Source organism: Elgaria multicarinata, chromosome 8, assembly GCF_023053635.1.
Source record: "Elgaria multicarinata webbii isolate HBS135686 ecotype San Diego chromosome 8, rElgMul1.1.pri, whole genome shotgun sequence".
NCBI classification, from domain to species: Eukaryota; Metazoa; Chordata; class Lepidosauria; order Squamata; family Anguidae; genus Elgaria; species Elgaria multicarinata.
The window spans coordinates 16,166,433-16,310,611 of NC_086178.1; the positions used below are offsets into that span (position 1 = coordinate 16,166,433).

General features: G+C 43.8%; 3 protein-coding genes across 3 annotated transcripts; 1 reads left to right on the top strand and 2 right to left on the bottom strand.

Moving 5' to 3' along the window:
- Positions 1-1,119: 1,119 nt before the first annotated feature.
- Positions 1,120-116,348, bottom strand: USP13 (ubiquitin specific peptidase 13). Its single transcript, XM_063131937.1, has 21 exons — positions 116,193-116,348; positions 98,738-98,863; positions 85,216-85,276; positions 68,816-68,937; positions 65,923-66,065; positions 62,634-62,818; positions 42,898-42,992; positions 40,481-40,668; positions 37,315-37,386; positions 31,823-31,916; positions 21,504-21,629; positions 17,941-18,094; positions 16,695-16,869; positions 16,094-16,182; positions 13,743-13,865; positions 12,834-12,860; positions 10,667-10,810; positions 9,323-9,489; positions 6,605-6,767; positions 3,520-3,604; positions 1,120-2,366 (listed from the first exon to the last, which is right to left on the bottom strand). The coding sequence occupies exons 1-21, from the start codon at positions 116,346-116,348 to the stop codon at positions 2,273-2,275; spliced, it is 2,589 nt and encodes an 862-aa protein (XP_062988007.1). The 3' UTR covers positions 1,120-2,272.
- A 6,418-nt stretch (positions 116,349-122,766) lies between these two features.
- Positions 122,767-132,199, bottom strand: NDUFB5 (NADH:ubiquinone oxidoreductase subunit B5). Its single transcript, XM_063131442.1, has 6 exons — positions 132,038-132,199; positions 129,964-130,049; positions 129,009-129,075; positions 128,229-128,290; positions 124,966-125,072; positions 122,767-123,026 (listed from the first exon to the last, which is right to left on the bottom strand). The coding sequence occupies exons 1-6, from the start codon at positions 132,162-132,164 to the stop codon at positions 122,906-122,908; spliced, it is 570 nt and encodes a 189-aa protein (XP_062987512.1). The 5' UTR covers positions 132,165-132,199; the 3' UTR covers positions 122,767-122,905.
- Positions 132,200-135,787: 3,588 nt separating this feature from the next.
- MRPL47 (mitochondrial ribosomal protein L47) lies at positions 135,788-143,857 on the top strand. The gene is made up of 7 exons (XM_063131443.1): positions 135,788-135,900; positions 137,904-138,049; positions 138,493-138,553; positions 140,830-140,926; positions 141,084-141,214; positions 143,413-143,508; positions 143,631-143,857. The coding sequence occupies exons 1-7, from the start codon at positions 135,803-135,805 to the stop codon at positions 143,743-143,745; spliced, it is 744 nt and encodes a 247-aa protein (XP_062987513.1). The 5' UTR covers positions 135,788-135,802; the 3' UTR covers positions 143,746-143,857.
- Positions 143,858-144,179: the final 322 nt, after the last annotated feature.

Below are 144,179 nucleotides of genomic sequence, written 5' to 3' on the forward strand. Positions count from 1 at the left end.
AGGAATGCCTCATTCTGTTTTGTCTCACTGTTGATTTCAAGAACCTGACTTGATACACAAGGCCTTAAGCTGCAGCATGTTCCCCTCCCTTCAAGAATAAGTAGCAACTCAGATCTTTCCACATAGGAGATGTGTGCATCACACACTCACACACTCACACATACAAACTTGAATCCACTATAATAGCTCCTGAATTTCTGGCAAATGGAGCTTGTCATTTTACTGAAGGATACATCTACACTTTATTCAGGTTTGCTTGCTAATTTCCATGGTAGCAGCTGAATTTGCTCGATCCAGTTCATCAGGCATCATATCCCTAATGCCCTATTGAGTGGTTCCACAATGACAAGAAAAATAGAAGAAAACAAATATCTGAGGCCCATAAATTCACACAATCAATTGAGACCAAAATTAAAAGCCCCTGTAAAGACATTGATTGACAGGTTCAGAAAGACAATCTGAGAAAGAAAAATGGGGAAGGGAGGCTTTTAGAAAAAAATGATCCAGGAATAAGAACATCACGTGACTGACTCGGTTGCAAACTGCTGATAGATCAATATGATTTTTAAAATAAATAATAAAAAAGATCAATTCATCAGCAGTTTCACCAAGCTGTATCTTCCACCGAAGAAAGGGATTTTAAATAATTGAACCGTCGTTAGTAAGGAGGATGTTGTGTGCATGACTGCCGGAACGTCATTGACTCTAAGGAAGGTCAGATTTTTTAAAGCTTCTCCTTAAAGGGCCATTGGCCCCATTTTTTAAAATCCTCTGTGGGGAGTGTGTAACAGGCATCCTTGAGTAGCATCAAACTGGAGGGAAACTGAAAAAGCAAACAGGTTAAACTTCAGTCCAGGGAAGGTATGCCCATAATGGCTGCCCAAAGTGGCTTGTGGATGGCAAAGAATCCCACCTGACCCACAACATTTATTTATTTATTGCATTTTTATACCACCCAACAGGCAAAGCTCCCTTGCACACTCTCATTTAAATATGATACTTCCCCATCATATTTAGTCAGAATTGTTTTAAATGTATGTGTATATTGCATGTTTTTCTAGTTTTTAATTTTTGTATCTTGTTTTTAAGTGTTTTTGTCTTATGGGAACAGCCCAGAGAGCTTCGGCTATGGGGGGCGGTATACAAATGCAATAAATAAACAAACATCAGGCTACACAATTCTGCAAGCCTCGGGCGCTCCATGTTCCTGCGGCTGGTGGGGCAGGGGAAGAAGGCACAACAAGAACTCGGCACAAGGTGAGCACTTGCAAACATGATGAAACGGGAGGGAACTGCCTGTCGAGGGTCTCCACGGGGTGTTCACCAACCCATATTTGCAATTCATGGCTGAGGAGGAAAAATACCCAAACTGGAGATTGCTGAGCCATGTGCTCACATGAGCTCTGTTGCTCACCCACAGCTCTTGCACATGAGAGCATGGATCTGCAATGGGAGGAGCAGGTAAACACATATACAAGTGGGCATACAGATGCGCTGAAATGAGCACTTCCTTATAAAGGGATCTCTGAACCATTAGCAATTGCTGGGTCAAAGGCATAGAAATACAAGATATGTTTTCAAACCAACCAAAGCACCATTTAAAAAAAAAAAAAAAGAACATCCAGATTTTCCTATATGGCAACATTGCAAGCTCCCTTAGCTTCAGTAGTAATTAACCTTAATTTCAAGCACTGAAATTCACAAAATATCCTGGGTTATTACATTCTGGGATATGGAGATCTATTCATATTTTTTTCTAACCATGGAGATACATTGCTCACAGCAAAGCAACTTTTCATGCCAGCAAACAAATCCTTCGCCGATTATTTAATCACTTCCGTCCAGGACAGTGGTGAACTTCCCATTCAAAGGCATGGCTGGTTAACATCACCGATTCCAGAACAGTCTCTCAGGGTCAAAAACTTTGCTGTGAAGTGGGCTCTTCAGAGTTCGGGAGCATCCTCCTGTTCTCCAGGTGCTTGTTGCAAACTCCATCAGTGATCAGAACAATCTTAAGGTCTCCACAAAATGTGTATAAATTTTTAAATCTTACAACGCACCGTGACTTAACATAAAATTTCTCCACTAAAGTTTAAGAAGGCATCAAATGACCCATCCTGATTTAAGCTATAAATAGTACCCAAATGTTTTCTTTTTTGCTTTCTTTTCTTTTTCTTTTTTTGGCAGTCCAAAGGCTTTGCTTGTTCAAAACAATTTTTTGGCAGAATAAAAAGGCTTATGGCTTCTTAAGGCCAAGGGACAGAAGTGAGGCCTAACTTGGTATCCTGCGATAAAAGTAAATATACCCCAGCTCTCTGGGTGGTCGCTCGGAGGCACAGACTTTAAGATCATTGTAGATCACCCACCTGAAGAGACAGAGAGAGGGGAAACGAAGAAAGAGATAGTGAACCTCACGAAAGCTAAACCCAATCCAACGGGGCACCTACTCACCCTCCTGATCAGAATCCTATTCTTAGCATCCTGTTGTCAGTCAGGGCTATGGTCCTTGGCAGATCTCACTTGCATCAACCCACATATGAGTACACTTGGAATACCTGGGTGTAGCCTCATGGTTTACACCTAATCTCTGCTCAAGCAGAGCCAACTTTGGAGAAGACAGGCCAGTGGTGCCACCTCCCACGGAGGTGACAATTCTCACCAACAACAAAGGAACTGACGGACCCATTCTGACACTGTATTTTTGCCATTTGATCTCCTTAACGCCACTGGCAGAAATCTTAAGAATTCCACCCCCGCCCCCACTCCTGTTTTAAGGGGAGTGGAGATCATGAGTTCAGAGACCTGCTGGCACCTGCTGCATTTCACAGGTAGAATTAAAACTGCCAAGATGTTCAGATTGTTATTCTCCAAATGCCGGCATGAACGCTAACAAGTGTAAGCACAATCATCTTGCTGGAAGGAGTTTAGAAGACAAGAGCATAGTGAGAATGGGAGACAGTGGGCAGTACCCAGCTGTGTCGTTCTGTTAACGTAAAGGATGTTGCGCTAGCAGAAATTAGGTTCTGAACTATGCGCAAAAGGAGAATCCTACCAAAGTTACGTTTGTGCAAGTGCGGTCGTGCAAGCGGTTGTGCAGTCTACTTGCACAACTCATTGTGTGGTCTGTGACGTGCAACTCTTGTGCAACCGCTTGTGCAAGTGTAATGGGCAACTGCTTGCACAGCAGAAAGGTTTGGCGGAGTTCTGCTAGTGCTATTACACTTTGCAGAATGACATGATTGGATACTGCCCACGGGGTGGAGTGGGGTGCTGAAGCAGTGCCCGGGGGGTGGGGGGGTGGGGTGGAGGATGGCTCTTGATTATTTAAAAAAATGGTATTTGTCTCGTCAACGCCAGTCCTAAATCAGTGCTAACTTGAAAGCCAGTCCCATCATTTTAATTGAACCTGTTTCCAAGTAAAAGTGGCTTGGACCACAGTGTCAAGCTCAAGAACTTTGGCCAACCCTTGAGCATCATATATAATTTTTTTTAAAAAACACATTAATAGCAGTGACTCACCTTCCCTCCTTTTTGAGATGACAAACATAATGGCCACTCATTGTAGATGTTCCCATGTGACTGACAAACCCAAAGAGTTCATATCCTGTGCAAGGAGATATCAAAGATGGTAAGGAAGGATGTAAGAGAAGTCCTTACTAAGCAAAGTTGTCCAGAAGTCCAACTTACCAATACCTTATGTCAATTATTCATTTGTCATAATTCCAACCTGCCTTTCCTCCAAGGAGCTGAGAGTGACATAGATATTTAGATGCATATCAGTCTTGCCAAAGAAACCAGATTCAGGAATGAAACAGACATTTGGAAAATAGTACAAAACATTCGCGGAGATCATAGTGTATGATAACTGCACACATTTTTCATTGCACACACACGGCAGAAGCTGTAACTCAGCATGGCTTCCCGGCACCTATACATCCTGCAAAGATATAGTGAAATACATACATGTGCAATTGTCATCTAAGATCACCTACCACAATTGTTTTAATGCTGTTTCCTACATAACAAGGGCATGTTTTAACAGTCCGCAAGGACACAGTTTTCTCTGGACTGCAGGAAGGAGATCCCAAAATATGCTTTTATATTCTGATCATCCACACGGTCCTGCAAAAGCCTTGTGAAAAACAAAGTCATGCACTACTTGCTATTGACGGACTACCCAAGATCACTCTGTTATATTTTTCACTGTTCAGAGATCTTAACTGTTGCCTAACAGCTCCATCCCGTGGTTAGTTTTAGATTTTTCCTGCAAAGAAAAATAATATGGCCAAATACAAAAATGAAGACAAAACTTGAATGGATCCAGGCAAAATTGAGCAATGCTTGCCCTCGTGGGTGCCTGTGTCTGGAGCTGCTTCTTATCAAATCTGAACCATGTCCTGCATAGCCTTCTAATGTCTACTCTTGCTTGCACTCTGGGATCTCTGGCTAAAACCAGCCTTGCTAACGAGAAAGCCAAAGATGGAATCTGTGATCTGCTGTACACCAGATGTAATGTGTTTGGCCCATTACAGAGCAACAACCACAGGTTTACCTTCAAGCATACATTCAACAGGGAGCTGCAGCCAATCCTGGCTCTTTGATGAATGCATTTTATTTTTATTTTTATTCTCTTTTTAATTAATTAATTACATTTCCATACCACCTGATAGCTGAAGCTCTCTGGGTGGTTCACAAACATTAAAACCACCAAGTACAGAGTACATCTCTATATTTATTTATTTATTACATTTTTATACCGCCCAATAGCCGAAGCTCTCTGGGCGGTTCACAAAAATTGCGGTTCACAAATATAATGGTTGTGTTTGACACACAGACATCTTTCTCAGCACAACTATCAAAATCTTAATCGCATACGTTAAGTATCATAATATGTGAAAAGGGCCAAAGCATTGGCTTTGCCAGCGAGGTTCTTTAAGGCAGTGACCATGACAGGCTCAACTGAAAATTCCAGCAGGATCTGCCGAAATCCCGAAATCAGTCATGACTGCCATTCTCTCTCTTCTGCATTTCCCCTAACATTCGGCCACTTCTAACATTTACACATGACAATCCTGAGGTTTGTGCTGGTCAAAATCCATCTGTTATACATATTTTGTACTTCTTTTTATATAGCCCTGTAAATGGCACACCGCACTTTACAGAATAGCCACAGCAAATTAGGGAGCCTACAGTTCACATTTTGACAGCGGTCATGAAAACAGAGGGCAGGAAGGGGCAAAGGTGTCCGGAGAGTGTGTGAGCAGCCAAGGAGGGACTGGTCTTCAGGAAATGTAAGTCCGAAGCCCTCTTGGGCCATGTGGAATTAGCTGTGTAGTTCGTTGGACTCTGGCTGGGGAGCATGACAGGCCCAATGCCACTTACAGCTTTAGAGCTGAAGCTTCAACTCTCCAATCCCGTTCAGCGTATATACCCTTAAGTACACACATGGGAAAGGCTTCAGCCCCTGCCCTTTCTGCCCTGATACAGCCAATGAGGGACTGCTGTAGAATCAAGTCGACCTGCACAGTCAGCCTGCAGGGGGAAGACATACCTTAGATTTCTGTGGATACTTTGCAACCTCCCAATTGCATGGTACACAAGTAGCCCAGCCAGTAGCACCAGCCGCTCTATTCGGTTTGTGAAAACAGCGCATGGAGAAGACAAAACCATGCATGCATGCCCAGGGACATACACACTCACATGCAGAGTCACTCAAATCGAAACGGGAATCAGTGTCACTAAAACTTTTATTTGGACCACCCAAAAATCCCGTGGCATCGAGTGGGTTTTTGGGTTTCATAGAATTCAGGCTAGGGATTGGTGAGTGAAACCTCTGGGGCCTCTGGAAAGTGCGCTTTGCCATCCCCTGCCCCGTGGCCAACCAAAGGGTTACGGGAAGCCCGCAAGCAGGATGTGAGTGCAAAAGCACGCTCCCGCTTGCGTTCCCCACCAAGTGGCATAATGAGGGATGCTGCCTCTGATACCAGAGATAGTGCATGCCCTCATGACTGCTAGCCACCGACAGCCTATCTTCCATGAATTTCTCTGATCCCCTTTTAAAGTCATCCCAATTGATGGCCATCAATACATCCTGAGGTTGCAAATTCCACAGTTTAATTATAATTAAAGGTATAATGATACTATGATTGTTCAGATATTTTTTTTCCTAATTGAATAACATGGCTGTCGGCATTTGTTGTCTACTCTTACTCAAGGTGAGACTAATAACCCTCTATGACAGTTAAAGTAAGTCAGATGAGGCTCTACACACAGCTCGGTCTGCAAGACATAAACAGTGAGCCCATGGAATACAGCTTTTTCTATGGTGATGTCACAATTACAGAACACCCCTGCGCAAGAGAGGCCCACCATGCTGCTGTCAAATTGTAGTCATGTTTGTTTTGCCTTGTTCGAGTTTTATTTAATTTATTTTGAGAACTGTTGTTTTCGAATTCTTTGTTAACTGCAAATTTTATACACAGCTGTATATCGCCCCCTTGTTAGTCAAGAAGCAATTCATAAATGAAGCAAATATGTTTGTGGGGGGGGGGGAATTAATAAAATATGGGCAATAACCTAAGCAAAGTATCCAAAGGAAACTTACGTCCAGACCCATCTTTGATCCTGGGACCCTCTGGATCGGATTCCGCAAGGATGTTGGCATTCACATGGTTCTCTATGTCCATGGTGTCCGTAACGGTTTCGTTCTCCTCCTCCACCTCTGGGTGACTGAAGATCCAGTCTAATGCATGCTCCAAGTTATTATTCTGCAAGCCAAAGTAGCATACAAAAATGAAATAGCCAAGCATCTCTGCCACCGTTGGTGGCACGTCTTTTAATGAGCAAAAAGAGCTGTTGCTGCATCTTTCCCCAAGAATGAGCGACACAGAAAAAGGCGAGGGGAAATACAATCCGATGGTCCAGTTTTTGCTGCAAATGCAGGTATTTCCATCATTGCAGAGAGGCAACTGCCTTACAGAATGTCTGGTGCTCACATAAGCAGCGTGGGCAATGACACTGAATCTGGAAGAGCATCTGCATTCCGTCATAGCAACCTGGTGGCCAGCATCTTATGTTTGCTTGTATGCCATTGCTGGTAACATAATCGACATCCACCCACACAGTTAAGCCAGATTGTAGGGGTTATGCGCTATGGTAATGATACACTCGCCTAACTGGGCAAGTGCCACCAATCCGTCTTAACCCTCTGGAAGGCAGAAGTTGCATATATTGCTAGGATGAGGTGGACAACATAAAAATAGGGCCTCGGTTGCAGCACAAAAAGACCGAGGCTTTGGGGCATCATGAATGCAAACTAGCTGATTTTAGCACAAGCATTTGGAAGCAACAGCCAACTTCATCCATTTTATATTTTAACCCACCCTTCCTCCTGGGATATCAGGGAGGTATACAAGAGACATAAAAACCACAGTGAAACCATAAAACAACATTACCGAAAAAACAAAAACAAATCACAGGCGTACAATTTTTTTTAAAAAAAATCTTTTAAATGCCTGTGCAAATAAGTAAGTTCTAACCCAGCACTGAAAGAATAACAGCACCAACATCAGTTCCACTTCAATGGGGAGGTTGTTCCAGAGATGGGATGCCGTCACAGAGAAGGCCCTCTGCGGAATTCCTACAAAACAAGCTTCCCCTAAAAGAAGAACCCAGAGAAAAGCATCCTCTGAAGTTCTTAAAACATGAGCAGGTTGGTCTAGGGAGAGATGATCCTTCAGGTATGTGAGTCCAAAGCCGTTTAAGGCTTTAAAGGTAAGCACCACATTGGGCTAAGAAGTAAAGGCAGCCAGTGAATGTCTGGGCACCACACTTCAAGAAGGATGCAGACAAGCTGGAGCGTGTTCAGAGGAAGGCAACGAGGATGATCAGGGGTCTGGCAACAAAGCCCTATGAAGAGAGACTGAAAGAACTAGGCATGTTTAGCCTGGAGAAGAGAAGACTGAGGGGAGACATGATAGCACTCTTCAAATACTTGAAAGGTTGTCACAGAGGAGGGCCAGGATCTCTTCTCGATCATCCCAGAGTGCAGGACACGGAACAATGGGCTCAAGATACAGGAAGCCAGATTCCGGCTGGATATCAGGAAAAACTTCCTGACAGTTAGAGCAGTACGACAATGGAACCAGTTACCTAGGGAGGTTGTGGGCTCTCCCACACTAGAGGCCTACAAGAGGCAGCTGGACAACTACCTGTCAGGGATGCTTTAAGGTGGATTCCTGCATTGAGCAGGGGGTTGGACTCGATGGCCTTATAGGCCCCTTCCAACTCCACTATTCTATAATTCTATGACTCTTCTAAGAACTGGTGTAAATATGCTCCCATCCAAGAGATCAAGGAGAGCTAGCAGGGTCTGCAGTCCATAAGCCCGCAAATCTGTCTCGAGACTGCAAACAGAGGGATAACGTTCAAGGAATAAACTGAGGCACCTCCATTCCTATTTTTGCTCTGCTATTTTGCACGCGGGCCTCTCGTTTTGTCACCTCGTTGTTCCCTCCTTTCCACGCACACTTTCATTTCTTTCTATGCCTGAAATTCTCCTTCGCCCACCAACTGCCAACCTTCTCCCTTTAAAAAGGATACCTTAAGGTTTAGAGAAGAGAAAAACTTTCTCAGGACCACTTGGTGGGAAAGCAGGATACGAATTAAACAAATAATAAACAAATACGTAAATAAAGCACAACAAAAGGGGCAAGAAATTAAAACGAAACTTCCATCAACCTGGAACAATAAAAATCCAAACGTATGAAGGCACTGAGGTTTATAAATTATACATTGCAGCTGCATGTTCTGGTTTTCCTTTCTGTCCTCTTTGAGTCCTGTCCCACTTGCATCTCATCAGTACTTCAGTGATTTCAAGCGCTATGCAAAGAGCTAACACACGTCTTGAGTAGAGAAGGACAACGAAGGGCTTACTAGATGTCGCAAAGAGCTTCTCTGTGTTGGTCAAAGGCTTGCATTCTCTTTAGAAGCCTTGGCCGGTTCTGCTATAGCCCCTTCTTGACTCTCAAGAAGTCCCTGGCAAAGAATATTCTATGACCAACCAAGACTTTGTCCTGACCTATACATACAGTAGAATGCAGCATCTACTTAATTCCCCAGAGCAAAAGTAATTCAAAGACTTCCTTTGTCGAATTTGCTGCTGCACTGCTGCTGCCAACAACAAGAGTTCATGTGCGGCACTGGATAATGACATTCATTTATTGTACCAGCTTTTGAAAGTCACGTTTGATGAGGGGATGGAGGCGGAAAATGACTGCGTCTGTGCTATAAATAAACCCTAAATAATTGCTGGACGACTCACCGTTGCCCGTAGCGCCTGAAGGGCGATATTCCGCTGGAAGCCCATAGAGGCAATGATGGCAATCATCTCTTCTGGAGGTTGATTATCCAGCCCAGCAACCCCTGATCCACCGGCCCCCAGAAAAGCAGCTCCTCCGTAACCGGGAATGGCTAATGGCTCTGCAAAATCTGGAACATAAATGGCAAAAGTCTGAAATCTATGCAGACAGATTGGCTTGTTATTTCTAATCAAAGTGTTCCCCTTATGAAACATTACTCCTCACATGGGCACACACAGAGACACTATAAAAAGAGGAAAGTGTCGCTTTATACAAATAAGCACAGCATGAGCCATATGAGCAGTGCTGATGGGAAGGGGAGAGACAGAGGTCCAATGCACCTGAACTGATCCACAGGCTGCCTGTTGATAAATATTTGCCTAGTTATCTGTGGTGAGTAGAAATCTTTCCTAGGTGACCAGGAGTTTGGAAACTAGAAGAGCGCTCTGGCCATCCATGAACCACAAATTACTATGTGGGCTAATGCATATTTTTCTGAATTATTGACTTCGGAAAGCTGAATAGCGGTTGCTGGGGAGAAATAGCAGGAGAAATATTGTTTTTATATCCTGCCTGTAGGCTTCTCAAAAGTATCTGGAGGACCACTGAGGGAAAGAGGATGCTGGATTAAATGGACCTTTGGTCTGAGCTAACAGGGCTCTTTTAATGTTCTTACAGATGTATTTGCAAGGCTGCAAAGCAGAAGACTAGGAGCATGGCTAGACGGGGCGATATCCCGGGGACTGTCCTGGGATTGTCCCTGTGCGTTCACATGATGCACAGGGCATCCCGGGAGCAGGGAGGGATGATTCCTCCCTTTCCCCGGGATATCGCCCTACCCATTAATTTTGATTTTTCCTCGGTCTCGGGATGATCCCGAGACTGCGGAACATGTGGCCTGCCGTCACGGTTTCCCCCTGGCTCCTTGTGAGTAACGCAAGGAGCCGGGAACTGGGCACGGAGCTCCTCTGTGCCCATCGGGGGTGGGGAGGGGGGAGTGCGAGTTTGTGTTTGTTTGGTTTCAAACTTACAATTTCGGTGGAGAGCTCATGCACTCCTTTTCCTTTAAGAAAAATAAATCCAAAATGGCGGCTGCACCCTCCACCCCCTCGTCTAGACATGCCCTACATGAGCCACTGAGTCCAATTCTACATCTATGATAAGCCAACCTAGGAAGGGGCTGTAAAAGAAGTGCATAAACCTGAGGTTTGCTTGCAATTCAACAGAAGCATGACAAGCACAGAGTTGTCCTAGCAAGCACAAAGGTCTTCGCTGTACATGGGCACACATCCATTCAGATTACAGACCTGGTTCTTCCATGTGTGCAATGATCCAGTTGAAAGCCACCTCAGCACCCATGTTGCCAGTATAGTAGACAGCCTTTCGGCATGCTTCCAGTGGAAAACCCATCTCTGCTAACTGCATCACGGAGGACTCATCAATGTCTGGTGCTAAGAGAGGACATTCCAAATGTGAAAGCTGTATAAACTCATCCTTCATCAACGGACAGGGCTATTTGTATCCTCTGTGTGCAATTTATATAGTACTGAGAATCTGTAACACACTGGTATGGATTCCTAGAAGAAATGTCTAGCCCTTGTAAAAGGGTTGGAGGCAGCATCAACCGGAGACTCAAACTAGAACAGGATCCAATCTGAAATGGGACAGACTTTGTACTTGGCAATTCTCTAATATCACCTGTGACCCTTACACAGAACTGTACCCTATGTGCTGAATTGACATTCACTTTTGCACTGACTGAGAATAATGTAAAAGCTGAACGTCAACAGAAAAAGGAAGATCTGTGCAAATTCCTAAAACGGTCTTTCATTTACAGTTTTGCTCTGAAGAATACCAAAGCATCTAACACAAATCACTCACAGAAATCTGGTCCCACACTACTGAAAGGCAAGCACAACAATGGTTATTACAGTTGAGGCCTCTGCCACTCTCCATGCAAGACAAAAAAGACAGCAATGCTCGCTAGACAAGCACTCTAGATTCACACCATTTATAGGAGCCTCAGCAATGGACCTGTCATTCAGGGTTAGCAAATGGCAACAGCCTCAATCTTTAGCTCTTTCAAGCTCAGACAGGCTTGCAAATATTATTATTCATAATCTGCAGGAGTCTGAAATTATGTAGCAGCAAGAATATGACATAGGCAGAGCACTGAGACTCTCAGATTTTCCTTTTTTTTAAAAAAAAAAGTTTCTAGTTCTTATGAGCGTGAAACTAGACTTGAATGTGTGAACCAAACCAGGTGTTCCTCCTCCCTCCCTCTCCCTTTTTCATTTGTGTCATGTCTTTAAGACTGTACACCTAGGGGAAAGGATTGTCTTCTTTTTTAATTAGAGAGAGAGAGAAGATAAAAATGATGGCAGTTTTCAATGATCTCATGGAGCCTGGCATTCCCTGAGTCACACTCATCTTTAGCACTGAAATACTAGTGCATTTGAACAAATTGGCAAAGGGAATACTGAATGAAGACTGCAATGTGTCAGAGGCAGTATGCCTACGTACATCAGTCGCTGGGGAACATGGGCAGGAGGGTGCTGTTGCACTCATGCTCTGCTTGTGGATTTCCCACAGGCAATTGGTTGGCCACTGTGCGAACAGAATGCTGAACTAGATGTTCTAATCCAGCATGGCTACTGCTATGATGTGAATATTGGATGTGCCATTCACAGGTCCAGTTCTAATGCTCTATCTACTCGACTACAAGGCCGGAAGCGTCTCCCTTACATACTAGAATATCACGTGCGGGGATATTTTAACATGAGGTGCATTCAGTAATGCAATTCCTTTACAGCTACAAAGTTGTGCATTCTAAACTGATTTGATCCCAGGAGGCCTTGTTAAAAACAACCCTAAATCAACTCTTTTTATTCCCATCTGACATAATGGACCAGAGGTCAGAAGATATCAATTTTCATGGAAGAGGTCTATCAATGGCTATTAGCCAAAATGGCTAACTGGAACCTTCACATGCAGTGGTATCATACCTCTGAATACTAGATGCTGAGAAGAAAATAATGAGGGAGGGCTGTCACCAACATTTCCTGCTTGCAGGCTTCCCAGAAATATTTGGTTGGCTACCATTGGAAACAGAGTACTAGTCCTTTTTTTTTTAATCTAGCAGGGCTGTTCTGATGCCAGTACATTAATCTAAGAATTACACCAAAGAAAATAAGCATTTCCACTTTTCAAACCAACTGCAGGGGAGGAAAGAGGAAGACTATTCCAACACTGAAAAATAGTCTCTGACACCCCCATACTATTACGAATCCTTCAAATAATCAAACACACATACACTTGTTGGGAGACGTATAAAGCAACAGCACAGTTAAAAGCCCAAAGTGGAGAAGCTTTCATGCATCTCTCTGCAGTTGCGGAACCTCAAAGAAGTTCACTACAGCAGCCATTTGGAAAAAAATCATACACGAAACCAACGAAATTAAACGAGATACATACGCTCCATGAAATGGTTCATCATGCCATCTGGAATTTAAGAAAGCAAAGTGAGGGAAGGCAGAGTGAGCACTAGGATGACATGAGAGACAGAGGAAGTTGGCCAGTTCTGCATTGGGGGTGAACACTGGGTCCTATCACAGCGACTGATTCAAGCCTTTTTAACATATTGAGAGGTTCTGGCTTCCACAGGACTAGAAGCTTCAGATCTGGAGATGGAAACCTTCGCCATTGGCTAAAATGGCCAGCTAACATTATGTCCAGCCCAGCTTTCTCAGCCATTTTGCAGCCCACCCCACCCCATCTCAACTGGTCTTCTGAGGTGCCAGATGCCACATATTTATTTATTTATTTATTTAAGCATTCTTATTCCGCCCTTTAGACAAAAAGGCTCTCAAGGCGGCTTACAAAAATGTTTCACATACACCCATCCCTTCTGAATCAGGTCAAATTCCAGTCGTGAACATTGCTCTTTGTGGCACACCAGGACTACTACACTGTCCATGTTGGAGTAGTTTTCCTCAACCCTGGCTCCCCTGCCCCCTTGCCTCCCCCTTGCTTACTTTCAGCCTGCCTCAGGGGAGCTCAATCTCTGCTCCTGCCCCCATGGCTCACAGAACATGCCAAATCCCCCCACAAAGCAAGCTTGGCAAATGGATCTATGTGCTGACACCAGAGAACCTGGCCTTGGTTCTATTCCCGGCCTCCTCTCTTATGAACCAACAAACCCCTTGTACAAAATGGCTGCTGTGCAAAGGGCGTGCCATGGATATGTCGGAGCTGATCATCCAGGAAGGCGTTCCATGCGAACCGGCAGGGAGCAATAGTGACAAAGGAACAAAAAGAAGATCAACTAACAGTTGTGGTGGAGAATGGTGGGGAGGTAGAGATCCTCGTGGTAGCAGGCAGTACCTTTGGGGTCATCGGGAATGAGAATGGGTGGGGAGATGTCAGGAAGTTCCTCCTCTCCTGGTTGAAGGCCTGTAGCACGGAGGTGACTGATGTCCAGAAGATCTGGCATGTCTATGGAAACATCTGCAAGCACAGCAGGGCAAATAAGCCTATAGGTAAGCAGCAAATACATTGCGACAGGGGTGGGCAACTTGTGGCCTGCCAGACACTCTGGCACAAAACTCCCATCAGCCTGCACCATAGGCTATGCTAGTTACGGCTGTTGGGAGTTGTAGGCTAAAACATATGGAGGGCCACGGGTGGCCCACCCCTGCCTTACAGGAACATTACACTGTGCTTCTACACCCAGCATCCCGTATTCTGTGCTTTATTGCTAAACCAAAGACATTTGAGAAACGCCCTTCCAAAACAAGGGTTTGCAATTCTTGACTCTGAGAACGCTGGGATTCCCTAACAGCTCATCAAGGGCTTCTGCATGAGGAGTGGTGGATCAACTCTAATCATTTCCCCCCACAACATGTGGGTGCACAGGAGTCCCTGATGTATTCTAAGATGCACTGTCACTTCATGTGGAATGACAGCCAAGGCCTAACAGGCCTGGCTCGTGCCCCAGAGTAACTGAGTGCACGTCCTAAAACCTGCCCCCAGAATCTTCAGCTATTTATTTATTCATTATTTATTTGTTTATTACATTTCTATACCGCCAACAGCTGAAGCTCTCTGGGCGGTTCACAAAAATTAAAACCACAAATACAGCAAAAAAACAAATATGAAATATGAAAGCTTAAAACTACAGTACAACCAGAATTAAAACCTACAGTAGAAGCACAGAGCTATCCACAGAAAGCCGTGGGTGCCTATGGTCAAGAGGGAAGCAGATTCGTTGAACACTTGCTCCCAAACCCCCTCTAAATGCAGACACTCTACATTACAGCACGCCATTACAGGGAAATCTTCAAATGCTGCAATCAGAATACATTATTCAAATAAACAATACACATCTTGCTGTTTCTTAATTTTACATGGCTGGGGTTTCTGGCAAGGAAGAGTCCTGGATTGGGGGTGGGGGCAGCAGGATGTATTCTGGACAATAAAGAAATAAGGAGGGAGGGGGGTCATTTATGGTAGGACAGTCTCCTACCATCCCATAAGTAAAGGAGGGGAAGGAGATGATGAAAACCACTCAGAGGAGTGGGAATCCTATAGTTTGTCAGCAACAACAGAAAATTCATTGGTTGGGGGTAGGGGCATCTCCAGCTTCTATAATTGATGAGCAAATCCTTCATCTCTATTGCTGCTGATGCAAAGCATTATCCTAGATTACTAAACCAAATTGCTTGGCTGTCATTATAACATGGATGCCAACGGGGGTTCAGTTTCCTCCTTGATGCCAAAGACATACAAAATTCCTTTGCTGGGATGCAACTGAGAACAGCCTGGTTTGTACTTTCCACTATTTACGAAACTTTCCTTAAAATTGGGTCGGGGAGAGGTTTAAGGAAATAGACTCTGAAAAATTCCTCTTAAAGCAAAGCAGAGCCCTGTCTTCATGGCGTTGAGCTAGTACCGCCTTCCCCCAAAACACCGCAGTTTTTCTTACCCGGGGTGGTGGCGGGTAATCCCGATGCCAAGGATGGAACGCAAGGTTTTCGGCAGTCATCTGGGTAACAGAGCTACTCCCACCCCCGCCCTCTTCCTGGTGAAATGCAACCAATCACCAGTCGCCTTCCACCAGGACTGCCCCCCGGATTGGGCCCAGAGCAAGGTCAGACAGCGGAAGAGCCGTACTGATCTCGCTCTCGCTGAAAAAGTCGGGCTAAGTCCCTGAGACTTTTTCAATGAGCAGCTTCGCAGGAAAGTCCCGCAGTGGCTGCGAATCTGCAGCTGTTTCATATAACCGACGCAGCGCAGATTCACAGCCACTGTAGAGCTTTCCCTGAGCAAAGACAGCCCCCAAAGTACAACAGCAAGCTTAGGACACGCCTATACGACAAACAGAATCCAGCTATTATGGCTGCCAAGCAAGGAACTATAAGAACTGTAAAAGGAACAAGGAGAGTTCAAAGAGTGCTGATCCACCCCGCTCGCAAAACAGCAATTCCCAGAGTTCTTTGAGGAAAAGGGAACAACAATTAAACCAGTTTTAACATGGCTTCGATTTGGAACACTCCGAAGTCCCTAATTTGCTAGGTTACATTTGCTTTTGGCATTCTCTTCATTAAAAAGGAAGAGTAAGTCCACTGACTTCTTCCCCCCCACCTGCATCACCCCATGAATATCCTTGGGAGTACACAAACCTTACAAGAACCCGTAGGCGATTCAATGTGGAAGTGTGTATTCGAGGCACATACCAAGCTTTTTGGGTATCCAGTCAAGGCCAAAAGTGAACTTCTTTATCTGTACTACCAGGTACTCAGGAAATGAAGCAAAGCGTGAGGTTCTGGAAAACAAGCAATTTTATGTGAATGAAACTGAGCCACAAGAATGCACAACCATAAGCAAACAGAACCATGGTCCCGTGAAAAGAACCAAAGAACTTGGAACAGACTCAGGATCCATCTAGTCCAACACTGTTTCCAACACTGGCCAACCAGATGCCCCTGGGAAGCAAAGAAGCAGAGCCAGATGGAGATAAGAATATAAGAAGTGCCCTGATGCTGGAGCAGACTGAAGGTCCATCTAGTCCGGTGCTCTGTTCACACATTAGCCAACCAGCTGTCGACCAGGGACCACCAAAGCAGGACATGGTGCGACAGCACCCTCCCATCCATGTTCCCCAGCGACTGGTGCACACCAGCTTACAAGATTGTTTGTTAAATTCTGTTTGTATTCTTAAACCATTCAGGAGGTTGCAGCTGAAACACCTTGAGAAGGCCAAGCCACAAACTGGCCCCTGCTATGTTCCATCACATCTGATACGGTACACCACTCCCCTCCCTCCAGAATACTCACTTAACACCAGCAGATTTGGCTTGAAGGGCACTGCTCCAGAAGTCGTTCACATTCTCTGGTTCAGAAAAGGCCTGCATACAGGCACTAAAAGGGATCCTGGCACGTACAAGCTCCGGAGGGGGCCTCCTGGCTGTTTCTGCTTCTCGCCTCTTCAGTTCGTAAGCAATCAGTTCATCTAGCCAGAAGCACAAGCAACACTGAAGGAACACCTCATTTAGATAAGGGGCACCTCTACATAAGGGACCACCTTATTCAAGCCGCTCAGATAATTAAGAAAAACCACTGTTGTCTTCTCTTGCATGCAATCTCCCCCTAGTCTCTCCTCCGCTAATATTAGCCTTGGTTCATTGTTTTGAAATCCAGGATATGAAGTTAAGGATGGAGCTGGTTATAAAGCCATGGTTAGAGTTAATGATGGTAATAACAGCAAATCAGAAATAATTTTTTTGGGGGGGGGGCATTAACACATGATGGGAGCAAGGGAGAACTGTTACAACTGCACCAGCTCTTTGCCTCTGTGGTGCCACAGCAGTCTACCTTGAAGCTACCTTGAAGTCTACCTTTTACATCTCAAATAGCTGTGATTCATTTGAATTTTAACCAATTAGAAAAGAGGAATTCTTACATTTTGCAGAAACACACACATAGCAGCAACAACAGCAGCAGCAACAAATACTGAACTCTGCAAAGTTCAGCCTTAATGTACAGCAGTGGTTTTCAGACTGCGTTCCAGGGAATCTTTGCCCACTACCAATCTACCTCTGCAATGCATAGGCTCAGGGGAGTGTTCAAGTTCACACACTGAGTTCAAGCCAGTCAACAGTCAGGTACAACAGGCCTGACCAGCATCATGGGTGAAGCATGTGCACCCTAGAATCCTCAGTACCATCCCAGAGTTTCATGGCATAAAACATGGAAGAGATTCCCTGAAAAATCCACTGATCTGCATCATGTGTTCCAATCAATTAATCCGGGCTCAGAGTCCAGGACATTTTAAGGATAGAATGGATGCACGTACATCACTTGATGAGACGTGGCTCCATTGAAAACTATTGTGCTGGGGTGGCATTAGGTGAAATGGAAAGTTCTGTCAATAGAGTTAGATCTGTAATGGTTCATTCACACATGCAACTCATAACGATGCTGAAGTGACATGCACGTGCAAATGAACTCTTTACTGTAAGGAGTTTAACCCAGAATTTTGTTTGACAATCAAGACACACAAGCTTCCTCATTCCTGCCCTACCTTTGTTTGCTGCAGCCTCCATCGCCACAGGCAACTGCATGAGATAGTCCACCCTCTCTGTGTATCGGACTTTCCTGGACTGGCAGCACTGGGTACGCTCTTCCACCAAGAACCGGAAGACATCGCTTGGGTGTTCTGAACCGATGCGGTTCCTCTGGAGGGAGAGATCAGAGCCAACCGTTTGGGCAAGCGTGAAAACACGAGAAACCCTGAACAATGGAGGAAGACCCCAGGCAGCAACTCCTTGCCATGCTGGTATTGCCCAGGTTCTGAAATGGGTGGTGCTGGATTGGGTAGGAACCGCAACACATGGGAACGAACCACACAACAGTAGTTCCCATGCCACCAGCCTAACAGAAGAAAGGGCCCTTAGTTAGCATGTTAGAAGTACTAGGCAATTAAAGAAAGGCCCACACCGATACACTACAACAGCCTTCTCCAACCCGGTGCCCTCCTGATATATTGGATTACAACTCCCAGCATCCCCTAGCCAGCATTCCTGCTCCAGCATGCACCATAATGGTTGCATTAAGTTTACATGATCGGATTGATGCCTACATTTTGAAAGTATTTATGTCTGAAAAACTTCACATGGAACACAAGACAGGCAAAAAAATTTTAAAAAAATTCTCGATCTCCAGTGAAAAGCTGCAGATCCTTATCTGCCTTCACTTTCTTTTCAATTCCTTCACTGATAGCAGTTAGCATTTAACAGCAGCGGCTGAGGGGCTCCCTCCCCATTAAACATACACTAAAGTGTTCAACAAAACATAAAAAGAAAAAAATGTTGTGTGTACACTTGGATGGAAATTAAGCACTTTAAGTCTCATTGATTTCAATGGCAGAGTTATGCAGTGCTCATTTCCCGTACTGGAATCAATAGGGTTTAAAAATGCTTTGCTTTGGCTGGATCTTGCCCTGCGATCACAGTACACTTATGTACTAATATTACATCTTGTAAGTAGCCACTTCACTTTCAACATCGGCAGCTTTTCTCCTTGTAAGAATAATTGCAAGAGATCTGGGATGAAATTGGACATGAGTCACACTAAGTGGGTTTGAATTTTCGGGGTTGCAAGCATTTTGTCTCCAGTATCCAAGGCAGTAAGCCTATGTGCAGCAGTTGCTGGGGAACATGGGTGGGAGGGTGCAGTTGCACCATGCCCTGCTTTGCTGGTCCCTGGTCGACAGGCGTGTCCCTGAGCTATGGCCTACGAAGAAGCATGCATACTGTCCTCTTAGAATTACAGCATTTGAGAATGTAGGTGAAAAAAAGAGAAAAATCCCCCCCCCCATAAGGACATAAGAGCAGACTTATCTAGTCCAGCATTCTGGTACCTATAGTGCCCAAACAGATGCCTTTCGGAAACCCGCAAGCAGGACATGAGTGCAATAGAGCCCTCTGGCACCCACATGTTCGCCCAAGTGGTTGGACCATGCTCCCCAGCAACTGGTAATCCAGAGGCATGTAGTCTTACAACTTGAAGTTGCCTAATGGTGACTCTCAAAAACTGTTCATAGAAGGCTAAAGGAGATAGCATTTTGGGGCTAAAATTGGGCGGAGTCGGGGTAGGGCTTCTGGCTTTCAGTGAGCCCCCATTTCTCTTCTCCTTTATCCCACAATTCAAGCACTGATTGGCAGTAGATTCGGGGCAGACAAAAAACAAGTGCTTCTTCGCACAAAAGTGCTTCTTCAGCATTGACTCACAAGTTATGGTGATGTTCATTAGCTTAGGTGGCTTTAAGGGGAAATTAGCCAAATTTATGGATAATACATTCATCCTCCAATTACTAGCCATGATCGTTAAACAGAGCATATAGGCTCAGGGGCACTAAATTAGACACTGGGGAAGGCTGTTACTTTTAGTCTCTACTTGTGACTTTTCTAGAGGCAACTGGCTGACCACTGTCGAAAACAAGATGCTGATCAAGTTGTGCTCTTGTTATGAAAACCTTGTGCTGATCAGGTCTCGGGAATGTGGCTGATACAAAGAAGGCACTGGAATAGGCTAGGAAAAAGCTCACTTGCTGACTTCCACCCCTCCATAGAGCAGGCACATTTCATACTTTGAGAGCAACCCATCTGAACATTGGGAGCTGCTCTCAGGGCTGACCACAGACTGTGAGAATCTAAACCTTTAGTATCCATGATTGTGATACGTCTTCATACTATCAGATATTCATATCTCATAGTGGGTAGTGCCAGCTCCAGGTTTTGGGGGGGCCTTGAGTAAGGAAGTCTTAATGGGACCCCTCCTTTACTGAGTCTACCTTTTCACTGCCTCCTCCTTTTCCTCCTCCCTGCTACCACTTCCTTGCTTGACAGGCAGAGGGCATGTCTACACCTCCCGGCGATCCGGGAGGGAGGGGGGAGGATCTTGCGATATGCTGATCACGAGATCCTCCCCCTGTGTTCACACGCAACGCGCGACGTCCAGGAAGGAAGAACGTCGTGCCTGCCATTTTTTTTAAAGAATACAGGAGTAAGTCATCCCCCCCAAAAGCCACGTCCCCGCTCCCTATCCCAATGGCCCTGGACTCTTCCCATCCCAGCTCCTTCCCTCAGATGACCCCCGCTACTTGTGGGGAAGAGAGAAGAAGCCGGGACAGCTGGCCACACCACCCGCGGTCCTCGGAATTGTCCTGGGACCATGGGGAAAAGCGAGAGAAAAAATGGTATGCCACTATCCCAGGGAAATGGAGGGGGTCATCCCTCCTTGCTCCCGGGACCCCCTGTGTATCATGTGGACGCACAGGGACGATCCCCAGGATATCGCCCAATGTAGACATGCTCAGAGAGCCAGTGAACAGACAGGCAGTGGTATCTGCTGCTTCTCCTTCTCACCACCACCGACAGGTGAATAAGCAGGTTGCAATGGTGACAAAGAGGTGCATATCCCGGGCGGGAGGTTGACAGCAGGTCCCCTGCTGGGGTGTAGGCCCTCAGCAAGTGCCCACCCATACCAACGTCAGCCAGACGGTTATCAAAGCGTATGCTACTTTCTAATCAAGTACTATTGGCATTATTGGATAGTGGGGAATTACTTTTGCACTATTATGCACTACATGAAAAAAATTTCAGCCTTGCCACATCAGTGTTTATGAAACAAGCCTTGTTAAATAAGTACTCATCTCCCATGTCAATATTCAAAAATCAGTTTAAAAGACTCCTCTATTGATTTTCATTAAATCCATGTCATGGCATTCTTTAAGGTAAAATATGACAAGGCACTCCGTGTCTCTTCATCCAATTGATTTATTTTTTCAAAAAAAATTGAATTGATTTAGCTAAGTCAGTCATTTGAAACAAGCCCAGCTAAATCAGCAGTGTTTTCTTGGTAAGGCTCAAATAATGGTCTCCTTTTCTTCTTTAGACTCCTCTGCTTCCATATTTTATTTGTAAGCTTGTTGAGGCAAGAACACATCTTTCTTACTTATGTTCATCTGCAAAGGTACCATGTACGCTGCTGGTACTACATCAATCTGTAAATAAAAGATGAACATGCCTTCTGCTTGTTACCTAATGTAAAGAAGACAGAAACAGCATTTAATCCTTTGCTCACCTCTATTAGATTTATAAGGTGCAGGAAGAACTCTTGGGCATCTTGTTGGCGATTGGAGGAGAATTCAGGGTGCCCTTTGCTTACAAAAGCTTTGAACATGCGGGGAGAAATGCCATTGTGATGAGGCTAAAAGACAGAAGAAATAGGTCAAATATGTATGGTAATAAATGTTGCATTACAGAGGACAGAAAGTGCTGTCATCGTGGTCCTTTATGTAAGACCTTCACATTTTCTCAGTAATCCTTACAAAAAAAGTCTGTTATTCCCATTTTATCATGGGATAAGACATAATCACAAAGATAAACATAAGAAGTCCATGGGTGAACCAATGAAATTCATACTGCCACTTCATAGAGTATGTCCATTCTGCATGTGCTCAGGAATGGGAGCAAGTCCTGAGCATGCCCCACATCCCTCCAGAATACAGAACGTCATTCACATCAAAACATGTATACTCCAGGTTCACATAAATATACCTTTTGTGTGTTTTTCTTCTGCCCATGAATTCCTTTGTTGTGGCAGAGGGATTGTTCAGATGCCTTGCTGACAAACAGCCTGTTTGCTTTACAAACAGACACTCAAGACTGAGATTCACTCTTGCACCTAATGTGGGGAGGGTGTGTGTGGCAAATTACACATGACCTTAACTGAGCTCCCCCCACACCTAGAATTTGCAGGGTGGGGAAAAACGTCCTACTGAAAGAAATGGCACCTTATTTTGCAATGGAAATTGCAGAAGTAGGCTCCCAACTGTGATCAGGACTTGAGTGTGTGTTGTTGCTTTACTTGCCACACTAGGTTCTGGATCAGGAGGCCATGCCAGCAACCTGTGAAAAAAGCCCTGTACTCAAGGGCAGAACTACGCAGTTAAGGTCATGTGTAGTTTTGGTCATCATGTAGAACCTTATAGCTGGGTGAATGCAAATCAGGCCTACTGCAAACACACCCCTAAGTCCAATACAAAGGAAAAGTAAACACATAAGGGCCATTCACACTTTACACTACACTTGGGCCCTTTCTACACCTAAGGATTATCCCAGGCAAATGGAGGGATCATCCGTGTCTGCTCCCAGGATCCCCTGTGTGGCATTTGGATTCACAGGAACGATCCCGGGATATAGGGCTGGTATAGACATGCCCCTAGATTGCATCGGTGTCTCCCAGGACACACACACACAGTGTGAAGAGGAATGTTGCTGACCATACACTCAATACATGCCAGGAAGCCATATCCCATCACATCTCTCTGGTGCATTTCCACCATATGTGCCTGAGTGCTTAGGGGCACATGCCGTCACATACACTACCCTTCCCCAACCTGGTGCCCTCCAGATGTTTGGAGATGTAACTTCTCGCATTCCTTACCATTGGCCATGTTGGCTACGGCTGATGGAAGTTGGTCCAAAATGGTGGAGAAGGCTGACTTACACTTTGCATGTTCGCTGTAAGGAACATCAGTGTAACCTGGCAGGCATGGAAAGTGTGCAGCAGCTCAGAAGAAGCAAGAGGGAAGTGGATGGGGGAAAGAGTAGATCCCATCATGTGATTGTAGTGATACTAACAACAGAAACTGTTTGGGCTTCGCTCACATAAAACCCTCCCCACCCACAAAATTGACAGGGACCAGCATGTACCATGCATTTTATATGAAGTCTTTCACATTCTGCACATCTATGGAATAGGTCACATGGAGATGAAGAATGCTACTGGGATTCAGAAAACTGTTTTGGATAGCACACAGTGTCCTCCACTGACCTGCATTAAAGATAGGACAGGCAGAACAAATCTCCAACTGCTTTATATGTTGTTTATTCCTGTGCCAGGATGTTTTAGGAGGGGGGGGATAAAACAAGCCTCCCTGGCAACAGTCACCCTAGCTCAAGGCTGTCTCAAATACCCAAACTGGAACAGCATCAAGATTCAGAGGTGGTTACCCTTGGTTAGCAACCCCTGTCTACAAGACCAAGGAATTCCAGGCTCTTTCTGTCACATCCTTGAGCAGATTATCTTGAGTCATTCACAGAAGTCACAGTTTTTAAGGTCACTAAGGGACACTGGGAAGTTTTAAAGCATGTATTAGAGAGCGAGGATTGGCCTGGCTCCATGCCACACGTACATATGGGTAGCAAATGCATCTTGCTGCCACAAAATATGTGCGGTGGGCGTAATGTCCTAGGATCCAAGAAGGGCACGTCGAGAACCCCTAATCTTACCATGCATTCTTCTCTTTCTTCTTTAAATTTTTTAAAAACTTTTAGTAATTTGCAAAAACACCTGGGCCACATTTGACCCACCTGAGGTCCCAATCTGGCCCTCTGGGATTCCCCAGAAAGCCCCGCCCCTTCCCTGGCCCTACCCCCCTTCCCCTCGTTTGCTGATCGTTGGGTGATTTCCCAACTTTTCCACAGTTTCCCCAAATCTTAAAGACTGAAATGCCTCTCCTGAGACTTCGTTACTGACATTACGAGCTCCACCCACCACTGGAATGTGGCCCGATACTTCTCTGAAATTCTCTCTCTCTCTCTCTCTCTCTCTCTCTCTCTCTCTCTCTCTCTCTCTCTCTCTCACACACACACACACACACACACACACACACACAGAGGTTCTAATTCCCAGAATTCTTTGGCTAGAGAGGAAGGCTATTAAACTAGTTTCAGCCTCTGCAGTGGTCTTTAACTGGTAGACTGCAAGCCAAAAATGGGTTGCAGTATCAGTCCAGATGGGTCATGTCAAAACTGTTGCTGCCATGTTGGGCAATTGTGAAAGTGGGTCTCATGTTGCAGGTCTGAGGTGGGGCAGAGTCTGAGGTGGGACTCAGGTCTGGGCCAACTGAAAACTAACGTGAATGTGCCCATTACTGTCTAGCCCAACTATCCTCCAACAGTCCAGCTGGCTCATCTCCTGCTGTCTTTCACATACGTGCTTTCAGGAAACAAGGCAGCTACAACCTACGTCAACCATCTTGGTTTTTCTTCCATCTTCCCTCTCCATTTCCTATCCCAACCCCCCATGTGGGAGGCAGGCATCCCACTTGGTTAAAGCTTGCTCTAAGGAACTTCCTCCTGATGCCAAACTAATCTACTGCAGTGCAGATTATGGTGTGTATTTATACACACAGAGGGAGAAAATTCTGGGCATGCTTTCCGCATCAACAGTTGCAAAACACTTTTGCTAAAAATAAGCTGGGCTGGATCGTTCAATCTCTCAAATGAATGCTTTCGGCAGGAGGCATCCAATGACGTCCAATGGTGGATGGATTCCAAAGACACAAGAAATTAAAAGACACAGCAGCTCTCTATGAAGTGCGTTAACAGACACAATTTAGCGTGCTTGTTATTCATGTAAAAAACCCCACCAAGGATACATTTGTATAAGTCAGGGCAAACGTTCTTCACACTTAATTTTGCATGGTTTCCAAAAGTTAAGACTAGAAGGAAATATCAATCAATCAATTGTTATTTATTATGGTCGCAGACCAGCAAGGAAAAATGGAAGTTAATTATTATTATCCTTGTTTCACAAAGGGAGCTGAAAAGTGGCCATCCAGTGCGTATTCTGGCTGAGCAGGATTTGAACCAACTTTTCGGAGGGGGGGAGGCCTCCAGAGGGTGGTAAAGTAGGGCAGTTGTCAAAGCCTTGAGACAAAGAAGCTGACCATCACACTGAGATGGTCAGAGGAAGCTGGAAAACAGAAGGACCTTTGCTTTCCCTACGTCTTAATTAGATTTGCCAAGTGTGTTATTCGGAATTAATGCAGAACAGAAAGATGTGATTCTGTGCAGGTAGCCCAAGAGATTGGGGTAGAGGGGTACAATACTACTTTTGGGGAGTGAGAGTATGAAAAATGAGGATGCTCTCCTTCAATTACACCATGGAGAGTTGGATAGTGAAAAAGGAGGAGGAGGAGAAGGCGGAGGCGGCTTGTTTTGCTTCCATATTATAGCATTTGTATCCCACCCTTTAGCCAAAAAGGTTCCTAAGACGGCTTACAAAGGTATCTCTTAAGACAGTCCCTACCCACAGGTTTACAGCTTTAAAAACAACAAAAAAGAAAAGGGGACTGGGAGCGGGTAGGGAAAGCAAATTTATGCACTAGAGTCTTAAATAATTCTTAAATAATAATCTTAAAAAATAATAATAATCTTAAAAAAGCCTTAAATAATCTGGGCAGAGGTCTCTGGGCTACCCCACAGTTTGGGCACCTCACCCTACCCTCTTTGGTTCAGAGACTCCACTGGTAGCTTCTTGCCCTGCCCAGCCCCAAACTGGAAAACCTGAAACCAGCTCTGCAAATTTTCCAAGTCTAAATGCCTTTGCCCCACGACTGTATCACACAGTGGCTTGACAGCTGGGCTCCTATGCACATTTTCCTAAACATTCTTCACCATCGACATAGTAGGTCCATCAGAGAGCATAGAAGTTGGGCTACCGTAAACATGATCCAGATTCGACAGAGAAATCAGCAGTGGCAGAAATGGATTTATTTATTTATTTCATTTCATTTCTATATCGCCAAACAGCTGAAGCTCTCTTGGCGCTTCTCAAAATGAAATGTAAAACCATGCAATATAAAAACATAGCAAAACATTCTGTAGACACCTAAAAGTCCAAAACAAAATTTAAAAGAAAATGAAAATCCAGCAGCAGTGTAGGATCTAGAAAAGCACCAACACCTAAAAAGCCTGGAAGAATAAAAGGTCTTAACTTGGCGCCAAAAAGACTACAATGTAGGCACCACACAAGTGTTTGGGGAGGGCATTCCACAACTGGAGGGCCACCAGTGAAAAGGCCTTTTCTTAGTAGCCGTGCACTTCCTCTCATTTGGTGGGGGCATCGAGAAGAAGCTCTGTGAAGACCATGTTATGGTCTGGGAAGGCTATATTTCTCGGTAAACTGCCCAGAGACCTTCACCCATGGGGCAGTAGAGAAATGTAATAAATAAATAAAGGATGAGGCTATCCCTCAGCTCTGGAGCATAATACTAGCACTTGATATGGGCCCCCCGAAATGGACTGGAAGCCAGTGCAGATTACAAAGCACTGGTGCAATATGATCCAGTCCCTGTTAACAATCTTGCTGCCATAGTTTGCACCAGCTGACGTTTCTGAATTGATTTCAAAGGCAACCCCATGTATGCTGACTTAAATTGCAGTAATCCAAGCAAGAAGTTTCCAGAGCATGAATAACCGTAGCTAGGCTGTCCCTATCCAGATAGGATCATAGTCGGTACATCAGCCTAAGCTGGTAAAAGGTGCTTCGTGCCACCGAGTCCACCTGTTCCTCTAGTGACATTGCTGGATCCAAAAGCACCTCCAAGCTATGAATCTGATCCTTTCAAAGGACAAGAACAAGTTGACCATCGCTTATTTACACAGACAAACTGCCCACTAACATGACCTCCATCTTATCTGGACTGAGTCACAGTTTATTGGGGGTGGAAAACGATTCTATTTGCCACCATTGCCACCTCAGCAGATTAAAGGCCCGTTTAAATCAGGAGCTCAGCTGCTGTGCTTAGAAACAATGTTATGGACAATGTACTGGGTCCTCACACGGCCGCAGATGGGTGCAATCAACAGAGTGGTGTTTTGTCTTTCCTCCCACCAATACACATGTATGCACAAAGACCAGCAATACCAGAGGTTCAAAATGCTTCTATACAATTTCGATCTTACTTACTCCACAGGTTTGTGAGGATGAATTCCTGGGATGCAACTGGGGAACAGCTTTTGGCTCCCACCTGGTGAAGTGGAACCCTGACAATCAACCAGATGGAAAGGGGATGGGAACTTGGGCTGGAGCAGTCCTGGCTTCAAACCCTTGCTCAGTCATGAAGCTCACTGGGCGATAGCTGCCACATCTCAGCCTAGCTTCTACTATACAACTATTGTGAAGGCAAAATGGAATTCTAAACAAGAGAAAGACCCAGGGCTTTCAACTTTGAAAGCCAGAGAGCATGCTGGCCACGCTGGCTGGGAATTATGGGAGTTGCAGTCCAATACATCTAGAGGATGCCCAGATGGGAATGGCTGCTTTAACCAGTTCTGTAGCAGTGAAAGACAATGCAGCTTCAGCTGCTCTCACTCCCGCTTTCATCCCCAATGCCATCAGCTGGGGGGTGGGGTGAAAACAAGAATTCTGTTTGTGATGGCCATCAGGAATGAACGGAGGGTGGGTGAGGGCTAGTCAAAAGACAATGGCTGAGAAAGTTCCCCCTTACTGGCTCCTAGCCTAGTTTGAGCCAGTCGTTACCATTCTCTATAAATTAGGACTGTCAACCTTAATCCAGTAAAAAGGTGATTGAAGCTTTTCACTGTCTAGCTCCTTCCTATCTCTCCTCTCTCATCTCACACTATTGCCCCGCTCGTGCTCTCCGCTCCTCTGATGCCATGTTTCTCGCCTGCCCAAGGGTCTCTACTTCCCTTGCTCAGCTTCGTCCATTTTCTTCCGCTGCCCCTTACGCCTGGAACGCTCTTCCAGAACACTTGAGAACTACAAGTTCAATCGCAGCTTTTAAAGCTCAGCTAAAAACCTTTCTCTTTCCTAAAGCTTTTAAAACTTGATTTTGCTCTGACTTTATACTGTTAGTTTTACTCTACCCTGTGCCTGTTTGGTGCATTCTCTTCCCCTCCTTTTGTTTTATTAGAATGTAAGCCTATGCGGCAGGGTCTTGCTATTTACTGTTTTACTCTGTACAGCACCATGTACATTGATGGTGCTATATAAATAAATAAATAATAATAATAATAATGATGATCAATTACATTGAAATACTTTTACATATTAGCGAAGCCTCCATAGGAGTGGGTGTTGTTGTTTTTGAGATACTGAGAAAAGTGTGCAATAGCTTACAATTTAATAAAGAAAACCTGCTATTCCTCATTATTAGAAAGAAATACCACCTTTAACCTTGTATCTTTAACCTCCTATTAAAGAAGGAACCCAAATAACTCCCCTCCCCCTAAAAAGGACAGTGCATCTTTTTAACATTTGGTCTTAACAATTGAAATTTGCCTTAACGGACCAAAAATGGTCTTAATCAATTAATCAACTCAAAGTTTAGCTGATTAATCTATTGATTAAACTTGCAACCCTACTATAAATAACATCCCTGTGTTTACCCCAAGCAGCTCTTCCAGGAAGAAAAATTCCTCTCCAGCACAAGCATCTCCTGTATCCATTACATGGTGACCTTTCCTTTCCAAATATACCACCTTAGAGGGAGAGGCCTGGCGTGGGGGCAGGCGGGCGCATCCGTCATGAGTCCCCACATTTTAGGGTAACAAAGAATTGGCTGCAACACAAACGCTAACTGGACACAGGCTGAACTATGTCCTAGTTTAGCCAAGCTTATACAGTAGGGCAGCCACAAATATCTCTTTCTTTCTTTCTTTCTTTCTTTCTTATTTCTCAGCCAGGCAAGCCTGTGTATTCTTCGCATCAGCTCGGAGCACTGCTTCCAAAATGCAACAAGATCTCCCAGCAAAGGAAACATAAAGAAGGCTGTGTCTCAACCACCTAGAGATGCCAAGGAGAAGCTTGTGCCAGACACTTTATCATAGTTCTTAAATGTTCCAATGTTATGTATTTATTATATTTATATCCCACTTTTCTTTTATCATGGAAATCAAAGCGGCTCCATAGGAACATAGGAAACTGCCTCATACTGAGTCAGACCTTTGGTCCATATAGGCCAATATTGTTGGCACTGACTGGCAGCAGTTCTCAAGGGTTTCAGGCAGGATTCTTTCCCTTGCCTACCTGGGGAAGATGGGGATCGAACCTGGGACCTTCTGCATGGAAAACATGTGCTCTATCACACTGAGCTATGGTCCCTCCTGCGGTTCCAATGTGGTCTCCCCTCCAAGCACTGACCAGACCTAGACCCGCTTTGCTTCAACAACTTAGCTGCCTCAGGCACTTTCAGAAGAATATATCTCGGTTCCATGTCAATTTGCTCTGCACAGTACTCTGGGCTGCTTGCTAGATATGTCAATGCCAGACTTTCCTATCTTCAAGGAATACCTTCCACACTGAGCCATCTGATGAAGAATCTCGACAGTTTTGCTATGGTCTACTACCGTATTTCTTCGATTGTAAGACGCCATCGATTGTAAGACGCACACTAATTTCAGTACCACCAACAGAAAAAAACCCCTAAGACACACCTGCGATTCTAAGACGCACCCCATTTTTAGAGATGTTTATATAGGGGAAAAAGTGTGTCTTAGAATCGAAGAAATAGGGTATTCATCTCTCAGCAAAAAAGTATTCCTTTCCTGCAGGGCTAATAGCAGCTGCAACAGGGCAATTTAGGGTATTTCCAAGATGGAGGATTTTTTTTAGCCCGATAAATAAAAAAGCACTGAGCAATTATTTTGCCTTTCCCTCCTGAAATGATACTTTCTGGTAAGAAAAAAGACAGAAGCAGCACTGGAAAAACATGGGAGGGTTACGAATGGAAGACGACATCTGGACCTCCAGCAAAATTCCATGACTGAGGCAGGGCAATTGCACAGTAAAAGCCTCACCTGGAAACACCTTAGAGATGGTATGGGGAGTGAAATGGCCAACCCCCATCCCTCTTTGCCACTACTCTATTCAAAGTTGGTGCTCAGATTTAAAAGAAAAGGACACAAAAGTGTCAACCAGGGATCTTCCATATCGTGTGCTGTTTGGACCTGAGAGTGAATTCTAGAAGACCTCCCCATAAGAGTGTACATTGTAAGAAAGGACTGTCTTGTCTGATAATACTGACTTTCTCACTGAAAAACTCTTGTTAAGCATTTCAAGGAATGCTAAGTTACATTGGAAAAGTCAGTAAAAATGTTCAGCTATGCTCTGGCCTTGTTTGGACACACATACATAAGCTTCAGTTTTGTGCACTCCCAACCTCCTCCAGTCTCCTCTTCAGGCCTGGTTGTGAGAAGATCAGAAGATCCCACTTCCATTTTTAACTAATTGTAGTTTATAGCATTATGCCCAATTCCAGATAACCTGTGGTTAGTGCTAATTATAGTTTATTGAAACAAGCCAACTTTAAATTGGGGTTTAGGTTTCGATAAACCATAGTTAAGATTAATCACAATCACATAAGAATATAAGAAGAGCCATACTGGATCAGACCAAGCGTCCATCTAGTCCACCATTCTGTTCACACAGTAGCCAACCAGCTGTCGATGGGAAATCCACAAGAAGAACATGAATGCAACACCTTCCCACCCATGTTCCCCAACAAATGCTGTTCATAAGCATACTGCGTCTGAATTTAGGGTTCAGATGCAATGTAAACTGTGATTAATTGAAAATGGAAGCAGAAAATGGAAGCAGAAGTGTCCTATTCTCCTCTTTGTCGACGTGCCAGAAAAGGGGGTGGGTGGGAGGGTGGAGATGCATGAATCCAAGGCTCATTCACATAACACTAAACAATAGTTTAGTGATATGTCTGTATGAGGCCACGTGAGTCGCACGTAATGACAACCCTAAGTATGGCTTGTTGCCTTACCCAGAGTTTACCTATGAATTGTTTGCACAAAGCACAGGTTGGTTGTTGTTTTCAATTGCTGACTTGTTTCTTTTCCTCCTCCTTCACCCTCTACCTCTCTATATCCCAAATGCCTTTGTGGGGTGCTGTAGTACTACCATGTAGAGCTGGCAGCTTTGTATTACCACTCTTCCCTTTGTAGCATGGCAAAACAACCCATAGTTCTGGGTATGCATGCCAAAACAACCCAGAGTTCACAACCCAACAACAAACCATGGGTTCTCTTCCTGGGTTGTTTGCAGTTAACAGTCCATAGCTGACCAATAGTTCTAGGTCTGCACATAACAACAACCACCACCCAGGATTCGACAATCCATACTCAACCCATGCTCTGGGTTGCCATTACGTATGAATTCTGTTCTCTGTGTTTAGCATGATATACACCTGACAACAAGAGGGAAGGAGTTACCCATATTGGTTTAAAACCTGATCAAAATGCAATGTCTGAACCCCTGAATTAGGGCCACATGAAGGCATCCTACCAAGGCCTTCCCAAGCATCTTTTCTTACTGCTGTGCATGGATTACAGTGACAGTCAATCGGAACTCTTCATGAGGAAGACTGAAGGCAGAGACACCCTCACCAACCCTCAAGTGCTTCCACAAAGGAGTCCCACTTCAGCCTTTTGCAGAATGCAATGTTTCACAATGGCTTCAATTTTCCTGGAGACAATAATGTTGCTAAAACATCCCAGCTAAAGTCCTTTACACCTGATCCCCTTTCTCAAGGCACCTCTTCTACCTAGTTGTCAGGCTGAACATGCTGGGTCAAATACCTTGTGTTCTTCTTTCATCACCTGTTCGATGAGATCAGATTTCGTTGGCGGTTTAGAGTATTGGCCTGAAAGGAGGCCATGTCCCAATTTAGCCCTGTAGTAGAGGGTGAAGGGGGTGGGGAAAAAGAGAGAAAACAGACAAAACATTTCCCACCAGGTTTAGAGATGGGAAAAACAGCAGGAGGTTAAAAGTAATGTTAGAGCGTCCTGCCTGTTCCCACACATTCCACATTTCGCATCACCACTGCTCCAAATACGTTTCTCCTTCCACCCTTGACATCCTTATTTTGGGCAATATCTGTTTAAGATATCATAACATTAGCTCTATGGGCGACAAACAAACATAAAACTATGATTATTATCAATAATAATTGGAACACTGAGATGCAGGTCTATGGCAGGTTCCTGAGCTCAGGTTCTCCTAATTAATCTCTACATCCTTATTTATAAATTATTATCCTTAAAACTATTTATTTATTTATTTATTTATTACATTTCTATACCGTCCAATAGCCGGAGCTCTCTGGGCGGTTCACAAAACTAAGAATACTAAGTATCTTTAATAACAAGTGGGACAGGCAACTTTCTTAGATCAGGGGTGGACAATCTGTGGCCCGCAGCCTAATTTCAAAAGCCCCCTGCAAGAGATCAGTTCAGACTCTGGCAAGAATGATCCCTTCTTTTCCTGACAGCCTGCTGGGCAGGGAAGAAGTGAGGGCAGCACAGCGAGAGACAGAAAATGGGGCAGGCATGCAGAGAGAGAAAAGTTCTGTCCACTTTACGATCTGGCCCTGTGCACCACCAGCATGCCACCTCTGATAGAAAAAAAAAGTGGTTTCCCTACCGCTGCTTTAGATGCTTCTAAAAAAAACCACCTCGGAAACAGCCCTCTAAACAGAGAATTGTGTGTAGTTTATCACTGACAAAACCTATATTGAAATAAGCTCTGCATTTGCATTTACACAGCAATTGCCACACACTATACCGGAGCGAGGTGCCACGCTATGAGAAGCACAAATCCCAGGAAAGTGCCTCATCATGCCATTTTATTTCTCAGGAAGCCAACCCAAGGATGCTAAGAAATAAATGATCTCTGACCAGAAATGACTAAAAACGTCCTGAAACCACGCAGATGGAGAAGACTTGCATTGCCAAAGCTCGAGCTGACATATTAAAAGAAATGCAAACCGATCAAGCTCAGCAGAAACTCAGAGAATGGCAAACCAAAATTACAATGGATCACGATGGCTATGTACTACTTTCAGGATCAGAGGCAGCAAAAGGCTCTGAATACCAGTTGCTGAAGAACAACAGCAGAAGAAGCCTATCGGCCTTCTGTGCTGCTGTGGGCTTCCCATAGGCATCTAGCTGGCCACCGTGGGGAATGGTTGCCCATTAATCTGATCTAAAAGGGCTATTCATAGGTTTCAGTTGACTTACTGACCTAATAACAAGATTGGCTAATCATCGACCACTACAATTTGACATGAAAAACCAGCTAATGTGTTCCTGACGTGCCACTCCTTGGCCTTCCCACATTCTGCCTTGTTATTTTATCTCGGTTTTCTCCAAATGTATTTTTGTGTCACCCCTATGACTCTGTCGGTAGATTGGCTCTGCTCCCTTAACATCTTATCAACTTATTTATTTATTTGATTGATTTGTACTCTGCCTGTCTATCAAGAAAAATGACACTCAAGGTGGCTTATAATCATAAATAAAACTTGACTTAAACAATAAAAATGCACTAAAAGACAAGGATAACAGAATAAAAACAGCATCGTGTATATGCCAAAAGCCTGTTTGAATAAAGGGGTCTTTAACTGCCAGCAGAAGGAGAGAGAGTGAAACTAGTCTCCCTTAGCAGAGAGCTCCCAAATGCTGGGAGTGGCCACTGAGAAGCCCACCACCATCACTCTTGTCACCACCAAATGCACCTCTGAATGCGATGGTACTGAAAGAAGGGCCTCTCCTGAAGATCTTAAGGACCAGGAAGGCTTGATCCCAAGCCATATAGGACTTTATAGGTCTTATCCAGCACTGTGAATTCTGCCCAGAAACAGCTGCTATAACGAGGGAGTTGTGTGCTCCCTGTAATCAACCCTGATCAAGTCTGGCCATAGCATTCTGGACCAGATGATGTTTCTGAACAGTTTTTGAAGGCAGACACTGATAGAGCATGTTCAAACAGGATGTAACTAAGGTATGCATGGCCGTGGACAGATGAAACATCTTTAGGAATGTTTTATTTGTATATTTTATTTGTATATTTTGTACAGCACCAAGTACATTGTTGGTGCTATATAAATAAATAAATAAATAAATAAATAAATAAATAAATAAATGGAGTGGGTGCAGTTGGCTCACTAGCCTCAGCTGCACAACACCTGGGCATTCAAGTTCAGGGCTGAGTCCAGGAGTACACCAAAATTGCAAGCTTGTCTTCAGGGAGAGGGTAACCCCATCTAGCACAGGGTGAATCCCTATTTCCTGATCTGCCTTTTAACTAACCAGGAGCACCTCTGTCTTGTCTGGATTTAGCTTCAATTTGTTTACCCTCATCCAGTCCATTAATGACGTCAGACATCAATTTAGAACCAGAACAGCTTCCTTGGATTTAGGTGGAAAGGAGAGATAGGGTTGGGTGTCATCCGCATATTGGTGGAACTGAATTGCAAAACTCCAGAGGATCTCTCCTACCAGTTTTGTGGGAATGTTGAATAGCTTGGGGGTAAGATGGAACCCTGGGAGGCAACACAGGCAAATGGCCATTCATACAGCAATCTCCCAGCAGCACTTTATAAAATTGGCATTCCAAAATTACCAAAGCCACCATGTAACAGTGCCTTCTCAGAAAGACACCCCAGAAGGATAGCATGGTTGATGGTGTTGAAAGCTGCCGTGAGGTCCAGCAGAACTAATACAGACACACTCAACCTGTCTAGTTCCCAGCGTAGACCATCCACCAAAGTTACCAAAGCAATCTTTGTCCTATAACCAGGCTTGAAGCCAGATTGAAATGGATCTAGAATAGATAATCCATGTTATCAGGAAATCGCTGGAGCTGAGAAGCCGCCACATGCCCAAGAACAGAATATTGGAGACCAGCTGGAAATTATCCAATATAGTGGCGACCAGGGAGGGATTTTGAACAAAGTTCTTACCACTGCCTTTTTTTAGGCAAGACATAATCACATCAAGCTGTGAAGAGTTATTCACCACTACCTTTACCCACTCAGCCAGTCACCTCTCCCTGGGCTGCTTTTATAAGCCAAGAAGGGCAAGAGTCTAACACACAAGTGGTAGGTCTCACCTCTCTGAGGATGCTGTTCACGTTCTCAGGGTGCACAAATGGAAAAGTATCCATTACAACTGGACAAGCAGGGGGCAAGGTTACATCCACCACACCTGTATCAGCAATGGCATCCAAGTTGGCACAGATATAATCTATTTTATCTTCAAAGCTTTATACAGATTGATGACAACAGACTAATGAGGGACTAATGAAGGACCGAGGGGACAGGAGCAGGCAGAAGTAACATCGGGGCCTGCTCCTGCTGGACTCTTCCCCCCCCCACAGGGCAAACTGCCATCTTGGCCCTGTGGGGAAGAAGAAGGACCGAGGGGACAGGAGCAGGCAGAAGTAACATCGGGGCCTGATCCTGCTGGACTCTTCCCCCCCCCCACAGGGCAAACTGCCATCTTGGCCCTGTGGGGAAGAAGAAGGACCGAGGGGACAGGAGCAGGCAGAAGTAACATCGGGGCCTGCTCCTGCTGGACTCTTCCCCCCCCCACAGGGCAAACTGCCATCTTGGCCCTGTGGGGAAGAAGAAGGACCAAGGGGACAGGAGCAGGCAGAAGTAACATCGGGGCCTGCTCCTGCTGGACTCTTCCCCCCCCCACAGGGCAAACTGCCATCTTAGCCCTGTGGGGAAGAAGAAGGACCGAGGGGACAGGAGCAGGCAGAAGTAACATCGGGGCCTGCTCCTGCTGGACTTTCTCTCTCTCTCTCTTTCTTTCTCTCTCCTCCCTCCCTCCCTCCTTGACTCCTTTTCCTTGTGTGTCATGTCTTTATTAGATTGTAAGCCTGAGGGCAGGGACTGTCTTTTTTGCTAAGTGTAAGCCGCTCTGAGAGCCTTTTTTGGCTGAGGAGCGGGGTATAAGTATGATAAATAAATAATAAATAAATAAAATAATGGTGGCCCACCTTTCTCTTCTCACAGGCCAGAGTGCAACAGGCCTCTGGCTACCCAAGATAGCTCAGCTGGGCAACCCTGTGAACATGTAATAATGGTGGTGAAGTACAATTTCTTCACTGCCCTCCCTGCCTTGGAGCAGGCTTGAAAACCTCACAAGTCAAAAGAACCTTTGTTCTTTTATTGGTTTTTTTCATGAGACCAGTTCCCTTCACCCTTGACCCATTCAAAAATCTAGTCAAATTTAGATTTATTGCCCAGGCATTACATTACAATGATCAGATCAAACACAATAAAATACAACCAAATGTTTTCAAACTTGATCGGTGATTCCAAATATGAATAAAATCAAAATCACACTACAATTATCAGCATAGCAACAATAAGCCAGAATTCTAAGCCACGCTGCAACCATGGCTTATGATTCTGGCCTGTCAGGGGAAAGATAAGACAGAGTAGCCAGTTTGCACATCATGGTAAGCAAATCATGGATTGAAGGTCCTTGGCTTATACATGAGGCTGTCTTTGAAGATGGTCCAGAAACTTCAGCTAGTGCAAAATATGGCTGCAAAAATTCTAAACGCTAACAGGCACTATGGTAATATTACACCAGTCCTCTCACACCTACACTGTTTCCCAATTCCTTTCCAGGTCCAATTCAAAGTGCTGGTTTTGACTTATAAAACTCTACACTGCATGGGAACTTGATGCCTGGTGGAACAGTTCCTCCCATACACACCTGCCCATAATTTAAGGTCATCCACAGAAGCCTTCCTTCAAGTGCCGTCTCATTCTGATGCTCAGAGGGGGACAACCAGAGAGAGGGCTTTTTCAGTGGTGGCCTCCCAACTCTGGAATGCTCTCCCAAAACAAGCTCGCCTGCTATCTTTTCTGTGCCAGGCTAAGACTTTCCTGTTCCCCCAGGCCTTTTAAATCTTTTAAAGTTTTCTTAAACATTTTAGACTATTTGTGTTTTATCATCTCAGTGCCTGCAATGTGGTTTTACCTCTTTTATTTATTTATTTATTTGTTTGTTTGTTTGTTTGTTTCTATACCGCCCCGCAGCTGAAGCTCTCTGGGAAGTTCATGTGAATTTATTAGGCGGCTGGAATCTTGCTACCAAACTAATTTCAAAAAGGAAATTTATAATTTAATGAGAAGGTAAGAAGGAAAGTTGCTCATTTCCCCCATATCCAAACCAAAAGAGACAACCATTTTTTTGTCTCGGTGCATCATAAAGGCTACAAAAAAGCAAATAAGTCAGGGAAATCTGCTTAATACAAATTGGCCACTTACATCTGTGTGTTGAAGTCTTGTGTAGGGTCCAGAGGGGAGTAGTCAAATATTCTTGGAAGGCTTCCCACATACCTATCCAGACAACGTCAGGGAAGGGCGAGGGAAGAGAAGAGACATTCAAAGATTACGGAATGCTTTATGTTAAGAGTCTTGGGACTCCACCAATTACATCTCAGAGTTCATACAAGTCAGTTCCCTCTCGCAGATGGCAGAACCAATACGAGACCAGCAGTCTGCACGGGTCAGGTGAACCCAGAGCTTGACCTTGACCAGGCTTTGAGGAAGCAGCTTTTCTGTAATGAGCAAAGCAGAGCAGAATGCTGTCCTCATGCTTGCTCTATTGTTGAACAAGTCTCTCTACTCTGATGTAAGAGGACTAGTCAGATTAGGAGGCTTTGTTCACATTTTAACTTTCCTCCTGAAAAAGAACTTGTTTGAAGTAGGAAATTTGGAACCCACTGGGAATCTAATTCCAGTTAATGACTTTCTGAACCTTGTGGTTTGCTTTTTGCCTCTTCCTGCTGTATGGTGCAGTCCTTCTGTCTGTCTGCAGTCAAGTATGGTTAGACCGCAAATCAAAAGTAAAGAGCAGCACTGTATGACACTTCATAGGGCCTTCAAAGTGCATAGGGCTTTCAAAGTCCTAAAGGCTTAGGGCTGGGTTAATCAGTGGGCCATATGCTCCCATATAGACCTGCCCAGAAATTATGTTTAACTTGAGAGGCCTTGCTCTTGGTACCATCTCAAGATATCTACTGCAAGAGCACAGTGCAGTGCCAAGCTCTGGTATGATACCCTAGTCAAAATCCATTAGGCTCCATCTCTGTGACTTCTCCATCCCAAATGGAAGATACTTTTGATTCAATAGGCTTTTAATGTATAACCACATTTAGTGGCAACTGCAGCTAGCTTTTAATTAGTTAATTAGGAGACAGCTTGATGCACGCCTGCTGTGAAAAAGGCAAATTCCATGTAATGCAGAATTTGGAAAAGAATATGAAATGAAACTGCCAATATCATACTGCCCTTATACAAATCTATAGCAAAGCCACACTCGGAATACTGTGTACGGTTCTGGTCATCACACCCAAAAACGGATATTGTAGACTCAGAAAAATTGCAGAGGACAGCAACTGAAATGATCAAGGGGATGAAGCAACTCCGGTTTGAGGAAAGGTTACAACATCTGGGATTGTTTAAGTTAGAAATATAGTGAATAAAGGTGGACATGGTTGAGAAGTATAAGATTATGCATGGTGTAGAGGAAGTGGGTCGGGAAACATTTTCTCCTGCTCACATGATACTAGAAGCCAGGGTCATCCCATAAAGCTGATTGGTGGAAGATCCAGGACAGATATAAGGAAGTACTTTTCCACACAGCGCATGATCAAACTATGGACTTGGCTGCCACCACAAGATATAGTTAAGGCCAACAATTTGGATGGCTTCAAAGAAGGATCGGATGAATGCCTATGTACACCAGTTGCTGGGGAACATAACCGGAAGGGTGCTGTTGCACTTATCTCCAAGTTGTTGGTTTCCATGGGCAGCTGATTGGCCACTGTGTGAACAGAAGGCTAGATGAGATGGACCCTTGGTCTGAACCAGCACAGCACTTCTTACATTCTCACCTCGTTTCAGTTCTGTGTTGCTGCTGGCTTTATTATATAACAATCTGTCTTATTAATTGTATTTTTATAATTCCTATTGTACTGTTAATATCCTTCTATTCCAAGGCATCCGGGGTACAGTAATAAAAGAGCAACATATAAATAATAAATTATTATTGTTTATTATGGGTTCTCAAATAGTGGGACTCCCAGAGGGGATGGATAGTATGAGAAGCAAACTAGGGCTCCTGGTAGACAGCTGGGGATGTTCTTTCAATCCATCTCAGCCCAGCTGGAGGATGGAGCTGGTCAGTTCTTGGACCCAGTTGCCAGACAAGAAAGTGCAGATGACAGTGGGAAGGGGCTAAAATAAATCTTTTCATATCCATCCACTCTGGACAAGTGATTCTCAGGGGATTCACACTGCTGTGTACAGACAAGCTCAATGTACATGCCCACTGAACAGATGGCTGGCAAAGAGTTGCCAGCGGGAGAGGAGGAAATGTCACTGGAAAGTAGAGTCACTTCTTTTGAAGTCATGCTCACTTAAAATATATATATAAGAAAATGCTGCTTGAACATGTGCCTATTAGGGTCACTGCGACGCCACCACCTCTCATACAAGGCTTTGATGCGCACACCTCCTTCAGGCTAAGCACCACCACTTAAATACCTGAGGAAGGGGTAAAAAGAAAAGTATAACCTTTCCCTTATAGCAGAGGGAAAAGGTAAGGAGATTTGGAAAAGGCTTTTCAGTGAATATAGCAGGCTGAAGGTTTAATGTAATGTGTTTATTTATGAACCAATAGAGCAGGAGACACAGCCAAACTGAAACATGGTTTTATGGTAGCAAACTAAAGAAAATGTTTCTTGTTGTTTACAGTTCTTAGTTCCTTCAAATTCTATTCCAATCCTGCCTATTCTTAAGAATACTGGTAAAAACAAATCTAATAATAACAATCCTTAGTCCCTATGATCTTATTTTCACTCACTCCTCACGCAACTCCTGACAAGAAATCACAGCTAAACACATCTACCCTCCAAACCCAATCACCAACCGAACACCTCAGACCACTCAGCTCCCCCATATATAGACTCCTCCCCCTTTCCACAGCATCACCAGCCACACTCACCCAGTCCAACATTCCGTACTCTCTAGACATACTCACCCAGAATAGAAGGGAATAGAAATGTGGGTAAAGCCACAGTCACCTTCATACATTATGCTTTTAGATGTACACCAAAAAAGTGTAAAGTGAGAACACAACAAATACATCTTTGCCAACAGACAGGAAAACTCATTAGGGAGTCCCCAATTAACTGCAGCTCCCTGCTGGGCACAAACTCAATGCGTCTGCCGCTGTGTAATGTGTGAACTACCCCTTAGTATTACACCTTTTTTTAAAAAAAGAAAGCAAATTAAATACTACTCGTAATTAGGAGTATAGTGACTTGAATACCAGTTTTCCCTCATGCACGCAAGCAACTATAAAGTACATTTAAGCAAGGGTGTTGCAGGGATTTAGGGGCTGTAAAACATTCCTGGAACAACTTACGCTCGCTGGAATTCAGGGATGCTGAAAATGGCCTGCAGGACGGTGCTGACATAGGAACTGTTCCCCAGGTTTTTCATGCCAGTGTATCCTGGACCATACATTGGCTTTAGCTTCATGCCAGATTCCTGGATCACTTCCCACTCAGAGACTCTGGGTTTGATATCGTTATCTCTCAGGCCGTTCTCTATCTAAATGCAAGAGAGGCTTTTAAGAAGCAGCAGTTCACAAAGGCACATTCTAAGAACTTCCAGAGGATGGGCATTTAAAAAGGAAAAAAAGGAGAGAGGAAATCTCGTCTGATCATGAAAATAACATTCCCATATGAAAGTATACCCCTCAGCATAAAAAAATAGCTCACTTTCTATTTGCTGAGATATAAATGTGATCATGTCTCCCCCTGGTGAACTATTCAAGCAACTGTAACCAACAAATAGTGTTCACAGTTTAAATCACACTTTATAGCTGTAGCACAGGAACGGGTAATTCTTACATACTTGGTGGGAAAATGTCCAAATCAGTACAAATTACATCTGGCCCTACGCACCCTGCCCTTAGCCTCACCTCCTGCTGGAATGCATCCTCTGAGACTGTTCCCAAATTGCAATTTGGGCCCAGGGCCCAAAAAGCTTTGACACTTCTGCCCTAGTAAATGTGTCTTATGGTACCTGGCTTTTTACCTGCCAGTAACTAATAGCAGAGGGGGGATTTAAATCTGGAGGGGGGGCGATTTAGGAGGAAAGGATTAAACATCCCCTTTTAGGAGGAACTACAGCTGTTTTTAAGCCAAGAAAAAGATGCCCAGCCTCAATGATAGTTATTACAATTATCAGAACTAGAACAATATTGGTGATATACCATCTGATAAGCGATTGCTTTGTATGTTGATGCACTTCTAGTTAGAGGTTTTGATTCTTCCTACATGTTGTCCCTGTCTTTCTGTGATTACCTTAGTGATGAACTGGTGTTCACATTTCCCACAAGTGCAGACAAATGGGGAGATCAAGGGACAGAAAAACTGCAAAAGGAGAGCATATCAACCCCTCAAACAAAAATGTTTACTATTTTTCATTGTTGTAAACCGCCCAGAGAGCTTCGGCTGTGGGGCGGTATATAAATGTAATAAAATAAATAAATAAATAAATAAATAAATAAATATGTAGTTGAGTGGATATCCTTTGAACAGCCAAGTTTCAAAGCACTGTATAACGACTCCCATGTGCAGAAGAGGGCTTTGGAGTTGTGCTTCTCATAATGCAGCCTGCCATGCCACAGAGAAATCTCCTGGGTCCCTGGCCGACGGCTGGTTGGCCACTGTGTGAACACAGTGCTGGATTAGATGGGCCCTTGGTCTGATCCAGCATGACACTTATGTTCTTACGTTCCTTTTGAAATGGAGGGTAGCTTCAAGAGCACTTCGTAATATGGCACAGGGATTTACTGTTCAAAGTATTATTATTATTATTATTATTTTTAAAAAACTAAACCAAAACTCTGCGTAAACTTAAGCCCTTTGGTGTTCCTGAAGGAGTTCTTTGGATCCTGCCTACAATATTCTATCAACATTATGTCTCCTGCTTCTGTACATAAAACCACCTCACAGCCATATTCAGATATAGCTCTGCCACGTGGCTTATGCTTTTGAGTGTGTTCTTTAATATATACTTGCTTTAATATATACTTAATATATACTCCCGCCGTGAACAAGCGGGAGCAAGAGAGCATGCTGGTTCTTGACTGACCGCTCCTACCCATGTTTTATTCTTAGTTTACCGGTTTGGGTTGTTCCTCCTCCAACAACATCCAATTCCAGGTTTAGATGTCATGATAGCATAACCTAGGCATGAAGCGTATCTAGATTGTTTAACTTAGCAGGAGCAGGCAGGAGCCAGCACGCTCGCTCACTCCTGCTTAATTACCAACATCCCATGGTGCTGGTTGACAAACCATGGGTTGTTTGCAATGTGCAAACCAGGTCCATGTAAAGCCAGATCATGTCCACCTGTCTGCCCTATGCAGCAAGCTCATTTCCAGGTCTGCCCTTTATCTACATATTGGATAAGACTGTTGACTCTGGGCCTATGCACGGAAAGTCCAATTTGCATAGTTCCAAAACTGCAAAACACGACTGTACACCTTGAACCTCTGAGCTGGACAGGTGGAGTTGCCATGATCCTGCTTCCCAACCACATGTATATTCCTCTACACGCTTAGTGCCTTAGTGAAACCAGCCCACTGCCGCTTTACTATGGTATCAGATGTCTTTTAGTAAGTGAACATTAGCTGAGAAGCTAATTGTATATTTGTAAAATAAATAAACATTACAAGAAATATGGGAAAGTATTTCTGTCCGAAGTATTGCTTTTCCCATTTTCTATAACTGCTCAAGAGAGATTCTGTGTAAAAAGCCAGCCACTTACTACATGCATTTGGAGCATATCAATTCCAAAATGCGCCAAGTGTTTGGCTATGTGTGGGTCCAAAACCGCCTCCTCTTCATCAAAGGAATAGACATCTGCAGAAATAAGAACAAAAGGGGCAGATCAAGTACTGTTAGCCATCAATATTATTTATTTAACAGCAAGCGACTCTGAAACATTGCCACCTACGTAACAGACTGAGCGATGGCAATACATTTTGCTGCACACATGGCAGTCTAGTTATTAAGAAAATACAGTGATTCAGTACAATTTGTTCATTGCCAAGGCTTCCGTTGATAACTGGGAGATACCTATTCTGCGGTGCCCTTCAGACATTACAACCGCAGTGAGGAAAGCCACTTTTCTGTAGCTTCATTCCACATTGCAATGAGTTGCTGTGCTACAGTATCGCTTGAGTCAAGCAGACATCTGTGGCATGCCTGTTCACACCTGCTCTGCTCTTCCAGGAAATTATGGAACCAAGATGATGTGGGTTTATCTGCAGCAGGCTTAATGTTCAGTGTGCATTGGTTAAACGGAAGGATGGTCCCACCTCAGGTCACAGGGCTGGACAAATTAAACTGCAATTAGGAAAGTTGACTAGAAGATCTGAGCACTGCACTTAAATCTGGAAGTTCTGCATTCAAAATTCATTTACTTGGTTCACACATAACAACAACTTATTGTTTAACCAACCCCATGGGTTGTCATGCACAAGAGCAGGCGTACTGCCTCCCACATACATGCCACTTCTGCTTTTCAAACAGCAACTTACAATCGGCTAATTAATAGGTTGTTAGTGTGACATCTGAACCCAGACACATTGGGTTGTCCGCAGGTTAACCAACTTAAAGTTAACCCATGGTTTATTCTGAGGTTAACTTTGGGTTGTTTAACCCATGAATAACCCAAAGTGTGAGTTCAGACCTCACACTAACAACCTACGAATGAGCCTACAAATTTAACATAAAATTAAATGAATTGTAGATCTCTACTGATATTTTGTATGTAGTTGCTATTATTAAGTTGCCATGTGGGTCTATTTGGTTGAAAAGCAATAGAATAGAAATTTTTGGACTCTTAAGTTCTGCACTGCAAAAGCAGCAATGTTGCCCTTGATCAACGTTTGATGTGTCAGCACTTCAACATTAAATGGCATCACTCCAGTGCATTAATTAACACAGTTTGTTAGAAAGGTTTACAATCTCTTTAAAGAAAGTACTTTATTTGATGCTGGAATGGCCCCTTTGAGTTATGCTGCCAAAGTCTTATCAAGCCTGGCATTTCTCTGCCAGTGCCTGCCAAGGATGACCCCACTGGCATTTATGGATACCCAGTGTGCCCTTCTGTGGGCATTCCATGTTAAGGGAGCCTCTGTTTCTCAGTGCGTGTTATTGTTCCCCTCTATGAACATGAGCTCAGAGATTTCGCATGCTTTTCCAGTTAAGTCACAATGCAGCTTGACACCTGGAAAACGTTTCTGTGTTCATCAGAGTGGCCTTACATGGACCTTGACCATTATTCCTTTCATCAATACTGGATGTCTGATTGGAGAGTAGCAAACAAACAAGGATAATGAACTCACTTAAAAAAAACAACTAGGAGAGAGCAGCAATGTATGTATTTGCTATATTTATATCCCACTTTTCCTCCAAGGAACCAAAGGCAGCATACATAATCCAACTCCTCTTCATTTTATCATCACAACAACCCTATTGATTGATTGATTGATTGATTGATTGATTGATTGCATTTTTATACCACCCAGTAGCCGAAGCTCCCTGGGCGGTATAAAAATGCAAGAAACTCCTATGAAGTAGGTTAGCCTGAAAGTCAAGTTACTGAGTGTCAGTAAATGGCCCAAAGTCATCCAGTGAGCTTCATGGCCAACCCATCTTCCAGACCAACACTCTACCCACTATACCAAATCCATTCCATATGTGTTTTGTGGATTGTCAGGCAACTTTTTCCAGTTTCTAAATTTGCGCAAATTCACACATGTGCCAATTCCCCCAAATGCATACTTTTATGCTTTAGCATACGGAAGAAATTTGCATTTTGGACAAAGTTTTTTTTTTAAATTTATTTTTTTGCATATTTTCCTATGATAAAATTTGTGCAAAATCCCCAAAGTTCCGCAGACTCCCCAGACAGGGGAAAAGCCAATCTGCTGCAGAATCCACAGGTCAAATTCATAAAAATCTGAAGTCATTTGGTTCGTTGCAGATTTCTCGAAGATCCCTAACCACAACTCAGCCCTAACACAGCAACACAAATAGACTTAAAAGCCATTTGTCTCTTCTGGGGTCCAGCTGAGGTGAATATGTAAGTTTCAGACAGTCTTCTCCAACCTGGCACCTCGAAGCATGTTGGACCACAATTCTCATTAACCCCAGCCTCTATGCTGGTTGGGAATGATGGGAATGGTAGTCCAACACATCTGGAGGGCTCCAAGATGGAGAAGGTTATTCTAGGAAAACTTGGGATACAAATCTTGGTTCAGCCACAACACTTTACCTTGGGCTAGATACTATCTTTTAACTTAACCTACCCCACAGGGCTATTTGGGAGAAGGTGGGGACAGGAATCCCATGTACTCAATTTTGAGCTTCTTGGAGGAAAGGTTCAATGCAGGTGTAAATAATAATAATAATAATAATAATAATAATAATAATAATAATAATAATATAGCACCAACAATGTACTTGGTGCTGTACAGAATATACAAATAAGAGGCTTACAATCTAAAATCACATTAAAACATATGAAGGGGGGAAGGGGTTACACAAAACAGAAATAAAGGAATAATCATAGCAATGAGAACAGTAAATCAGGCTATCAAAAGCTATGGAAAACAGATGAGTTTTCAAACACGTTTTAAAATCTAAGATGGAACTCGTAGTTCGTAGATTCTCTGGAAGAGCATTATAAGCAAACGGGGCAGCCAAAGAGAACAGGCAAAGCCGGGTAAGAGAGATAGAAACTCTTGGGCAGGAGAGCAACATAGCATTTGAAGAACGGAGGATACAAGGGGGAGTTTATTACATTTACTACTCTTCAGGCTATAAGTTTTAATTGACTTGAGTAATGCGACTCAGTTTTAAAATCAGTTTGAACATTTGCTCTCCAATTAAGCAATGAAGCCGACCACAGGCAGAGAAAAGTTCACTACCATGAAATCTACACAGATGTACCAACTTCCTCCTTCAATGAAACTGTTCAGAACAAACTCGAACCTCCCACAATACTGACCGCAAACTTGTTTCACCGTGTGTTTTTGAAAGCCTTTTGCTACCCAATCAGTCCCAAATTAGATGAAAAAGAACATGTTAAAAATAAACAAGACACTCCCAGTTGCAGTGCTCGGGGATGAAAAACAATGCATGGGCCACTATTGGGGGCGGGGAAGAAGTGTACAGAAATACATTGGTGGTGGTGGTGCTCCCTCAGCCATGCTAACAGAGTTGCTTGCAAGGTTTGCAACTTTAAGGTGTCGTCATTATTACTATATAAAGCCTTAAGCAGCTTGAGACCACATCACCCTAGGATGTGCCTCATCTTTGCGCTCATCAAAGGGAAGGTGTAACATGCTCGTGAGGTCTGCCTCAGGAGTAGAGCCATTCAGTGTCAAAACACCCATGCTCTGGAATGTTTTTATTATTATTATTATTATTATTATTATTATTGTTGTTGTTGTTGTTGTTGTTGTTGTTGTTGTTGTTTCCCGCATTTTGCCCAATGCTGGGCCTCAAGGCAGCCTTACAACGTTTAAAATATACATGGGGTGGGGGGTACAAAACCATAACCATTTAAAATACACAACAAAATTATAAGACATTAACATAGATGGAGGGCCAGATTATTCTCCAAAGGCCTGCTGGAACAAAAAAGTTTTAGCCTGCTTCCGAAAGCCCATCAAGGAGGGAGCCAGCCTAGCTTCCCCAGGAAGAGAGTTCCAGAGCACCAGAGCAGCCACCGAGAAGGCCCTCTCCCATGTTCCCACCAAGCGTGCCTCTGAAGAAGGTGGGACTGAAAGAAGGGCTTCTCCAGAAGATCTCAAAGCACGGGCAGGCTCATAAGGGAGAATACGTTCTTTCAAATAACCTGGACCTGAGCCATATAGGGCTTTATAGGTCATAACCAGCACTTTGAATTGTGCCCGGAAACAGACTGGAAGCCAGTGGAGCTGTTTTAACAGGGGAGTTGTGTGCTCCCTGTAACCAGCCCCGGTCAACAATCTGGCTGCAGCTCTTTGAACCAGCTGGAGTTTCTGAACACTCTTCAAAGGCAGCCCCACGTAGAGCGCATTACAGTAATCAAAGTGGGATGTAATTAAGGCATGTGTCACCGTGGCCAGGTCCGACATCTCTAGGAACGGGTACAGCTGGCGCACTAGCTTTAATTGTGCAAATGAACTCCTGGCCACCGCTGAAACCTGGGCATCCAGGCTCAGGGCTGAATCCAGAAGTACACCCAAGCTGCAGACCTGCATCTTCAGGAAGAGTGTAACCCCATCCAACACAAGCTGAATCCCTATTCCCTGATCTGCCTTTTGACTGACCAGGAGCACCTCTGTCTTATCTGGATTAAGCTTCAATTTGTTCACCCTCATCCAATCCATTATGCCAATAAACACTGGTTTAGCACAGAAACTGTTTCCTTGTTATTACACAGGCCCCCACATTCCTGATGTTTGGATGTCTTCTCAAGACCCACCTTTTCACACAGGCTTTCCCTGAAATGCAACGCAGGCCGCAATGGCCTGTAGCACACAGTGGAGTATGGGGTTTTCCTGCTGATCAGCATTTCCTTGTTATTGTGCAATGTTATTGTTAGGCTTTATTGTTGTTTTGATGGGAATTGGCATTGTATGTTCACCACTTTGATAATTCTGAGGAAAGTGGTATGTAAGTATGGGGGGGGGGAGAAAGAAAATAAACGGGGAATTAGATTTGTAGATGTAACCTACCGTAGAATGATATATGTATGCATAATAACTGTAAAATCCTCTACTAAGGCCATAGCTAGACAAGGGGGTTTGAGAGCAACGATCTCGTGATTTTATGATTGGAGATCGTCACCCTTGTCTACACACAGCGCACGATGTCCCAGGAGGAAGAGGACGTTGCGCCTGCCTTTTTTTTTTTTCAATCGGAGAAGAGCGCCTGGCCACACGATCATCCCGAGACCGCGGAAAAAACAGGGGGAAAGGGTAGGGTGATATCCCAGGCCAAGGGAGGGATCATCCCTTCCTGCTCACGGGATGCCCTGTGCATCACCGGGATATTGCCTGGTCTAGTCATAGCCTGAAACTCTGTGCCCTTATTAGCCAATTGAAACCTATACTTTTATGCCAAGTCCCAAGCCAATGTATCGGTCCTCTTAACAGCCTGCTTTGGCCACGTTATTACACAGGTGACCTCGGAGCACACTCTTGATCTGCTCCTGGCTAGATGGAAGCTCTCCAGGGCAGCATGTCAAGAGTGCATCACTCCAGGTACATATGCCTCACAAGCATCCCTTCCTTGAAATACATTTCGCCCCTGTGCTCTCGGCGCACAACCATCAACAATGGCAGAGGCCACTTTGCCCTTTTCAGCTGCAGCCAGGCTTCCCGATGATTTAATTGCTTCCTGACGCAGCATTAATTCTACGGTAGACATATGAGAGGTGGCGGGACGGACCTTAGAAAGCGGCCAGCTGAGCCATGGGGCCCTTGGGAGCTGCGTGACAAACGCTGCAACGCTAAAGGGGCTTGCAAAGCCTTTTGTTCTAAATGTGCAGCACTGCGAGGAAGCGGCAGGCTCGAGACAAGTGCCAAATCTGTCTGGGTAAAGCGATGCTGCCCAGAGAATTAAAATCAGCTCTGGGCTCAGACTGCTGATGTCAGTTGGACATCTGTGCTCTGCCTAGCTCGTCCCCTAGCTCCTTTCCCCATGACTACTAGGAAGAGCGTGACAAACCACGCGAAATAGTAAGAACTGCACGATTTCTCTTAATTTGTGTCACTGAAACAGGTGACAGCTTTCCATGTTTGTGTAGGTACAGAATTTATGTCGCCTTTGTCTACAATAGCAGCTGACATAGTGATTCTCTAGGTGAGACCACAAGAAGCCACAGGAATCTAGGAGGCATGGGAATCCCTGTCCATAGTTTTAAGTGCCAGGAGATGATGGAGGATGCAGAAGGCATCTTAGTCAGCACTGTACAAAACACACAGTTGCTATCTAGATAGCTGCCCTTGTTGACACCAGCAGTCTGAGCCAAAGGCAGAATAATCCTGACGAAAGTGACCCAGGCCTTCACTGCGGCCTCCCAGGGCTCAAACAGGTATGGATGGGAATTTCTCTGCCCTCAGATCGTGAGACAGTGCCCACCCCCCACCAGACATTTTGCTTACGAAATCGACTCATTAGCAGTGACTGGTTGTGTAGAGCGGGTTAGTTGTTCTTGTTTTGCAAAGAGTAAATATTGCCCAGTGCAGAACACTGAGTGCGTTCACATGACACACTAGCCCATGACAGCCGACTAGTCACACAAGGTGCGTTACTTTGTGAACAACCCTGCGTAGTGAGCATACCTGCCAGATGATCAGTGTGTGGCTTGTTTGCTCCATCATCCCCCCTCCCTCCCCCTCCACCCAGAATCCCAGAGGACCTGGTGGCAGACTCGTCTTGTCTGCCACCAAGTCCCCCTTCCTGGCTCTTATCACAAACCTGATTGTGATCGGAGCTCTTTTTTTTTTGTTGTTGTTATTTTCCTGGTCCTGTTTTTGGGACTGAGAAATTTTGCGCAAGTCACTCTGTGTGCTAAAAAGTGCTACAGAAGTAAAAAAGGGGGGGAATGCAATAACGAACAATGCCACAATGAAAGATCTCAGACTGTGACAAAGCAATGCTCATCCACACAACACAAGAAGCAGCATAGTTATGCTACTGTAATCAAAACTACAAAACAAAATAAAGAATAAAGCACATGAAGAGCTTGATTATGCTTCGGGGGTTGGGGATCGCTGTCATCTCAGACTTATTATCCTGAGAAGAGAATCCCTGTCCACGCAACAAGGATTTCCTCAGCACTTCAGTCACATATCCGTGGCAAGACATTCGCAGGTCACAAAATCACTGTGGTCTAGTTCTCACCGAGGTGACAAAATGCAGGTTGCTTACCTGTAACTGTAGTTCTTCGAGTGGTCATCTATGCATTCACACATATGGGCTTTGCGCCTGCGCAGAGACCAGACCGGAACCTTCTCTAGCTAAGTGGAACGTTTTTGGCGGGAACCCCTCCCCCACGCTACCGCGCATGTCCATGGGGTTCCCGCCCTTACCTCAGTTTACAGGAGTCCGACGTTGTGCCCCCATAAACATGAGAGTAAATAAAATAAGGTACATTCCACAATAAAACAGTGTCATTTGTAAGTCTCACACCACCAAGTGGGGATGGTGGGTGGGTTGTGTGAATGCATAGATGACCACTCGAAGAACTACAGTTACAGGTAAGCAACCTGCATTTCTTCTTCGTGGTCTCTATGCATCACACATATGGGCGAGTAGCAAGCTGACATACCTTTGGAGGTGGGTTGGTGCATCATCTGAAGATCTCTGAAAGCACTGTCCTCCCAAATGAGCAGTCCTGCCTCGCACGGGTGTCCAAACTGTAGTGCTTGACAAACGTGGATGGAGTGGACCACGTTGCGGCTCTACAGACTTCAGTCAGTGGAACACCTCTGGTGAAAGCCACCGACGTTGAAACAGCTCTGGTAGAATGAGCTGTTACAGGTTTCACTAACTCTAATTTAGCAATAGAGTAGGCCAATTCTATTGTCTCCACTATCCAGCGTGAAAGTCGTTGGCAGGAGACAGGGAGTCCCTTAGAAGGCTCACCATAACAAATAAACAGTTGCTTTGTTTTTCTAAATGTCTCTGTCCTGTCTTTATAAAAAGCAAGAGCCCTTCTTACATCGAGAGTATGCAAGGAAGACTCAAGAGGTGTAGATGGATTGGGAAAGAAAGCAGGCAAAGTAATGTGCTGGGACAGATGAAAAGGTGACACTACCTTAGGTAGGAAGGCTGGGTCCGTGCGTAGCACAACCTTGTCCTTATGAAAAATAGTATACGGGACATCTATCCTAAGAGCTTTAAGCTCACTTGCACGTCTTGCCGATGTAATGGCTACTAAAAAGACAGTCTTTAAAGTAAGCAGCCTAAGGTCTGTCGACACCATGGGCTCGAAGGGCTTGCGTGTCAATGCTTGCAGCACAACTGACAGGCTCCAAGGCGGCACGATAGTCTTCACAGTCGGTATCGTGTTCTTCAGACCTTTCAGAAATTTCTTGGTTGTTGGATGGGTAAAAGGTGTAAAACCATCCACACCCCGGTGAAAAGATGTAATCGCAGCAAGGTGAACCCTGATGGATGCGAGCTTAAGTCCCTGCTGGAAAAGTGTCAATAAATAATTAAGGATGAAGGGTAAGTGGCAAGATTCTGGTGTTTGATCTTGTACTGAAGCAAAGTTCCGAAATCTTTGCCACTTTGCTGCATAAGTTTTCCTAGTGGAAGGCTTTAGTGCTGCCAATATAATGTGATCCACAGTCAAAGTTCTAGTTGCAGAGGAGGAGTGGTTGTTATCCTCCATGCAGTCATCTTGAGGGTCGACAGATCTGCGTGTCGAACCCTGCCCTGGTGTCGAGACAGTAGCTTCGGTGTCGACGGGAGCCTGATGTAATCCCCTCTCGATAACCGAAGAGCGTGTGAGAACCACGTCTGTCGAGGCCACCACGGCGTGATCAGGATGCAATCGGAGTTGTCCATCTGGATCTTGGCTATCACTCTTGTCAAAAGTGGAAAGGGAGGAAACATGTACAGGAGATTCCCTCTCCAAGTCCTGGTGAAAGCGTCTCCTAGAGAGCGCCTTCCTTTTCCTGCCCTGCTGCAAAACTTGGCGCAGACTGCGTTGTCCTCGGTAGCGAAGACATCGACAACAGGGCGGCCCCAGTACCGAAAAAGGCTTTCCCGCACTTCGACGTCGAGCTCCCACTCGTGGTCGACATGGAAGGATCTGCTGAGAGAGTCCGCAGTGACGTTTTCCTTGCCGGCTACATGGATCGCAGTCAGGTAAGTCCTTCTCTTTATGCACCAGTTCCATATCCTGAGTGCAGAACGGTTCAGGGGGTGTGATCTTGTTCCACCCTGCCTGTTGATGTATGCCACTACAGTAGTATTGTCTGTCGCGATCAAGACATTCTTGCCCTCGATCATCTGTGCAAATGCTTTTACTGCATTTTCTACTGCCAGGAGTTCGAGATGGTTGATGTGATGCTCCCTCTGTGATCGAGGCCAACGACCCTGAGAGGTTAAAGAGCTGCAATGGGCTCCCCATCCTTCTAAAGATGCATCCGTCGTGATCGTTACCGAAGGCGCGTCTTGTTGGAATGGAACGCCTTCGAGAAGAGTCGACATCGAGAACCACCATCTCAGGGATGCCCTCACCTGCTTCGGTATCGAAAGGTAAGTTCGTCGAGCATTGTGTCTGAGGTCGAAAGTCCTCAAAAACCAGGCCTGCAAGATCCTCATTCTGAGCCTTGCAAATCTGATGACCGCCGTAGTAGCTGCCATCAATCCTAACAGTCTCTGAATTGTCCATGCCGAAACCTTCCGGCGGCTCTCGGTATCGATGGCTAACTGCTGTAAGGTGTTCGCCCTGGTTGACGGTAAGTATGCCCTCCCGTCTCGAGAGGATAGGGTTACCCCTATGAAGTCCAATCTCTGCTGCGGAGTCAAAATGGACTTTTCGTGGTTGACCCACAGCCCCAACGAGTCCAACAGGTTGAGGGTGGTTAGTATATCCGACTGGAGCGCCTCGCTGCTGTCCGCTACGAGAAGCCAATCGTCCAGGTACGGATACACGTAAATGCCTTTCTGCCTTAGGTGAGCACATACCACCGCCATAACCTTCGTGAAGACCCTCGGCGCCGTGGCCAATCCGAACGGAAGAACGGTGAACTGGTACTGGGACGCTCCGATCGAAAACCGAAGGTAAGCTTGATGCGACTTCCTGATGGAAATGTGGAAGTACGCATCCTTCAGATCCACCACTGCAAACCAAACTCCTTTCTGTAGAAGCTGCAGAATTGAAGTAACCGTTGTCATACGGAACTTCCTCGGGGTGATGAACTTGTTCAGCTGTCTTAAGTCCATGATCGGTCGAAGACCTCCATCTTTCTTCGGGACCGTGAAGTAACGAGAGAAAAATCCCTGATTGAGTTCCTCTGCAGGTACGGGAGGGATGGCTCCCTTCGATAGTAAGGTCTGTACCTCGAGCAGCAGAGGAGGGGATGGAGTCGTTGCTTTCACGCCGGAAAAAGGAGGGAGGGCATCGAGCTCGATGGCATAGCCCGAGTTGATGATAGTGAGCACCCAGGAGTCTGTTGTTATTAACTCCCATTGATGGTAATGGGGTGCTAGGCGGTTCGCAAAAGGGGGTGGATCTGGAGCCGAGGAGTCAAACCCGCTGCTTCTTAGAGAAGTCGGGCTGACGCTTTTCCTGTTGGAAACGGCTCTGATAAGGCCGCTTCCTTTGAAGTTGTTGCTGCTGCTGCCTTGGTTGCTGGTATTGGGGCCGTTGTTGTTGTGGAGGAGGTCTTATCCATCTCTTCTGTCGGTATTGAGTCTGTGGAGGAGGAGCAGTAAACCCCATCTTTTTGGCTGTTGTTCTCGCCTTGTAGATAGAGTCCAGCGTCTCGTCGGTCTTTGTATTAAATAGACCTTCGCCATCGAATGGCATGCTCTCTATCCTCCCTTTCGTTTCTTGAGTAAGATTGGCTGATCTGAGCCAAGCGTGCCTCCTCAAAGAAATGGCCCCCATCATCGACTTTGAGTGGCAATCCACCTGATGTCGAGCGGTAGACAATTGCTGCCTTGCTATGGCTGTCGCTTCATTCTGGAATACTCTTGCGAGCTCCTTCTTATCCTCCGGAAGATGTTCGCATAGAGAACCCATCTTTTCCCAAAGGAAAATCTGATATCTCGCCATAGTTGCCTCGTACACCGATGCTCTGATGCCCAAAGATGAGGACGAGTAAACTCTCCTGCCAGTTTGGTCCAATTTCCTCCCCTCTCTATCGACAGGTGCAGAATGAGTCTTTTGTGACTGTCCCTGTGCCGATTCCACTACAATGGAATTCGGCTTAGGATGTTGAAGCAAAAATTGTGCATCCTCTTCCTTAACTTTATAGAGTGTCTCCAATCTCTTTGATGTTGCCTGTGTCACTGCAGGGGTTTTCCATGACAGTTGAGCCGTTTGTTTCAAGGCTTGAGGAACAGGAATGGCCAAACGTTGGTTCGTTGTCGACTGAAAGACATCATAAATTGGGTCGACTACCGATTCATCTGTTTCCTGTATGTCAAGTCCCAATGCTCTGGACATCCTAAGCATATGGTCCGAAAAACGAACCATATCGTCCGAAGGAGAGGACGGGTCTGTATCATCGATTGCATCGTCAGGTGAAGGGGCAGCTGGAGCAACTGAATGTTCAGATTCAGAATCGGAAGGATAGTTATCCTCTGGTGAGGATAACGTCACCACTTGCAGACCATGTTGTTCATCTTGCGGTAGCACAGTAGCGGATGCAGCAGATGGTATTGCTTGCTGTGCACGGTGTCGAGGCGTCGATACCGTCGACATTAACTGAGCGGATGGAGAAGGCAGAGGCAACTGGCAGACTCTTGTTGATGGAGGAGGTTGTGCATAATAACCTTCCTGCTGGTAGTAACCTTGATCCCCTTGAAAATATTGTTGAGGACGGTATCTTTCCCAGTCATAATATCTAGGCTGGGAATCAGAGTACTGCGATGCTCTGTCCCAATCTGTTCTTGAGGTCCGTCTTGGGGAAGGCTGTACGAGTTCTTGCGGCCTCATAGGTTGCCGAGCGGACGTTACCGACACTGAATCCCGAATTTCACCCTCTGATAAACTTGGAGGACATGTCGGTATCATGGCCGTCGGTACTGACATAGATCTCGGTACCGAAGGTGACCTCGGTATCGAAGTGGTCGGTACGGCAGGAGGCGTGGAATGGCTCTTGGCCGATTCCCGATGTCGAGGTGACGGTACGGTGGATTTCTCCACATCCCTCTTTTTCTTCTTCTTCTTTTTCTTCTCCGGCTCAGAAGAAGATATCAGAGTTCTGGCTGTTTTAGGGATTGTCTTAGCCATAGAACTCGATAAAGACCGACCAGGCGTGAGGGGTATCTCAGCCCTATTTGCTCTGGTCTGCACTTCAGTGCTATGGTCTGACGGTTTCTCCGCAACAGTCTTTGTAACTGCCGTTTTACGGGCAACAGACTTATGAACCGCCGTTCTTTCCATTGAAGGGGCCTCTGTGGCCTTGAGAGCCTTCTCCCAAAGTACGGAGCGGAGTCGGTCTGCTCGGTGTTTTCTGGTTTGTTTGGTAAAAGACATACAATGGTGGCAGGTCTCTACCACATGTCCCTCTCCCAAACAGATAATGCACAAAGAATGGCCGTCAGACGGAGGGAGCTTAGCTCCACATTTGACGCACTTTCTAAATGGTGCTTTGATTGCCATAAAGGCCTCACACGACCGAAGTCGCTGAGGAGAAATCTAACTACAAAAAACTTTTTTTTTTTTTTTTTTATAGATAAAGAGAGAAAAAAGGGACGAAAAAGAAGAAAGCTGAAGAAAAGGTAAGCTAGAAAAGTATTTTAAACAGATCTACAGAGAAAACGCTAGAGGTAAAGTTATTCGGTCTAGGCACAACGGCGGACGACGAAGAACTGAGGTAAGGGCGGGAACCCCATGGACATGCGCGGTAGCGTGGGGGAGGGGTTCCCGCCAAAAACGTTCCACTTAGCTAGAGAAGGTTCCGGTCTGGTCTCTGCGCAGGCGCAAAGCCCATATGTGTGATGCATAGAGACCACGAAGAAGAACCTGTGCCTTTGGCTGTAGCACTTGACATTTTGATTGAAAGTCCTGTGTACAAAAAGATTCCTACATATAAAAAAGCTAGCTTGTGAGAAAGGGTTGGGCTAAAACCCTTATCCCTGACGTACTATCTTTCTATGTGTACAATGTGATAAGTGTGTGTGTGTGCATGAGAGAGTGAGAGAGAGAGAGAGAGAGAGAGTCAGGAGGCATTTGATCATATGAACCCCCACCCACAGTCTGAAATAATACAGCCCAGACACAGTTTTACCACCTCTGTGAGAACTGGAGCCATAAATCTCTATGGAATGATGAGCTCCACACATCAGAGATAACAACCTTGCTGCTGACGCTATGATTATCCCAGGATGAAACAGGCGAGTCAAAAGCCCCTGATTTTTCCAAGGCTTGGGGTGTGTGTGTGTCTCAATTCATTTCAATTTCACTCCCTTAACTAGTCCACTAGGCAAAAGGTTAAAAGAAGCCCAGAGGACTTGTATTGCAAGATTAATCACAAAAAGGTTTCAAAAACAAGACAGCAATCCAAGACTCCATAAGTGAATCAAAACAGAACAAATCACCCATGGAATAGCTTGCAATGCAGCCATAGAGCACTGCCCAATCCCTGCCCGATGTCTGATGGAAAGGACAGACCCCACCGTTCCTTCCTTGCCTTTGCTGCAGATATTGCTGAACCGCATCCTACAGAGTTCTTTTATTGACTATCACAGTTATTACAGACCAAGGAAATGCTGAAGCCAAACAGGTAAAACGAAGCAGGGCTGATGAGATGGAGGGAGCAAGTGAAGGCCCTGGAACGGAGAAGCAAAACAAAGGCCCACCTGCAAACATCTGCTGCTCTTTCGTTCGCAATGAAAGGGTGAGGTGTTGAGTTATTGCCAGAACTTTTCTCTCTCTGGAACTCTGTTTGTGCTCAGAAACTAACACACATCACACAGGTCTTACACAGCAGAGCTGGTTTATTTCCTTCAGGCTTCTGTGCAGTTCAATTCAGATCAGTTCAGATCAGCACACTGAGGCATACACAGAGAGCAGTGATCAGAGAGCAGTGATCAGTAAGCAGTGATCAGTAAGCAGTGATCAGATCCATTTTACACAAGTGAGAAACTATATACAGATCTACACAATTCTTATCTACATTACATACAGCTGTGATGAGGCTAACTTAGAATCTTGGCAAGGTTCCCAGAACAGCCTCTATCTCAAGGTAATTGCCCACAGATAGACTTTCTCTGTTTAACCCTGAGATAGCCATACACACACAATTTTAATGACTAAGCAAGTATTTCTTTTCATATACTTAACAGTCCTCCTCTTGCGCATGTTGTTTAAATTGTGTTACAATCTGAGACCCAGCTTTAAAAGCATCTCTTTGTGTTTTACCATTGATACTGGTTTTTGTGAATAAATCAGCCAACATCATTTCAGATGGACAATATTCAAGCTTAATCCAGCCCTTCTGAATTATATCTTTCACATGAGAATCCTCTGCTACCAATCTTGCTCTGTAACGTTCCACCTGTCCTTTCTCATTTTGTTTTACTTTGAATACCCATTTACAGGTAATGGCTTTACGACCTTCAGGTAAAGGTACTAGCTCCCACGTTTCATTTTTTTCCATTGCTCTGATTTCCTCTGACATTGCTTCATGCCAGCCCTGAGCTTCTGTAGGTTCCATTTCCTGAATTTCCTCAAATGAAGTAGGTTCATAGGCTATTAGTAAAGCTCTATGAGAAACCTGTTTGCTTTGGTATTCATCTGAGTAACGAATTGGAGCTTTGCGTTCCCTTTCTGATCGTCTTGGCATAGTTACAGGCATAGTTTCCTCCTCTACAGTTTCTTCCCCCTCCCTCTCTTGCTGAGATTGTTCAGGAATTTCTTCTGTTTCTACAGCTTTCTGTTCTACAGGCAAACTTACATACTGTTTTGTTTCCTGCATTTGTTCATGAAAAACTACATCTCTGCTCACAATTACACTTTTGTGATATGGAGACCACAAACGATAGCCTTTTGTTTGTGTATCATATCCCAACAGTTTACATTCCAAACCTCTTTGAGCTAGCTTTCCTGGTCTGTTTTCTTTCTGAACATGAGCAAAACATTTACTTCCAAAAACCCTTATATGTGACACTCTAGGTTTTCTTTTGTAAAACATTTCATATGGAGTTTTTTCATGTACAGAGTGGTAAAGCCTGTTTAACAAATAATTTGAGGTGGACAAAGCTTCTGCCCAGAACAGATTAGACAATCCTGACTCTTTCAATAGAGCTCTTAACATGTTCTGCAAGGTTCTGTTTTTCCTTTCTGCAACTCCATTTTGAAATGGTGAATATGGAGCAGTAAGGTCATGTTGTATACCCTCATCACTGAGGAATTTTTTTAATTGGTTGCTAAGAAATTCACCTCCCCGGTCCGTTCTTAGATTAGCTATAGGTTCTTTAAATCTATTTTTACTCCACTTAACAAAGGCTTTGAACTTTCCAAAAGTTTCACTCTTCTGTTTTAACACATACACAAATCCAAATCTACTGTAATCATCAACAATAGACAAGAAAAATCTGTTTCCTCCTTGACTTGTCTCAAAAGGACCTGCAAGATCTGCATGAATTAATTCAAAAATTCTTTTTGTTGTTCTCTCACTATGTTTTGGAATGTTTGACTTATGACACTTGGTTTCACTGCATACATTACATTCTACATAGTTAGAACATGGTTTGATTTTCACCCCTTCACACAATTCTGGAATCTTAGAAATTGTTTTATAGTTGGCATGACCAAACCTTTTATGAGTTAAATGGATACACTCTTGGTGTGGTTTGCAATTGGCTATTGTTTTTGTTGTGACTTTGCTGGCTACAACTTCATTTTCTGTACAAGTATTAATCACATACAAAGATTCTTTCATTATTCCCTGCACACACACCTTGTTTCCCTGTTTTATAGTACAATTTTCTTCAGTAAAACAAACCTCATACCCCATTTCTGTTAACTGAAACACACTTAGAAGGTTTGTTTCTAATTCTGGTACATATAAAACACTTTGTAGTTCAACTCCCAGACAATCAAAATATACATTACCCACACCACAAATCTGGATTTTTGTTCCATTTGCAAGGGTAACACACTTTTGCTCTGAAGTAGAAGTTTCCAAGGTTACAAATGAAAGTTTGTCTTTTGCCATACTTATTGAAGCCCCAGAGTCCAAAAACCAAGGATTCATTGTCTCTTTGACTCTTGCTAGAAGACACTTCTTTGTTGATTCAGCTTCATTCATGTTGTTTTCTTCTCTCCACTTTGCTGTCGACTGCTTTTTCTTCTTGTTGTTGTTGCAATCCCGCCGTAAATGTTCTGTGGAACCACAATTAAAGCATTTCCTTGCCTTTAATGCAGCCACCACATCAGAAGATTTATGGCTTTGTTGAAATTCAGCCACAGGAAGTTTAAGGCTCTGTTGTTTTGAAGCTTGTCTTCTTTCATAGGTTTCCAGTAGTTTTCCAGCTACATACTCGAGGGTTAAATTTTTCTCCTCTTGACTTTCCATCATGGTGACAACCGCGTCGTACGATGAATCAAGACTTGACAAAATCACATAGACTTGGTGTATAGTTGTAAACTCCATCCCTCGTGCCCTGAGTTGATTGAAGATTTCTCTCATGCTTTTCAAATGGTTTGACATAGACTCCCCTGGTTTCAGCTTCATTCCATACAGCTTCCGGGTTAGAATTACTTTACTGCCCGCTGTTTCTCTTTGATATACAGCTTGTAGTGCATTCCAGCACTCTTTTGATGTATTCAAAAACTGAATGAAGGAAATTTGAGAGTCTTCCACAGCTAATGCAATAACTGCCATTGCTTTTGCATCGTCCTTAAACCATTTAGCATTCTGTGGATCTGCTCTATCTGGTGGATCCTCTGTGACTACATACCACAGTTCAGCCTGAATCAGATACATTTGCATTTTGTAAGACCATAATGCATAGTTAGAGTCATTCAGCTTTTCTAACAATTGATGCAAACCAGACATATTAGCTCCTGCCATTTCCTCTGCTTTAGGAATTGGTATCTCACCGTCCTTCTGCTCAGAGTCCTCCTCAGAGTCAGCCGACTGAGATTATTCCTCACTTTGCAGCACTGGCTTAAGCTTGATGTCTTCCTTCATCAACAGTCTTCTGTTTTAGCAGACTCCTGGTTCTGATACTGCACCGTTCCCACCAAGTTCTGGTTCTTCTGCCTGGGTTAGGCTGGCGTAGGCTTCCTGGACTGGACTGGGCCCATAACCTTTGTTGAGTTATTGCCAGAACTTTTCTCTCTCTGGAACTCTGTTTGTGCTCAGAAACTAACACACATCACACAGGTCTTACACAGCAGAGCTGGTTTATTTCCTTCAGGCTTCTGTGCAGTTCAATTCAGATCAGTTCAGATCAGCACACTGAGGCATACACAGAGAGCAGTGATCAGAGAGCAGTGATCAGTAAGCAGTGATCAGTAAGCAGTGATCAGATCCATTTTACACAAGTGAGAAACTATATACAGATCTACACAATTCTTATCTACATTACATACAGCTGTGATGAGGCTAACTTAGAATCTTGGCAAGGTTCCCAGAACAGCCTCTATCTCAAGGTAATTGCCCACAGATAGACTTTCTCTGTTTAACCCTGAGATAGCCATACACACACAATTTTAATGACTAAGCAAGTATTTCTTTTCATATACTTAACATGAGGGTCAGCCTTTGTTGTCAGGGGAGTCACAAAGGGACGGAAATGGCCAACCAAGGCAGCAAGTGCGGAGAAGAGAAGGAAAAGACAAATAGGGAACTAGAATTGTCACGCTGCTGTGGTACAGCAGGGAGGGGGCAGTGGTGTTCACTTGGATCTCAGACACCTGCCTTTGCCACGGGCTCACCACGTGGCTTTGGGCAGATCACTTCCTTTCAGTTCTCCATCTGTAAGTGGAAATAATCTGTGCCTACCTTTTACATTTGTCCCAAGGTCAAAAACCAAAAAGAGAGAAAATATTTAAATATGCTAAGTAAGGAGCAGCAGCAGAAAAAGGCCATTTATTTAAGTTAAGGCATTTTTAGCGAACTTTTCCATTCGTATAAAATTTCAATATGAAGGAAACACTCTGGGCGGTTGGGCGGAAAGTGCCATGGCACAAGGAAAAGGGGCACACAGGCATGCTGACAAGAGCAGCTGGCACGGGTTGTGTTGTAGGGCAGCAACCCTGGCTGCCCTCAATCTCCACCTTCATTTGTGCTGCAATTGATGGACAGAATTGCCTCTGTTCCAAATGCTAAATTAGTTGCTGAATTACCACCACCACCACCCCGCAATGATTCAGGCAAAGTGCCCACTTAAAAAACAAAAGTTTAAGTGTCGGTCAGACCTACATGCAAATTCAAAGTTCATACTCTCTTTCCCCCCACCCCAAGCCCCTCCTTCATTCATGTCCTTTTAATGTTGCAAAACCACTTGGGGGAGAGAAGTTCATGACAGCACAGCTGCCAAACGATTGGCACTGAGCAGAGCCAGCTTTTGCTCCCAAACCCCAGAACTGATTTTACCAGAGCTCAGACTTAGTAAAGAAAAAAAGTAAGATAAATAAAAACATAATGAGTCCTCCTCCGGGTGCCTACTCCGAGGGAAGCTCGGAGGATGGCAACAACACAGAGGGCCTTTTCAGGGGTGATTCTCCCCCCCCCCAAATACAGAACGATCTCCACAATGAGGCTCGCCTGGCGCCAACATTGTTATCTTTTCGGCACCAAGTCAAGTCTTTTCTCTTCTCCCAGGTATTTAACAGCACATGTTGAGTGTTTAACTGACCCGGAATAGTTGTTTTAAATGGATATTGTATCTAATTTGTTTTTATGCTTTTTATGCTTATACATTTTGTATATCGTTTTTTACTGTTCAGTGTTCTAATCTTTGTAAACTTCCCAGAATGCTTCAGCTATGGAGCAGTATATAAGTGTAATATAAGTGTGTGCCTAGTCTGGAAACTTCAACTAGTTCAAAATATGGCAGCCAGGCTGGTCACCGGTACACCTAGGGGTAACCACATTACACCAGTTTTAAAATCTCTTCACTGGCTGCCGATTAGTTTCTGGGAGAAGTATAAAGTGTTGGTTATCACCTTTAAAGCCCAACATGGTTTGGGTCCAGGCTACCTGCGGGATCGCCTTCTCCCGTACAATCCGCCCCGCACACTCAGGTCCTCTGAGAAGAACTTCCTTCAGCCAGCTAAAACTAGGCTGACAGGTATTACCCAGAGGACCTTCTCTTCTGCTGCTCCGAGACTGTGGACTGGCCTGCCAAAGGAGATTCGTCAACTTAATAGTCTTTTAGCATTTAAGAAAGCTATAAAGACTGATCTCTTCCAGCAGGCCTATCCAGTGGAATTTTAGGATGCTTTTAGTATGTTTTTAGGAAGTTTTAACAATGTATACTGTGTTTTGATTAATATTTTATGTATTTTATATTTGCTGTTGTTCCCCACCTCGATCAGAATGGAGAGGCGGGTTAGAAATATTTTTATTATTATTATTATATATATATATATATATATATATATATATATATAATGTTCCCAGAGTGCATCAACCCTTGCTTTTAGCTGGGTATGTACATATCCAAAGCTCCATTTCTGTGACTTCTTTTGGAAAATACAGTCATCTCCTTTAGAAATCATGTCAGAGAATAACAGGCCTTTCTTTAAAACAAACAACTAAGCAAACAACAGTAATGCACAAAGCTTTGACTAACCTGCCCCATCAGGAGTAATAGTTCCGAGTTTCACTGCTAAGGGATACCCCATCTCCTTGTAGTGTTCCAGTGCGTGCCCATTTCCTCCGCTGCCATCAAAGAACCACTTTCCACACAATACCGACCCATCTGTAAGGTTCAGCCAAAGATTCTCCCTCAGGTCACATTTTGAACATTTCCAGCCACTGGAAAACCAGAAATGGGCAGAGTTAGATTGCTAGCACCAGCCAGGCAACTTTGGTTTGGCTCCAGATTGACAAACAGCCAAGATACTCTGATTGAACTAGCCATGGAATAAACATTGGCAACTATTTTTAAAATTTTGCCCCATTAGTCCTCCAAAATTGCCATGCTTTACTAAGAATTATTTACAAAGTACCATCAACATATATAACAGAGCAACATAAGTAAAATCAAACAAACAAAACCCCAAACCCAACAGATACTGGTCCCAAAGAACTTATAATCTATATTTCAGTAATGCGTGGGACAAAAAAAAAAGGAGAGATTGGGAGAACAGAGACATCTGGGTAAAAAGGGATGAATATGAGCAAACTGTACTTCTCTCCCGAGTATTCCTTACAGAACATTTTCTTTTACATAAGTGTAAAATAAAGTTAAAAAACCCTAACCTGCCGACAATCTAAAATATGGCATATGAAATGTTACAACGCTATATAATGGACTGCAGTGTACTTTACAATCATTTAATTAGCTTTAATGTACTTTGTATGAGGCAGGTAATGAATTAATGCAGTGTTAATGGTTCCGATAGAAACATAAATAGCTGCCAACAGGAGCCTTAATGGCTGCTGCAGAGACAGAAAATAAGAGGAAGGACAAGCAAGATGGTTTAAATGGAAGTGTGCTACATATTTATGCATTATAATGAGAGGAGACCTCTGTGGCATGTGTGGGATGGTTAAATTGCTTGAGACACGTGGCGTATGTAGTCCCCTCTTTGCTCCCTTCCCTCACCTGTTGTGGGCAAGCCAGCCGGTGGAAGGGAGGTAGGGTAGAGGAGGTGAACAGTGGAGGAACAAGGCAGGAAGTGCAGTGCTGGCGTCATTCGCCCAATGCATTGTGGCATCCAGAGCAGGAGCCCTGTGGCATTGCTGGACTACAGCTCTAGTCACCCCTGACCATTGGACATGCTGTCTGGGGATAAAGGGAGTTGTAGTCCAATATATCCGGGGCTTGTCTATTCGGCTTCTTTACCCCAACGTAAATGTGCATATTCGCATTTCAGGACACATGATGCAGCTGCCCATTCACTGCAGCGCCGAGTTTTTAAATGCGATAATGCGCATTATTCGCATTTGCAATTTACCGCAACTTTTGGATCAACATCCGAGTTTGCACCACATCATAATTATGTGCCCTTGGGGGAGTTAAATCGCATTTTGACATGTTGGCGTAACTTTGACGGCAGGACAAAGTGATTGGCCGACTTCCCTCCTATTGTGTCCTCTGGCTGCCTTGTTCCTTCCTGCCGTTTTCATGTTCATGGAGCTTTAAAATTAAAACAATGGGAGGGAACAGGCAGCGAGAGAGAGGAGACGTGTTCAGTCCCCCTCTAGCATCCCTCTGCTGCCTCGTTCCTTTCTGCCCTCAGTTTTCCTCTTCTATGAATCTATGGAGCTCCGCATATAAAATTTATAGCTTCACTCGTCTCTACTCCATAGCATTGTATGTGTGCATGTGTGCATTAATAACTGCACTACAAAAAACAATTCAGAAGATAAATCGCTGTTGCTGCTGCAGTGTGACGCTCTTTGCGTAGATTTGAATCTACGAAAATTCGGGTTTATATGTAATGAGGAGCAATCCTGTTGTCGTATAGACAGGATCCTGGAGGGCCACATGTTTAGAGGAATAGTCAGAGTCTCTCAGACAAGACCTGCAGCATCTCAAGGACACCAAGTTGGAAAGGCTGACAGGCAGAGATCTTTCCCAGTCCTTCTTCCTCGGACCCTTTTAGGTAGAGATGCTGGGATATCGAGCCTGGGCTTTTCAACATCCAAAACATGGGCTCTCCTACTGAGCTCTGCCTGCCCCTCTGACCAATATTGACTAGCCCAAGATGCCTTGCAAATGCTATCATCTGCCACCCCACAACCACTTAATTATGTAACTCCTGATTCCTTCTTCCTCTCTCCTAGAACAAACTTCACAATTCAGAACCAATTGGTCAAGGAGGCAGGGGATGTGATGGCAGGGGACACATAGAAAACCACCTTCGGTGGAGGAGTTAACAGGCATCTGATTCCCTAAATGAGGGTGTGCCCTTTAAATTCTTCGAATCTCCTCCTCAATATATTTTACAATGGGCCTGTTCAGACAACACAGTAAGTCATAGTTAGACAGCTAACCCTTTTGCAGCAAATGGTTAGTGTGCGAGTTTAAACCATGGTTATGTAGCCACCATGGTTAGGAATGGTTCACACGACACGGTAAGTCGTGGTTCACATGATCCACTAAGCCATAATGTTTAGCTCAAAATGCTTAACCACCGTGGTTTAGCATGTCGTCTGAACAGGGTCACAGCTGATTTCTAGACCTCATGGCTGAGAAAATCTGGAAAACTATAGGAAAGAAGGGAGTGTGCATGGAGGAGTCAAGGGGGAATCCTTCTATGACAGGCTTTCACTTTTTCATGGAGGAGAACGGGGAAAGCCGCTCATGCAAACCTGTTTGCCCTGTGAAAACGAGGTATTAGTCAGGTAGAACTACCTTCAAAAATCACAAGTAAGGCTCTTCCAGCTCAGGTAAGGGTTTCTTCAGTATCTCTTTCATGCCAAGAAAAGCTTCCAGGAGGAAACCATTTTCTCTGCCATCGTAAAGTTAATGCAAATAAAGGGGACAGATCTTGCATTTCTTTCTTTCTTTCTTTTTGTCACTTACGTCCTGCCTTTTCCTTCAAGGAGCCCAAGGGGCAGACATGAGGTGAGCGAGGCTAGGCTAAGAGTCAGTACTGGTCCACGGTCATCCAATAAGCTTCCTGTTAAAGTGGAGACTAGAACCCAGATCTACACCACACTGGCTCTCATCCATGTTCATTTGTCCATTGATGGCTATTAGCCTTGATAGCTAAGTAAGTGGAACACCCATATTTAGAGGCAGTGTGTTTCTGAAAGTGGGACATGAACAAAGCATGTGGGTTGTTCCCTTCATGCTGTGTGTGTGTATTTCTCAAAAGCACTGGATTGCCTAATACAGGACATAGGAAGCTGGATTCCTTATCTCATCCAGCAAGGCAGTTTTTAGGTACGAACCACAGCAGCCTCACCTTGGTGGAATCCGGACTCCATTGTCCATCTGTACAAGAATGTCGGCATGTTTGGAGACTTGCAAGTCCTCTTCCCAGGAGTCTGGGTCTTGCTTTCTGTATGGAGATTTTGAACTGAGGACTGCGTCGCAAGCTATTGTAACCTAGAAGCCAGCGGGGGTGGGGGGTGGGTGAGGAGGGAATAAGTCAAATATAACATGGGATGTAACACAAAAGGTATGTCTTACCACAGTTGCTAACCAAGAGCACCAATACTAATAATACTTTTACATACCGCCTTAGAATGTTCAATCTTCAAGTACATTATCTCAGTAACCTGTACAAGAGCCCTGAAAGTTAGGCCAATAGTATCTCTAAAGCGCAGATTGTGAAACTATGACCGAATTAAGGCTGAAAGACACTGGCTTTCCTAAGGCAAATGTGGGGCCCATGGACAGCTCTCTGGTGCCTGCCAAGCTCCCTGCCTCTCCTGAATTTTATTTTTCTTAAGATTTTTTAATTTTTATTTTTTTAAAAAAATGGAAGGCTAGGCTTGCTGCAAAGCTCAGGGCAGCCCCTCCAATACCATCATTATTTGGATTCAAAAGAGTGTGTTTTTTTAGTTGAAGTTCCATGTACTTCAATTATTGGGCAAGTTAGTTTCTTTTAGTTTCACTAGTTTGCCTTTTGGGACTGGCCATGCCTACCATTTTATGAATGGAAAAAGCAGTGGGGAAGCCCATGGCAGCCGTTTTGTGAAAGCACCCACAACACCCTCAAAATTCCAGATGTGCCCACCAACCCCAAAAGGTTAAAGAGTTCAAGGCTGAGGTGAGATTTGGATCAGACATTCTGCCACTCACAGCACAAATTCAGCCACAGCTAAGCCATGGGTAGCTTGTTATCTACTGGCAGATGTTTCAGTGACTTGCAGTAGACGGGCACAAGTTTCTGACTTCCAACTGTTTAACAATAGCAACAACTAAATCTGCCTCCCCATCAAGCTACTGAAACGAAGAAAACTTTTGAGGGGGAAACCAGCCATTGGTTTTTATATGAAAAAGAAAAGAGGATTTTTGTGTGTGAAAAGGCTGGTAATGAAAACAATTTCCTGGGTTGAGCATGGGCTCAGTGGTGCACTACACTATACCAGCTCTAGCATCTATAACTACCTGTACCTGCACACTTCAACCCTGGCAGGAGAAGAATTCTCAGTGAGTGCTCTGCCATTAAGAGTTTTTTGAGTAGCTTCTGAAAAATACAGCAAGATCTTTCCATTTGGGCTACCTTTTTGTGACAAAGAGCTCAGGAGAGTCTATGGTCTGAATTCTAGTAACGTTTTAATCTGCAAAAAAATATAAAGGAGCTGCTTTATATATCGAGGGTGCTGCCAGTCAGAAGGCTCCTAGGGCTACCAATCAAAGGGCATTGTGCTGCTATTCCTTCTTTCCATCCTTAATGGCTTTTTGTGGTAAGAAAAAAAAATAGATGGAAGAAGTGGTGGGAAAACACAAGAGAGTTGCAAATGGAAGAAGTTGATGTCTGGAGCCCCCATAAAAACCCATGAATGAGGCAGAGCAATTTCATGGCAAAATCCTTGTCTGGAAGCACTCTTGGGCCCTTTCTACACCTGCCTTTTCCCCCAGGATCATCCCAGGATCATCCCTGTGCATTCAAATGACACACAGGGGATCCCAGGAGCAGGGAGGGATGATCCCTCCATTTCCCCAGGATCTCTGGGGCCGCTAACATCCCAGTTTTACCGACGGTCCCGGGATGATCCTGAGGACCGCAGGTAGTGTGAGCGCCTGTCCAGGCTTCTTCCCTCCTCCCTGCAAGTAGTGGGGCTCAGCAGAGGGAAGGAGCTGGGCCGGGGGGAGTCCAGGGACATCCGGGATGGGTTGGGGGGCAGGGTCGGGCCTTTTTTTTTTTTTAATCACTTTTCACTGGAGCGCAAGTGTGCTCCAGGGTCCTTTTTTTTTAAAAAAAAAAAATGGCAGCCACAACAGGCTTGACATCCATCTTCACTTCCAGGACATCACACAGCCGTTTGAACGTAGGGCGACGATCCTGGAAGCTGGAAATCCCAGGATCATCTACCCTGCATCCCTCTACACCCTTAGGTGTAGAAAGGTACTTTTGGACTGAACACAGCCAAGAAGGCCTACAGGTAAGCTCCACTGTTGTGTGTGTGTTCTGACTACTTTCTCTCTTACTAGAGATGTCAGGGATTGAACCGGACACCTTAGAAATGAAAAAAATATCATTCAACTCTGAAGGTACACACACACACACACAAACCCTTCTACATTTTACTGTATATTCTCTCTCCTTTGGTATTCAAATACCTGCCACAACATATAGCAATGGGATTTTAGCCCAAAAGGAAAGCAATCACGGAAATAAAAAGCCAGAATTCCAGAAGAGTGCTTTTGGTCCAGGGCAGCAACTAAAACATAGGACTTGCCTTAAGAAATTGGCATTTCTCATACTACTTGTACCAAAATACATCAAATACAACTTTTAGAAGCAAGATCAATTTATTGCAATGGCACTTACTTCCGCGTAAGAACACTTATGGTCCTTGGCTCCAATCCCAAGCACACTTATAGAGCAAGTTCCAGTGAATTCAGTGGGACTTACTTGCAGGCAAAGGTGCACAGGATGTGGCCTTCTGTCCAAAGTACTCCATAATGCTTATTCATCCTCATGGCAAACTTGTGTGATTGAATCATCAATACAGAAGCATGTCTATACAAGTATTTTTGGGTGTGGTGAAACAATAGCCTCTTGAGAATCTCAAGATGCAGCACCAAAAATAAGTCTAAGTGGCACTTTTTCTTTTCTTTAAATGCACTCCATCGCACCCACAAAGATCAGTCCCATGTCTTGTCACCCACATTCACTCACTTACCAATGCTGGTAATTCTTCTATGTTGGGTAAAGGAATTTCATAGTGGTCTGGGAATATAACAAGTTTAGCTTCATCCTCATATTCATAATCATCATTGTTTAAATCGCCATTGGATTCTAGATCTGCAAAAGAGAGAGCAGAAAACAAACAGAGCTTTAAGAAGAACTTGATCAGGAGGGCTTTAAACTGAATCTTACGGGGCAGGAGACGTAAACTCCAAGGCAACAATGGATAAAGACCAATGCACCACAGTCCAGAGAACAGCTCCAATAGTGCCCCAAAATAGTGTCCGCAACAATGTAGGAACAAAGCCAGACTATAAAACACATGGTCTTCGATGTCTATATACTAATGCCCAGAGCATGGGAAACAAACAGAATGAACTTGAACTCTTATTACATGAAGGCAAATACGACTTGATAGGTATAACTGAAACTTGGTGGGATGACTCCCATGACTGGAATGTAGCAATTGAAGGATATAACTTGTTCAAAAAGAACAGAAGAAATAGAAAGGGAGGTGGAGTTGCACTATATGTTAAAAAAAAATACCTATCCCTGCACAGAAATACAGGCGGATCAGACTGGGAGCCCCATCGAGAGCATCTGGAGTAAAATAAATGGGGCAAGGAATAAAAAGAACATGATAATCGGAGTCTACTACCGACCACCCAATCAAGGAGAAGACGAGGACGAAACTTTTGAGAAACAAATTGCCAGTGTTTCAAGGAAGTGTGATGTAGTAGTGATGGGGGACTTCAATTACCCTGATATCTGTTGGGAGACCAATACTGCCAAAAGCAGCCCTTCCAAGAAATTCCTGACATGTATGGGTAATAACTTTCTCCTACAGAAAGTGGAGGAAGGAACTAGAGGATCAGCAATCCTTGACTTGATATTGATCAATAGGGATGACTTAGTGCAGTGGTTCTCAACCTTCCTAATGCCGCGACCCTTTAATACAGTTCCTCATGTTGTGGTGACCCCCAACCATAAAATTATTTTCGTTCTTCTCTACACGATCCATTGTCATGGGATGGTTTGCTAATGAAAATAATACATAACAATTGCTTTAATAATACAAAAGATGATACATGACATAGTTCAGTCAATACAGTTTCTTAAGACCATCGGAAATATGTGTTTTCCGATGGTCTAAGGCGACCCCTGTGAAAGGGTCATTCGACCCCCAAAGGGGTCCCGACCCACAGGTTGAGAACCGCTGACTTAGTGGATAAAGTGGCAGTTATGGGAACTCTGGGGGAAAGTGACCACGTCATACTTGAATTCTTGATTATGAAGGAGACAAAAGTTGAGTGTAGCCATACACATACTCTGGATTTTAGGAAAGCTGTTTTTAATAAACTCAGAACTTTGATAAGTAAGGTCCCATGGCAAGTGAGCCTAATGAGAAAAGGAGTGCAGGATGGGTGGGAGTATTTAAAAAAGGAAATTTTAAAAGTACAGTTACAAACAATTCCAACAAGGAGAAAAGATAGAGGACAACAGGGGAAACCAATGTGGCTCCACAAGAAGCTTGGAGATGACCTGAAAACAAAAAGGGATACATATAGGAAGTGGAAGGAAGGCCAGGCTACAAAAGAAGAGTACAGACAGGCGGCACAGAAGTGCCGAAATGGCGTCAGGAAGGCTAAAGCTGTGAATGAGCTGAGATTAGCGAGGGATGCTAAAAGCAATAAAAAGGCTTTCTTCAGATACGTGAGTAGTGAAAGATAGAGGAAAGAAATGGTGGCTCAACTGCTTAATGAGGATGGCAAATGGATAACAGATGACAATTAAAAGGCTGAAGTGCTCAATTCCTACTTTGGCTCAGTCTTCTCCTAAAAGCGGGTCTATGACCCCCCTGGAAAAAGTGAAGCAGAAGTTGAGGGGGCAGGATTACAGTTTGAGATTGATAAGCAAATGGTCAAAGAACACCTAATTTCCTTGAATGAGTTCAAATCTCCAGAGCCTGATGAACTGCATCCTAGAGTAATGAAGGAGCTAGCGGAATAACTCTCAGAACCTTTCTCTATTATCTTTGCAAAATCATGGAAGACGGGTAAGGGGCCGGACGACTGGAGGAGGGCTAACGTTGTCCCTATCTTCAAAAAGGGCAAAAAGGAGGAACCAGGGAACTACAGACCAGTCAGTCTGACATCCATCCTTGGGAAAATTCTGGAGCAGATTATAAAGAAGTCAATCTGTAAACACCTTGAAATCAATGCGGTGATCACTAGAAGCCAACATGGATTTGTCAAGAACAAGTCCTGTCAGACTAATTTGATCTCATTTTTTGATAGGGTAAACTCCCTTGTGGACTGTGGGAATGCTGTGGACGTCATATATCTTGACTGCAGCAAAGCTTTTGACAAAGTACCACATGACATTCTGATTAACAAACTAGCTAAAAGTGGGCTAGATGGAACAACTATTAGGTGGATTCACAGTTGGCTACAGAATCGGACTCAAAGAGTACTTATCAATGGAACCTTCTCAAACTGGGGAGAGGCAACGAGTGGGGTACCGCAGGGCTCAGTCCTGGGCCCAGTGCTCTTCAACATTTTTATTAATGATTTGGACGAGGAGGTGCAGGGAACGCTTATCAAATTTGCAGACACAAAATTGGGTGGGATAGCTAATACCCTGGAAGACAGAAACAAACTTCAAAGTGATCTTGATAGGCTGGAGTGCTGGGCTGAAAACAACAGAATGAAATTTAATAGGGATAAATGCCAAGTTCTACATTTAGGAAATAGAAACCAAATGCACAGTTACAAGATGGGGGATACTTGGCTCAGCAATACTACAAACGAGAAGGATCTTGGAATTGTTGTAGATCGCAAGCTGAATATGAGCCAACAATGCGATATGGCTGCAAGAAAGGCAAATGCTATTTTGGGCTGCATTACAGAAGTATAGCTTCCAAATCACGTGAGTTACTGGTTCCTCTCTATTCGGCCCTGGTTAGGCCTCATCTAGAGTATTGCGTCCAGTTCTGGGCTCCACAATTCAAGAAGGACGCAGACAAGCTGGAGCGTGTTCAGAGGAGGGCAACCAGGATGATCAGGGGTCTGGAAACAAAGCCCTATGAAGAGAGACTGAAAGAACTGGGCATGTTTAGCCTGGAGAAGAGAAGATTGAGGGGAGACATGATAGCACTCTTCAAATACTTAAAAGGTTGTCACACAGAGGAGGGCCAGGATGTCTTCTTACTCTGTACAGCACCATGTACATTGATGGTGCTATATAAATAATAATAATAATAATAATAATAATAATAATAATAATAATAATGGCAACCAGGATGGTCAGGGCTCTGGAAACAAAGCCCTATGAAGAGAGACTGAAAGAACTGGGCATGTTTAGCCTGGAGAAGAGACGATTGAGGGGAGACATGATAGCACTCTTCAAATACTTGAAAGGTTGTCACACAGAGGAGGGCCAGGATCTCTTCTCAATCCTCCCAGAGTGCAGGACACGGAATAACGAGTTCAATTTAAAGGAAGCCAGATTCCAGCTGGACATCAGAAAAAACTTCCTGACTGTTAGAGCAGTACAACAATGGAATCAGTTACCTAGGGAGGTTGTGGGCTCTCCCACGCTAGAGGCATTCAAGAGGCAGCTGGACAACCATCTGTCAGGGAAGCTTTGAGGTGGATTCCTACATTGATCAGGGGGTTGGACTCGATGGCCTTGTAGGCCCCTTCCAACTCTGCTATTCTATGATTCTAAGAGAAAACGTTAGAGAAGGCTGGAAAAATCCCAACTTTCCGGTCTCTTAGATGAATGCCTTGAACTTTGATTCTAGTGCCAATGAATCCAAAATATTTATTCAGCCCTATGAAGAAGTGGTACCTAAATCTGATTCTGGCTTTTTCAAAATTTGATGACATTCATGACATTACAATTTCCTCATCTTCCCAATTGAGTACCTTTAGAATCCAGCTCATTGTGGTTAAACGGCTAAAGCATGAAACACACTCAAAGATCTCTTTCTGCAAACTGCATAAGATCAGACATCAGCAATGATCCCCATAAACACCTCATGAGCTTGCCTCACCTGCATTTCTAAAAACTCTTGCCAAATAGTATCCCATCGTTTCTAACTCTCTCAGTAATAACTATGGCTAGAGACCAACAATGGATTTTAAGGAAGCTGAAAGTGGTTTGACAGAGCTTTCACTTCTCATGATGCACACACTTGTTGTTCCATTGTCACCTTCTGGACAAATAGGTTTTGCAGATTTTTGAAAAACAAAACCTGTTCAGCAGAGGGGAAAGTGGGATTTGAGTACACATAGAAAGCAGCACTTCCTTTTTCAAACACTTTTTCAGCTCTTTGGGAAAAGCAAAACAAAACTCTAACCATCAGTCTCCAGCCTATGAAAGCTCAAAATCCACTGTGTTTTAAAGTGACGCCTGAATACCAATACAATCAAATTCAAGGATATGCAGAAGACTAGCAGTGTTACCAAATTATCTAAGCAGAGTAATTTCTGCTAGAGTTTTGGGAAACCAATAGCCATTTTTTAAAAAGAGGCACACAAGCACACACAAACCAAATCCAGTATACCCTAAGGAAAGGGGGGGGGCAGTCTCTTGAAAAAAATGTCAGCTTGTTATGGGTGGAAGCTATTTATTTATTACATTTATATACTGCCTTTCATCCAAGGAGCTCAAGATTGCACAAATGGTCCATCTCCCCTGATTTTATCTGCACAGCAACCCTGTGAGGTAGGTGACACAGAGGGCATGTCTACACAATTCATTTATCCCGGGGTTGTCTCTAGGTCATCCTTGTGTGTCCAAATAATGCACAGGGGATTCCAGGGTCAACTGGGGACAACCACAGACTTTCCCAGGGATAATTGAAACCAGGGATTTCCGCAGTCCTGGAACAATCCCGAGGAACACAGCTCGTGTGGCACAGCCTACCGAGTCCAGAAATGGGCACAGAGCTGTGCCCATGGGGGTGAGGTGGCAGCAATTTTGCCATCCCTGGGATGGCCCGAGGGGGGGGGGGGGTTGGATGCAAAGTTTGGCAGAAGGGTTAACTTACTTTTTCACCGTGCACACGCCTCTTCCCTTCTGGGAAGTTATGCCACCGTACAGATGCTAAGGATCACAGAAGCAGGTAAGTCCCCGTGATCCTCCCTCCAGCTACACCCTTAGGTGTAGACATGCCCTGAGTGTTTGTGACTGGCCCAAGGTCACCCAGTGAGCTTCATGGCTGAGGGAGATTTCAATTTGGGCCTCTACTCAGTCCTAGACCAAAAATAATATTCTAATAACCACTCTTGCTTTTAGGAATGATTCAGGCACATGAACCAAATATTCCTCCCCCTCCCTCCCTGGCATCCAGTAGAACACAAAGTCGCCAGTACATAGGAAGGGGCTTAGCTCAGTGATAGAGTACATGCTTTACGTGCAGAAGGGCCCAGTTTTAATCCCCAGATTCCTCATACAGGGCAAAAAAAACTCTTGCTTGAAACCTTGGAGAGCCTCTGCCAGTGCTAGGGGAGACATGATAGCACTCTTTGTGAACCGCCCAGAGAGCTTCGGCTACTGGGCGGTATAAAAATGTAATAAATAAATAAATTGAAATGTTGTCACACAGAGGACAGCCAGGATCTCTTCTCGATCATTTCAGAGTGCAGGACACGGACTAATGGACTCAAGTGACAGGAAGCCAGATTCCAGCTGGACATCAGGAAAAACTTCCTGCCTGTTAGAGCAGTACGACAATTGAACCAGTTACCTAGGGAGGTTGTGGGCTCTCCCACACTAGAGGCCTTCAAGAGGCAGCTGGACAGCCCTCTGTCAGGTATGCTTTAAGGTGGATTCCTGCAATGAGCAGAGGCTTGGATTCAATGGCCTTGTAGGCCCCTTCCAACTCTACTATTCTATGATTCTATGCTAGATAGACCAATGGTCTGACTTGGTATAAGGCAGCTAATGTAGAAAAATAGCTGTGACAACTGGGCTTTACTGGGAATCCACTTGCAAATCCTTTCTGTGACCACATAGGCTGCAACTACAACTGCAGCTTTCTCCTGGTTCACGTGAAGATTTCCCCTGCCACTCTCAGACACAGATGGAATTTCATGGAGGGAGAAAAGCTGGTACACATGTGTGAATTAGATATAAAATGAACACCCATGGATTCTCAGGGCATGCTGTGATGTTCTACTGCATTATACTGTAACTGTTATAAAGTTTGCTATTAACGTTTATTAGTGTAAGCATGTACAAGGTTTAGAGATGTACTCAGTGTTTGTATTTAAAGGATGTTGGTAAGTATAGAGCTCTAGAGGGGGGAATGAGTGCCCGGAAGGAAGGAGAGCACTGACTGGATGTTGGTGAGGAGTGCCTTGATTGGCTGGCTGTGAGAGAATGGGAGGAGTCGGAGGACTGTGTGTGTATATAGGGTTTTGTTGACAGGTGACTGAGGTTGTTGTTGAGTTAAGAAGTGATTAGAGAGAGAGAGACTAGAGCTAGGAAGGGTCTGTGCACTTTATTATTTTGGTGGAATTAGTTGGCAGGGAGGAGAATAGAGTAGCCTAGAGAGGGGTAGAGTAGGCAGGAGAACTTTGAAGTCTCTATTTGAAAAGTTTTAAGAGAAATTACTGACTGAAACCATTAACATTGTGCCTGTTACAAATATGCTTTTGAACTGAGGAAACAATCACACTTTATCTACTTGAGCAATCAACTTGTTAATAAATTACATTTAATTACATCAACCTGGTGTGGTCATTGGGAGTACCTGAGGAAGGTACCAGTAAATGGTGGCAGCGGAAGAGAGATTTGGGGGCTAGGTTGCTGAGCTGTATAGCTGTGGGGCCTGATAGAGAGAGAGGCGAGTCACAGGGACGGTTGCAGTAAGTCCAAAGCCTCCTGAGCTGGGTCCTTGTATTCAGAAACAGAGGAATAAAGGAGCAGTATTAGGTGGGGTGACACCACAAGAAGACGGGCGGTGATAGCACAAGTGGATTGAAACAGATCCAGAGTGACACCAGTTTAAGTCACACATACCACCACAGAATCTTGGCCAAACTGTGAAGTAATTCAGTTGATTTATTTGTGAAAAACAACAGCCACCAATTTATTTTATATTTTACAGAGCAATAAAACAAAATACTACACATGGTAAAACAAATACTCTCTCCTTCCCAAAAAGTCAGCACTCCAATGAAGAGAGAGTGTAAATATACGTAATGGCCAATTTCAAGAGGCGGCAGGGGGAGGGGGTGTCTTTGATTCCAGCATGCCCAAGAGATGTATTCACATGTCTGAAATCCTAGACTGGGAGGCATAGTCTGCCTCTTAATCCTAGATATGTTGAGCCAGGCAATAATGTTTTTTTTTAGGGGAAGAAAATAAATGCACTCTGCACTTGCTCAGAGGCACTCTCCATAGTTCCACTTGTTCCAGGGCTCAGTCTTGTCATTGTGAAGAGAGGCTCTGGACAATATCCAATGCTCTCAGAGTGTAAACCAACATTAGCACAATATCATTCAGCCCTTGGGAGGCAAAAGGAAAAAACAGTGATTTACCAGCAATTTTTTGCAGCAGTGACCATTTTTTCTCTGCCTAGGCAGTACTGTTGTCTGCTATGGATTATTCACAAAAGGGGAAACCCTTTTGGCTCTGGTGTTACATTCTGATTGGTTAATGCTGCTACTGGGCCCTGCCCCTTGAAAGCTTTAATACTGTACCATATTCCCTATGTCTTTTGTCTGATTGCTCCCTTTGAAGAGACCAGGCCTTGATTACTAATCAATAAAGCGCTTTTGAACCCTCTGTCGCTGGAATGGTGGAGTCGTGCTTAAGGGCTGTTTGGATCTCGTCCTTGGGTGAAAAGAACATTGATCTAACAGTACTAATGACGTTGCCCCAGGTCTGCCATGGAGAAAGAAACCTACAATATTATTGCCTTTTATGATATGCCTTTTAATGTTATAAGCTGCCTTAGGAAGGCTTCTGCCCTTAAAGGCAGACTAGAAATCTTTTAACCAAATAAACACTACATATACTCTGTAGCATTTGTCTATCCTTCTCAATGTGGACTATCCACACTGGGAAGGCTGACCTCATAATTTATAGGTTGACTCCATAATTCTCTCTCTCTCTCTCTCTCTCTCTCTCTCACACACACACACACACACACACACCGACCACATAAAGTTTCAGTTATTTTATAACTAGTGCTTTGTCCTCTCTGACAATTAATGAGCCAAAAGGTCTGATGCATTAATCACTAGGTATGAAATTGGATTCAAGTCTTTCTTCAACACCAACAAAAACTTCCTGGACTAGGTAGCCATGGACAAGCCATTATCCTCAAGTTCTTAGCCTGAAAAATGAGTTTAATGACTCTCATACAGGGTTCTTTCCAGGGATAAAAGAAAATTCTACAATAGTTTAATACCTTTCCCCCCAGAACTTCATATCATCCACAAAAGTACAGAATGTATTTCTTTGCATTACCTATGTACTATCATTTTATTCTCCAAACAAGCCTGTAAAACAGATTACACTGTGATTTGCCCAAGGCTATCCTGTGAATTGCTGGGGTAGAGGGTAGTGAAACTTGTCTCTTCTAAAAAGCAGCTTATTAAACTGATACTTACCAAGCCAGCAAAGAATCAACAGTTAGGTATTAGATAAACAGCTTGGAACAATGATGCTAGCAACTCAGAAATGCCTGATCCAGAAGTCTGATTTCAAAGTCCTTAACCCAATTAACTTTTTCTTTCGGCAGGGACCAAGGAACAGGGATGAGTCCTATCTGAAAATTTCCTGCTGAGCCAGGTGAACTTTTCCCATTTGTGCAGTCAAAGAGCGAACCAATGAAAATGTAAATCCCGCGTACCTTAAAATGTGGGAAATGTGTATAATTCTTTTACAGTATTGGCATATAAAATTAGCTAATCCTCTGGAAGCTACTGTACTTATATGTAGGACACAGAAGCTATTTTGATAAAGGGTTCTTTTCCAAAACCGGTGAACTGTTCAAAGTGCTTACGCAGGATCATAAGGGTCTCTGTTCCCCTTTAGTGGAAGCTCCAGCTGCTGTGACCTAAGCCAAGCTTATTAAGAGGGGGTTGAAAGAGCTGATGTGGGCAGCAGAGTAGATTTCCTTTCTAAAGGGGCTGGGAGCTCTCTGTAGTTCAATCAGAATCACAGTTAAAAACAGTGCTGTCATCAGAAGAGATCGACCAAAGGTCACAAAAACCACGCTAGAAAGAAGAGCAAGATGACAGCGAGCAAAGCAAAATAAGCAGTCGTGTAAGCCTGCGGGGCAGGGAGGGAGGAGGAGAGGAGAGAAGATGGACCGAGAAGCTGTTATTTTTGGGCAAGCAGTCAGTAGGGTAAATTTCCTTCAGATACCATCTGGTCAAGTTCAACGAGCGTCACTCCAGTGATGGTGGATGACAAACGCTCGGCCATCGGCTGACTGAAAAGAGCAGCTGAGGCCCGTCTGAAGGCAGACAAGCAAGCCATAAGCTAACACACTGGAGGAGAAATAAAAGGGGGGACTGCCTGACTAGACATGCCCAGATCGGAATTAGATGTTACCAACTGAATGTACTAATAATAGCAGCAGAATCGGATCCCAAGCTGGGCTCCCAAAGAGGATGCCTGCTGCGTTCAAGGAAGGGAGATAAAAGGAAGATATTCCCTCACATACAAAAACACTGGCCAATAGGCCTTGGCACTTGGGGGTCCTGGTTGTAACTTCCCTCACATTTAATTCCATTCTGTTCTATTTATTTATTGCATTTTTATGCTGTCCAATAGCCGAAGCTCTCTGGGCAGTTTACAAACTGGGCATTATCCTTTACATCCCAACTTTCCTAAAGACATTTTTTAAAATATGCCTGCTGATTTTATGCTTTTAAATTTTTGTATATTGTTTTTAATGATCACTGTTTTTAACTTTTGTAAACCGCCCAGAGAGCTTCAGCTATGGGGTGGTATATAAATGTAATAAATAAATACCGTATTTCTTCGATTGTAAGGCGCCATCTATTATAAGACGCACACTAATTTCAGTACCACCGACAGAAAAAAAGCTTTGATTCTAGGAATAATAATTGCACCCGCGATTCTAAGACGCACCCCGTTTTTAGAGATGTTTATATGGGGGGAAAGTGCATCTTAGAATCGAAGAAATACGGTACATAAATAAACATGGTGCGGTATAAAAATTGAGAAATCTAATCAGATTTTATTTGCACCAAACCATTGGCCATTGCAATTTAAAACAATTAACTGAACATGAAACAAAAAAACAGACAATAAATGTCCAGTGTTCAAGGAAAGACAAAATCCTTAACATGGGAAACTCAGTGTCACCAAGCAAATAAAACATTAAATACAATTAGGGCAATTGATAAAATAAAAACAAGGTTCTCGCCTACTTTTGTCATCATAACAATCCAGTGAGGCAGATTAAGCTGAGAAAGAGGTAAGGATTTGAACCCAGGTCTCCCTGGTCGCAGTCTAACATTCTAACTACTACACCAGATTGGCTCTCAAAGTTCACCTCAGCCATGAATGAACTCAGTGGTCACAGGTAAGCCAACAGATATTATTTATTTTACTGTTTAGTACTTTTCTACTTAAAAAGTCCCCCAATCAGCATACAAAATAAAAGATAATAATTAAAATGTATATATCTCTCATTCATATTCATATACACAGTCAACGAAAACCTTAGTCAAAATAACTTTAACATTAAAGTGTGCTCACAGTCTAAAATCACAATCTTACTAAAAGTAGCAGTAAACCAATCTCAAGACATTACTCACACACACATATACAAACAAATCCAGCAGCCTATTTATATCCAAATACAGGAAAGGCCATCTGGTAAAGAAGGGTCTTCCATGCCCCCTAAAAACTTCAGAGCACCTGGTGAAGGTGGGTGCCACAGCAGAGAAGACTCTGGTCTACCATACATAGCTACAGTAAGAATTATTACGACAGCATAAGCTTTCATCACTTAACAAAAGCTATATGTTAAATGCTATTACTATTGCTGCTATTAGGGGATTCTGCCTACTCAGTCTATGAGGGGTGGGGGAGGAATTCTATTTGCAGCTACAAGCCATACTGGTGAATGAATCAAGGTTATAAAAATGACCATGAATAATATATGCACTCCAGGACTATTATCCGCCTGTTTGGAAAAACAACCTTGCATGGCAATTTGGACTTTATGATGCATCTTACCAGAATGTGCTACATTTTTAACGATGGAATGGTTCATTTTAGTCAGAGACCTGAAGAATTATTTTACAAGGAGAAATTGTAAGCAACAGCATGTGCCTTACAGATCCAAAATAAAATTAGCAACAGGGAAGGAGACAAAAACCATTCAAAATGTTCCCATGCTGCTTCTGAGGCAATCATCCTCATTCATGGAATTTTACAGAGAAAGAGCATCTAGATGATGTAGTCTTCAGTTTGTAACCCTCCCATGTTTTCCCATTGCTTTATCCATCTTTTTTTCTTTCCACAAAAAATCAATTGAAGAGGGAAAGATGGAAATCTGCACAATGTCTTTTGATTGGTAGTGCAAGGAGCCATCTGCCTGGAAGTACCCATAGTCACATTTTTACAGAATAACTCTCAGAACTTACTTCATGTACCTTGATAGCGAACCTGAGTAAAACAGGGCCTCGCTGTCCCCCAATTCACAAATGGGGAAAATGATGCTGTGTAGCCTTGGTCAAATCACTCTCAATGAATCCATGGCTGAAATGTTAAGAAACTTAAGATTTACCAGTACTGAGGGCCTATCTCATATGCTCATGTACCACCACAGACAGGTTTCAGCTTTTAGAACAGCACTGAAGATGCCTGTACCATGTACCATGAAAGGAGTCCTGGAGTGCTAACATAGCCAGCTTGCATTGGGTAGAAGTGGGTGGTTACATATATTTAAAATGCTTTCCCCTAAGCTACCCTCAATGGTTGTGAGAATATGACCCCAAATCTAACCCATTAACTTCAGAACTACACAGGCTCTCTGATCAGAATGTTAAATATCATGATCCATCCTGTGCCTTTGAGGGATAGAATCATAGAAAAGCCGAGTTGGAAGGGGCCTACAAGGCCGTCAAGTCCAACCCCCTGCTCAGTGCAGGAATCCACCCTAAAGCATCCCTGACAGATGCTTGTCCAGCTGCCTCTTGAATGACTCTAGTGTGGGAGAGGCCACAACCTCCCTAGGTAACTGATTAAGTTATATCCCTAAAATCAACTAAAACAATTACAGTTGCAAAATCTAATCAATTAATCAGGTGGATTAATTTATTGTAAAACTTTAAAAATTGACTAAAAAGACATCCTAGGTTAATCTAACACTTTTAAGAGATATTGATAAAAAATGGCAAATGGGAGGAGACACCTTAGAAGAGGCATTCTCCCTTCTGTCACAGGAGGGAATGCCGCTTCCAAGACGGTGCCTGCTGCAACATATATAAGCACCACCTAAAACCAAAGAAAGTTAGCTTAAGTAACACGCAAATTTAAATTCATTTATTAAATTGACAAAAAAAACTTCAGTTAGGAGATGGCCCTAAAACAATATATTTTTAAGGAAGCAAAATACTCTCATGGGTACTAGCCCTCAAACAATGCAGTTAGAAGTTAACAATGCGGTTAACATGCTTTTAAGAAGTGAATCAATATCTTCCACAGTCCAGAAGCTGCTTTTTTACTTTTAGCTCAAGACAACTGACAAACAAGCCAGAAGAAAACTTTAACCTGTGCATCAGCCGTGCCTCTCCAGTGGGGTAGAGCAAAAAAAAGTACTCCCCGATTTGCCTCAATATTACGTTTGAAAAACAAAACCCTATCTACTTTTCCGTCCTGCCTTTTTTATCACTGCTGATTTGCAATAAGGCGTCAATTAAGGATGTTTCTAAGACAGAAGGGACTGGAAGGAATTTAATGTCCTTAATAGGTTTATACCTCAAAGAGCATTAAATGTGAGAATGTGACAAATGTTCAAACTGGATCGACAGACTGCATGTACCTTTTGATGCAGGATTAAGTCAGGCTGAATCTAATCCATACCGCCTTTTGTGCTGCATTTCTATTTCATTCACACGTTGGGATTCTTATTCTCTCCTCATCACAAGTTTTGCAATGATCTCTGGGATCCGTATGTTCATATACACTGAACTGGAGGACTGAGTGGAGATCCTTATATAAATTGTTGCCCTCACCTCAAAAACAGCTGTGTTGTTGACAAAGCAAAGGATCCCTTTAAAAACAGCTTCCTCATTATCACCCATGCTGCCTTCCATACAGTTTGGGAGTCTCATGGGGTTCTATAATTCACCAAGATTCATCTCTCTCCCTCCTTTAGGGAACTGCCTAGGTTTATATGAGCTGGGAGAGCCCCAGCTCATTTGTTCAACCTCCCAAAAAACCTGTATAATGGAAGTTAAGCCACCTTTGGCAGTTACATTTCAGATACCATTCCATGGCAAAAGTACATCTTTGGGGAAATGTCACTCCAAGGCTGGTGTTGCAGAATTGCAGATGGTCAGGCTGGGAAAGGGATGCACCCTTTAGTACTCACATTTGGGTGACCTGATGAATAGGAACAGGATGGATTTTCCTATTCCCACACAGCCAAAACAGACATTATATCAGATGTGTGCCTAGCAGCTATGTCTTCTTTTCATTTTTATTCTAGAATAGGTGCATGAAAAAAGGCATAGCTGCTAAACACACATTTAAAATAATGTCTGTTTTGGCCCTGCATGGAACAGAACGGGGACCTGACTATGTTTTTAAAAAAGAGCTGAAAGGGAATTACTGCTGTGGAAACATGATGGCTGCACACTCTTTTTCCTTCTACCACTCTTTATTTAACTAGCATGAATGAAAATAGCAGGTTGATGAAAGGGTACTAAGGACTAACTAGTCTACATTAGGTAAAGTGACGCTTAGGGTGACCAAATGTTTTTAAAAAGAAGACTAATAGCTGTCTCATAATTCCTCCATCTTTCCCACAAGTTTCAGTTTGGCTCACAAACTTTGCTTTACCATTACCTGTCTTCAGACCTGGTTTCCCCCACCCCCAAATTATTCTGAGGGTTGAGAAAAAGGTAAAGGGGCAGTAGATGAGGAGGCAGGGCAGAGGATGATTTAGCATTTTCTTAAGAGTCACATTCCATAGATCAAAGCCTCTTAAATGAGAGACTAAGCAATTGTTCAGATTCAGAGAGTGAAATGGGAGGGGGTGAGATTAACCCCTCCAATACTGACTGCACCAAATACTAAACAGCAACTTTGGCCTCTGTAATTTTCTCTGTGGGGCATGCAAAAATGAAAATGAAGAAGGAGACTGTCCAGAAACAATAAAGCATAGCCAGGGACATTGTGATCTCAATGCGTCACCTTCTCTACATGAAAACAGTCACCACCAAGAATAAAAAGTCAAGCCTTTAGGAATAATCTATTTAAATCAGGCATGTTAAAAATAATTTTAGGAGGGCTTCACACCAGGGAAATTGGAGAAGTATGAGGGGAAAATCAGAGCCAATTCACCCATTGGACTAATGAAGAATTGGTCCCTAAAGGCTACGCCAAACTCAAAGCTTGCCAGACATTTCCTGACACTGCTGGGCTGTCCTTGACCATGTTGCTGACTGCCAGGCTGCATTTTCAGCCTCAGTCAGCCATTTTGCTAGCTCCAGGGAAGCTGTAAGCCGGGTTCTAGTTGCTAGGCAACCACAGGACCACTTCTCAAGCTAAAGCAGAATCCCAGGAACGGAGAGGGGATCATGACCACATTAGGCTCTGGATGGAAGGAAATGAAGCCTGTAGGGAATGTGAACATTAATCTGTTTTTAAATTGCTGCTGCTCCTGTTTTATGCTCTATTATGTACTATTTGGGGGTAATTTTGATAATGGTTTTTGTATTTCATGTTAATTTGGAAGCCGCTTTAGGAATCTTCTTGTAAGATTTATAAGGCAGGGGTTGAATTGCGATAAATAAATAGAGATTCAGAGCAAGGTCCTCCTAATGGCACACACTTTAATGTACTGTTCGGCTCCCTCCCACATTTATCACATGAAAGGTTCTTTCACACATCATATAACTAGATTTGGATCAACTCCTGGGGCTCAATTACACAATACTGAAATACGTTCCTTGGTTCGGAAAAGGTGCTAAGATAGCAAAAATGCCTCAAACTATTTAATTCTTACAGTCCATACTAAAAACTACTCACCCATCCTCCAGCTGGCAATAATACCCTGTATCCTTGCTGAAATTATAAAGTGGGGTGTCCCCTTACTTTTTGTGCTGGCCCTCCTAGCTACTATTTTTACAAAACTATGAGAGACACAATTTAGCTACTATTTTTACAAAACTATGGGAGACACAATTTGGCTAACTGCAGGGAGTCAAAGGATGGGGGTTGTAGATTTCATTAACAGGTCCACTACCTCTCCTCCCATAATTCAAGCACTGTGCTGTTGTGTTGTATTGTATTGTGTTTTAATGCATTACGTACCTGTTGACAAACTCCAAACCTCCCAAATAGAAGAATTAGTTCAAATTAGTTGTACAATTCATCTTCCCTCAATTCCCTGGCCCAATGCTCTCCTGGTTTCCAAAGCTCCCTTGCCTGAAAATACTCTCTATGAGTGACGATTTCCCCCTACCTACAGGTACCTCATCCTTTCAGCCCTTTACCTCTTACAAGGTAAAGGAACCCAGCCAGGAAAAGCGTTAATCCTAAAATAGATTTCAGAAGCACAAATATGCACATACATATACAATGAAGCTGCCAACCTGCACTTAGTTAGGCACATGTAAGTCCCATTGATTTCTGCAAGACTGATGCACACATAAACCACCAATACTAAAATAAAATAGCAAGCCTTTTGATAAAAAACCTCATGAATTCACGAATACTTTGGAGAGAATAAAAGCCTTCTCTGTGGTCAGGCAAGCAAAGGGCAACTCAAGAGTCAGGAATTCGATTACAAACTTCCTCTCTGACCTTGGGGCCTAAATCTCTCTGTTGTTCTATTTCTTTTCTTGAGACCTTTAGTGGTACAAAGAGAGGCTTCAAGAATCAATTTATTAACGCATGCAAAGCGTTATTAGAGCACAGATGGGTGCAGAAAGAAAAGGAAGACAGTATTCTAAAGAATATCTCAAGGCATTATGGGAATCCCTCTATGGGTTGCAAGCTTATAATAGGAATTTAAATTTTAAAAAAAGATTAAAAGAGGCCTCTTTCCCAGTAGCAAAATAAATCATATTTAATCTGTGTAAAAGAAAATTCAAAACACAAAAAACATGCATGCACCTGGGTTAGTCAGAAGAAGGTTGTGAAAATGGCTCTTTACAATACCTAAAAATAGCTTGGTGTTTCTCCTTTTTGGTAAAGCTCCACCAGATGCCCCTGTTACCTTCTGGAAAGAAAGAAAAAGGGGAGAGATAAAAAAGAAGCAGCAGCAGAAGAAAGGTTAAAAGTCTAGCTCATGTCACTACAAGAAAAAATCCTCTCATGTGCTCAGAAAAAAATAAGGGACCAACATTGAATTAGCCTGGGTATGGATACTCTGGTTTAAAATGGAAGCTGTTAGACTCAGTGTGTGGATCTGGAACTGGATTCTATCCCACTTCCCAAGGTTATTATAAAGGCAATTTTAAAGTGAATAATAATAATAATAATAATAATAATAATAATAATATCATCATCATTAATTCTAGTTGACAGTACAGCCAAGGATATTTTTATGGTGTGTAGACACAAGGGAACTTTGGGCTTTAACTGATAGTTAGAAGAGGAGATTTCAACAGCTGCAGGATCTCATCCTTGTCCAAAATGCTGCACCTGCTAACATTCTCTCTTCTTCCCACCTGTTCTTAAAAGTACCAGAGCCTTTTTCTCCTTTGCGTCTAATCACTCTAGGTATCAGAAAACGCTGATGCAATTAGCCCCATATCTTGGATTGAGCTGTTGATTAGAGTGTTCATTCCAGGGAAATCACAGAGCATACATTGGCCAGCCTTCCCCAATCTGGTGCTTCCATGATGTCTGGGAAAGATAGGAGTTACAGTCCAAAACATATGGAGGGTACCAGGTTGGGCAGGGCTGTCATAGGCTTTGTAACTGGTTTAACAGTAAATCGCTTTTCCCAAGAAAGCATGGTAAGTGTTGTTCTCTTAGAGCAGTGGTTCTCAACCTTCCTAATGCCGCGACCCTTTAATACAGTTCCTCATGTTGTGGTGACCCCCAACCATAAAATTATTTTTGTTCTTCTCTACACGATCCACTGTCATGGGATGGTTTGCTAATGAAAATAATACATAACAATAGCTTTAATAATACAAAAGATGATACATGACATATTTCAGTCAATACAGTTTCCTAAGACCATCGGAAATATGTGTTTTCCGATGGTCTTAGGCGACCCCTGTGAAAGGGTCATTCGACCACCAAAGGGGTCCCGACTGTCTTAGAGAGACTAAAGAACTCTAACAGATAACACTCTCACCACACTGTGGGGAGAATCTATAAGAAACGACCTGGAATAAAACAAATATATATTTGTAATAGTGATATGCTCAACATTTTGATGCCTAAGGTACGGGTGCCAATTACAATCCTTTCACAAAACTCAGGAGGGCTAGGGTCTAAACCTTCAAGCAAACCAGCATTGATGGACATGATGACACACAAAACCACAAACAACAAAACTAGAGTCTACAATGTTTGGCACTGAAAGATATTCCCCACCTTTAGCAACTAAGTCACATGTGCATCGCAGCAATGCTACACACCTATCATATATGGCTATTCGAATAAATGTTCTATAGGAGGCCAGCTCTGCACCTTGTAATTAACCTGAAGCCACTGTCCTCCTAAAACACTTGAACAGTTACAGAAAAACAATACATAGACACACATAGGCAAGTAGTGGGAAGAAAAAATAGTACAAAACTCAAAACTAAGAGGCAAGCCTCTAAAACCCTATTCAGGTGTTCCGTATATGAATAGGGCAATCACGCAACAAAAGAGAGCACTACAGCCCACCCTATCCTTCGTTGAATTTGTTGCCCTCTACTTGTGGAGGGCAACTGAAGAGAAGGGCTCTCCTTCCAAGCCGGATAATAAAACTGACACTTCTCAGTAATATGTAATACTCAAAAGTGTCAGAACCTGAGGCTATAAGGTTCACACCTTTTGCTAATTAGGGCCCAAGGGCTCAAAATGGCCAGAAAAAGTTCATTATGTATTGAAATAATCTGGGGGGAAATCACTGAACAGACGCAGAACGACAGTTTGAAATATGTAAATCCTGCTTGAATTTTTTAATTTTTTTAATTTCATTTATGGATAAAATTAAGGCTGAGATTTGGTCTGTTTTCTCCATTTATACCCAATATTTTGCAATTTCGTCTGCTATTTGATACTATATCTATTGAGGTAATATTCTTGGTGTACGTAATCCTCCCCCTCCCCATTATCTGTCAGCACAGTTCCTTGCAAATACATGGGTCTTTAAGTCACACATATTTAAATACATGGCTCTTTAAATAAGGTTAAAGGTATTTTGGGGGTGAAAGCTACTTATTACCAACAGTCATCGTGGCTAATAATTGTACTAGGATGATAGCCTATCCTAAAAAAGCTACCTTGTTTAATCCCTCAATCTGCTCCTGACCAACTCATTTTTTGACCTCCTGTGTTTTGACACTGCTTTTTCAGTCTTTTTTCTTACCACAGAAAACCCGATGAGGAGGAAAAGACAGAATAGTTGCACTGTATCGTTTTATAAGTAGAATTAGGATCCTTCTGTCTGGAAGACATTTGTCTCCCTCTCTCAAAATACTAAAACCAAGGGTCATCCCATGAAGCAGATTGGTGGGAGATTCAGGACAAATAAAAGGAAGTACTTCTTCACACAGCGCATATTTAAATTATGGAATTCACTACCACATGATGTAGTGATAGCCCCTGTGATGTTCAGCTGCCTTATATGCTATAAATGTAAAGAGAGAGAGAGAGAGAGAGAGAGAGAGAGAGATGTTGTTTATATTTTGTATTAGGTTCAGGTAATAAGTACGCCTCACAATTTGTAAAGGGGGCTTGAATGCCTGAGTGTTGATTGGATGGTTGAGGGGGAGTACAGATTGGTTGAGTAAGAGTGGGAGGAGCTGGAGAAATGTATATATAGTTAAGTGAGTACGAGGAGGGCAGGGTATGAGATGGTATGTGAAGAGGGTGAAAGATACAGTGTGTAGGTTAGAATTCTGTGAAGCAGAGAGAACTGGATGATTTTAGGATTCTATAGTGGAACCTTTTAAAAAAGAAGTGACGGAAACCAATACGCTTAGCACCTTGTAACCATATGCATTTGCACTGAGGAAACCATTAAGCTTGTTCATGCATTTACTTAAGTTAATAAATTCAAATTATATTTACAAACAACTGGTGTGGTCTGTGGAGGAGTGTCTGAGAAGAAAACAATTAATGGTGGCAGCAGAATGGGAAACTGAGGGCTAGGTTGCTGGGCTGTGGAGCTGTGGGACCTGAAGAATAAAGGAAAGACAGGAGGAGCAGCAGTAGGCCTAAACCCTCACACACGTCATTAGCACTGGGGGGGATTGAAGTGGTCCTGGGTGCTAGTGGCATAGTAGCTTGAGGGTGTCTCAGGTGAAGTTGAGATGACACGGGGGGGCAGGACGTCACAGCCCCCAATCTGGATGGCTTTAAAAGGGGTTGGATAAATTCCTGGAGGAGAAGGCCCTCAATGGCTACTAGCCCTGATGGTTCTGTGCTACCTCCAGTATCTGAGGTAGTTAAGCCTGTGTACACCAGTTGCTGGGGAACATGGGTGGAAGAGTGCTGTTGCACCATGTCCTGCTTTGCTGGTCCCTGGTCGACAGCTGGTTGTCTACTGTGTAAACGGAGTACTGGACTAGATGGCCCCTCAGTCTGATCCAGCATGGCTCTTCTTATGTTCTTATGTTAAGCACCCTAAACTGAGGGTCTGTGTATCAAGATACTGGGGTTTATCATCATGTCGTAGTGCTACCCTGAGACAACAATTCCAAAAAAGGAATTCCAGTTATACATCCCTCAGCAACTCTCCTGAGTAATTCCCAAGTCCTTACCTCTTGAACATTTAAACAGATAAACTGGGGCTGCCTGACACATTGCAGGAAAATAGAAGCCCTCTATGTAGAAGCTGATCTGCCTCACGTGTAGAGCTAAATTTGGGATGGGATGTGTGCAAGCATGCATGCCCCACCCTCCAAACGTCCCGTGTTACCAACTAGCTCAGTGTCAATAACATTTTTTTCTCTCAGTTGAGGGGGGCAGGAACACATGATTCATATATGTCATTCAAGAGTCTCCATCGATCACAGCTAGATGGCTTCCTTCTAAAATGACAGAATAGATGTTACCACAACACTATGGTAATGCAGGGGAATATCTTTTCTGCAAAAAATGAAGTGGCCCTCAAAGTCTGACATGGGTTCAGTAGATGTTACCACAGGACAACCGACTGCATAAACAGGGACTTCATATAGACTGAGAATTGGCATGCTAGTTCCAGAAAGCAAGGCATACAAGGCCACGTGGATCAACTTCTGTTAGGGCAGGAATATACAATTGTTTCCGGCTACATAAACTCATTGTAAGGCAGACTGGAATACCAGTAAAAGTTTAGCTAGACAGAGAGAGCAAAGACAAAAACAGATGCAAATATTTTCCATTAATTCAGATAGATGATCTAGTCACAAAAACTTATGTAAGTTAAAAAACATAGATCTGTTATTCCACAGAAATTTGTTCAACAGAGATCTTCATTTATGTCCCATTCCCAGACACTGTACTTTTCTGCAGTCATGGCTCACAAAACCAAGATAAAGCATACTATTTATTATTGCATTTATATCCCCCTTTTTTTCCACCAAGGAACCCAAGGCGGCATACATAATTCTCCTCCTCCTCTCCATTTTATCCTCACAACAACAACCCTGTGAGGTAGGTTGGCTCTGTGACTGGCCCAAAGTCACCCAGTGGGTTTCCATGGCTGAGTGGGGACTAGAATCCGAATCTTCCGACTCCCAGTCCGACACTCTAGCCACTACACCACACTGGCTCTCATACTTGTGAAAAATGAGCAATTTATATACATCTGATAAGTCCATGTTCTATTTATTTCTATTTCAAATGGTGGTAGGGAGCAAAAATTATTATTATTATTATTATTATTATTATTATTATTATTATTATTATTTATATAGCGCCATCAATGTACATGGTGCTGTACAGAGTAAAACAATAAAATAGCAAGACGCTGCCGCATAGGCTTACATTCTAATAAAATCATAATAAAACAATAAGGAGGGGAAGAGAATGCACCAAACAGGCACAGGGTAGAGTAAAACTAACAGTATAAAAGTCAGAACAAAATCAAGTTTTAAAAGCTTTAGGAAAAAGAAAAGTTTTTAGCTGAGCTTTAAAAGGAATCAACAGCATTACAAACTACTCTGTTCATGTGACCTATTGGATAGGAGAGCAGAACACTAGTCAAAACAGTTGAACCAGCTTTGACCTAACATCAGTTGGACAGTGGTTACATTAGTCTCCATTGCTAGAGAGGGTTGGAGAGAGCACATGTTCTTGGTAGTTCTGGCTGACATGTTAACAGTCCCCAAGCCAAGCCTATTGCTATGTATCTTCAATACGCTTTTGCAACCTGCTGGAAAGATTTCCATGAAACAGGAAGGGCCAGTGCCAAGCTCTAAAGCAGCACTGTAAATATTTACTCTGGGGATTGGTTGCCCAACTCCTGCCCTGCATGCCAGCATTACTGCTCTCCTCCTCCTAGCCTACTCCCCCTCCCCACTAACACTAATTTCTACCTTCTGTCAGAACACTCACAGTTTTATCTTAGCCTGCTGAAAGTCAGGATTGGCAGCCTCCATAAAATTTTCCATGTTTCCCAAAATACAGCGCTATAGCAGCTGCTCTGTTTCTGGTGCAAATGGGACAGAAAGCTGTCACAGCGCTGTTCTGCTTAGTCCAGGGGGAAAAGAGTACAGTGCTGTTGTGGTTGCATTCACATATTGTCATGATTCCAAACTCCCGATGAGATGTGAGACAATAAAGAGGTCTGACATGCAATCCACAAAGCTTAATTCAGTAAATAGACATTTCTTCACAAGGCAGTGTGAATGCTAGGAGCTATCTTCTAAGCTTAATTAGCCTAACAAAGCAAGGCAGTTGCTTATCAACTAAATGGACCGTTTCTCACAGTGCCCGACGGAATTTTACCAAACTCTGCCTTCAGGGAGGGTCTTCAAGTTATAACCTCTGACAAGTGGCTAACCTTGCGGACCGCCTCCCACTTACTTTCAGCTCTGCCCACTTGCCTCTGTGGCAGACTCTAGGATATGTCAATTCCAATGTTCCCTCCCACTCTGACAAAGACTCTGTTCTCTGAGCCTGGGCCTCCTGTTTGATAAGTTCCTGGGAAGATTCCTCCTTGACTCCTGGAGAGTCTTGAAGAATTCCCTCCCCCACTTCCTGTCTTGGCTGGTATACTTCTTCTTCAGGCTCCAAGTCCAATTCAGGATACGCACCAGGAAGACCGGGCCTGATCCTGACATATATTCTCTCTTTCTCAAGCCCTTAACATGATACTTGCTTTTGCAACCAGGAAACACAGCCCTGCTTTTTTTTAAACAGACAGGAAAGGGACTCACAAGAGCATCCCTACAATGGCAACAGAAGCAATTTGATGACTGGAAGGCAGGAGGAAAAAGGTGTCAATGTGCAGGTCCAATCTGCCACTGAGCTGCTTACCCAAGGATAGTTACCACTATAGAAAGGTAACCTGGCAGTCCAAAGGGGTCTAAGTTGCTCTTAGCAAGGTTGAATTTGCAGAACCAGCAGAACAGATGAAAAAAATATGCAATAACCTACTCCATTTTAGTGATCAAGTAAAACTTAACATATCATGTCTCACATTAAATACTTATTGAACCATCTAGTCTGGACATAAGAGCAACTGTGCTACATCAAAACAAGCTCCATAAACAAGACACGAATGCAACAGCACCCTCCTATCCGTGTCCCCCAGGAACTGGTGTACATAGGCATACCGTCTCTGATAATGGAAGCAGCAGATAGACATCAGAACTAGTAGCTATTCATAACCTTTTCCTCCAGGAATTTATCAAACTCCTTTTAGAGCCATCCACATTGGCGGCCATCACTACATCTTGTGATAGTGAATTCCATAGTTTGACTATATGCACTGTGTGAAGAAGTACTTCCTTTTATCTGTCCTCCTGAATCTCCCACCAATCAACTTCATGGGACGATTCCATTAATTTCTAGCATTATGAGAGAGGGAGAAAAATATCTCCTTACCCACTTTCTCCACACCATGCATATAGCGTGCAGAAACCAGTCAAGATCATCTCCCACTCAGCTTTCTTCACGCTGAAGGGAACCTGCTCTCACTGCTAAGACAATGGATACATATCCCCCCCTCCCCCTCAGACAACATGCTAAACCATGCTGCTTAACCACAAAATGGTTAAGGTAATGCATTCCCTTAACCATTTTGTGGTTAAGCAGCATGGTTAGCGTGTTGTCTGAAACAGGCCACAGTCCTTTAAATTACAATGGTTAATCCACCTCCCAGAGTAGGCAACTTGGTATCATCCAGATGTTTTGGACTACAACTTCCATAATCCCTGTCTATTGACCAAACAGGCTGGGGCTTATGGGAGTTGTATTCCAAAACAACCAGGTTGCCATCTCCTTGTTTAAAGGATCCCCGGAGAGGAGACTAAGCTTGGAGGACATTCGCCTACTTCAGCCCTAATCACCTCTCCCTTAACTTCCTGATTCTGAGGACACAGAAGGTTCATACCTACTCGCTGCCCTCATTTCCTACCATCATGGGTAGGGATGGGGGCATATTTAAAAAGCGCACACCTCAAGTATCCTCTCAGTACAGAGGAACCCACTGGCAGCTTCATTTCCTATCGTTTGCCACCCAGCACATGCAGCATACCATAGTTGAAAATGTTGGGGGGTTAAGATTCCATTTCACAAACTGTGAAAGTGGCCAGATTTTGTGCTGCAGCCATCTCACGCTGTAAAGATGTGAGACAATAATAATATATGCACGTTCTACATCTGTAATGTAATGTAATGTGTTAAATTGTATGGTGTTTGATTGGAGTGCTGGTTGTTATACCGCAATAAACTTATTCATTCATTCATATACACAGATATCTGGTCTGCTTTTCTTGAAACCTTTGTATAATAACTGTCTCCCTTTTTTTAAAAAAAAAATGAACGGTACACATGATGGAAATTGATCATAATCCTATATATTTAATGTGTGTTTTTCCCCATTTTCACAATGTATTTTCTGTTAAATTTTGCCAATATTTACAATAAAAGAAAAAAGGGGGGAAGGTTCCATATCCCCAAAGCTGATTGAAATAAAAAAATAAATAAACATGGCCTTTCTACTAACATATTTATTTATTTATTAAATGCGAATGCCACCCAAATAGCAGAAGCTCTCAGTGTGGTTTACATTTTTTAAAAACAATAAATAAATCTCTAAAACAACAATCAAAGCAATAAAAACAACGATGAGAATATCAAAATGTCAAAAAATTAAAAATATTAAAGAAGCCGCAGTAAAGCTAATAATCTGAGCTACAGATTAGGAGTTAAATGACTGCTGAAAAAGGAAGGTCCTAACAGTGTCCTAATATATACAGTGAAGTCACCAGGCAGATGTTACTGGGAAGGGTATCTCACAAACAGGGAGCCACTACAGAGAAGACCCTTTCCCTAGCAGCCACCCATCACAGCACTATGGGCACCCAAAGAAGAGCCTCTGAAGATGCTTTTAGCAGACAGGCAGCCACATTTGGGGAAATGAGTGTATAGTAGGATGCCACCAACCCTGCTCCTGACACTGGATTTAGCACCGTTCCAGGCTCCTGAAAAGTTGCCAGATATTGCATTAACCGGAGAATTGAGTAAAAACTGCAGCAACTATGGTTTTGTTCTCCGTGGAGAACTGCCAGTTTGGAATCTTGTCCCCCATGCTATTTAACATCTATATGAAGCCACGGGGGTGGGGTGGGGGGATGGTCATTAGGAGATTTGGGGCAAGGTGATGGCACACCTCCCTCTACTTCTCTGTAACATCTAAATCAGAAGAGGCCGTGCATGTTCCGAACGGGTGCCCAGATGCCGTGATGGGTTGGATGAGGGCCAACAAACCGAAACTGAATCCTGACAAGATAGAGACTCTATGGGTGGGTGGTTCCCTGGTACAGAGATTGGGGGATTTGCCTGTTCTAAACTGGGTTGCACTCCCTCAGAAAGAACAGGAATGTAGTTTGGAGCTGCTCCTGAACATATTATTGTCACTAGAGGCCCAAGGGGCTTCAGTGGCCTATTACCAAGTCTAGTTGATATGTCACCTGCACCCCTTTTCCGGAGAGGGATAGCCTAGCCACTGTAGTCTATGCATTGGTAACCTCACATTTCAATTCCTGTAATGCGCTTTATGTGGGGTTACCCTTGTGCTTGGTCTGGAAGCTGCAACTGGTATAAAATGCAAAGCCAGGATGCTATGCAGGGGACCTGGTTGTGCACATAATACACCACGGTTGAAGCAACTGCACTGGCTACATGAGCCACATACAAGGTCTTGCTGTTGGCATAGAAAGCCCTGAGAACAGGTCACCTGACAGATGACCTTCCCCAATACAAACCTGTGAGAAAGTTAAGATCGTCGGAGGAGGTCTTGCTGGTTGTACCACAACCTGGAGATTGCTACCTTGTAGCAACACAGGCCTTGTTGGTGGTGACACCCACCTTATAAAATTACCTCCCCACTTTGGGAGGCACCAACTCTAGTATGCATTAAGCATCAATTAAAGACCCACCTCTTCATCCAGGCCTTCCCTGAGTGAGTGTGCTGCCCAGTTTGCTAATTACGGTGTTTTTATTGGCTTTAATTTTTGGCCAATGATTTATATAAATGTTTTAGCCATTATTAAATATTTCAATTGTATTTTAATGTATACTACAATGTATTTTAATATATTTTAATTCTCTTGTAAACTGCTTAGATATTTTTAAAAAATATGGGAAGCAATATATAAATCTACTGAATAAAACAACAACAATGTCCCTATTACGTACTTCAGAGCTCAGACAAGTCAATCACTGAGCAAGTGGCCAAGTTTTTGAACTTGGCCTTTTCTATCAAATCCTCTACGATTACTTGTCGTTTTAATAGTTAAATATACGCTCAGCCCTTTTTATGTAACTTTTGCTGGAATGGTCTATTGACTGCAATAAAATTGTTGTTGTTGTTGAACAACAACAACAGGAATTCCCTGTTCATCTTTGCGCCTGAAAATGGAGGGGCTACAGTTTGGTGCTACAGACCACCAAGAACTTGGAAGAACTGCTTCTAGGTCAACCAGACAATACTAGGCTAAATGGTCCAGCAATCCAACTTGGTATAAAGCAGCTTCATCTGTTCATACATATCTAAAAAGATGCAAACTTCTCTTTGAATCCCTGGTCAGAATACCCCCTACCTTTGATTTGGCAGAGGGCAACACAGAAAGTGACTGTGCCCCCCACTTCTGGAGTTTATTTATTCGCAATTATTTTTAGGCTGCCTTTAAGAATAGAACCCAAAGTTCCCTGCTCATAATGCTAAGTATATTGTATGAAGTTCAACGTTTGGTATCTGGCACAGAACTGAGCACCTAAGGATCTCAACTTTCTTTTTAAAACAAGTTACAAGCCCCTATGACAGGGGCTTGTATATACTCTTGAAAACCGTGGGCAGCATCTGACACAGTCTCAGAATCCTGAGGGTAGGAGAACAGGACCTTCAGTATTCAGGAGAGCAGGGCTTCTGTGTACTCCAAGGAGGTGGCCCTCCAGGTGTTTTTGGTTTGCAAAAACCAGCATAGTCTATGGGGAGAGATGCTTGGAGTTGCAGCCCAGCAACATCTGGAGGGCCATACACAGAAATGTGAAGGCCCAGGGGGGAAATGGGATTTTCCCCCTCAAATATTGTTTGTTTTTCTGAAAAATTGGAAAAAATGAACAGCTTTGAATTAGGAAATATTGTCTTTTAGAATTTAAGTCAAGTACTTATATATTGTTACCCATCCCTTACTCGCTGCGAAATGTTTTCTAAACACTATGAAATAAGAACACTTTTACAGAGAAACTAGAGATGTAAAATGACTGGAAATAATGAAGCCATAGGGGGAAATGTTTTTTTAATCCTCCCTATAAGATTCCCAGCATAGTTTCTTCTTCCACTCCTTATTAAATTTATTGATCTAAAGTATATTTTATTGATATACATTTATGCTCAGTTTCCCAGCATCTGAGTAGAGTCACCATTGTGCATTCTTGACAGTAAATGCGCATTCTTGACAATTTGTGTTTTGTTCTATAGTTTCCTGTGTTTCTGACGCTGTACCAGTCATTTAATGTAGTTTTAATCTATTCAGACAATAATTACAAATTTACTGAGTTTACTTTTAAAAGTTTTAAAATATAATGGTAATTCTATGTACAAACTAAGTTATTCATAAAATAATTTTATGTATAACTTGGTTAAACATAACTAAAGCTGCTCTCCCCAATCTGGGGCCCTCCAGATGTTTTGGATTACAGAGCCTAGCATTCCTGACCATTGGCCATGCTGCCTGAGCTGATGGGAGCTGAAGTCCAAAATAACTGGAGAGCACCAGGTTGGGGAAGGCTGTCTTAATGAAACAAGGTGACTTTAGATCTCTAAAGAATGCTTAAAAAATAAGTATTGCTCATTTTTCAATTTTTCCGAAATTTTCATTTTTTCCGGGGGAGGAGGGGATGGTTTTTTTATGGCCTCAAAATGTCTATAAATTTTACATCTCTAGCCACACATTCTCCACCCTGGTGTACTTCCTTAGCAACACTAATAGCAAATAATGCACCAAGCTTCTCTCCAAGCCAATGCTTACATGCCTTGCAAAGGAACCCTGTGGGGTGGGGGTGGTATGCGCCCCCTAACCATGACCTCACATGTCCTAGCCCTGACAAATTTAGCAAGGGCCTGGCCACAAGCCCGCAAAAAGGAATGCAGAATTTCTTCGCTAGCCAGGGATGCCTCTTCTATTTTTTATCTGTCATGGCTAGTAATTGCTACTATTTAGCTATACCTTCATGAACTCGTCAATTCATTTTTTAAGCCAAGCAAGCTAGAGTGAGCCATCATATCTTGATGAGGGATCAGCCACCATATTTGATATGTGTCATAGCAGGACAGTAAATATTACACCTTCTGCGCACCAGAGAGTTTCCAGATAACTTCACTATACCCAGAATCTTAAGTGATAGCATACTTCGCTTTATGGTTAATCCAGTCCGCTTCCAGACACCCAAGATTCAAGACCCAACATAGAATTAAAATCTCAAGTTGCATCTAAAGGGTTTGGTCACACAGTCACCATGACTTGTTAACCACCCTGCATGCGCTGGATGCTTGCTCGTTGAATTTGCATAATTAACCTCCCCGGCATGGTTCTTCATGTTCTGCGAATCTGACGAGGGCGGCTAGTTGGGGGGTGGGGGATAAACCACCCAGAACCCACAGGCTGTTGAACGGTTGTAGGATGGTTTGTTACCCACCCCAACAAGCCACTCGCACTGGGTTTGCACGATACAAGAAGCTGTGCCTGCAAGGGTAATGATGCAAATCTAGCCAGCATGCAACCAGCACTCACAGGGTGGTTAAAAAGCCATGGCGGCTTGTTGTTGTTATTATTATTATTATTTATTTATTTATTTATTTATTTATTTATTTGTATAGCACAATCGCCCCAGTCTCTCAAGCTTGCTACCAAAATATGATGGTTTACCTACGGATGATCCTTATCTGTAGGTCCGGCTATTGGGTGGTATAGAAATGTAATAAATAAAAATAAATAATAAATAATCCTAAGCAAGGTTGATGCTGTTTATGAAGTAAGACACACTTTTTGTAACCCTTTAGTAGATGCCATCTTTAGTAGATGCCTCACTCAAAACATACCTGTACCATGATACACCAAGCCCCAACTTCCTACAATGTATAACCAATGGCTCTGCTAGGACTGGACTTGGGGGTACCAAACCAGAGCCCTCCAAACAACCGCCAGAGAAGACCATGGCAGCAGATGGTGAAGGGTGGCAGAAAAGAGGTGCAGCGTCAGCACCCAGAATGGGCAGTCACATACAGGGTTGATGCCTACTGTCACACAACAAGAGTCAACCAGGCCAGGGGACAGCAGAGAAGGAAAAGCGAATAGAACTAGCAAAATGATATCAAAAGAAATGCTGTGTGAATGTGTAGGACATCAACGGAAAGTAAGCACCTCTAGGTATTACATTTGTGGTTTTCTAACTATCTACCCTTTCAAAGTATAACATCCTTCCAAAGAACTCTGACATGTCTGCTACAGAGCCTTTGCATATTATCCCAGGAATTTCAGTTTTTTGACGAAGCCCCCTCAGAAAAAATAGGCTTTTTCCCATGGCTTCCTGAAATGTTATGTCTCTAGACACTTTATGTGACAACAAAACCAAGGAGAGCTATACACTTCACACCACACACTGAGGGGAGTGTCACAGTGTATGGATGGAGGAATTGCTGCTGGCAGCAGTTTCACACTATGCACACCTGAACCATAAAACACACTCATAATGCCATTCATCACTTACATTTGTCAGACCAGTTTCAATTCTTATGTAGGAGAAAATAATGTTCAGAACAGCTCTCAAATGCCTTGCCTACAGCAGTACTTACCTCCTTCATGTGTCGCTTCAAATGCATGTACACACACTGTCCCGTCTTCCGATAATGCCTTTCCACATGTTCTCTTCCAAATCCAAGGAAAGTGTTCATGCAGACATAGAGACCTCCCTCAGAATCCTGAAGAGAAGCAGAGAGAACAGTTATGTAGAAGACAACCTTGATGGAATCTTTCAACATAGCAAGTTAGGCCTTCATCAATTGTTTTATTGCCTATGGAGGCATAGTAAAAGGCTGGACTATGTAGAAACAGGATTCCCCTCCCCCCTTGCACCCTTGGAACAACACTTGCAATATTGTTGTACGATTTCTACTTGATCACTGTGAATACAGCTATTATTCTGGGTTTGCCGTGAAGCAATGTTGAGACCTCTCTGGAATGTTTTCAATGGGAAAAAGGGTTGGTGGTACACCTATTATGTCCTGCCCCGATTAGAAGAGGGGCAGATAAAGGTGTGTGTGTGTGTGTGTGTGTGTGTGTGTGTGTGTGTGAGAGAGAGAGAGAGAGAGAGAGAGAGAGAGAGAGAAACAAATCAGTGAGTTGGATGCCATCACGCAAAATGACATGGTAGAATTCGAAAGAATCTTGGCTTATCATGTGATGGGGCACCCGGCCCAATCCATCCTGCTAGCGGGTGCAGTTTCAGTGATCAGGAACTCAATAGCAAGAAAAAGATTAGAGTTACATCTAAATCCGATTGAGGACTTGTTGCTCCTAAACAAGCCAGGATTTACAAGCAGACTTCCAATCCTAGCTTCAGACTCCGTCTTGTTAGGGGAGCAACAAGCCAGAAATTGGGTCTGTATGTAATCCTTTCCTTGCTCTTGAGTTCTTGGTTACTGAAACTCTTCCCATTGGCAGGAAGAGACAAATGAGAGCAATCAGACATCATGCACCAGTATGCCTGCTTGTGAACAGTAAGCCAGGATTCTCTTGAATTATGGCTTATCGTTTTGTGCGAACCTAGCCAGAGAAATCAGCCCAGGGTTACAAGCTGAAAACATCTGGAAAGGCAAGGCTTCTTAGCTGAGAATGTGGTGTAGGGCTGTGGATTTGCTGCTGATAGGAGGGTTAAGCTGTGCTCCACTTTTTCTCACCTTATATTTATTTACAAAACCTTATGTCTTCAGTGATTCCTCCTTCACACCCAGGTAAGCTCTGCCTCAAAGCTTGGGAAACTGGGGTGCATGTATCAGTGTGAAGGCTAGGCATGTTAGACGTTGTGTGTGCCAATATTTTTTCTGGGCTTATTTGGAAACCTATGTTCCTATGCCTGAAGTGCCTTTACTATAAAGGCTTGCTGGGAGGCGCAAACCATCCAATCACCTTAATAAATCCCGTAAGGAAGCCGCACATTATTCATCAAAGCCAGCTGAGACACATCTAGAGCCAACAATTCAAGATTTAAGTACTGATGCCTGTTTAATTCGTTAATATGGAACATCTAATATTTGAGGAAGCATTATGGCCAAAGGCATCAGCCGCAAACTAAAATGTAATACTGTTATTAAATCTGGCAGAAATATGGTCACAAAATACCAAAAAACATGGAAGAATATTAGGCAGCTGAAGCAACTGGAATTTGCTCAAAACACAGCTATTAAGGAATTGCAAAAAGCACATTAGCAAAATCTGTGGAGGTTACAGGGACACAAACTGCAGCAAGGCCAAGTTCTATTTCGCAAAAACACAGAGCTCATAATGGTATTGTGCAGTAGATAACAAGCCTCAAGAAGGCTAATCTGAAGAAAGAATAATAATCTCGATAGCCATATTTGAGAAGATCAAATAGGTTCCTCCTCTAGAATTCCACCCAAAATCAGAGCCAATGTACTAGTGCCCTCCAGATCTGGTGCCCTCCAGATCTGGTGCCCTCCAGATGTTTTGGACTACAATTCCCAGCATTCCTGACCACTGATCATGCTGGCTGGGGCTGATGAGAGTTGAAGGCCATAACATCTGAAGGGCACCAGGTTGGGGAAGGCTGTTCTAGAAATACCATGTCCTTTTCATATTTAAGCTGGCTTTGATCAACCTAGGGTAATTAGTTTGATAGAACTGCAATAAATGTCTTACATACCACAGAGATGGTATGGTTAAGATGAACCAGTTTTTATGGCTCAAAATCTAGGCCAGCAGCTTGTCTGTTTTTGAGGAAGACCACTGTGGTTAAATTAATGTGAATATAGTTATTTTTGGAACATACATCCTGCTTCCTTCTCACCAAGGTCTTTAGGCAGCTACAACTTAAAACAATAAAACAGTCAAGTTATACAGACTATTCTAGGCAGTCAACACAATTTTTACCAGCTCACCCATGAAAAGTTAACCACTTGGCACAATGCAGAACTCAAAATTGCTGATACTTTCTCAGTTTGAACCAGTTAAAGTAATTTTCTTCCTTTTACCTACTTTCAAGAAATATATGCACAGCCTGATCCCTCCAAGTAGCAGTACTTACAACTGAAACACGTGCTAGTTTCTAAAATTGGTCCTCGTTGCCCTTTGTGCTTTTGAACTGCCTCCATATTAGAGAACCTACCCTGTTTACCAACACTACCCAAGCCTAAAGCTTATAGCTAGAACTAAATCTGATATAATATCTGCTTGGGGAGAATGGAACGTGAAATTGAAGAATCAAATCTTCTCAACCCAACGGAAGGGCACACTTCTTTCACTTAAAACCTCAACTATAGAATTGAGACTATACTTTATGCAGCATAAATTGTGGTATAGGGCATACTGTCCCCTTTACATTCTTTTAAAGAAAAACATGCTGCCCTCTAAAATTGTTACAAAATGTAACAAATAAATAAATAATTGTTGGCGGTGTAATGACAGAAGTCTCATAAACACACAAGATACGGTATTCTAGGGTTGTGTCTCAATTCTGGACAGAGGTCCTGATCATCTCAACATACTCCTGCAAACAGAGCTAAAATTCATGAACAAAACAATATTAACAGAATACCTCCCAATGGTATGGAACATTACCATACAACAACAGGAATGGATTATTGTACCCTAATGGTCACTAAATGTTATAAACATTGGGAAAGTAGGCACACCCAATCGACCAATGGACATAAGACCCAACTTCACTTGCCATGTACCCACTAGCTACAAATTAAAGAAATCAAATGCCGACCATACAATATGGCAAGCTGTGTTGAGTTGGGTTCTGCCAGGTTCAAGTCATCAATCAGGTTCTTTTGGTTATCAAAATGAAACAAGCCACTTGTGCAAAAAGGTGGCGGTTTATTGATAGAAAATGGATGCAGAATACATACATGCAAAGAAAGTTAGCACCACCTTCCAGCTAATCAAGCTTCCTGCTAAAATCTACTCACTGTGTTAGGCTGTACAGGCCGCTTAGCAGCATTTCGAGCCTCTGTGAAGTCCATATTTCTGCTCACTAACAAACTCACTACACAAGCCTGTACTGAACTAGCTGAAGGTCAGGGCTGGCCTCAAGGATACAGCATCAAGGATAGGCATGGTTAGTGAGAAAGCAAAGCCACAAGCCTTGATATACCCGCTCCGTATGCAGGCTGCTGTATGTAGTTTGGTTCTTGCAAGTGAACTGCATGATGGGTTTGGAATGATGTATGTGACTGAATGTGAGGTAATACTGAAACTGCTTAATTGGAAAGAGGACTGACCATCCAGGTCTATCTGACACTGCTAGAAGAGTTATGAGCCACCTGTTGATAAGGTATAATGAAGACCTTTTCTCTGATCTGTCTTTGTTTTGCTTTAGAATTTTACTGACTGCTAATTAGTTAAGCTGCTAATACGTACAAATATACCTGCTTTTCACACGACCAGTTGAGAAGTTCTTTGTCTGTAAGACCCTCTCCATGCAGCTGCATTAAGCTCAATAAAACAAGAGCCGCCTGAGTTGCTCTTCCTCTTCACTGCTGCCACCTGCTTGTCCACCTGCCTTTCACTCTGGCCTAGACAACGATGTCGGTGAGAAAATGGACAAGTACATGCCACTGCCTACTTGCACACTGGCTTTCTGCCTGTCACGCAAGCAAGTGGTGACGAGGATGAGAAAGAGGATGAGAAGAAATAGCAGCTGGTGAAAAAAGCAGTGAGAAAGTGGACTCACTGAGGGAGGGGCCCCACTGAGGGTGTCCTGCCCATGGGCCCTCAAAAACCTGGAGCTAGCATTGCTGAAGGTAAAGGTATTTTGTTTATGACATTCCCAAAAACTGAAACTCAGGAAAGGAGCAAAACCTATAAAACCCTCACACCCCTTCCTCTCTCCTCCTTTTTGGTTCTATTTTAGTTTGCCTTTTTGTTGGCATGGTTGTTTAAGCTGAATACAAAGCTTAATTTAAAAAATCATAGTGTGTGTTTTTTAAAAAAAAACTAGCAACAGCAAACAAAGAAATAAGCAGCCAGTCATAAAAATCAGTTTCAGGTTGAGACAGGAGGGTGATGGAAGAAGATGACAAATAGTATAAAACAATTAAATGCCATTAAAAACTTGAGAAAACAGGACAGATTTTGCCTGGTGCTTGAAAGACAGTAATGAAGGTGTCAGGTGAACACACCTTCAGAAGGAGTTCAACAATTTGGCCTCTTCAAGCCCCTAACAGCCTATAATAAGCATCCTGGGGAGAGATTAGGTTTCAAGTGATTAAAAAATATATTTCCCTCCCTGCACTACACAGGGATGTATCCTGGAAGAAGTGGGAATGTACTGCAACATTTTATTGCAGGTTAGACTAATTTTTATAGCATTACTGGATCCAGTCAAATTGTGGTATAACCAAAGAACAGAACTTGGGGATGAGGAAGATGAGCTATACAGAGGAATGACTGAGGATGCGCTGAAGCAGGGACGTGGCTTGGTGTTCAGTGGCTCCCACGAAGTCCTATAGGGCAAAGTAAACAAGGTGCAATCTGGGATAAAACCTGTTCTACATTCAAGAAAATGAGGTAACCTGGAGCACAGGAAAGGTTCTATCTCTAAGGATTTCTCCAAGTGTATGACTTCATAGCACTGGGGTCTCTAACATGGTGCCCATGCACACCAATGGACCCACAGATATGTCCTAGTGCCCTCCAGGCTCAAAGCCATTCCTGATTTCTAGTTTCTTCCTTAAGATTTTTAAATTATTTTTAATAACTTGGAGGCCAGCGCACCTCCAGCACCATCTTTATTTGGGTTCCAAAGAGTGGTTTTACATTTTGAAGCTCAGCCCCCACCTCCACTTTGTATGTAAGGTTTCTTTTTTTTCATAGAATCATAGAATAGCAGAGTTGGAAGGGGCCTAAAAGGCCATCGATTCCAACCCCCTGCTTAATGCAGGAATCCACCCTAAAGCTTCACCAGTTTTCCTTCTGGGGAAACTTTTAGCTTCACCAGTTTTCCGTCTGGGAAACAAGTGACCATGGCAGCCATGGCAGCCATTTTATGAATGGGCAAGCTCCTCTATGGCAACCATTTTGTAAAAACACCCCTGACATTCTCAAAATGCCAGATGTGCCTGCTGACCAAAAAAGCAGCCACTGGTCACAAACTGACAAGGGAACGTTAAACTGTTCCACAACATTGCTGTCTGGGGATGCGGGGAGGAACTACCCAGAACCAAACAGAGGGTGCCAACTTTTCCCAACAGGGATCCAACTGTGCTGTACCCCATGGCCCACTAGAAATCTCTGCATTATATGCACCCTCCTTCCTCATACACATTGCCTGCCGTGTTTCTAAGCCCTCCCACTGCAATGCAAGACAATAAAGAGGTCCACCAAGTAATACACAAAACTTAATTCAGCAAATAAACCGCCCAGAGAGCTTCAGCTATTAGGCGGTATAAAAATGTAATAAACAAACAAACAAACATCTCTTTGCACCTGAAGAGAGTTTAAACACTAGGAACTTTCCTCTAGGTCAGCGGTTCTCAACCTGTGGGTCGGGACCCCTTTGGGGGTCGAATGACCCTTTCACAGGGGTCGCCTAAGACCATCGGAAAACACATATTTCCGATGGTCTTAGGAAACTGTATTGACTGAACTATGTCATGTATTTTTGTGAACCGCCCAGAGAGCTTCGGCTATTGGGCGGTATAAAAATGTAATAAATAAATAAATGTATCATCTTTTGTATTATTAAAGCTATTGTTATGTATTATTTTCATTAGCAAACCATCCCATGACAATGGATCGTGTAGAGAAGAACGAAAATAATTTTATGGTTGGGGGTCAACACAACATGAGGAACTGTATTAAAGGGTCGCGGCATTAGGAAGGTTGAGAACCACTGCTCTAGGTGAAAACTTGGCTAACTAAGCGAGAAAATTGTCCTTTCAACAAAAGGGAAGTTTTTTTCCCCCTTGGTCCCTTAACTTCAGGGAGGATTCCTCTGAAGAAGCCTTTGGTAAGAAGCCAGCCGAGCTGATCGCCTCTCACCCTCTTTGAGCTCCGCCCATTTGAATCTGCTGAGGACTCTGGGATCAGTCAACTCTGAAGTCCCTTCCCCATCTGAGGATTGTGGAGTTCCCACAGACTCTGAGCTGTTAAGTGTTTTCATTGATAAAGTCCAGTGAAGATTCATCCCTGGCTGCAGAAGAGCCTGGGAGAGTCTCCGCCCCTGATTTCTGTGTAGGCTGGTACATTTCTAGTTCTGTTTCTTCTGGTTCAGAAACTGATTCCGATTGATAGCCTGAAATTCCTTCCCCCACACTAAGTGGAATAGGCCTGATCATAACACTGCCCATCACATTGTTTTTCTGCTTTTGATGGTTTTAAATTTTTGTATATTTGGTTTTAATGTTCACTGTTTTTAACCTTTATAAACCGCCCAGAGAGCTTCGGCTATGGGGCGGTATATAAATATAATAAATAAATATTGACATTCATTATGTACAAATATAGCCCCTGTGAAATGACTAGATCATCATAGATTTAGACCCGTTTCAGCAAATGGGAACAAATCAGCAGACATTGTCTTAGCCAAGTGTTAGCCTCTGAATAAGCTTTTATAGCAATGGAGGAGTTTCCTCCAGCTGGTCTGCCTTATTTAAATCTATAACAGCGTTTTGGAATTTTCGTTGGCCTTTCTAATCAGCGAGGCTCCCTGTTCATTCGAGAGAGCCGCGGGGTGACACTTGAGAACTGAAGTGTGTGGGTTATAAAAATAACCCGTCTTCCAACTAGAGATGACAAACACCAGGCAGCCCAAGTCACTTTTGACTGCAATACAGATTTGTGATCAAAACGTAGAACAAAATAGAAAAAGAGCAATTGAACATCTCAAAGCCAGAGGGTTCCCTGAACTGTGTACTTGATGCAAAATATGTAAAAGCAAAATAAACGTTTATTGCCAAAGGCACTGGGAGGGAAAGCAGAAAAAACCCTTCCTTCACATTTTTCACGATACGTTTTTGGATTTATTTGTCTGTGTTCTCAGGACAGTTTCACATAGCGGTGTTTTATTGATTTACTTACTTTCTACATTTCTATGCCTCCTTTCTCCCAGTGCTCCCAAGGTGGTTTACAATTTAAAATAACAGCTTACAGTCTAATAGGCATGATCTAAAAATTAAAAAAGGAAGGAGGGACAGGGAAGGAAGAGGAAATAAGCAAGTTCAGATACCGTGACCGTGAATTGGCGATTGTGCAAGCAGTCGTTCCTACTGGTGCAACACAATCAACAGGAGTGCAGCGGTTGGATCCTGCCCATAGCCAGCATCCAAAGACTTTAATCCTCTTCAGCAGCAGACCAGCTTATATGTCAAAGGCCTGCCTGAATGAAAACACTTTTCCTATCATCAGTAGGATCCCAACTCTTCCCTAAGATGCAGCCAGGTGGAATGGCCACTGATGGAGATTGCTCCAGGAGAAGAGGAGCGAACTTAACAGCCAAGTCAACACAAGTCTGACTTTGGGAGAGATTATTGACACACTGAAGCAGCCTGTGTTCACGGATACACGGTCCGATCGCTGTCAGCAAAATCTCTCAAATGCAGCCACATAGTCATGATTCCGCCTAAGATTTCTAGAACAAGGCTGAGACAAAGACCTGTGTCCCAGCGTTGTGCATTTCATCTCTAGTCCTGGCATTCAAAATAATGCTAATGTTGTAAATGCGGAGTTTGACATGCGAAGTCAGTCTCTCACTCATAGCTCAGCACACCATACAAAAGTAGAAAGTTCTGTATAGCCCCAAAGCTACTTTACCTCAGCTTTTTCTCCACCAGCGTGGCTCTGTGACCAGAAAAAACACAGCTCGGAGAAAAACAACTGGGCAGGTTTGGTTTGCAGAAGAAAAGTGTAGGTGGGCAGGAGGGTTCAGCTTATCCTTAACACTCCCTGCCCACCTAGGCTGTGCTGTAACTCTCTAGCTGAGCCCCATTATCTAGGGAATTGCTAGACATAACTCATGTTCAGCCACTGTCACTGCTGGTTGCATGAGTAGAAAGATAGCTTCCAAACTGTGCAAAGTATTGGTTCCCCTCTATTTGGCACTGGTTAGGCCTCAACTTGAGTATTGTGTCCAGTTCTGGGCACCACACTTCAAGAAGGATGCGGAGAAGCTGGAGGGGGTTCAGAGGAAGGCAACGAGGATGATCAGGGGTCTGGAAACAAAGCCCTAAGAGGAGAGACTGAAAGAACTGGGCATGTTTAGCCTTGAGAAGAGAAGACTGAGGAGACATGATAGCACTCTTCAAATACTTGAAAGGTTGTCACTCAGAGGAGGGCCAGGATCTCTTCTCGATTCTCCCAGAGTGCAGGACACGGAATAATGGGCTCAAGTTACAGGAAGCCAGATTCCGGCTGGACATCAGGAAAACTTCCTGACTGTTAGAGCAGTCCGACAATGGAACCAATTACCTAGGGAGGAACCAATTACCTAGGGGTTCTCCCACAATGGAGGAATTCAAGAAGTAGCTGGACAACCATCTGTCAGGTATGCATTAAGGTGGATTCCTGCATTGAGCAGGGGGTTGGACAATGGCCTTATAGGCCCCTTCCAGCTTTACTATACTATGATTCTATGAAAACGAATACAAATACAAAACTCCATCCAACACCACCATTACTTATCACATGTAGAAGTCATAGATGTGTCTTTATATCAGCCTTCCCAAACACGGGGCACTCCAGATGTGTTGGACTAAACCTCCCATCATCCCCAACCAGAAGTCCAACCCATCTGGGGTGGATCATCTTGAGGAAAGATCCCTTACTTTAGATTCAAAAGATTAGAGGTAATGTTTGGAACTTTTTGACTGTCAATGGGTCTGTTCAGACAACGCGCTAAGCCATGGTTAGGCCTCTAACCCTTTTGCAGCAAATGGTGAGTGAGTGTGTTTAAACCGTGGTTATGTAGTTTCCATGCTTAGGAATGGTTCACACGACACACTAAGTCATAATTCACACAACACGTTAAATCATGATTCACACGACACACTATGCCATAATGTTTAGCTCAAAGTGCTTAACCACCGTGGCTTAGCTTGTCATCTGAACAGGGTCAGTGTTGTCATGAGAAAACCAACAATACGATATGAACTTCGTCAGTGTTCAAAACTTAAAGAGAGATATCGGTGAACACTGATGAGCACAGGTAGGACTCTTAACATTCACTAGTGTATGCCCCCCCAAAACGGGTAACTAATAGACCATGACATCATTGAAATACCACAATGTGGTGTGTTGCCATCACACACTCAAGAGGTTGTTTACAAAGCTGTATTGGAACAATAAATGCTTTTGCTAGGCCAAACAGGATCCAAACATATCGTTGGCCCGTTTTAATGATGCTGTCACCCTCCTATTCCATATTCACAATCACTAACTCACTTTAGAAACATTAGATGAGGAATAAGCATGCATGGAAGGCAAGAAAACAATCCACTTCTTTTAACCAGTCTAAATTACAGTCTATTCCAATGTGCCGAAGTTGACAAAAACCACAGCCATTCTTCTTGACATGCTAGCTTTCCATATAAAAGGACATTATGTCCATATACAAGGACATTAGGAGCTAGAGGAAGAACTCTCAGAACCTTTCTCTATTATCTTTGCAAAATCATGGAAGACGGGTGAGGTGCTGGACGACTGGAGGAGGGCTAACATTGTCCCTATCTTCAAAAAGGGCAAAAAGGAGGAACCAGGGAACTACAGACCAGTCAGTCTGACATCCATCCTTGGGAAAATTCTGGAGCAGATTATAAAGAAGTCAATCTGTAAACACCTTAAAATCAATGCAGTGATTACTAGAAGCCAACATGGATTTGTCAGGAACAAATCCTGTCAGACTAATTTGATCTCATTTTTTGATCGGGCAACCTCCCTTGTGGACTGTGGGAATGCTGTGGACGTCATATATCTTGACTTCAGCAAAGCTTTTGACAAAGTGCCCCATGACATTCTGATTAACAAACTAGCTAAAAGTGGGCTAGATGGAACAACTATTAGGTGGATTCACAGTTGGCTACAGAATCGGACTCAAAGAGTACTTATCAATGGAACCTTCTCAAACTGGGGAGAAGCAACGAGTGGGGTACCGCAGGGTTCAGTCCTGGGCCCAGTGCTCTTCAACATTTTTATTAATGATTTGGACGAGGAGGTGCAGGGAACGCTGATCAAATTTGCAGATGACACAAAATTGGGATAGCGAATACCCTGGAAGACAGAAACAAACTTCAAAGTGATCTTGATAGGCTGGAGTGCTGAGCTGAAAACAACAGAATGAAATTTAAAAGGGATAAATGCCAAGTTCTACATTTAGGAAATAGAAACCAAATGCACAGTTACAAGATGGGGGATACTTGGCTCAGCAATACTACAAACGAGAAGGATCTTGGAATTGTTGTAGATCACAAGCTGAATATGAGCCAACAGTGCGATATGGCTGCAAGAAAGGCAAATGCTATTTTGGGCTGCATTAATAGAAGTATAGCTTCCAAATCACGTGAGGCATTGGTTCCTCTCTATTCGGCCCTGGTTAGGCCTCATCTAGAGTATTGCGTCCAGTTCTGGGCTCCACAATTCAAGAAGGACGCAGACAAGCTGGAGCGTGTTCAGAGGAGGGCAACCAGGATGATCAGGGGTCTGGAAACAAAGCCCTATGAAGAGAGACTGAAAGAACTGGGCATGTTTAGCCTGGAGAAGAGAAGATTGAGGGGAGATATGATAGCACTCTTCAAATACTTAAAAGGTTGTCACACAGAGGAGGGCCAGGATCTCTTCTCAATCCTCCCAGAGTGCAGGACATGGAATAACGGGCTCAAGTTAAAGGAAGCCAGATTCCAGCTGGACATCAGGAAAAACTTCTTGACTGTTAGAGCAGTACGACAATGGAATCAGTTATCTAGGGATGTTGTGGGCTCTCCCACACTAGAGGCATTCAAGAGGCAGCTGGACAAGCATCTGTCGGGGATGCTTTAGGGTGGATTCCTGCATTGAGCAGGGGGTTGGACTTGATGGCCTTGTAGGCCCCTTCCAACTCTGCTATTCTATGATTCTATGATTTTACTTTATGGAGGAGCATTAAAAGATGCGATTTTCCTTCTGAATGACTGAACCATATTTATTCTCTTTTTTAACTGCGTTATGGGATAATTTATCTTGCATTAAGCGACTCAATGACCGATGTCCACGTAACTATTTATATTTATTTATTTATTTATGACATTTTTATATAGCCCAATAGCCGAAGCTCTCTAGGCGGTTCACAAAAATTAAAACCATAATAAAACAACCAACAGGTTAAAAGCACAACTACAACTAACTACAACCCATGGGCTGTTTAAACCGTGGCTTTTCAGGGCTGAGCACAACCAAATGTGCTCCTTTCCACATACCCACAACTTCTGAACATGGCATTCTGGGCTGTTGAGGAAGAAATAACCCAGAGTTTTAAACCATGGGTTGTTGTTGGGTTAAAACTGTGTTGCTCCACCCTCCAAGACCTAGAGCACTGGGTTTGGATATCACAACTAACAACCCAGGAATGGGGCATTCCTGGGTTGTTTAGCAAAGTGGAAGTGGAAAACAAGTAGGTGGAAAGCAGCGCTGGCTCATTCCCACAAGTCCTGCCGACTCATGGATTGTTGAATGCAACCAGGTCAATGCCAGTGTCATACTTGAGATTGGGCGGGCAGCAGCAGAGTTGGCTCAAGACCTGTAAACATATACCAAATAAGGACAACCAATCCCCAAAGCAAGTTCAGGACAGACGTGCCCTGTAAGCCTATGCGGCAGAGTCTTGCTATTTACTGTTTTACTCTGTACAGCACCATGTACATTGATGGTGCTATATAAATAAATAAATAAATAAATAAATAATAATAATAATAATAATAATAATAATAGAGCTGGATTAGAACTCTGAACTTTTAATCAATACAAAAGGAGCCAGCCTTTCATAACTTTTAACCAATCTTTTGTACATGCAGTGGAAATGAGAAAATCAAGGGTGGGCAGAAAGTAGATCTGGATCTCTTGGTCTATCTCTGGCTGATTTGCAGAAGATCACCAAGGGTTTTGTTTAACAGCAACAACAAAATGACTCCACCCCACCCCACCCCAAATTATATTGATGCAATGAAGAAAGCTTGGGTTAACCAGGAGTTTTTTTGGTGGGGATTGGTTCTCAAAACGAAACAAAAAGTCCAGGGCTCGGAATATTTAATTCCAACTGCACGTCTTTTGCAACGAGCTCCGGTTGGTGGAACTTGGGATTCTAGGGAGAAAAGCAGATCCGGCAAACTTGAAGCCTTCCTTTCCTTGTGTAAAGAGCAGTAACAACGGGGGAGGGGGGGTTGGTGCTTTTAAAGTAGGCTCTAATGCAAAATAGACACAGGAGCGGGGACTATACATTACACAGGAAATCGATGATTGCCTCTACAGATGTATTTATTTCGACATTTCAGAAGCTGCATCCCTGCCCCAAACTGGATCAAAGCAGGGGACCATGAGAGATGGGTCGTTTAACCCATTCCCCTGATCAAAATCATTCCTGCAAGCTGCTGTTTACCTTATGGTGGTGGTGGTGGTGGGGAACATAAGTCTGTACGTGCATGCACACGTATGGGGTAGACACACAGTAAATGAGGAATCCAGGCAGTAATGAAATGGAATCACGGATGGATGAAAAAGGAATACTAACACTGAGATCCTGTGTATATATCTGTTTGAATAATCCATTCAAATTATATTAGGCCTGTGAACTGTCCCGCTCATGGTAGAAGTGTGAAAGTAAGAGCTGTGCAAAATTACTCTGCCAGGTCACAGAGTGGTTGGCCCAAAGCTCAGGAAGACACCCAGAGCATTGGCGGAGGGGGGGATCTGTGACTAATTAATTCTTTCAATTAACACAAGGGCCCACAAGAACCCAGCCAGCTATATGCCCACTTCTATTCAGCTGCGATAGACCAGCTGTAAATCTGGATTTCAAGGTAAGAACGGAAACACCACATTTGGAAGGTGCAAAGACTTGGGAAACCCTTTCATATCCACTTTGCTGTCTTTGGTTTCAGCTGCCCAGGAAAAGTAAAGCTGGTTCAAGCTAATTTTAAAAGAATTCACACTTTCGCCCCTACAATTCCAAGCCCCTTGTACATCGCAATGTGCTGAACCTGGTGGGGGTGGGGGTGGGGGGAATGGAGGCGTCAGGAAATCCCAGCTGGCACATCGCCCCCTCCCAAAATACAAACACTTCTATGTTGCTAATTTCAGCAGCTCCTAAATGCTGACACACACACACACACCTCCAAACAGCGTGGAAGACTTTGCCACTGGGAAATGAGATGTGAGCTTATATCCCGCCTGGAGAAGAGTGTCAGAGCCGTTTCAAGCTGGAGAGTATTTATTTATTTATATTGCATTTTTATACCGCCCAGTAGCCGAAGCTCTCCGGGCAGTTCACATTTCCAGCAATCGCGCACGTGTGTATCCTGTAACAGGCAGGTGTACACAACAAGAATGCACTCACATGCAGTCATCACATGCAACACCCTATACGCAGATTTGCATGCTATTTCCTGCACACAAGGGTTTTCCACCAAAGGATCTCACCCAACGTGATGCAGCCCTGCAGGGGCAGCAGCAGCAGAAGAGAAATAATAACTTGGGCAAAAAGGGAGAGGGGTGTTCAAAGAAGTCAAGGACGACTTCTTGGGGTCAGGTGGGAAGGGCATTCAAGCTAATAATAATGATTGATTTCTTACCCGCCTCTCCACTTGGATCGAGGCGGGGAACAACAGCGAATATAAAACACATAAAAACTGATTAAAAACATAGTATACATGATTAAAACATCCTTAAAACACCCTAAAAACATGCTATGCATCTGTAAGGACACCTGACTCAGTTGGTAAACCAACTACAGCCATTTCAATAGCACGGAAGATTAGCGACAGTGGTAAACTAAAGAGTGGATAATTGTAATATGCTTTATATGAATATCAGAAGAGCCATGCTGGATCAGACCAAGGGTCCGTCTAGTTCAGCATTCTGTTCACACAGTGGCCAATCAGCTGCCCTCGAGAAGCCCACAAGCAGGACATGAGTACAATAACACCCTCCTGTCCATGTTCCCCAGCTACCAAGATACATAGGCATATTGTCTCTGTTATTGAAGGTAGCACATAGCCATTAGGACTATCAGCCATTGATGGCCTTCTCCTCCATGAATTTGTCCAATCCTCTTTTAAAGCCATCATAGTTGGCGGCCAGCACCATATCTTGTGGAAGTGAATTCCATAGTTTAACTATGCACTGTGAGAAAAAGCAGTTCCTTTTATCTGTTCTGAATCTCCCACCAATCACTTTCATAGGATCACCCCCAATACTAGTATGTCTCTCTATCCACTTTCTCCACACCATCTCTCACTTTTCTGCACTATTTCCAACTCTACAATATCCCTTTTAAGTTCAGCGACCAGAACTGCACACAGTATTCCAAGTATGGTGACACCATAGATTTGTTTAAGGGGGATATAATCTTGACAGTTTTATGTTCAATGCCTTTCCTAATTATGCCTAAAATGGAATTAGCTTTTTTTTTCCCCCACAGCAGACACACCCTGGGTAGATTTTCATTGAACAGTTCACCATTGAGCTGGGGCTATCTTTCAGCTTGGTCTGGAAGCTGCGAATTGGGTGCTCCCTTTCTAAAACAACGGCACTGGCTGCTAATCAGCTACCAGGCTAAGTTCGAAGTGTTGTTGGTTAACATATAAAGCCCTAAACAACTGGAGGTCAAGTTACATTAGGAAGCACCACATCTCTTATGTCCCTGCCTGATTTCCTGATCATCAAGGGCAGCACTTCTGGAGTTGCCACATGCTCCTGCGGTCCACCCCAAGAGCACTGGCGGTATAGTGTTCAGCATCCGATGGGCCAACCTCTGAAACACTTGGCCAATGGACATTATATAGACCCCATAGTTCAGATATTCAGGCATCTTCTTAAAGCTCACCTATTCACATCAGGAATATGTGAATATCTCAGCCAGCTACGGTTTGCAGAACACAATAATGCTTTAATTCATATTGTGTGTTTAATTGCTACATTTTATCATTGCTCCGATGCCACTGCATTTTATGTTCACCGCTTTGACACCTCTGTGGAAAGCAGTATATAAATTGGAGAAATAAAATAAATAAATAAATAAATAAACAGTATGGGCTAAATCAGGGATGGGCAATTTGGGCTCAGGAATTTGTTAACAGCGCACCAGAACTGAACTGTGCTCACAGTCTTTAGACACAAAAATCCACTCCTGGTTACACACACACACACACAAGCTTAATTCATTTCAGCAGTATAACGGGGAGGGATAATTTTGTTCTTGCTGTTGGAAAACAATTAAGAGCCAGAAATCCTTGCCAATCAATGTACTTGCAAATCACCCAGACATCAATCAGTAGATCCCAATCTAGTACCTTCTGAACACCCCTGCAATAGAGGCACTTCTTGGTCTGGAGCACCAGCCCTGGGTAGTAACCATCAGATCTAACAGGGCGCCCTGTACCACTGGGACAGCCTAGGCACTAGGAACAAGGGAAGAACAGGTGATGGGACCACTCTAAAGAGTTGGGAAAGGATAGGCTGGCCATCTGGATGCAGCAAAGAACATAGCTGTATCCAGGTAGACGCTGGGAGGCATTATTTGCAATCTTATGGAGTTCAAAAGCTGGTAGCCTGTGTGGGTTGTGGGAGATGCAAGCAGACTGTGGTTTGCAATTTAGGCAATAAGGATCTGATGGGGACGGGACATAATGTATGCTAGCTGAGAAGGATGAGAATTACAGTCCCACACATCTGGAGGGCACCAGGTTGAGGGAGGATGGTATAGGGCTAAGCAGGCTATGGAAAAAAAGATTGGGGGGGGGCATTCTATTGACTCTGCCATTGTAGAGGGCTCCTCTAAGCCCTGTAGCAGTTTGTAGTTGGACTTGGAGCCAGCCGCTTAATATCCATAGGGCTGATGGAAAGATCCCCAAATGGCTGATCTGGAGCTTGGGTAGTAACAAAGGAACCCTATAGGACTGGCATGGGCTGATGTAGATCCAAGACCACTGAGGCAGCTGATATAGCAGCATGAGAATGATACTGAGGAATTGGGAAAGAATGTTGTGTGCCTGAACAGTGATGGGTGAGTCCAGCGCACTGGGTCAGGGGAGATATTCCATGGTAAGGCCATAATTGGAGGGGACTGGCCTGGGGAGTAATGGGAAGGGGGCATCCCAAACGGCTGTGGAACTCACTCAGAGCATTAGCAGGGGGTGGGGGTGGAGAAAAGAGACCTGCTCAGGCCAGGTTAGAAGTATGAGGACTCCAGTGGCAACCCCTCCCCAAAAAACTTGGAGAACAAGCACGTAAGAACATAAGAAGAGCCCTGTTGGATCACACCAAGGGTCCATCTAGTCCAGCACTCTATTCACACAGTGGCCAACTAGCTATCAGCCAGGGATGAACAAGAAGGACCCGGTGCAACAGCACCCTCTCACCCATGTTCCCCAGCGAGTGTATTTAGGCTTAGTGCCTCTGATACTGGAGGCAGGGCGCATCCTATGGCCCTGTGTACCTATTCCGGGGGCTGGGGTGCAGCTTCGAGCCCGAGTAGCAATACAGGCCCTGATGCGGGGAGGCAGTTTCTGAAGCAGAAACGCCGAGTGTGGCCATGGGATGGGGCGGAGGAAAGAACATCCTCTTTGGGGATAACTAGCGTTGGGGGGCAACGGGGCTGGTTAACTAGTACTGGGGGGAGGGAGCCCCATGGGGCTGGCTGGGGTGGGGGTGGTGAGGATCTTACAGCCTACGATAAGAGAGCAGCTGGTGGAGGAACCCATGCGAAGTGGGCGCCCTAGAAACCCGTGGGGGCAAAATGTGGAGGCCGGGTGGCATTTAATAGGGAGGGGCGACGCGGAGTGGGGAGCCAGCCAGCCTCGCAGGCAAGCCGCCGCCGCAGCCACTTACGGGCGAGTCGTAGGAGAAGGCACACTCGGTCTTGTAGACGCGGTCGCCGGTCTTGGGCACCCGGATGGTGGGCATGTAGGGGACCAGGAGCTCGCCCACGTCGCCCGCGGCCATCTGCGCCTGCCGGCCGTTCCCAAACAACGCGGCCCGTTCCATGTTCCGCTCCACGCCACCGGCCGGGCGGACAGAGCGGCGGCGGGATCAGCAGCCCTCGTTCGCAAGGGAGGAGGCAGGCAGGGACGGAGGGAGGGAGGGGCGGCGGGGCGGGCAGCCGGCCGAGTCGTGGGTGGAGGGACAGGCGAGGAGGCAGGGGCAAAGGCGCACAGCCGGCCCGCAGGGGAGGAGAAGTGCTATTTTTAATCCAATGGCAGCAAGAGGTGCACCGGCGGCAGCTGCTGCTGCTAAGACAAAAAAAAAAAAACAGCCCCCGCCCCGGGAATGTCTTCCAAGATAGGTGCCGGGGCTCAAGCCCGCCACGAAGCCACGCCCAAGGATTGCTTGCCCCTGAATCCAAGCGGAAGGGGGTGGGCACTCTGCACATGCTCAGAGACGCCCTTTTTTCTGTGGTTTAGGTTTGTTGCCTCTTTCCGCGATCCACCACCACGTTTAGCTGAATTCAGGGGTGGGGAAGAAGACCAAAAGATGGGGGGGGGGGTTTTGAGGGGAGGGATTAGAGGGGTGTAATTCGAGGAAGGGGGAATCCGGGGTTGGTTAAAAGAGGAAGAAGGCAAAGGGGTGTGGGAATCGGGGCTGTGAAAGAATGGGGGGAAAGATGAAAATTAGTTTTTAAAAATGTCTTGCCAGAGAGGAGGGCAAGAAGAATGCCGGTGTAGTGTAGTGGCCAGAGTGTTGGACTGGGAGTCGGGAGATCCGGTTCTAGTCCCCCACTCGACCATGGAAATTCACTGAGTGACTTTGAGCCTGGCACAGATTCTCAGCCCAACCTACCTCACGGGGTTGGTGTGAGGATAAAAATGAAGAGGAGGAGGATTATGTATGCTGCCTTGGGAAGGCTGACCATATGGCAAGGAGAACCGGGCTCCTGTATCTTTAACAGTTGTATTGGAAAGGGAATTTCAGCAGGTGTCATTTGTATGCAGGCAGCACCTGGTGAAATTCCCTCTTCATCACAACAGTTAAAGGTGCAGGAGCTATACTAGAGTGACTAGATACAAAAGAGGGCAGGGCTCCTGCAGCTTTAACTGTTGTGATGAAGAGGGAATTTCACCAGGTGCTGCCTGCATACAAATGGCAACTGCTGAAATTACTTTTTCTGTGCAATTGTTAAAGGTACAGGACCCCTGTCCTCCTTTCCATATGGCCACCCTAGCCTTGGGTTCCTTAAGGAAGAAAAAAAGGCGAGATATAAATGTAATAAATAAGAGGGATTAAATCCCTTTGAGAGGAGATGGTGGCTGTGGCCCCCTTTCAATTTTTTTATATATAGCAGCAAATTCCAAGACACCTTCTCTCAAAGCTCAGATTTATGCTACTCAGGGACATCCTAGCGCTCAGTAAACAACCTAATAATACTCATATGCATGCTGTAATTTGGGCATATACTTGAACATTCAGAAACTATGGCTATACACACTTACCTGGGAGTAAGGCCTACTGAACTCAATTACTGATGAATACTCACTTCTGAGGGGCTTACTTCTGTGTAGACATGTATAGGATTGCACTGTTAATCAATGTAAATTAAATGTTTATATGTTGTGTGAGTTGGCCCTTTAGACTGGTGCATTCATGTTTTGCATACTTTTTTTGTTATCTTTCTTCCGAGGAGCCCAAGGCAGTGTGTATATAATCCTCCTCCTCCCCATTTTATCCTCACAACCACCACGTGAGGTAGGTTAGGCTGAGAATCAATGACTGGCCCAAAGTCACCCAATGAGTTTCATGGCCAAGTAGTGACATAAGAGGTTCCATGCTGGATCAGACCAAGGGTCCATCTAGTCCAGCATTCTGTCTGCACAGTGGCCAACCAGCCATTGGCCAGGGATGAACAAGCAGGACATGGTGCAACAGCACCCTCCCGCCCATGTTCCCCAGCAACTGGTGCACACAGGCTTATTGCCTCGAATACTGGAGATAGCACACAACCATCAGGGCTAGTAGCCATTGATAGCCTTTGCCTCCAGGAATTTATCCAGTCCCCTTTTAAACCCAGAGAACCCAGATCGCCCAAGTCCCAGTCCAACAATGGATAATTCGCCAAATGTATAAGCTGTTTCCCTTGAAAAGGGTTGTGTCAGCTGACATCCCAGGAGGCAGAGCTAGAAAATTTCTACTTGTGTATGTGATGGGTCAAATACACTTAAAGAAATCACTTACTGTTACAGTCAACACACATGCACAAACTGTTAGTTATAGCTCCTAAGAAACTGGTGTCTTGAGCAGCAAAGTCACTACTGTCCTTTTCGAACAGTATCAAAATTAATTTTGAACAATACGAAGTTCCCTGCTTGATCAAACTGAAGGCCTTTCTAGTCCAGCATTCTGTTCACACAGTGGCGGACCGGATGCCCCAATGAGAAGTCCACAAGCAGGACTTGAATGCAATTATAGCACACTCCCCATTCATGTCCCCCAGATGCATATTGTCTCTGCTCCTGGAAGCAATATGTGGCCATCACGACTAGTAGTAGCCACTGATTGTCTTAACCTCTATGAAATTGTCTGAATGCAGCACCTTCACACGGGGAAAGCTAATGCCTACCACACAATAAATAAATAAATGTAATAAGAGCAAGTCATTGGCAATTAGCTGGTGTGTTCATTAGCTGTACTTATCACATTCATATGAATTCAAACAAAACCAATGCCATGCAAAACTGTGATAAAATTCACCCTGTGTTGACTTAGCACATCTAAAACTAATGTGAACTAGGTCTCAGTTGTGGCCTGGAGGATTAATAGGGTGTAGAACAAGAGTGGCCAGATTGTGACTCCCAGAGAGAACTTCCCATCTGTTGTATGCCAGCCTGAGTTGACAGATAGTGGAATATAAATGTCATAAATAACGTTCGTAAATGCCCTCAGCCTTTTCCCCACTGCCCCATATTAGTTCTCCAATTATTCCTTACCTCCTGGAGAGGCCACAGCCTGAGAGTTCAATGGAAAGGCTTTGTTTTAAGAAAACATAGGTTTGTGTGGAAAGCAGTCTGTGTAAGTCTGTGGGATACAGTCCACCAACTTTGAAACAACCCCTGGTTTATACAAAAGTAGATCTACAAAAGGGTGCTGTGTATTACTGTACTGGCAATTCAAACACCCCACCTCAAGACAAACCATATTTTTGGTAATTTAAAGCAAATACTGTCAGGCCTTTTGGCAGCAGACACAGAAATCCTCTCCTCTGCGCATTGTGACCAACTGCATTCTGCTTTCTACAGAAAAAAATATAGTGGCCGCTAGGTTACCTGTAACAGCAAGCATATTTGTGTTTTCCTTGATTGCCTATATCCTGGGAGATCACCCCATACAGCAATTGCACATGTTATATGCCGAAAGCCAATCATTTTACAACACATCTGACCTTTATAGTAAAACACTTTCCTACTTAGATTATACAGGTGACAAAGCTAACCTGGAGCAGTAGCACTCACGCTGGGGTTAGGTTATTGAAAGAGTATGTCTGTATCTGTCCCAGAACCTAACAAGCTTTAAGCAGAGATGGGATCTGTACAATATACTGCCCTCTGCACATGTTTATTTTTTGTGTTGCATCCCAGTATCTGGTCAAGTGTTTTTCTTGCTGGTTTTCATAGCGCTTGAAGCTGTATCCTAGAATAGCCAAAACAAGCCCACAGCTTCACAACCAATTCTGATGTAATAGATATGTGTACATTTCAGAGCGGGTATTTAAAGGATTTACGTTTGCATTTACCATCTACATTGCGGCAGTATATACAATTTCCCTGTCCCCACAATTTTATCACAAGCTTGTGAGTGGTGCAGCTGGCAATTTTAGACCCTGTACTGATGCTAAACACATTTACTTGGAAATAAGCACCATTTGTTGTAGGAAAGGATAATATATTTTAAAGTAAAAATAATAAAATTAGCATTTGTAACCATGTACATGCTCAGTCGGCTGCCCTGTCTCTAAAATGTTTAAAATAAGGATGCTGCAGAGAGCAGCATCAATCCTGGTGGGGTGCTGGCCAAGTGCTGACGTCTGGGGGAGCCCTGGGCAGTGGATGTGCAGATCTTGGCCCTAAAGTCCAGCCCTAACTGTACCACTGCCATTGAGGTCGGCTAGGGCAAGAGACAGCAATTGCCCCAAGGTCACTTGGCTAAGTGAAGACGTGAACCCCCCCACCACCCATTCCTCTTCAACTGGAGTATGTTTGTTTTGGCACGTTCTTATTCACACAAGGAGGATGGCTGGTGGAAGCGGACAGCAAAAGCAAAAGTGTGCATAGTTTGGAGAAACAATTGCAGCAGAATTTGGAGGGGAGGCTACAGGGAGATGCCACAGCTGTGGAAGCTACTCTAGAGAAGAAGAAGGTGGCAAAGGCTGTGGCTTCCAGCCACATGAAGACAGCCATATGTAGGTCTTGGAATGAGGCCCTTTGTTCATCCCTAAATTGCACAGAGGTCAAACAAGTGATGTTCACATCACCCAGATTTGAAGCTTCTCTCTCCTTGTTGCCCACATAAATTTGCGGGTTTTTTTTTTTCATTTGCTTGAATGGGGAAAATGTGTATTTCAAACGGGGGAAATGCACATTTTTGAAAAAGACCACCAAAAATGTGCAGTTTCCCCACCTTAAAGTGTGAAAACAGGCATTTTTTAAAATGTGCACTTTTTTAAAAAAAAATGCACATTTTTAAAATGCACATTTTTGAGCAGGAACACAAATTCGGGAATTTGCAAGCATTTTCGGAGAATATGCTCTCCTGCTTGTGTTTGCATTCAAGAGTGTGAACTGGGCATGTTCGCATAATTTGCGAACTTCAAACAAAATTCTCATACAGCCCTACGGCAGTCTGAGATCCTGAGAAAGTGCTGCCCTCTAGTGGTTCTAATAACTGCCTGGTGCATCTACCAAGCCGTTATATTAGAACCACCAAATTCTGCACAGAAGCAAGCAAAACACTCTTGCTGCATGCAGATACACACATTTGTTTTGTTTGGAGGTTCAGTCACTGGTAACGTTTTGTATCGTTTCAGGTGGCAGCAACCAATTGCCCAAATTTCCACCTAGAAGCACCAACCAGTATTTTTTCGACCGTATTTGGTGCCACTACTGTGGGCATACTAACATCATGGGCTCTTGACAGAAGGTATCCTCTCTCTAGATCAGCCTTCCTCAACCTGGAGCGCTCCAGATGTGTTGGACTGCACTTCCCAGAATGCCCCAGCCAGCTGGCTGGGGCATTCTGGGAGTTGTAGTCCAACACATCTGGAGCGCCCTAGGTTGAGGAAGGCTGCTCTAGATCCACCCCACCCTTAGTTTTAGAATTATTACAGACTCTTCATGTATAATTATATACACAAAAATAAATCACGACAGCTGGGCATTTAACCCACGTTCAGACACACACACGTTAACTGATCCTGAGTTCATACTCCCACTAAATAATGCATCGGTTCAATATCCACCTAGTCCAGCGTTCTTTGTGGAGATGTTTTGGCAAGCATGATGTAGCTTCCTGGACATTGACCACGACTTGCCTTCTGACATCCTAAAGCTATAGTCACCTTCTGCCACGGATTTGTGCAACAAACTATTTCTTGTGTCTCCAGCTAGACATGTGGAGCAATGATGACCTACCTTCAGTTGCACATTTTTAAATGTTCTATAAATTATTATTATTATTATTATTATTATTATTATTATTATTATTATTATTATTTATATTCCGCCTTTCTCCCAGTACTGGGACTCAAGGCAGTTTACAAGATTAAAACATGTACAATTAAAACATATAAATAGAAATTACAAAAGTTAAAATAGAATTAAACCTACAGTAAAATTAAAAACATGTTAAAAAATTTAAAAACTATAACAGGTTAAAAGGGGGGGGCGGGCGGGATCCAATACATTAACACAGGTCCAGTATAGTTCCAAAATAGTTGGATAGTTCCTACTGAAACAAAAAATAAAATAAAGCTTTTTCCTGCCTCCGAAAGTGTAGCACAGAGGGAGCCAGCCTAGCCTCCCTGGGAAGGGAGTTCCAGAGCCTTGGAGCAGCCACCGAGAAGGCCCTCTCTCGCGTACCCATCAGGCATGCCTGGGATGTTGGTGGGACTGAGAGAAAGGCCTTCCCTGAAGATCTCAGAGCACGGGCAGGCTCATATGGGAGAATACGGTCTCTCAAATAACCTGGACCCGAGCCATAGAGAGCTTTATAGGTGATAACCAGCACTTTGAATTGTGGTGGTTAAGGGTCCTTCAACTGCTTTTTTTTCCAATGTCCCCTACGTATTTTTTTTAAAAAAAGGGTTTTCATCTTACGAAACAAATTACAGCTGTAATCTTATATCCATTTACTTAGGAATAAGCCCCATTCAACTTAACAGAATTTACTTATTTGAGTAGACATGCACATGACTGCAGTGTAAATCAAGAAGTGTTTGAATCAGCAAGTTGCTGAATCAGGATTTATTATTTGAGTTACCATCGGGTACATATATATACATTTTACATCATTCGGCTGCTCTTTGCGTATCGCTCACTTGATACAGGAGGTGAACAAGCCTAATTGTCAGGTGTTGCTTTAGGGGAATAATCAATAAGGCTCGTGCTGGGTGTTTCAGTGTAAAACCACGGCCCATCCCCCCTTTCTTTCATCAGCCGACGGACTTCCTGCTGTTGGCCCCTATTAAAGGAAAAGAGAGGGAAGAAGGAGAAGAAGGAAAGTGAGATGTGATGAAATGACTTCGTTCAAGCCAAATGAAGCCAGTCTGGCTAAATTTAAAAACAGCAGACTGAGTGGGTGGTGGAAAATTTGGCAGGCTTAATGCGCAGCCCATCTGTACTTCATGCCTGTCTCTGCTCATATGTAAATGATCCAAACTAAATCAATTAAGGCCAGTTCACGATGCCAAGGCCCTCTCTGCATGGTCCTGTGTGTCAAGAGTAGGCAAATGTCCGGGGTCCAGGGGGCATTTTTGCCTCCTGGACACTCCCCCACACCACCCCGACTGGGGCACATTCATGCCGCCACCACTGACACTGAGGTGGCAGCCCAAAAGTGACCAATTTCTGGTGTCAAATGACCACGCAACACTACAATCTCCAAAAATTTAGCTTCCAAAAAAAACTAGGCAGGTTTAGTGCGTGTGTTGCAGTGTGACGGCTGCGCCACATGGGTAGGAGTGAGCGAATTCAACCTCGCCTGCTTTGGCAAACGGCAGCCCTGCTGCTGCTAAATCCATCCCCATGCCGCGCGAGCTGCTTCTGCCGAAATCACGCACTTCCCCCCCAGTGTTAATGCCAACCTCCAAAAACTGAGCATTTCTCCCTACTGTGTTAATGGTGGCTACCATTAATGTAGGAGTCAAGTGTGCAGTTTCGGCAGCTGGGGCAAGTGGCTGACGAGTGCTTGCAGGAGCCTTGTGAGTGCCTGAGAGCGCATCCGCACTCGTGCTGAGTGCATCCGACTAGGTGCGGGGGCAGGTGGGCGTTGGACTCCCGGATGCAGCCGGGCCTCAGGACATCCCTACAGATGGGCAATGGGGGTCGTATGCAGCCCACAGCTACATGTAGTAATACAGGGGGAAAGGCTAAGCACATACAAGAATGAAAGCCGCCTCCACACTCACGGCTGCTAGTGGAAAGAGTTCAGCCACAAATTACTGCGGAAGTGGCTGTCGATTTCCTGTGCACATGAACCCAATTCGTGCTAGCCTCTCTCCATGTATTTATTGGTACCTCCGCCCAGGACTGTGCAGGGGAATTTAGCCATATCAGCATAAGGAACAGAAGGAACAAGTGTTTATTCACCAGGGTCAGAAGCAACACTTTGCGTTAGAAGGAGATCAACTGAAGCCCATTCCTAAAGCTGTCTCAGCCTAAGCCAGCTTTCCCCAACCCTCCAGATGAGTTGGACAAGAATTCCCATCAGCTGGCTGGGGAAAGCTGGCCATGGATTCCTGCATTGAGCAGGGGGTTGGACTCGATGGCCTTGTAGGCCCCTTCCAACTCTGCTATTCTATGATTCTATGGCCAACTGCAATTCCCACTCAGTCCTCACTGAATCCAGCCATGTAAGCTAACCTCAAGTCATAGGCACCAGCCCATACTGGCTTTACCACTGCAGACATCTGAATGGCCCCGGTGGCAAAACAAAACCCATCTCGGGCTAAAGTGTGCACATGCCACAGAATGAGAGGTGACGTGGAAAGGACCTTCAAGGACAGATGAGCAAACTGTTCGGAAAAGAGCTGCGCAGAGCAAGGGTGGAATCTGTGTACTGGGAGGTTTTCAAAACGATATGTTAGGCAAGCATCTGTTGAGAGGGCTTTAAGTATAGGATTGTCCTCTCTGAGGGCAGGAGACTGGGGTGATGATCTTTCAGCTACTGTCCCAATGCAACCATTTGAAAGCAGTCTGCAGATGGTAGCCATAGGCCTTGCCAAAGAAATGGCATGTCTAGAGCATCGTCAAAATGGGGGGAAATGCAACGTACATGTGGTTTTTCTCTTTTTTCACTGTATTAAAAGACCAGAGAAAAACAAAACACTCAAGGGAATGAGCAGCGAAAAACAAAAAAGTTTCCAAATCTATTTTTCAAGCCGGTCTGTGGATTCTCCTACCTTAACTTGGCTTTCTCAGTTTCAATATAAATCAATGCCATTCCCTTTTCATAATCCTTTTCAGGGGGGTCGAGCAGGTAGCGAGTGATCCACCTAGTTATAGGATGCTGGAACAGGGAAGGGGAAAAAGGAAGGAGTTACTAAGGCATCGCAAAACACTTTGCTGTATCCTGCTTGCGGCAGTGACATCTCAGGTCCGGATTGGCCAGGCTGAGGCGACAGTGCAGGGCCCTCCGTCTGGCTCAAGGAACAAAATGGTCAAAGCAAGAAGGTTCCTGGGCCAGATTCTGTTGGAAAGAAGAGACAGAGAAGTTTCCAATTTGGGTGGGGTTAAAACTTCACACAAGCCCTGAGGAAAGAAGAGCTGTGTGTGGAAATCTAAATAGGGAGAAACTGGCCAGGAAGAAGGCGCAAAAGGTGGCGGCCCTAAAGGGCTGAGGCAAACAATGAAGTGGGACACGTGAATCTGAAAGAATATCAATCATAAAAATCAGAATGAGGGACACCATCACTCAGTGGACGGTGTTCCTTGGGGAGCGGGGGACGGTCCCCGGGGCCAAATTTCTTCACTTGGAAGAACGCACCCCTGATGCTGCACTGTCAGATTTCAATGGTGCACTTGTACCAATCGTTTTTTAGTTAAATTTGTCCCCTCTGAGCCTCCGTTGTGTCACCATTGAATGTTTTCTACTGCTAATATAGTAAAAAAGTGTTATCTTAAACCAAAATCAATCCAAAAAACAAAAGGGTTTAAGGAAACTAATATAAAACAGTATAAAACAATATTCTGAAATACAAATGGAGTTATACATACTGAATGAAATCATATATCCATATATATATATATATATATATATATATATATATTGATTGAACAAATGTATATGCTTTAAAATTACAACATAATTTTATGTTGTAATTTTAAAGCAAATACATTTGTTCAATGATTATATATTTCATTCAGTATGTATACTTCCATTTGTATTTCAGAATATTGTTTTATACTGTCTTATATTAACGTATTTTGACCCATATGGTCTTCATCAGTGGGAAAAGATTAAACAATTATTATTATTATTATTTTTAAAGTATTTGCCCAAATACAGGACTTCCAATAGGAACAAAAATACCGGCTCCTATAAATCTCCTATGCATCTGTCTCAGATATGCCAGAAAGAGTGGGAGACTTAACGTTCCCTCCTGTCGTTACGAAACATGACTCCCAAGTTGTATCCGAAGCAGAAATTAAATCCTTCGTTGATGCAGGCTTACAAACAGCATTGCCTTCAAAAATATATGCACGGTAAACTGCTGCTGCCATGAGCTGCCAGCTCCCTACCTCTGGCGTCCCTCAGTCAATCCCTGGCATTTCCAGAGGGGTGTGTGTGTGTGTGTGTGTGCTTTTAAGAGCAGGACTGAGAAGTCCTGTCTGAGACCTTGGAGAGTTACAGCAACTCAGATGAGATAACACTGGACTCAGAAGGATTTCCCTGTTTTAGAATTTACATTCTGCACATTCATTTATTTATTGAATTTACACCCCACCTATATACAGAATACCCTACATGGCGTACAAACTTAAAACAATTTTAACCAGATAAAAAACAATTAATATAATACCATAGGTAGCATAAAAATGTGAAGAACAATTTTAAAAGATAAATCAATAAAAGCAGACAGCACAAAAACAACATATATTGTCAGCAACAAGACTCTAAAAAGGCAAGGCCTGCCGGAATAATAGAGTCTTTAATGCCTGCTAGGAAGACTTTCTAAGAAGTCAGGAGGAGCAATTCAACCGGCAGATCATTCATTCCACAGCTAAGGTGAGCAAAGGAAAAGGTCCTCTAGCTTGTGACAGCCAATCTCACATTAGGCAGTGACAGCAGATGACCTTCCTGTGAGAAAGTAAGGACTCTATCCCAGGGTACCAAGGGGTGGGTGCAAAATACTCAGCCAGAAGTAGAAAAGGGTTCCAACTTGAGCCAAGAACTTTGAGAGGCTCGGTGGGCAGAAAGCCAAGCCCTTGCAACTCGTTTAAACAATAGAACAGGTATCCTATGATAGGGAAGACACTTCTCTCCTGAGACCCTGAAGAGGTGTTGCTAGTCAGAGTAGACAATACTGGGTTAGATGGACAAATTGGGCCTGTTCAGACAACACACTAAATCATGGTTAGGCCAATAAACCTTTTGCAGCAAATGGTTAGTGAACATGTTTAAACTGTGTTTATGTAGCCACCATGGTTAGGATTGGTTCACACAACACACTAAGCCATAATATTTAGCTCAAAATGCTTAACCACCGTGGCTTATTGTGTTGTCTGAACAGGGTCATAGTCTGAGCTGGAATAAGACAGCCTGACTTAAACCCCATTCATTGCAATGGGTCTACTCTAAGTAGGGTTTATGCTGGATTTTACCCTATGTTCCTTAACTTTTCAACCATCCCTCATTAACTCAAATTCTATCCAAAGGAAAATGGAATCCTAAAACCCGTTTCCTTCAACCAACTTGCCTCCAAGGGCTCCCTGCCCCTTACTTAAGGGGAGGGCTAAGGAGGCATATCCCCACCATTGGCTTCCAAGATTTCACTGAGCCTTTCCCATATGCTTTTGAACCTGCCTTCAAAGTCAAGAGGGCTAACGAAAGCCAAGATTCTCAGAAAGCTCACTCAAGTTCAAACATGACACATAATTCGACTTCCTGCATTTTTTTGCACTTTTGCAGAAACGTCAACATCTAAGGTCCTCCTCCAAGTGCCTACTCTGAGGGAAGCTCGGAGGATGGCAACAAGGGAGGGGGCCTTCTCTGTGGTGGCCCCCCAATTATGGAACGATCTCCCTGATGAGGCCCGCCTGGCGCCAACATTGTTATGTTTTCGGTGCCAGGTCAAGACTTTTCTTTTCTCCCAGGCATTTAACAGCATATGTTGAGTTCTAACTGACTACAGAACTATCTTCGGCCTGGCTAAAAGTTTAAAAAATGTTTTAAATGTTAGCTGGTTTTATGTTTTTATGGTTTTAAATTTTGCATAATGTTTTTTAATGTTCAGTCTTTGGCTATGGTGCGGTAAATGTTAATAACAACAACAACATCAATACCCATAAACCTGTGCAAAATAGTCCCAAGAGCGAGTCAAGCAAATAGGTGAATAAAAAGAAATTAAACCAATTATTACACTTCCAGTTGCTCAATCTCCCACTCCATAAAAATGCATTGATTTACAGTAATTACCATTTACTCCCTCAGTCCTGTACTCACTTTATAGTATTCCCAGTGCTCTGGAATATAACCTTCTGGTATTTCAGCCAGTTCAGCTTCACCTGGAGGGAAGCAAAGAAGTGAAATTGAAGTGAAGTAGGCCTGTAAAAACTTATTGTTGGAAAGAACAACAACTTAGCATATGCTGCTAGTCATAACATATTACCTACAAGCGATAATGATGAATCCAAAATTTGCAGCCCCAGCCAATGCATGTTTACTCAAAAGTAAATCCTGCCATGTTCAGTGTGGTTTACACCCAAGCAAACATGCACAGAATAGCAAGACCACTTAAAAATAAGCAGAAAACCCCATAAATACAACACACCTACTTTACTCAGTAAAGGATGAACTTGCAATATTGCAGTTTTACTGAAACAGGGTCAGTCTCTTTTTCCTGTTTGGATATGCTCCCCCCCCCCCCCCGCTTCTCTTTTTAATTATCTAATAGCTCTTAATTATCCAAGCCTAAATTCAGTGCTGACGAAATAGTAGCGCTTCAAAAGATATGCACTTACTTGCTTCATTAATTTCTTATATTAGCCATTCTTAATACCGTATTTCTTCGATTGTAAGACGCCATCGATTGTAAGACGCACACTAATTTCAGTACCACCAACAGAAAAAAAGCTTTGATTCTAAGAATAATAATTGCACCCGCGATTCTAAGACACACCCCATTTTTAGAGATGTTTATATGGGGGGGAAAAGTGTATCTTAGAATCGAAGAAACACAGTACTTTAAAACATAATGTACATCCCAAACTGAGAAATACTCACCAATAAAGATGTTAATAAGGAATATAAATATGGCTACCGGGATTCCAGTTAGCATAAAATAGAATCTCTGTTTAGAAAGTGAAAGGGGTGGAAAGCGAGATCATTATGTGGCAAAATATACGGTACCTTAACATATCATTAAACCTCAGTCATTTTAGAACCTTTGCCTTATACAAATACTGTAATTGGACTATTATGACATTTTGTCCTATCCTGATAAATATTATCACTTCTGCAGGCTCCAAAACCTTGAATTTTCATATATCACAACTTGAATTAAGTTACATGTGAGAAAAAGAACACCTATCCATCGTTCATATGAACTGCACTTTCTGAAAAATCTTTTGATCTGTTTATGGCAAACCAAGGATCCGAAGAAGCAATAAGTGGACATAGAGGTATTTGGTATGAAAAGAGTGGCTTTTATATATTGCTTTTGGTGGAGCAAGTCCAACGGCTGAAGAGACAAGCCTCTTTTTAAAATGAACAGTGGCTTATCTCTTGAGCAACAAAGGCCCGCAGCAAAAACAAATTAATCTCCCGCTACTTGAACCTCCAGCAACAGGTCTTTGCTGCAAGCACATTTGATATGTTTGGATCCCAAGCGGGACATTTTAACCCTGTTCTGCTGCTGGGCTTTCCAAATGGCATCCCGGCATTGCTGCTGGGCTCAGAGCTAATCTAGATGCAACCACAGTCATCAGCAGTGCTGCCTTTAAGCTGTCCCCACCCTCAACCTACTCTAACAAAGTAACAGCCTCCTCCAGCCTGGTGCTCCCTAGTTATGATGGATCACAATTCCCAGCATTGTAGTCTGTGACGGGAATTGTAGTTGGAGAGGGCACCAGGATGCCTTAAAAATAGAGATGGTTAAGATATAATCAAAATGTCGCAGACAGCAATGCCATGCAAGACAATCCCACTCCCCGCCACCCCTCAAAGAACGTGAACTCACCAGCAAGTGCAGGAACCGCTTATCGTAAAATTCAGTTGGCTTCATGATAAACATTCTTTTCTCACCACTGCCATAGCGTACTGGAGCTGCAAAATTAAGGTGAGGTGTTGTCACAAATTCATTTCTGCAACCCATTCAGAATGCGAAGAGCTCTGCGACTGAATTTTCCTTCATCCTCACAACATCCTCATGCAGCCTTTTTACAAGGGAGAAAGTCAGGCTGAGAGACAGTGACCTCTCCAGCAAAGACAGCTTGCTTAAATATGATTCTTATGATTGTCATCATAATCAATGACGTTTAAGATCACTCCCCCAACCTCCAAGGAGCCCAGTACAGCCCTCAAAGAAGGGCCATAGCTTAGTGATAGAGCATGTGCTTTGGTCAAATTCTGGAACTCACTACCACAAGATGTAGTGAAGGCCACCAATTTGGATGGCTTTAAAAGGGGGTTGGATAAATTACTGGAGAAGACTATCAATGGCTACTAGCCCTGATGGTTATGTGCTACCTCCAGTATCTGAGGCAGTAAGCCTGTGTGCACCAATTGCTGTGGAACATGGGTGGAAGGGTGCTGTTGCACCATGTTCTGCTTTGTTGGTCCCTGATCGACAGCTGGTTGGCCACTTTGTGAACAGAGTACTGGACTAGATGGACCCTCGGTCTGATCCAGCAGGGCTCTTCTGATGTTTTTATGTTAACCCAGAAGAGCAGCATCTGTTTGTAAAGTCAGTCTACCTTGTGGAAACCCCTCCCTTACTATGGTTCTGCCCATTCCAAAACTGAGCAATTGGCACTGAAAACAGAGACCAATACAAAGCCTTGATGTCGCTCAAAGTAAGCCGTGCCAAGCAGACTAAACTAAATAGTAGCCAGGAGTCTATGAGAGAGAAGCCAACAGGAAAACCTCAAGGCACATTTTGCTTTATTTACTTAATAAACACAACCTGCCTTCTCAAATGTTCAACCAAGGCACTTTACACAAGAGCTAAAATCCATACAATTTTGCATAAAACCATCAAAATCACATCCTATAAAATCAACCAGAACAATTCAGAAAGATACTTCTTAGACCTACATGCTATGCGTGCTTAGACAGATGAAAGCCCTACAAAGTTCTAGGACTTTTGTTTGTCTAAACATAAGTATGATTGTGCTGTTATTCCACAAAACAGTGCAACATAATTAGTAATCAGTTAATATTAGCATACCAGTTACAATTCATTCATTAATTCAACTGAAAACTATTGGGTGAAATTTCCAACCTTTAAAAATTCCCACTGTGAGTCGCAATCCATTGACTGAGGGCTTTTCCAACTTCCCCGGTTCAACTTGAGCCATCGCTTCCAAGTTTCGCTTCTAATCAGCCATGCCCCAACCTGGTGCCCTCCAGATGTGTTGGCCTTTATCCGGATGGTTGTAGTTGCAGCCCAATACATCTGGAGGGCCCCAGTTTGATGTATGGCTTTTTCTAACTCATTTCAACTAAATCTAATACATTCCTTATTTTTCATTTCTTCACTGCACTGAAATGTGACGCGGTTTGCAACAGCAAGGCATGATGCATCCAAACACATGGCAAGGCTTTGGCTCTTGTGCAAATAGAGAGTTGTCGCCTTTTGTTGTCGCAAGGCTCCTGTGCTTTTTTCTCAGCACAGCTGCATGGCAGGCAGAAATCCAGCAGGCGAGGCCGTTCCAGGCATGGGGGTGACATTGAAGGAGGGCGATAGCTCAGTGTGATAGAGCACATCTGCTCTGCATGCAGGAGGACCCAGGTTCAACCCCCAGCATCTCCAGGTAGGGCTGGGAAAGAATCAGCCTGAGCTGCTGCCAGTCCGTGTCGATAAGACTGGCCTGGATGGACCAATGGTCTGACTCAATGTAAGGCAGCTTCCGATGTCCCTATGGATGCTTCACCTGTTGAATTTCTGCCTGTGCCGTCTCTGTTGAAGGAAGAGGAGCTCTGCCAATAAGGAGAGCGGGGTTTCTCCGCCAGCCCTGCCTCGTTGTCCTCAAGGTCAACCGGCAGGGAAGCCCCCGAAGTCCTTCCTCACCCGCCACCTGGAAGGTCCCTACCGATAGCTCCAGGGCGGCCGATGGTCCGTTGCAGCAAGGGGAAGCGACCCCAGAGCGCGGAGCTGGGCAAGGTCCGTCGAGCCCCAAACGCGGCTGCTGCCCGGAGCAGGAGGCTCATGGCCGCCATGACGGAGTCTGGCAGGCTTCCACGGAAGGACGCATCCAAGCAAACTTGCATTCAAGTAAAGAGCGGGGGCTGAAGCCGCCTTGCCGCCATCTTTGGAATGGGCACTGTTTTCTCCATGTGGCTTTGCGCCGATCACTTAGACTGAAGCATAGACTACAACATGTAGAAACAGTTTCCGGTTTCGCTACATATTGTTTCCCCCTCTTTGGAGCTAGAGTTACCCATAGAAATCAATGGAGAAATCCAAGATTTTAAGCATAGCCCTGATTGGGTAGTAACGTGTTTCGCTTCTCTCCTTACAAGCACCTTTTAAAAAAATAATAAAGAGAGAAATTCTGGCTCTTTCTAATTTATTACAAGTAAAATCGTGGTGTGTGTTTTTTGTTTTCAGACATTTTTTAAAAAACACAACTCTACGCAGTTCAACGAAGTTCAAGGCATCTGTGTGCAACCGAGCGCTGAATCCGGGCTCGGGAGGGGGCAATTTAAGGAGACCGGCCTTTGCCGCAACCTGAAGGGATTGCGGGGAGGGGACGTTTGGCTGAGGATACAAACTGGTTTCAGCCTCCCTTGTAATGTTCAATATTTCATACAGTGCATAGTTAAACCGTGGAATCAATCGAGTTTATTACAGCAAACAGCCAGCATGAAACCGTGGAATTTGCTACCATATGATGTAGCGACTGTCACCAATTTGGACGGCTTTAAAAGAAAGCGGGTTGGAGAAGGATAACAACGGCTACTAGTCCTGATGGCTATGTGCCATCTCCACGATTAGGGGCAGTAAGCCTGTAGACACCAGTTGCTGGGGAACATGGGTGGGAGGGTGCTGTTGTACCGTGTCCTGCTTAGAATCATAGAATAGCAGAGTTGGAAGGGGCCTACAAGGCCATCGAGTCCAACCCCCTGCTCAATGCAGGAATCCACCCTAAAGCATCCCTGACAGATGCTTGACCATCTTGAAGGCCTCTAGTGTGGGAGAGCCCACAACCTCACCAGGCAACTGATTCCATTGTCGTACTGCTCTAACAGTCAGGAAGTTTTTCCTGATGTCCAGCTGGAATCTGGCTTCCTTTAACTTGAGCCTGTTATTCTGTGTCCTGCACTCTGGGAGGATCGAGAAGAGATCCTGGCCCTCCTCTGTGTGACAACCTTTTAAGTATTTGAAGAGTGCTATCATGTCTCCCCTCAATCTTCTCTTCTCCAGGCTAAACATGCCCAGTTCTTTCAGTCTCTCTTCATAGGGCTTTGTTTCCAGAGCCCTGATCATCCTGGTTGCCCTCCTCTGAACACGCTCCAGCTTGTCTGCGTCCTTCTTGAATTGTGGAGCCCAGAACTGGACGCAATACTCTAGATGAGGCCTAACCAGAGCCGAATAGAGAGGAACCAGTACCTCACGTGATTTGGAAGCTCTACTTCTATTAATGCAGCCCAAAATAGCATTGGCCTTTCTTGCATCCATATCGCACTGTTGGCTCATATTCAGCTTGTGATCTACAACAATTCCAAGATCCTTCTCGTTTGTAGTATTGCTGAGCCAAGTATCCCCCATCTTGTTCATCCCTGGACGATGGCTGGCTGGCTGCTGTGTGAACAGAGTGCTGGACTAGATGGACCCTTGGTCTGATCCAGCATGGCTCTTCTTATATTCTTATATTAATGCTGGATTGCACGGCAGAGCTGGTTTAAGCCACGACCTCCCATGCCCGTTATCTCTGCTGATAGGGAGATAATGGGACAATATTTGGCCTGGAATTTGCGTTGACAGGGCTGCTTCTTAAATGTGTAAAATGTAAACAAAATACAAATTTCTACCCTACTGGGGTTGGGGAGAGAAGCACCTGCTGTTCTATCACACCTACGGTAGAATCCCGGGTTTCTCTATTGATTTGTTTCACTGCTCTCACTTCTGCTGCAGAGAGCTTTAAAAATCCAGCTTATGCATTTTCTTCATGCGGACGACGAGATGGGTTATTCTACATTTCTTGTCTCTGTGGCCCAACAGCCGGGGGAGTGAGAAGCATTGTGGAAAACGAATGGAGTCTCTCTACCTCTATTCACGGAATTATTATTATTATTATTTATATAGCACCATCAATGTACATGGTGCTGTACAGAGTAAAACAGTAAATAGCAAGACCCTGCCGCATAGGCTTACATTCTAATAAAATCATAATAAAACAATAAGGAGGGGAAGAGAATGCAAACAGGCACTGGGTAGGGTAAAACTAACAGTATAAAGTCAGAACAAAATCAAGTTTTAAAAGCTTTAGGAAAAAGAAAAGTTTGTAGCTGAGCTTTAAAAGCTGCAGTTGAACTTGTAGTTCTCAAATGTTCTGGAAGAGCGTTCCAGGCATAAAGGGCAGCCGAAGAAAATGGACGAAGCCGAGCAAGGGAAGTGGAGACCCTTGGGCAGGCGAGAAACATGGCATCAGAGGAGCGAAGAGCACGAGCGGGGCAATAGTGTGAGATGAGAGAGGAGAGATAGGAAGGAGCTAGACAGTGAAAAGCTTTGTAGGTCAACAGGAGAAGTTTATATTGGATTCTGAAGTGAATTGGAAGCCAATGAAGAGATTTCAGCAGTGGAGTTACATGGTCAGAGCGGCGAGCCAAGAAGATGATCTTAGCAGCAGAGTGGTGAACAGAAACCAACGGACTAATGTGAGAAGAAGGAAGGCCAGAGAGAAGAAGGTTGCAGTAGTCCAACCGAGAAATAACCAATGCATGAACAAGAGTCTTGGCAGAAGAGACAGACAAAAATGATTGAATCCTGGCAATATTATACAGGAAAAAACCACAGGATTTAGCTACTGCCTCAATATGAGGAATAAAGGAGAGCGAGGAATCAAATATAAAGCCAAGACTACGAGCTTCCTTGACTGGAGTAAGTGTAACATCATTGACAGTAAGAGAGAATGAGAGTTGAGGAGAAGGTTTAGGAGGAAAAACAAGCAATTCAGTCCTTGCCATATTAAGTTTCAAACGACGATGAAGCAACCAAGCTGAGATATCTGAAAGACATGCCGAGATACGATCGTGAACATCAGGAGAAAGATCCGGAGATGAAAGATATAATTGTGTATCATCGGCATACAGATGATATTGGAGGCCATGAGATTGAATAAGATTACCCAAGGGCAACATGTATCGGGCTCAAGTTAAAGAAAGCCAGATTCCAGCTGGACATCAGGAAAAACTTCCTGACTGTTAGAGCAGTACGACAATGGAATCAGTTGCCTGGTGAGGTTGTGGGCTCTCCCACACTAGAGACCTTCAAGATGGACAACCATCTGTCAGGGATGCTTTAGGGTGGATTCCTGCATTGAGCAGGGGGTTGGACTCGATGGCCTTGTAGGCCCCTTCCAACTCTGCTATTCTATGATTCTACCTTTATGGCTATCATCATAGAGCTAGAAAAGGTTCACTTGCACTTCTTCCGGTCTCCAATTCAACAGGGTTTTCCGTCACACTTCCAATGCACGTTCTAATGCAGGTTTCACCATAGAGTGGCCAGTCCCAGAGCGGCGCCACGCGACGTCCGTAAATAATCATGACCAAAGTGCGCCTTTTAGCTTCGACCTCTGCGTCGCTTCTCTAATGTTGCCCGCCACAGAGCATTGTGGGATACAGAAGGTGTTATGGCGGCGGCGGCGGCGGCGCTGTGCAGGCGGTTCTTTAACATCTTGCGGTTGACGGGAGGAGCGATTCGGGGGCCGCCAGCAGCTTCGTGCTCCAGGTGGGCAAACGCCGCGCGGGAGCCGGGGCACGAGAGGCGTCCGGTGGGCTCTGAGGGGCTGGAAGAGGCGCCTTTCAAGAGCGGGGGACGTGGACTGAGCCCTAATCAAAAGGCGACGAGGACTCCTGTAGCTTTACAAGAGGAGAATTCCCTCAGCCGTGAGAAGCTGCACTTGCCGAAATTCCCTCTCCCACAACGGATCGGAGCGCCCCTTCCTCCTTTGCGTCGCAGGGACGCAGCCCTGGGGCTGCCCCGGCCTCTGGAGACTCGGGACACGTTTGGGGCTGCTTCAAACGTGGAGGGAGCAGGTGCAATAGAGAGGAAAAGGCAATTGCACCTTCAATAGGTGTGTAGGAAAGAGAATGTTGTGGGAGGCCCCTGCCCAAAGCCCCCCTTCTTCACAGTCGTTCATGCAAGAGCCCTGTCTGCACCTGCATCGCTTGATCCTAATTCCTGCATGCACTCAAAAAGCAGCAGGGAGCAGCATGCAATCCTTTTGTCGATTTATCATGTGGTGCTATGACTGCACACATCTGCTTTGATGTGTGTGTATGCGCACTGGGATGTGCCCTTGGTGGTGCTTTTAAAACTTCCTGAAATAAAGATATGTAAGTGTAATGCATAGCATAAAAGCCACATGCAAATTGAAATGCATGATTGCTTTCTTTTTCTTTTGGGGCGATCAATTTGGCAAGCACAGACTTGTAGACCTTTTTGTCGCTTTACCTGTAGGTCTTTTCTTAATTATAGACAGCATTCTTGTGTGCAGAATATTGCATAGTCTCACTAAAAAGAAGCCAACCCAATGCTGTTTGGGCATAATTTGGAGGAACAGGATACTTGTGTAACACAATCCAATGTATACTTATTTGGAAGTAAGTTATACTGCTTTCACAGAGATTTAGTTGCAGATATTCATAGTACAATTGCAGCCTTCTATCTGGAAAATAGGGCTTGCATAGTGTAGATCAGCTTTCCAGATGTTTGGGCCTCAACTCTCATCAGCCCCAGCACAGCCAATGATTCGAAAATTGTACTTGTGGCCCAAAACAGCTGGAGCACATTAGGTTCGGGAAGGCTGGTGCAGATTGTATTTGCTAGAGAGGTTTATATGTTTATGCAATGTCATAATTTAGAGCCCTTCAGATCTCTAAAGGAGTACTTGCTTTCCCTCAAAAAATAAGATATTAAGACACTATGGCTCAGTTCAGACAAACGTTTCTCAACGGTGGTTTTAGAACTCCATGGTGGAGTTTTTACACCACCGTTGAGAAATGTGTTGTCTGGCAGGAAAACTCCACCCCACATTGGAGTTCTTTTGGAAAACACTCCACGCTGAATATCCATGCTGTGTAGAGAATTCCTGCATAACCGTTGTGTTGTGTGGAGGGCTCTGTGGAGTTTTCCATTGCGTTGAGTTGACTTTTTCCACTGGCAAGAGCAGCGAAAAGAGCGAGTGCTGCTCTGGGAGAGCTGCTGGGATTTTTTTATTTATTTATTATTATTATTTTGCAGCAATGGCTGATGGGATACCATCGGGAGGACTAGGGGAGGAGAGGGGGTGGAGGAACTGTCAATCAAAAGTCGCAGTGGATTTTACTCAACTCTATGGTAACCCACAGTGACACAATGGTGGAGTTAGAACATGTTGTGTGGGGAGTACCCCCTAAAAACTCAACTGTGGAGTGGAGTTTTCACACTGCATTGACTAACATGTTGTCTGAAATGAGCCTCTGTAAAACCACTCTTAAAACACTGCCGTGTTTTCGCTCTTAACTAGGTAAAATAGATTTATTTATTTAAAACATTTCTATCCCGCCCTATATCAATATGATCTCAGATTAATGTGTTTTGGCAGACAATTTTTTTAAAAAAGAAAATCTAACAAACCTCCTATTGAAAGTGTGTGCATAGGAAGGAAATAAGCTGTACTTCTGTGGCTGGATGCTGGTTTTTGTGTATGATTGCAATTTTTTTTTAAATGTTATTTTATTGTCTTTCAGATTAATCCTCAGTGATCTACACAAGAATGCAAGATTCTGCCAGATTCTCCCTCCCTGTACATTACTTCATACCTCCTTGCCTCGAAGTGGGCTGGATGAATTTTTTGATGATCCTGAAAACTGGGGAAAGACAGAAGTCAAATCTGGTAAGGTACTTGAATCTGTTCGTTTTTATTGCTCTGCTGACCTCCCACTACGTGAATATGCAAGATCGGCAGTATTGTAGGGAGATCATTCTTTCAAGCAATGTGTTAAAACTATTTGCATTTAAGTTTGCTTGTTTTTGAATTTTGACAATAAAGCTGAATAACAGAGCAATCTTCTGGCCCGTAAACAGCTGTGGATCTCATTCTCCATGCCTGTAGACAGAGCTACGTACAGGCAAAGTACAGGTATCCACTATATCATAGATTTCACAGAACACAACATACAAGGAAAAGCCTTTGAACAGAACAGCTCCTCAAATAGCTGCTTTTGCCAAAGAATCAGTATGGAAACTGAATGCCCATTTCCACTCAAAAAATATACCCTAGTTCTCCAGCCTACACCCTAATTCTCACATGTCTGGTGTGCTTTGTGGCTTTCACAGGGGATGCCTGGACGATAGAACAACTCCGAGGCAAGAGTAGTGAAGATTTGCACAAACTTTGGTAAGCATTTCTCAGTATCCCTTTAAGAATACTGCCCAGGGAGCTTTGGCTATTGGGCGGTATAAAAATGCAATAAATAAATAAAGATGACATACTTATATTAAAATAACTGCTTGTGCTTCATAAAAAAGAATCAAAACTATATTGTATTGTGCTTGTGGCAGTAAAGCCTTCGCCAATGATTGGCTGAGCAATTGTGATGGTGCAGAAGGTTCAGTGATTCAGGGAACTAAATGTTTTTTGTCCATTTCTGTGAGGGAAGAGTAAGTTATCAGTTTGGCTTACACAGGACCAGACAGAAGTTCCAGAAGGCAGAGAAACAATGGGGCAAAGTGTCTAAGGGAAGGGTGAAGGAGATAATAGATTGAGAAAATAACTTAAAGCGAGGAAAATGGCAGAGGACAGGACACAGGAAGTGGGAGCGGGAGGACTCATCAGAAAAGACACTAAAGGCCCTCTAGATCAACCTTCCTCCAACCTTGCACCCTTCAGATGTTTTGGAGTACAGCTCCCAACATTCCTGAACACTGGCCATACTGTTAGGGGCTGATAGGAGATGAAATCCGTAACATCTGGAGGGCACCAGATTGGAGGAAGGCTGCTGTAGATGGTGTTTGACTCCATCTCCCATCAGCACTAGCCAGCACAGCTACAGGCCAAGGATAATGGGAGTTGTAGTCCAACTTCTGGAGGGCCACAGATTCCCCACTCCCTTTATGGGACGAGGGGGAAGTGCTAAGCAGGCTCAAAAGAGACCAGGTAGCTAAAGGAAAGGTTAACAAATTAGGTAGCAGTCTAAAAATCAGGAATGAGAGAGAAATGATGGGTGGTAAAGACATGAATTTGAAGAAAGGAGACAAAAAGTGAAACCGAAGAAAAACTACATAGAGGTGGGAGGGGCTGGGCCCTCTTGGTAGGAAGGAAGAGTAAAGGCAAAGGGAGGAAGCTATGAGGTAACCATACGGCTGGTAAGGATTATTATTATTATTATTATTTATTTTTATAGCACCATCAATGTACATGGTGCTGTACAGAGTAAAACAGTAAATAGCAAGACCCTGCCGCATAGGCTTACATTCTAATAAAATCATAATAAAACAATAAGGAGAGGAAGAGAATGCAGACATGCACAGGGTAGGGTAAACAGGCACTGGGTAGGGTAAAACTAACAGTATAAAGTCAGAACAAAATCAAGTTTTAAAAACTTTAGGAAAAAGAAAAGTTTGTAGCTGAGCTTTAAAAGCTGCGGTTAAACTTGTAGTTCTCAAATGTTCTGGAAGAGCGTTCCAGGCATAAGGGGCAGCAGAAGAAAATGGACGAAGCCAAGCAAGGGAAGTAGAGACCCTTGGGCAGGCGAGAAACATGGCATCAGAGGAGCGAAGAGCACGAGCGGGGCAATAGTGTGAGATGAGAGAGGAGAGGCTGGAAATACCTGGAAGAGGGAGGGGCCGATGTTCAAATTCAAGCACAGAGCTTCCCCACTGCCTCCCAGCCGATGTTAATTGGTCTCCTTGCGAGCAGGAGGCTGGAAATACCTGGAAGAGGGAGGGGCCGATGTTCAAATTCAAGCACAGAGCTTCCCCACTGCCTCCCAGCCGATGTTAATTGGTCTCCTTGCGAGCAGGAGGCTGGAAATACCTGGAAGAGGGAGGGGCCGATGTTCAAATTCAAGCACAGAGCTTCCCCACTGCCTCCCAGCCGATGTTAATTGGTCTCCTTGCGAGCAGGAGGCTGGAAATACCTGGAAGAGGGAGGGGCCGAAATTTAAGATCTGACAGGGGAATTCTGTCAGTGGTGGCTTGTAGTGTTCCTGTATTGTTGTGAATTACCAACTCTCTTTGACAATGATTTGGGGTGGGTGGGAGATTTCATGTTGCTTTGAACATATCAGAATTATTGGCCTGCTGGGTTTCTAATGTCTACTAAGCCTAGAAATCTGTTGCATTGCAAAACAGGACATTGGCCCTGTTCAGAAGACACCTTAAACCACGGCTTTAACCACAGTGGTTAAGCCAGAAAGCTGGGCCGTATTCAGAAGACACCTTAAACCATGGTGAATAAAGCAAAAAAACCTTATTCACCATGGTTAAAAACATGATTTAAGGTGTCTTCTGAACACGGCCCAGCTTTCTGGCTTAACCACTGTGGTTAAAGCCATGGTTTAAGGTGTCTTCTGAACAGGGCCATTTCCTATAACTGAGCTGTAGTTCACTGGAAATGCTCTACGAGTAATCGTAGCAATCTAATGTTGCTTCCCAATGCGTTCTGTACTTTAGGTTTGTCCTGCTAAAAGAACGAAACATGCTTTTAACATTGGAGCAAGAAGCAAAGCGGCAGCGACTGCCTATGCCAAGCCCAGAGCGCTTAGAAAAGGTAACATTGCTGAGGTGACTGGCAATCGTATTCCCTTTGTGAAGGTTTCAGTAGTTGTGTTCTGCCACAGCAACTGACGTAGGAAGTTCTTCTGGGCTCAGCCTCTTCCGGGTGCTCTGGCGGCTTCAGAGCTGAAACGTACCTTCCGTACCCTTAGGTGAAAGATTCCATGGAAAGAATGGACCTTGTCATTCAGGAAAGAGAAGATGCGTTGCGGCTCTTACAGACTGGCCAGGAGAAGGAGAGACCCGGAGAATGGAGACAGGACTTCTTGGGCCGCACTTTTTGGTATGCCTGGTGTTTCAGCGGTGGCATGTTTGTGTGCTAAGCATAGCTCTGTGGTAGAACGCAAGTAAGGAATCTGGGTGAGGCACCAGAACTGAGACAAACACGGAAAACCCGTCATTTTACAAAACTTATCAATTTATTATTAGCAACTTAACTCCTAAATAGATGTCCAGCCATTCCTGCAGGGCCCTGCACATTGCCTGGGTAAACTTCATAAAATCATAGAAAGTTGAGTTGGAAGGGGTCTATAGGGCCATTGAGTCCAACCCCCCACCCCCTGCTCAATGCAGGAATCCACCTTAAAGCATCTCTGAGAGATGGCTGTCCAGCTGCCTCTTTCCTTGGCATCTCCTCTTAAAAGGATTTGAGGAGTCAGAGCTGGAAAAGGCCTCTGCCTGAGAGCTGCTGCCAGTCAGAGCAGGCAAAACTAGTGGGACCTGCAACAAAATGTTGCAGTGTAGGATGCTTCTGTTTAGTGTTCCAGTCATTCGGCCATTCCTTCCTCCATGATATTCTACTCCATTCCTCCTCACCAGTTTAAGGGGGCAAGGGGATTCTCCAGAAGTCAGTCAGGCTCTCCCTCTCTCTCAAACCTCACAGTTCCAAGCCTGCTGATACTTTCCTCTTGTTCATGGATAATGATTTTTTAGCTACATAAGGAACCATGGTTTTAAAGAACTTATATAGGGAGCACAACAGAAACTTGGTGGAATGCAGAAAACCAGTAGCATGCGGTCATCTCTGGATATAAACTCTATAGGAAGGACAGGGGCAGGCCTACTGGACAGAGATGTAACATTTTTGGAAAATTTGAGGTAATGGGAAAATGACGTGTTTTCCTGTTTTGGGTGTGTGTAAATTTTGGGGAAATTGAAAAATAATACTTAGTGCTTTAACACTCTTTACAGATCTAAAGTCACTTTGTTGCCTTCTGCAACCTGATGCCCTCCATATATTTTGGATTTCAGCTCCCATCAGCCTCAGGCAATATGGCCAATTGTCAGGAAAGCAATACAAAACATCCAGAGTGCACCAGGTTGAGGAGGGCTCCTTTAAGAGCCTTTCCGTTCCTAAAGTTATTTTACATATAACCTACTTTGCTCATAAAATTATTGTTATATTTCAAAACTGTAAAAAGCAACCTTCGTTAATAAACTTGCAGTTATTGGGCTGCACTTTTTGGTATGCTGGCGTTTCAGGACTAGGGGGTTCCACGTGGATCTCGGAGGCTTTCTTAAGGAATAAAGATGGCGGGCCAGTGCTTTCCTTTGCGGCACACTCAGCCACCAAAATAAAGAAGGGGAAAGGAGGACTCCTGTTACTTCTGTCTGGTAACCTTGTGGAGAAGGCGGCCGGCGGGGGGTGGGGGGAGAGAGCAGTTGGAGTGGGGCTAGGAAGGACAGCAGCAAGCCAGACATGGGGATGGCCAGGGAGACCAGTGGGGAGGGAGAGCAGCAGAAAGTCACTGGGGCACTAATTGGGAAGTGTGATGGTGGAGGGGTTGGGGAAGGGAGCCTGAAAAAGAGATTGGAGCGTTCCCCCCCCCCCCACACACACATTTGCACTGAGAAGGGAGAGGCTTGTATGTATGTATGCGTACACGATGGTGTGTATTTTTGTATGATGGAGGATTAGGGGCATGAATAGGAGTGTGTGGAATGGGGTCTCTGTGAGGGGTGAGCCGGCGTGAGTTGGCTCACAGAAGGAGAAAAAGCGCTTGCTTTCTGTGAAATAGGTTTCTATTAGTGCTGAAAACTGGGTTCAAAGGCATTTAGTGTGTTGGGGCTTGGACCTCACCTCTGCCTTGCATCCAGCCTTTTGGGCTTGCTGTCATCTCACCTGCACTCATGGAGAGAGAGAGAAATCAGGAAGTGGTGCTATTGTTTCTTCACAAACCAACCACAGATGGGCTATCTTATGACAGCATCAGCTCATTTGCTCTGAAAGATTTGGCTAAGTCAGGGCAGACCAGCTGCTGTTACAGCTGAGGGACAGGTACTATATGTATATAATACTTCCCCCCCCCCCAACATGTTGAAATGTACCGAGATTTTTTTTGCAGGGGAAAGAAGGGTGGCAACCTTGATTTGAGTGGAAAGCCGTCTACCCTTTCTCTACCCCTAAAAAGGTGTCAGTTGTGAACTGTATTCCACAAGAGACACTATTTCACATGCTTGCAATTGCTGTGTCGTTGGCAGGTACACTTTCAGGGAATGGCCAATCCCCTGGCACTTGAACGCAAAGCACAACAGGAAACGATTTTACTATTTGCCACAAGTCAACCATTTTATCAGGTAAGACAGTGTGTGCATTTTAGAACAGGACTTTCTGATCTCTCACATTTTTGTCATGGAGAAAGAAAAACAATAGTTTTTGCACTCATTTGTAATTTCTGGTGTTTGGTTCCCTCCTGCAGGCTCAGAATTGAGAAATATTTGCGCAGTGAAATGAAGAAGAAACAGCTGGAGAAACAGACGCAGAAGAAATTACAGAAAAGGTTCCCTCATCTTGCCACGCAGTCTCAGAGTTAATGTGGAATTCAAAGTGTTACATGTTTGAGAAGTCTGTCACACTGGTATAAATGGACGAGGGTGAGACTCAAGACAATCTTTTAAAATCAAAATAAAATTACTCCATCCCTGCTGTGAAGTATTGTTCATTCCAACATGTTTCTTTTACAGAATCAAATATTTAACTGTCAGCTTTGTTAAGATTTTTTAAAAATCAGGGCTGTGTATAATTTACAGTCCTGTGATTTCACCCATACAAACATCTATTGGGGCATATATATTTTAGCATCCTGAGTGTTTTCATATTTTTAAAAAAATGTTTGGAGTCTTCATAGGAAATTGCCTACTAACATCTTAAAAGGCAGGAGGTAGAGTCTTTATTTGAGTCATGTAAAGTTCTTTGACTCTTGTTATATCAGGGCTAGAAGGTGATTTCCATTTTTACAATGTAGGCA

Bases quoted from the DNA above. Each gene is read 5' to 3' on its own strand.
- USP13 (XM_063131937.1), bottom strand. From the start codon at position 116,348: ATGGAACGGGCCGCGTTGTTTGGGAACGGCCGGCAGGCGCAGATGGCC. The intron at 42,993-62,633 runs GTTAGTCAAAGC...TTATTTCTGCAG, and splicing joins TATTACTCCTGATGGGGCAG to ATGTCTATTCCTTTGATGAA. The intron at 13,866-16,093 runs GTATGTGCCTCG...CTGTGCTTGCAG, and splicing joins CTGGATACCCAAAAAGCTTG to ATGTTTCCATAGACATGCCA.
- MRPL47 (XM_063131443.1), top strand. From the start codon at position 135,803: ATGGCGGCGGCGGCGGCGGCGCTGTGCAGGCGGTTCTTTAACATCTTG. The intron at 138,050-138,492 runs GTAAGGTACTTG...TGGCTTTCACAG, and splicing joins AAAGACAGAAGTCAAATCTG to GGGATGCCTGGACGATAGAA. The intron at 138,554-140,829 runs GTAAGCATTTCT...TCTGTACTTTAG, and splicing joins GAAGATTTGCACAAACTTTG to GTTTGTCCTGCTAAAAGAAC.
- NDUFB5 (XM_063131442.1), bottom strand. From the start codon at position 132,164: ATGGCGGCCATGAGCCTCCTGCTCCGGGCAGCAGCCGCGTTTGGGGCT. The intron at 130,050-132,037 runs GTAGGGACCTTC...TTAATTTTGCAG, and splicing joins CGGCCGCCCTGGAGCTATCG to CTCCAGTACGCTATGGCAGT. The intron at 128,291-129,008 runs GTGAGTATTTCT...GCTTCCCTCCAG, and splicing joins CCTTATTAACATCTTTATTG to GTGAAGCTGAACTGGCTGAA.